The 121,896-nt window shown below is 41.2% G+C and overlaps 3 protein-coding genes across 8 annotated transcripts; 2 read left to right on the top strand and 1 right to left on the bottom strand.

The window, feature by feature from the left end:
* Nucleotides 1-362: 362 nt before the first annotated feature.
* On the top strand, nt 363-6,785 carry GLRX2 (glutaredoxin 2). 3 transcript variants are annotated; one of them, XM_074962202.1, is made up of 4 exons: nt 363-456; nt 1,859-1,922; nt 4,705-4,881; nt 5,580-6,784. In XM_074962202.1, the coding sequence occupies exons 2-4, from the start codon at nt 1,860-1,862 to the stop codon at nt 5,724-5,726; spliced, it is 387 nt and encodes a 128-aa protein (XP_074818303.1). In that variant the 5' UTR covers nt 363-456; nt 1,859; the 3' UTR covers nt 5,727-6,784. The 3 variants fall into 3 exon arrangements, with proteins under 3 accessions (XP_074818303.1, XP_074818302.1, XP_074818304.1); XM_074962201.1 differs by lacking the exon at nt 363-456 and adding an exon at nt 706-795; XM_074962203.1 differs by lacking the exon at nt 363-456 and adding an exon at nt 1,289-1,416 and having other exon boundaries at nt 5,580-6,785.
* Nucleotides 6,786-13,036: 6,251 nt separating this feature from the next.
* Nucleotides 13,037-48,041, bottom strand: RO60 (Ro60, Y RNA binding protein). 3 transcript variants are annotated; one of them, XM_074961157.1, is made up of 9 exons: nt 47,288-48,041; nt 37,422-38,022; nt 36,310-36,530; nt 35,854-36,000; nt 31,711-31,848; nt 28,944-29,060; nt 27,766-27,879; nt 25,684-25,830; nt 13,037-24,252 (listed from the first exon to the last, which is right to left on the bottom strand). In XM_074961157.1, exons 2-9 carry the CDS (start codon nt 37,999-38,001, stop codon nt 24,100-24,102), a joined length of 1,617 nt encoding a protein of 538 aa, XP_074817258.1. In that variant the 5' UTR covers nt 38,002-38,022; nt 47,288-48,041; the 3' UTR covers nt 13,037-24,099. The 3 variants fall into 3 exon arrangements, with proteins under 3 accessions (XP_074817258.1, XP_074817257.1, XP_074817259.1); XM_074961156.1 differs by having other exon boundaries at nt 47,325-48,041; XM_074961158.1 differs by having other exon boundaries at nt 47,579-48,041.
* Nucleotides 48,042-48,070: 29 nt separating this feature from the next.
* Nucleotides 48,071-79,175, top strand: UCHL5 (ubiquitin C-terminal hydrolase L5). 2 transcript variants are annotated; one of them, XM_074961160.1, is made up of 11 exons: nt 48,071-48,325; nt 51,896-51,959; nt 53,479-53,584; nt 66,539-66,664; nt 66,760-66,821; nt 66,909-67,039; nt 69,607-69,670; nt 70,256-70,358; nt 70,797-70,910; nt 74,925-75,023; nt 78,541-79,175. In XM_074961160.1, exons 1-11 carry the CDS (start codon nt 48,244-48,246, stop codon nt 78,583-78,585), a joined length of 996 nt encoding a protein of 331 aa, XP_074817261.1. In that variant the 5' UTR covers nt 48,071-48,243; the 3' UTR covers nt 78,586-79,175. The 2 variants fall into 2 exon arrangements, with proteins under 2 accessions (XP_074817261.1, XP_074817262.1); XM_074961161.1 differs by lacking the exons at nt 48,071-48,325; nt 51,896-51,959; nt 53,479-53,584 and adding an exon at nt 59,937-60,020.
* The last annotated feature ends 42,721 nt before the right edge of the window (nt 79,176-121,896 follow it).

Here is a 121,896-nt window from a genome sequence, read left to right as displayed (position 1 = left end):
ACAGCCAACAGCCAATGAAAGGGATGCAGTGTCTGCAGTGATACACCTAACTACACAGACATAAGCCTAATGCCTCTGGTGGCAGTGGATTTATGATGTTGGTGTAGTAGGCACTTACATCAGCGGGAGCAAGGCTGTCATGTAGACATAACTAGGTCGAGGTAAGCTGCCTTATGTGGACCTCGCTGTGTAGTGAAACCAACCCTAAGACAGTGGAATTAACTCCCCCAAGAACCATCACAAACCTCGCCACCTTCTGCTCCCTGGGCCAAGGCGTTTCTCTGACCTTGCCTTCTCTGACACCAATACATAAGAATGTGGGTTAACACCTAACTAACCCCTCCCAAAACAAGCCACTGCACTGTGCCCACCTCTCCCCTAGGGTACAGGAGCGCGCAACCACGGGCTGACAGATGTGCCTCCCGTCGCTTAATGCAGTAGCAGAAGGCGGCTGAGGTACCATGGCCAGGGAGAGGGACATGTTGGGGGGCGGGTTGTGGATGAAGGAGGTTGGGGGAGCCCAACAAAGGGCTGCCAGGAGCGGCGCAGGGACTGCTCTCCCGGGCCAGCGCTGTGGGATCGGGGCTGCAGCGGGCGGGGCGGTCCCTGGGCTCCGGGGAGGGCGGCAGCCGCGAGGGACGCTGCGCCTGCCGCGGGGACTGGGGGTCGCGCGAGACGCGGGCAGGCAGCGCGGCGGGCAGCCCAGCTCGCGCGGGAGGCGGCCGGACTCCTCCCCCGGCCCGGCGAGCTCATGGCCTTGTGGGGAGCCCTGCGCGCCGCCGGCAGCCGGCTCAGGTCCGTGCGGCGGGGTCGGGGCCTCGGCCTCGCACCCACCTGACTCCCCGGGGAAGGGCGGTTCTGCCCCGCCCCCCCGTGCGGTCGCCCGCTTGCACCGTGCCCGCTGCGGACTGCCCCACTGTCACCGACCCCGTGGGGTCGCCGCCGAGCAGGGGGTGCGGCCCGCGCCCAGCCTCGCCGCCCATCGGGGCAGGGCAGGCCGTGCGCTGGTGCTGAGCCGCGCTCAGGATCCGCTCCCCTGGTGCTGGGCACTCCTAGCCCGGCAGCGAGCGAGCCAGGCCGGCTGAGCCTGCCAGCAGCTGGTCCGCCGGCTGCCGACCCCCCCACGGGGTCTGCCTGCCCCACGGCTCTCGGCAGCTCCGCCACATCTGAGCAGATAAAACAGCCGAGCCCAAGGCAAATGGGGGACAGCCCCCCGCCCCCCGGGCATACCAGTACCGGTCTGGTCTCCTCTAGGACTAGGAGAGTTACACTGGTATAGTAAACTGGGGGAGGGAGATTGAGTGGTGTTGGTGTGTTAAGGATAAAGTTACACCGCTCTAATCCCTAGCACGCAAACCAGAATAAGCTCTACCAGTGCAGGTACCTTTGGACCACTGCAACTGCATCCTGGCTAGGGTGGGTTTGCCGCTTTAATTACACCAGCATAATTAAATAAGCAAAACATTCTAATGTAGATAATCCCTTCGTTAGGTGGCATTTTAAAAAGGAATGTTTCTGTAATTCACTTCAAACTAATGGCTGCCGTGCAATGCCAAACCCTGCAGAGACAAGATCTTGGGAAACCAGTGGGTTTCTGATGTATGATAGACTGAGTCAAGCTGTCTCTGTTCTGGGCACTTTGCCGATATGTAAAAATGGACAGTTCTTGCCTCCAAGAACTTTCAGTCTTGAACTAGACCTTAGTAATTAGAGTTTAAAGAAACCAACATATAATGGGTTGAGGGTAGTGAAGTTGTTTTGACAGAAATCCTTAGTATCATATTTAAAATAACCTGAGAACCATAAAAATGAGAGTTTTTCAAAAAGAGGTTTTATACTCTAACATTTTTGGTTTTAGTATGGGAAATAATCCATCTACTTCAATGGGATTGTCTAATGCTGCTACTGTGAACAAGATCCAGGTAAATAAAGGGGTCATTTATTATTCAGAAAGAATTATTATTTCTAGCCTTTGAAAAATGGATGGTAATTTACTAACTTTTTTTTTCTAATCAGTACAAGGATTGTTTTTTTATGACATAGGTCTATAGAATCTGATCTGTAAACTTAGTCCAGTTAATAATGTATTATGCTTTTGAACTCCAGTTCTGCAATCTAATCCATGTGGGCAGACCCTTATATTTTCAGTGTCCCGTTTAAATCAGTTAAGTTCAGCACTGGTGTCATTATTGAATGATGATGTCAGGGGAGGGCTAAACCCCGTTAAACCAATTAATTAAGCAATGAGAGCTAGAAAATATCTCGGGTTTAGCTCCAGTAAAGTAATAGCCTTACATTTCTGGAAAGAACTTTATCCTTTTTTCCACATTCATCTTTTGACTACACAGCCTATCAGACCTGCATCGTTTTTACCTTTAGGTGACTTATCACAGCCATCTTACCCACAGCTCTGTTATATTTTTGGGGATACTTGGAAGGGTCCATGCTGTCATGCCAGACCCCTACAGTGTTCTGTTCCTGGGGGTTTGTCATACCTTGTGTATGGTCTGTCTTAAAATCTCTTTGGAGGTGTCTTCCTCGGACCACCCTTGCATTTTATCACTCAAACAATATAAAATTACACATGCACATTATGTTAAAAATACATTATTAAGGTTGCAAAATCAAGAACTCAAGTCAGGAAACATCAGAATTAAGGTAGCCTGCCCCTCTAACTGTTGAGTGTCTTTTGGAGGAGAATGCACTTTAGTGGTCCCAGACTCTTCTGCCCATTACCCCCCTCAAGTAGGGGCCCTTTCTCACCCATCTTCTACAATTTGTCCCTGTGCCAGTCCTCTCTCTTCCACGCTCCTGGCTTCTCATCCCTCGCCCTTTCTCCTCACCTACCCAGTCTCCACTCCTCAGGCTTCTCATCCAAATTCTACTCTCCTTGTCTCACCAGTCCTAGTTTCCCCTCCAGCTCTTTGTGCTAGTCTTCTTGCCCTGCTTCATGGGTTATAAGGCCAGAAGGAGCCATTGTGAACAGTTAGAACAATCTCCTACATAACACAGGCCATAAAATATCCCTGAATTAAATTCTTGTTTGAACTTTTAGAAGGGTATCCAGTGATGGAGAAACTACCACAGCCCTTGGTAAATTGTTCCAGTGGTTAATTACCCTCGCTGTTAAAAATGTATGCCTCACAGAGGTAAAATAACACCTCTACTCATATTCACTATTCCTCTGATTATACATCCAAGAATTGTATTAGCCCTTTTGGCCCCAGTGTCTCACTAGGAGCCTGAGTTGAGCGGATTATCCACCACCCCCAATCCTTTTCAGACTCTCCTCTTCCCAGGATAGACTCCCCCGTACTGTAAGTACAGCCTACATTCTTTTTTCTAGATATGAACTTCACATTTGGCCATTTCAAAACACACATTGTTTGCTTATGCCCAGCTTACAGAGTGATCATGATAGCTCTTTAACAGTGATCTATCCTCTTCATTATTTACCACTTCCCCAATCTTTGTGGCTCTTGCAAGCTTAATTAGTAATGATATTTTGTTTTCTTCCAGCTCATTGATAAAAAATGTTAAATAACATAGGGTCAGGTTTCAGAGTAACAGCCGTGTTAGTCTGTATTCGCAAAAAGAAAAGGAGTACTTGTGGCACCTTAGAGACTAACCAATTTATTTGAGCATGAGCTTTCGTGAGCTACAGCTCACTTCATCGGATGCATACTGTGGAAATTGCAGAAGACATTATTATATACACAGACACCATGAAACAATACCTCCTCCCACCCCACTCTCCTGCTGGTAATAGCTTATCTAAAGTGATCATCAAGATGGGCCATTTCCAGCACAAATCCAGGTTTTCTCACCCTCCGCCCCCCCCCACACAAACTCACTCTCTTGCTGGAAATAGCCCATCCAAAGTGACCACTCTCTTCACAATGTGTATGATAATCAAGGTGGGCCATTTCCTGCAGAAATCCACGTTCTCTCACCCCCTCACCCCCCTCCAAAAGCCACACACACAAACTCACTCTCCTGCTGGTAATAACCTATCCAAAGTGACCACTCTCCTTACAACGTGCATGAAAATCAAGGTGGGCCATTTCCAGCACAAATAGAGGTTTTCTCACCCCCCCCACACAAACTCACTCTCCTGCTGGCAATAGCTCATCCAAACTGACCACTCTCCCCACAATGTGCATGACAATCAAGGTGGGCCACTTCCAGCATAAATCCAAGTTTAACCAGAAGGCCGGGGGGGGGGGGGTAGGAAAAAACAAGGGGAAATAGGCTACCTTGCATAATGACTTAGCCACTCCCAGTCTCTATTTAAGCCTAAATTAATAGTATCCAATTTGCAAATGAATTCCAATTCAGCAGTTTCTCGCTGGACTCTGGATTTGAAGTTTTTTTGTTGTAAGATAGCGACCTTCATGTCTCTGATTGCGTGACCAGAGAGATTGAAGTGTTCTCCGACTGGCTTATGAATGTTATAATTCTTGACATCTGATTTGTGTCCATTTATTCTTTTACGTAGAGAATAGGGTCAAGAACTAATCCTTGTGGGACCCCACTGGAAACACCTACTTACAACTTTTGGTAGTTGTTACCATAATGAAAAGATAAAACATATTGCTTTTGTCAAAGTCTTTATCTGTAAGAATGTGATAAATTAATTAAGTTAATTAGTACCCATGTGCAGAATACATTGACTCAACCTTTTTTTAAAAAAAAAAAATACAGGAAACCATTTCGGACAACTGTGTAGTGATTTTCTCTAAAACAACGTGCACCTACTGCAAAATGGCAAAGAAACTGTTCCAGGATATGAATGTAAATTATACAGCAATAGAACTAGACATGTATGAAAATGGAAGCCAGTTTCAAGACATTCTTCATCAAATGACTGGCGGCAGGACAGTGAGTACATCTTTTCAACTGTAGTAACTAAAATAGATGGGGGCTAATTCACTGAAGCAATAGCCCACCAACTGTGACCTCATCAGATCTTGTGTGCTCGCTGCATTGAACCTTATATATGAGCTACTAAGTAACACACAAGGTGCTTCAGGAAGCTGTAGTAAAGATTCTGTAAGGTATCTCACATTCCTCATGGTACTGACATACCACTCCAAAGTTATGATACTTACTGTACTGCTCATCCTGCTGTCTTTCAGATGAGATTTTAAACAAAGGTCACATCAAAGACACAAAACTGAAATTCATCAGGAACACTTTTTGCTTGGGTAAAAGTGTTAGCCCCAGTATCCTAGCAACTTTGGGAATTACATTCTGTCTTTGTAACAAGTCCCTGTAACTTCATTTGAATCAAGTGTTTTTTCACTGCATGTTCTAAACCCATGTGCAAATGATATATCTTACTTTTAAGGAGAAGGTGCAGTGATGCCTCTGTTTAATGTAAAGCATCTCAGGACCTCTTTTATAGAAAGTTATTATGGAAATGTAAGACTGTCCACTAATATGGTGCATCAAATAGGAATGCTAAGCTTTTACATACTTGCTAAGTTTATGTGGCACTGCGGCAGCATGCATGACCACACTTGGTTTTTATCCTCCCTCCAACAAAATAACGAATGTAATTTTCATATACTTAACAGGTTCCAAGAGTGTTTATTAATGGGGCTTTTATCGGAGGTGCTACGGATACTCAAAGGCTTCACCAGCAAGGCAAGCTGCTTCCATTAGTTCATCAATGTCAAATGAGAAGAGCGAAAAATTCTGATCTGCCATGTGGCCTACCATAGCCTTAGTTACGAAAGTGCCCCTAATCTAGATGTTGGATACCTAAAATCCATCTTTAGGCTTCTAAATAAATGGCCTGACTTTCAGAGGTGCTGAGAACCCTCAAGGTCTAAAATTAGGCCATTTATTTGGGGGCCTAACTCTGAATTTAGGTGCCAGTTGTTAAGCACCCAAACTTGAAAATGTAGGCCTATGTGTGCAGCAGGCCTATGTGTGCAGCATGGTCTACTAACCTAACTAGGGTTTGGAGCGAGTAAATCGTCAATTTGAAATCATTTATCTAACACAGACATTACGGCCTTGGGCAATACTTAAACCCTCCCTGCCTCAGCTTCACCGTTCATAAAATGGAAGTAAAAACAATTACCTACCTCACAGAGCTTTTGTGTGGATTAGCTAATATTTTTGTTACAGTGCTTTGGAGACATAAAGGACATGTTTTAAATATGTTAAAAAGTGCTACACGAGGTTCTGTGAAATAGGTGACAAACACAACTAGTGAAAACTTGCACTGCTTATCACCTTCAAGACACTGTAGTATCCTATTGATTGTAATGTGAGTTGGTTTGCTAAACTTTCTAGCTAATTTTACTGTAATTGTGTTGGAACAAAAGATGACAGTGCAATTTAGTGTTTTCTGTAAAATCAAGTCAGTGCTAAAGATTGATTCTTCTTTGTCCAATTACGTACACGGAAGACACTAAAAAGAACCAGTTAATGTTTGTTTATATGAAGTCTGCAGTTACTGAGATTTTAATTACATTTCTGCAAATGTAAATGCTCTGTTATTAAAGACAGTATCATGGTAAGCTACAGTAGTTGAGTTTTTCTTACGGTTCTGTATATACTCTCAAGTAACAGTTGGAAACTTATTTTTTTAAGCATAATGTTAAGTTCTAATCACTTTGAGACACTTAACAACCAGTCTGTTCTGTTTCATTAATGTAGTTACTACATCTGCTGCGAACTCCCCTGCCAATTTTAGTAGTTTTACAATTATTCCCTGTTTTTTTTAAATGTGGTGAAGGTCCAACATACATGGTAAAAGCGAATCTGACTATATACAAATATATAAGGTAAACAAAGCTTTGTCTAATCGTTCAGGCACTGTAATGTTACATATAACTATAGTAAGTAGATTTTATATAGAAATGATGTTATATGTCCATTTGTGTTCAATTGTCTGTATGCAATACATATGTACTTTTAAAAATATAAGTTACATACTGACCCACAGTTCCTTTGTGTAACTTTGAAATAAGCGGGTTTTTTTCCCCCCCGGCTGTGCTTTCCACCTAACTTTTCAGGCCCTGACATATCTCACAGCTATTTACTTACTACTTAAAAGTCAGCATGCAAGATTGGGGAAGTCTACCTCTGGTTCTGAGACAACAGCTCAGGTGCCACATGTGCTACCCCGAGCTTTTCCAGCAGTAGTGTGAAATTCACTTTTTTGTCATTTCCTCCACTCCCGCATCACATTCTGTGGAGAAAGCTAATACTTTCTTTGCTGCTTGGAAGAGCTTTGAGCAGTCCCAGGGGACTGAAACAATCTGTCTTTAGTCAGGAAGACAACATTGCTTCAGTTTATTCAAATTCACCGCACAATCATATGGGCTAGAAACTTAAAAAAAAACAAAACTGAAAACAGATGGTTTAGGCCTCTTCAAGTGCCAGGAAAAGCCTCACTTATCAGTTGCAAGTAGATTTTAAGTCATGAGTTAAGTTTTGGCAGGGAACTGTTGGAGTAATACAAATACAGTAATTTAACTAGTGTTAATACTACTAACGCGTGGTAAAGGCACCACCATTGGGTTGTCAGAGCTCCTGCAGTTTAACAGTGCACACTAATCAGGTAAATGCATGGCTCACCTAAGTTTTGTTATGGCACAGAAGTTACTTGCAGAGGAGAGGCTTTCAGACATATGAATAATAAAAACAGCCTGGGAAGCTATGTAGTCCCTATGCACAATATTATAGGTCAAACATTGCAAATTCTGTACTAATAGCTAGAACAGTATAAGATGTTATACTGTTAACACAATTAATTAAAACAGGGCAGATAGGTGGTCAAAGGAATTTTCTGAGTTGAACAGCTGGTCATAATGTAGTCACGGGGATAAGACAGTGAACTGGGACTCACCCTTGCTTTATTTTTGGCTGGGCCACTTAAGTATGTGACATGGGGCAAATCACTTCACCTCTCAACTCATCTGTAAAACGGGGACAGTTATCTTTCCTCTGTAAGGTGCTTTGAGATCTCTGGGTAACAAGCACTGTGTAACAGCTAATTAGAGTAAATTGCCATATTTTTGCCATGCTTCATTCCTTTCCCTTTCAGTTCTCCATTTGTCAGCCCACTTCCCCCTCAACTGTATGGTTCTGAACATTTCCCTGCTGTAGTGTGACAGACTCATCCTGCATCTTATACACCAGCAGTTACATTGCAGCAGCGTAGTAGACACAGCATGAGATACTCTTAAAGCTTCATCTTAGTATAAAACTGCACAGCTGTTGCAGAGAAGAGCATTTTTTTAAAAAAAAACCTCCCTTGGTTACTACTATCATGCATATGTGCCTTGTTACATAGATATCAGTCTTATAGCTGCTCGCTATCTTAAAGCTTGGTGCTAAATTGGCATGGGACGGAGGAGCTGTTAAACATAAAGGATGCCTTGTAAAAAGTTAAAAAAAAATTAGGTGTATCAAGTTTAGTTTTCCTTGGCTTTGTTGTAAAACAGTATTGATGCTCTGACCCCCCACAAGCTTTCCCTAGCACTTCAGGAGGCCTTTAATTGAAGGCTATGTCAGATTTTTTAACCAAGACATCCTTTTTTCTGTCAATTAAGCATTGGAATTAAATAGGGTTTAACAAAAGTTCTGAACAGACACAAAATCCCTTCCCCTCTTAAATGCTCCACTTCCAGTCTCAATCTCATGTTTCATGTGTTCTTCAAATCACCACACATTCTATGAGGATAGACCCACCCTGAATGACTAAAGCTAAACTAAGTCAAGCAAAATTTTGATGACAAAATCCTGCCTTTATACATCATAAAAAGAACCCAAGACCAATTTATTATTCTTTACAGATCATGATTAAGGTTGTCTATGGGAAGAGGGAAAAGTATGTATGTTAAATGCATTTCTATTTTTAAAACCCCCCAACTTTTCAGTGTTTTAAATCAAAAATTCTATTTTCAAGTTTTCCCTCTCTTCCAGTTTGTTGATACGTATCCACCTTACCTAGATGTTTAGTTAAGCTCTGCAAATCAAAAGGAGGCCACATACAACTTACTAAACCCTGTACCTAAGATGTACCTCACAAAGCCGGCATTATTTCATTTGCATCAATTCTCCAGTCCTCCACAGAGCTTCTGGTACTGCTAAGGCTTCTCCTGAGATCTCCAACTGCCTGTAGCATGTGGTGAGGTTCTTGCAGCTGTCTGAGCAGGAACATCACTCCTGGTCAGTCTTATGTTCTCTCTGAATTTGAAGAGCAACTAGCAAAAGACTCAAAAACTAACACCATCTTTTTTAAGGGCATCAGAAGCAGGAAGCCTGTCAAACAATGAGTGGGGCCACTGGACAATCAAGGTGCTAAAGCAGCACTCAAGAAAGAAAAGGCCATTGTGGAGAAGCTAAATGAATTTTTTGCATTGGTCTTCACTGCCCAAGATGGGAGGGAGACTTCCCACACCTGAGTCATTATTTTAAAGTGACAAATCTGAGGAACTGTCCTATATTGAGGTGTCAATGGATGAGGTTTTGGAACAAATTGATAAACAGAAATAAGTCACCAAGACCAGATGATATTCACCCAAGAGTTCTGAAGGAACTCAAATACGAAATTGCAGAACTACTAATTGTGGTATGTAAGCTATCACTTAAATCAGCTTCTGTACCAGATGACTGGAAGATAGCTAATATTATGCCAATTTATAAAAAAGGCTCCAGAGGCAATCTTGGCAATTACAGGCCAGTAAGCCAGTTTCAGTACCAGGCAAATTCATTGAATCTATAGTATTAGTAAAGAACAAAATTACCAGACACGTAGATGAACATGATTTTTGGGGAAGAGTCAGCATGGCTTTTGTAAAGGGAAATCATGCCTCAACAATCTATTAGAATTCTTTGAAGGGGTGGGGTCAACAAACATGTGGACAAGGGGGAATCCAGTGGATATAGTGTACTTAGTTTTTCAGAAAGCCTTTAACAATGTCCCTCACCAAAGGCTCTTAAGCAGTCATGGGATAAGAGGGAAGATCCTCATGGATCAGTAACTGGTTAAAAAGACAGAAAACAAAGGATAGGAATAAATGATCAGTTTTCAGAATGGAAAGAGATAAATAACTATCCCCCCGCCTCAGGGATCTATACTGGAACCAGTGCTATTGAACATGTTCATAAATGTTCTGGAAAAAGGGGTAAACAAGGAGGTGGCAAAGTTTGCAGATGATACAAAATTACTCAAGAACGTTAAGTCCAAAGTAGACGGCAAAGAGTTACAAGGGTTTCATAACACTGGCTGACTGGGGAACAAAATAGGAGATGAAATTTTGTATTGATAAATGCAAAGTAATGCATATTAAAAAACATAATCCCTACTATACATTCAAAATGATGGGAGTCTAAATTAGCTGTTATCCCTCAAGAAAGATCTTGGAGTCGTGGATAGCTCTCAGAAAAAATCTGCTCCATAGGCAGCTGCAGTTAAAAGAGCTAATAGAATATCAGGAAAGGGACAGATAATAAGACAAATATCATAATGCCACTCTATAAATCCATGGTACGCCCAAACCTTGAATACTGTGCCATTTTGGTCGCCCCATCTCTAAAAAGGTATATTGGAAATGAACAAAGTACAGAGAAGGGCAACAAAAATTATTAAGGGTATGGAACAGCTTCCACATGAGGAAAGATTAAAAGGACTAGGACTACTCAGCTTGGAAAAGAGACGATGGAGGGGGGATATGATGGAGGTCTATAAAATCATGAATGGTGTGGAGAAAGTGAAAGTGTTATTTATCCCTTCACATAACACAAGAACTAGGTGTCACACAATGAAATTAATAGGCAACAGGTTTAAAACAAACAAAGGGAAGTACTTCTTCATGCAACATATAGTGAACCTGTGGAACTTGTTGCCAGAGGATGTTGTGAAGATGAAAACTACACCTGGATTCAAAACAGACTTAGATAGGTTCATGAAGGATAGGTCAAGCAATAGCTATTAGCCAAGATGGTGAGTGATGCAACTCTATGCTCTTGGTGTCCCTAAGTTTCTGACTGCCACATGCTGGGACTGGATGATGAGATGGATCACCCAATGATTCCCTGTTCATTCCCTTTGAGGCATCTGGCATTGGCCACTATCGGGATACTGGGATAGATGGACCATTGGTCTGACTCTTAATGGCTATTCTTGTATTCTTATGTAGAGGGGCTAGCACACAACCCTGGTGGTCCTGCCCCTTGTGGCTCTCCTTCCTTCTCCTCAGACCTGGATAGACCCTTACTTGTCCTGTGGGAGGTAGGTATCATTAACTGGTACCTCTACCTCCCTTGGGCTTGGGAATAGAAAGGGTAAGAAATTTATGAAACAGTTCCAATGGAACTAATCCAACGCTTCAAGCTAATGTGGAACAAGGGTGTTCACGTGTAGAGTTGATCAGGAATAGCTATTTTGGAATAACTGCCCATGTTGACTAGCCTTTATTCCAGAAGTGTCCACATGAGGCACTATTCCAGAATGGCTGTTGCAGAATAGCTATCCCAGGCAAATTCCCCATATAGACAAGCCCTAAATAATTTCACTCAAAACTAGTGAAACAAATTTGGAGTTGGTAGGCTAACTTGTTGTGGTTTATCTGGGGCAATTTCAAAAAAATTGAAATCTTTAAATCCCATCTTAAAGGTCATGACTGATTAACTTGAAATTTCCATCCATAAACTCTGCTTCAGAAATTTGGGATAGATATGCTATGACTGAAGTTGAGATCAAAAGTGAATTACTTGCTTAAGTATGGGGAGACTACTGTCAATGGAAGCTTGGCAGTGGCTTCCAATGAAGGATTTCAAAGTGGTGTATAAATGCTAGTGATATAGCCTCACAATATCCCTATATGGCAGTCAAGTTACTAACTCTTTTAGAAAACTTAAGTGGGGGACAAAGCATTGCACTTCATGCTGGAAGCATGTAATTATTAAGCAAGTTCTATAACTAATATTCTGTATTGCACATTTCACACGTCAACCAAAAAGATGGGAGGCAGGTGTTTTTATGGGTATTGAATTAATGTGTTCTGTGTGCCTTAACTGAATTTTCATATTTCCAAATGCTCCGATTTCTTTAAAGTTTAACGTTAGTAGTGAAGTTCCTGGTTTGTAAATGTGTTAAAATAAATTTTAAAAATGACAACATTCTGGTCAGAAATGTTACCCTAAATCACTGATATGAACTTCCCCTTAAAATCTGTGTCTCAGAAGAAGTGAGCAGTTGTTCACATTGTTCAAGTTGGATTTTGTTCATGTTGACTGGATGTGTCAAACTTGATACATCATAGTGGTCAAGATTTTAAATGTTTTCCTAGAGACCATTCTTCAGAGAAGCCAGTCTGGGGCCTGTTAAGAGGGTTGTGTGCACATTCTGTTCCATTTCAGGTTGTTTTAATATGATTATCTTCTAAAGGTTTGGGGGCTCATATAACCCTCAAGAAATGTGGTTGCTTATTCAAATTTATGGAGGGCTCTCCACAAAGGTCTTCCATCTGCAACCAACTTCCCCTAATAGGGTGCTTATATCTGTAATTGTCTTCCAGGAAAGAAGTTCCAATGAATTGCTACCAGTCTCAAAAAACCTTACAAGACTAGGAAAGGGCTGTTTAAGTCCTCTGTTTATAGGAGATAGGTGAGTATGAGGCTGCTAACTTAGTTGCTACTTCTGAGTTAAAGGAGACTTGGGTTTTGCCTTCCTGCCTCATTTTTCTGTATCCTCCTCCTCCATTATCTGGGCCACAAGATGTAAATCCAAGGCCTTGAGAAGATGGAATATACATTTTTATGAAATTAGAGGGCATGTGTGCTGGGCAAGTTATTGATACCTCTCTGTCTCTCCAGTCTGTACTATAAAGGATCTGTTTTTCCAGCCCTGGCTGAGCAAACGACACACCATTTTCCAAATATAAAATCAAGATTACGGTTTCAGGATCTAGGCAGATTTTTGCTCACACCAAAATGCACAGCCATGGATTTGTTTAATATGACTTCACCACCATATGAAAATAAATAACCAAACAAAATATAGTCTGCTATTCATAGAGTTTATTTAGTACTCGTACCAAATTCTACAGTCATAATGCAGTTTATTAGCATTATTTCACTTGCAAGTAAATGTCTAAAAATAATAATTTCAATATAATGTACATCTAAGGCCAGGATATTGGTAACAGCAAGACCCTGCAGTATTTGAGAAATGTTGTTAATATGCAAACAGGAAAGCATATCCTTTTCTTCCTCAAAATGGACCATTACACTGTTAAAGGTGCACTATTCACAATAAAAAAGGCTTATGGCTGATTAATTATTATTAGTCATTATTTGTATTAAAGTGGTGCCCAGAGGTCTCACTTAGGATTGTGGCCCCAGACTGTACTGTACAAATTCACAGTAGGAGACAGTTCCTTCCCAAAGAGATGTAGCATCAAATATCTCTTGAGAGCAGAGAATATGATTAGAAAGAGACCCGATGTAATTTAAGACCTGCATACTTATTCTCACAATACACTTTATCGGCCTGAACTTTTTAGGTTGCAATTAATTTTTCAGTTTAAATAATATGCCCTCTCCACAGTTTCTGAAAGGCATAGTGCATCTTTAACGTATATAAAGAGTTAATAAACACACTGATCCTGGATATATATTTTATTCTTATTATTGCAAAGTTTACTACATTTTACTAAATTCTTCACTGTCCTGGTAAGTTTTGATTTACAAGGACATATCCATCAAATTAAACACACAAATGTATACCTCTCTCACTAATTTTGTACTAAATAAAAACTATTTTGTACAAATACTGGTAACAAAGATTTTTCTTCTTTTTTTCCCTCTATGTAGATTACTTAGGTCTGTTAATTAAAAACAAGACCTCAGATGAAGACTAGTAAATCTTCCCAGAGTGTAAAAAAATAATAGCATGCAAAGGAATTTTCTCACAACCTTACTTTTCATTTTGTTACCTGTAAATTTTTAAAAATCTTTCTAAAATACTAACCCTTTGAGTTCTATGCTCTAGTAATCTGAGGGAATTGTTTAAGGCAAAATTCCACTAATAGTTCAGGAAACACACTGAGTGCCTATAGATACTAATGAGTGCCCATTTACTAAATAAAGATGAATGTGTTAAGGTACTCAAATGGTTAATGTTGTCATTATTTACCAAATTAAGGCTCTTCCTTCCAAAGATCTTTTCTCAAATGAATTTAGTTTTATTCTATAGAAAGTAGCACAAAGCCATATATATATATATATATTTTAAAGTGAGGTTTCTACTCTAAAACAGGACTCTAAAATCTGCATTATGGGGAGGGAGAGAGTGTTCCACGTTTATTGTTTATCGATGACTTCAGATCAAAACTGTATAGCTTACAATTACACATTGTTTTTCTAATTGCTAGCCTGCAAATTCAATCTGGGGAGCTGAGAGTTAAACACATACATCACCAATAAAAAAGGATTCTGCAATAGGAACTCAGTTATGTTGATCATGATGTTTGAATCGAACAGAATCAAGGTTTCTCACCCAGACCAAACTCTGCATTGCTAAAATGTGTAATAAATTGGGGGAGGGAATTTACTGTAAATCAGTTAAGTATGCCTATAGACATTTGAATACACCCCACGTGCAAAACTACTGCATAAGAAAGTGACTTTTAAAACAATTATTTCAGTACCGTACTTTAAAATGAAAGCGTAGTAGAATAGTCATTTTATTTGTTACCTGTTGAGCTCAACTATTAAGAAGCTGGTAACATTTATTAGTTGTACCATTTATTATTATTTCTATTCATTATTTGTCAAATAATCATTTTTACATGTTCTTACCTTTAAGTGTTACCATATGTTTATTTAAATTTAAATTCAAAATGCAGAAATATCTGAAGGAAAAATGTCACAATATTAGAAACTATAAAGCCACATGTAACACACACACACACACACACTTACAGGCATCATACCTCCTGCTGAGATTTGTTAAACTTAACTGCAATTTTAGGTATGACAAGCAGCACATATACCATCTTACTGACTTACCTTTCTCCCCATATTCCTCACTCAGACAATATTTTCAGTAATGCTGTATGCTATGCAATCTTATTGTACGGTAAAAACATGTAAAAACTTCTGCCTATTACAAGAATAAGTCTGTTCAAACCATGTATTGACTGTACATATGTCTCTATAAAACCTTTGAAAATAGCTAGCATAAACCTGTAAAAATGCTGAAATATTGTCAAATTAATTTAAAGCCTATACGTGATAAAGAATCAATCTCCTTTCTCAAATTTCTGCTTACATTCTAGACACAAGAAAATTGCAGTAATGTTGCAAAGCTGCCTATCTATCCAGAATATTAATTTAATAGGTCCCTTTATTATGGAAATAATATAAACTCAATATATTTTTAAAAGAATAGAGAGCATGATCACTATACAAACTATATAGAGACTTTAAAATTGTACAAGCTAATTTAAAATGATAATTTTCTAAAAATAAAGTCTATTAAATCATCATAGGGTAGGTGTTGGATTATCTTCGAGAATTATTTTCCAAAAAGAAAAAATAAGAAAAAAAATAAAAACCTGTTACTAACCTTCCATAATTGTTCTTAGAAATGTGTTGCTCATGTCCATTCCAATGTAGGTGTGCACATGCTGCATGCACCATCATCGGAAAGCTTTTCCCTCAGTGGTATCGGTCGGGTAGGCTCTGGTGCCCACTGGAGTCACACCCTGATGGTGCAGTATATAGCATCCTGCCGACCCCTAATTTCCTTTTTGTCAGCTAACTCCGATAGAGGGGTAAGGCGGGCAGATTTTGGAATGGACATTAGCAACATATCTCAAACAACAACAGTTACGGACGGTTAGTAACTGTTTTTCTTCTTCAAGTGCTTGCTCATGTCCATTCCGATGTAGGTGACTCTGAAACAGTTGTGCAGGTGGAAGGTTTGGAGTTCATTGGCACGCTGATTGTAGCGCTGCTCAGCTGAAGTCTGAGTCATCTCTAGCTTGTTAAGTGATAGGATAGCGTGTCATGAACATGTTTCAGAGTAGCAGCAGTGTTAGTCTGTATTCGCAAAAAGAAAAGGAGTACTTGTGGCACCTTAGAGACTAACCAATTTATTTGAGCATAAGCTTTCGTGAGCTACAGCTCACTTCATCGGATGCATCGACAACCATGTTGCCACTCTACAGATATCCTGGATTGACACTTGTGCCACACAAACGCTATCCATGATGCTTGAGCTCTTGTAGAGTGGGCTGTCAACCTAGGAACTGGGACCTTTGCTAGGTCATATGTGTGGATACAGGTGATCCATGATAAGATTCTTTGGGCAGAGATTGCTCAGCTTTTCATTTTGTCCGTGATAGCTATTAACAGCTGGGTGGACTTTCTAAAGGGTTTGGTCCTCTCTGTAAAAACCTGGTGCACGCTTCACATCCAGCAAGTGTAGTCTCTGTTTTTCCCTATTAGCGTGTGTCTTCAGATAGAAGACTGGCAGAATGATATCCTGATTACTATGAAATTGCAAGACCACCTTTGGCAGGAAAGATGGGTGTGGCCACAGCAGTACCTTGTCCTTGAAGGAGACCATATATGGTGATTCTGAGGTAAGCGTTCAGATCTCAGAGACCCTTCTGGCAGAAGTAATGGTGACTAGGAAGGCCACCTTCTAAGACAGGTAAAGCAGGGAGAACATCGCCAGCAGCTCAAATGTAGGTCTGATCAGCCTCGACAGCACCAAGTTGATGTCCCAAGGAGGCAGGGGCTGTCGTATGTGTGGATACAGTCGTTCCAGACCTTTAAAGAAATAGCCACAGATTGCTTTGGAGAAGACCGATTGGCCATTCACCCGGGGTGAAACACAAAGATCGTGGGCAGATGAACCCTTATCGATGACACCATCAGACATTCCTGCTTTAAGTGGAGCAGGTAGTCCAGGATGAAGGACAGTGATAATTCCGTAGGCAAAACACTTTTCTGCGTCGACCAGACCGATAACCGCTTCCACTTTTCCAGGTATGTGGCCCTAGTAGAAGGCTTCCTACACCTCAAGAACACCTTGCAAACTGGAGCTTCCAAGCCATGAGGTAGTGGGATTTGAGGTTTGGGTGATGTAGGAGACCGTGATCTTGGGAGATCAAGTCTGGAAGCAGTGGCAAGCTGCCATTGCGTTCGTGGCCATGCAGCCAGCATCATGCCCTGGCCCATGTCTGCCTCCAGGTGTCGCTGAGCTGAGCGATGTCTGCTCCTGCGCAAAGCATTGGACTCTGCTTCCAAATCAGAGTTGGAAGATTTGCTTCTTGGAGACCAAGGTGGTGCCGACCAGTACTAGAAAGCGGTGCTGCGATGGAGGGGACCGGTGCCATGCCATCATTGCCAGCTTGCCCTTCGCTGGCGCCTGCCTTGGGTCCTCAGTGCTGGAGCTGCCACCAACGGTTCCTGGATAGCTGGGGAAGGCGGCATCAGGAGAGAAAGGACTCTTGCTGCCTCAAAAAATTCTGGCATAGATGGTAGAGCCAGGGCTGTTGTGCTGCAGTAGCTTTCCCTGGGAAGGGAGTCCACTGGCACTGGACTCAACAACAAACTTTACAGGGCCGGAGTCGACGGTGTCGCATGCGCCATCGGTGCCTCAGAGTGGCCTGGCACAGGTCGCACCCTCACAGCATCCCTATTACTCGTGGAACTTGGGGTTGGAGAGCACCCCCGGTCCACCTTCTTTTGTTTCTTCTTTGGCACCAGTGACAGTGAGTGGTGCCAGGACTCTGTTGCCAGTGTTTACTTGATTTCCATCAGGGACACATGGCGGTGCTGGGAGTCCTGGGTCACCGGTGCGGAGTCCTTTCTTGGTGCCGGGAAAAGGGAACGGCACCCCGCCTCCCTCAGAGGGGCAAAGGCACTCCTTATCAACATCCAAGTACTTGGTGCCAATTCCACCTGAATTGGCGCTGAGGGGGGACAAAGCACTGCCCCCATGAGGAGGAACTTAAGTCTGTTGTCCCTGTCCTTTTTTGTCCTGGGCTTGAAGCTCCTGAAGATTCTGCATTGCTCCCGCATCCCCCAGACACCTCAGACAACTGCTGTGTGGGTCACTAACTGGCATCGGTTTGTGGCGCGCCGCTCACTGATTGAACCCCTGGGACTGAGGCAGCCCACTTGGGCCCAGGCGGCCTAACTCCACTAAGCGGGAAACATTTAATAACTATACTGCTTCTAAGTCCTAATTAACCACTAACAGTAGCTATTTACAACTATTTTATAGAAAAAGTCCACTGAGACGAAGCACTTGCAAGAGACCAGAGATGTTCCAGAGACTGTCACAGGCAGTAAGAAGGAACTGAAGGGGCAGTGGGTTGGGAGGTGTCCTATATACCCTGCCACGAGGGCACAACTCTAGGGGGCACCAGAGCCAACACAACGGATACCTCTGAGGAAAAACCTTTCCAGTGACAGTGTATGCGACGCGCGCCCACCTACATTGGAATGGACATTAGCAAGCACTCGAAGAAGCAGATTTTATGTGCAATGATATATTTCCTGTATTTTACAAATCAGACTAGACGATCCCAATGGTGCCCCTTCTGGCTTTATAATTTATGAAAAATCTGATCTAGTTGGTTACAAATAACTTTTCCTACAATTTGTATGCTAAAGAAATGAAAATTATTTAAGTTTTAAAACATTTAAGGCAAAAAACTGTAAATAAATGGAATGCTCTGGTGATAGTTGTTATTAATGAGGAAATACAGCATGCTCATCAACTTTACAAACCAACAACAATCTTACTATAGTGCAGAATGAGATCAGAAGCACGTGGCAAATTGTGAAGTTAAATAGAAGTAAAGATTAAAGACCAGAACAGAGATGGGGAAGAGAAAAAAAAACCCCAGTATCAGTGGCAGAACAAAACGGGGCAAGGACAATAGATAGAACTGGCACAACTAATGCCCCAGCTTGGGGCAGGCAGCCAACTAGCTACATGATTAAGAAGTGCAGTGTTTTTGCAATGGATAACAATGATTAGCGGAAGAAGGTGCCTTTGTAGATCAAACATAGGTTAAAAAGAAAAAGTCTAGATTAATTTACATACATTTTAAACCAAGAATAATATAAGGTTTGTGCTGTATAGCTTTTTAAGGACACACTTTTAGGGGCTTAAAGGAGTATAAAAATGTTGCTTCTTATTACTGATTATGTCATAATTATATAATTAAGTCAGTTAGCTTGTAGACAGACATAATACGTGTTTTAAGCACAGAGTGGTTTTATGGCCAGTTACTTTACTGCTGTTTTATCAAACTGGCCCCATGACATTTGGAAGCTGAGTAGACTTATTTTTAGATTATCGTTTCCATTTTTAGGATTGTGGGTAAATGACACTCTTTCCTGTATTTAAAAAATACAAATGGATCTCAAATTCTCCTTCTTTATTCTAAGTCCAAATTTCTCAGTGTAAAACCCAATTCTTGACAACCTGTTAAGTTCCATTTTAATTAACTTTTCTATATTTTATATTTAGTTATTTTAAATTGTTTGATATATATATAACATATATATAAATACACTAAAATGTAAATAAATGAGGTAAAAAGGGAGAGGGAATTTAAGGGCTGGTCTAGACTACTGCGGCAAGTCGACCCAAGTTACGCTAGTTCAGTTATGTGAATAACATAACTGATGTCGACGTAGCTTAAGTCAACTTACCCCGGCATCTACACCGTGCTGGATCGACAGGAGAAGCTCTCCCGGCAACTTCCCTCTCTCTCCCGGCAACTGGGGAGCTGGAGTACCAGAATCAACTGGGGAATGCTCTGCGATCGATTTAGTGGGTCTTCAACAGTCCGCTAAATCGACACTGCTGCATTGATTGCAGCAGAGCCAATCTACGGGTAAGTGTGGACATGGCCTAAGTGTTTTCAGGAAACACTTTCCCCCTGCCCCCAATTGTCTTTTTAAAGAGCTACCCAAATTGGGATCGTAAATCAGGTAGTTGTTTTTTTGAAGTCCTAAATCCACATACATATTCTTCTAGCAATGGGTTTATAGTTTGGCCTCCGTTGTCACTGCTCTGATCAAAAAAGTATCCTCTCACTTCTTTGAGGCAAGCTCTTGGCATATAAAATCAATGAGCACTTGATCACCCTTTCTGAGTTTTACTTACATATTATGCTTCCAGTTCTCAAACCCGCCCCCCCCCTTCTTTCTCAAAGCACAAGCCTGTCACCATTACATCCTTAAATATACACAATAGTTAGGTGTTATTCTCAGGTGTTAGGATAATGTTACATTTTTTTGAAATGCTTCCAAACTCCATTAGCCTCTTGCACAGCAGCACTATATATTACAAACCCGGCTATTACTAAGTGTTTTTCATTCTTTAAACAACCCACATACGTATTCTGTAGCTATCAATAACTCTAATGAAAATCCAGCATGTGGGTTCCTAGTGAAATGGAAATTGATTTGAAAGCCTCTTTATTCAGGTAGGTATCAGGAAATCAAATCACACCCCTAACTGGACTTTTGCCCACTGCAAACATTTGGAAATATTCGCTTTGAAGAACTGAACTTAATTTCAAACTAGCTCTTAAATTTCTCCTTTCTGTAATAAATCTCAGTGCACAATTATACTTTATTGTTTCCATTTGGCTCTAGGTAAAATACAAAGTGTTCCACCAATGCAAACAATAACATTAACATGATAAGGTCATCTCTCCTCTTTGGTGAAAAGGTAATACAGTATATTTACCATAAATAATTTAATTCTGAATAAAGTTTAGCAATTATGCCTTTAATTCACACATTTTAATGTTTTTTTTTAATGTTACTGTAACTATTAGACTAGTTCTCACCCCCCCCCCCCCAAACACACACACATCAACACTGCAATTTACAAATTATCTTGACCTATTCATTCTGCAGACTAGAAACTGTTTGGTTACTGGATTTAAGACTAAAGAAGGAAACAACCATAGCAATCAGGTTATGCTCTATGCATATGTTATGCTCTATGCTCCCAACCTTAGGGTTCAGAACCATATGCAAAAAGAGAATGTGAGTGGAAATACGTCTTCCAGACTTGTGGGACTTTAGCATGTACGCTAATACTGACCTTGTCAGTGTTAAACTTCCAGCTCTCCCTCTCTGTACTCTAGAAACCTTCAAGGGGAGGCTTGCAGGCGACAGCAGCCCCTCTGTTTTGCCTCCCGACTCCTGCCAGAAGTAAGGCCTTTGCGGATCTCAAGCAATCTGCTATTGGGGAAAAGGACTCCTCTCTCTACCACTTCCATGGAAGGAAGGCACAAACCCTATTCATCCACTAATGGGAACATTTGGGGGGGACAGACCACATAGGGTACAATATAGTCCTATCAGTACAAACAAAACCAGTCAGAATGTAAAATTGTACCCTATTAGTATCTTTCGGTAGAGAGTAAGGTAAGTACTTAGGAGCATATTCTGTACTCCATCTTTTCAATAATGGAGAGGATATGACTAGAAGTGGTACACAACTCTAACAGATGTACTTAATGTCCTGTAGACTGTACTGAATGTTTACCTTTACTCTGTTTATCTAGTTCAAGGATTTAGGTTTTCAGCTGGGCTTATTTCAATGATTCAGTATTAGTGTAATTTTCCACTATTAATCTGTTAGTACGGTCATTAGTCCTATCAAATCCTTTTAATTATCATACGTTTGTGCAAGAATTGCATAAGGTCATTTCATATTTTCTAAGTACACAGCTTCCTAATTTTCCAATCCATGTAATATTTATACTAAAACGCTAGACTCTTATTACTTCCCAATAATAAACTACTTACAACACCTACCCAGTTTTCATTAACTTCTCTGGCTCAGGAGTAAACATTTTTATTAAATATTCAACTATTGTTTGATTTAGAAAATATTACTATATTTAAAAAGAAAAAAACAAAACCCACCAGTGCCTTTATTTGAAATAACTAACAACATGTCTTGATCAAGTGAGTGCATTCCCCACGTTCTCTGTACCTCTTTTGTCAGGGAATCTCTCACTCCAAAAGGATAGATTACAAGGAGAAAAATAAGATGGGGGACCTGCCTCTTGAAATTCCTTTTACAAAGAAAGCAATGGAGTTGCTTCTGGATGTTGTCACCTGAAAAAACTGTTAGTAGCCCCGCATTTTGAAAACTTTATTCTACTACTGCACTGTCACTTACCAACTATTAACTGAAAGAAGTTCCATTCACTTTGACTGAAAGCCACTACTCCATTACCACCAGTTCTTCAAAAGACAATTTTAAAAACAGCTCAAATGCTGTCCATGTAAAATTCATGACAGAGTGGGACTCTTCACTGTTCTAATTAATCCTTGAAGTAGGGCATAAATGGGTAGTATGACACCTTGAACATTAGTCTGACAAATTGAGGCAGTAAGCCTGAGGCATGCAATCACCCATCTATATTTTAAATATTGTCAGAGTCTAAAATCTCCATCCTACAAACACTAACTTTGCACTTATTTTCTTTATACTTTAAACATATTGAATAAGGAGATATCAAGAGTTTATACATTGTTCAAATGTGAACACCTGCTTTACATCTCAAAGGATATTTTCAGCATAGCAACAGAAGTGTGATGTATTATTTACTATAATTAGCTTATTTTATAACTACAATCTTTTTCAAACAAATACCAAATTAATCTTTTAAAATAACCACAGCTAGCAGGACACTGATAGCCACATGCATACAATTTAGGGAAAGATGTAAAGTATTACTTAAAAACCTTAAAGATAAAACTTGTGTTCTTAATCTGTGACTTCTGAAGAGACCTTTTGATGGATAGATAGAAAAAACACATTACTATTAATTCCTGCTCGAAAACAGAGTCAAGAAGTTATCTGTAGACACAACTTTCTCCCCTATGCCTTTTGTCCTCTTCTTTCTTTATTGTCATACAGAAGATTAAAACTCTCATTTCCAAAACATTGCTAAACAAGTAAGATTTTGAGTGTGAAGGGGGCAGCTGTATAATGCAGAAAGATCACTGTAAGAATGTCACTACAAAGTAGAAGTAGTTTTGAAAACAGATTACTGATTGAATTTCTTTTTAAAACAAATGCTAAGAAGTGCTCTGCTTTTTTGGATGGTAAGATTTCTTCAAAAGAATGAGCAGATAATACAGAAATTAACAGCTAATTTTTTTCTGGTTATGATGATCAAAACTTAAGAGTCACACTAATTCAGATGTATCTGTTAATGTTCCTCATCGAAAAAGCAGTTGAAACCTCAGCAAGCTATTACTTTGGAGGATGGGACTTCATTTTATGACTTCAGGGATCCTTTCTTTTGCCAAAAAAAGTTTGTAGAGATTTCTTACAAAGCATACAAATTCTACAATGGTCTGCAGAAATTGCAATTTACAAAAAATGCCTTTCAATTTACCAAAAAAGTTACATATTTTATTTTAGAAGATCCAGATAGTAATCTGTTCAGAAAAAGTCTGATTATCACAATTTAATCACATATTTCCACTTTTACTTTGTCAGTATAAAATTTGACAAGTAACTTTTACACTCCATCACAGTTACACGGTCTAGTGCACTCCAGAAAATAATTTCTTTTTTATAGATTTGAAACTGAACAATGGAAAAGGTTGAATCTTATTCTTCGCAAATACAAATATTAAAAAAAACAACCCAAAAACCGTGAGTAAACTGCTGTTAAATTGACATTATTTAAAAACAATAATACCATTTCCCTTTCCTGCCCAGACTCCCAATACCAGAAGTAACTCATCAATTTATTATTGAAGACAAAGGCATTGTACAGTGACAGAAAACCTTAGTATTGTTCAATTATTATAAATGAAATTAAATCAAACTGTGTAGCTACGTTTAGCAGGCTTTCCCATTGTTATTTTTAAACTACGTGCAACAGAAAAAAAAAAAAAGTAATTTCTCATCTGCTTTTCCCTTTACAAAAAGGTATCATTTTGATATGTGCATCATGTGCCATATTTTAGTACAGTACATTTGGCTGGGAGTTCTCAGGGCAGAGTCTCTTGCCAGCAACGGACCCACTGTGAATAACAAGTGCTAACAGATTAAATCAAATCCAAAGTGAAGTTGCGAATGACATCGAGAGCTCCTGTGTCAAAGCCACATATATCCAACATGCCTCTATCATCTGGGTCTGCTATGGTAAAGCCATTTGATGTCATTCCACAAACGATCAGTTTAGATGGAATACCCATTTTCTAGAAATAGGAAGGAAAGCAAATAAAGCATTTTCAGTACACCAGAATATACAGACAATTTATAAATCATCTGGGGCCTAAATCCTGAAGTCCTTACTCAGGTACTTCACAGTGCACTGATTCAGTGATGATGGCAACAGGAGATTTCATGAGTAAGGATTCCAAAAATCTAGCTGTTAATATTTTTTTAAACCAAAATTGAAGTCTCAGTTTGATTTATGTGAAGATGAAATAAATGCAATCAGTTGGTTTTACACACCACCAAAGCCTATGGACAGGAATACAGAGTTAGCCTGTGCTGAAAAGTGGGTTATTTCAAATGAAAACATTTAAATTTTCTATTGACTACATTTCATAGGATGACTGTTGTAAGTAATGGCCATCCAATCATTTAATAGGAGTGACAGCTGCATTTATGGATAAAGCATAGCTCTTGCAGTCAGATCAGGTCTCAGCTCTGCCTCAGACTTCTTGGTGACCCTTGGCCTAGCCATTCAACATCTCTGCCTCAATTTTACCCAACTGCAGAACAGAGGTAACACTTACCTACCTCACAAGGGTGATGTGGTGATTAACTAAGTCTTTAGTGTTTGTGAAGAACTTTGAGGTCCTCACATGAATTATATAAAGTAAAAGGTATAATATGAATATAAATTAAATCTCTCTCCTACTGAGGATGTCAAAGATCTATTTTATTCAGAATTTGAACACCATTTTATTACAGTGGAACATGTTTATAGTGAAGTCATTTTTCTGCAGTTTGACTTCATTATAAGTGAAGTTTCATTTCAAATCGACTTATAGGGAGAAAGCCTACAGAGCTTACAAGATCAGCACAAGAAAAGCTGCTGGAAGCTAGTAGCCTGCAGAGCTAATAACTTCAGTAGCTTCCCTCCTGAAAAGATAATAAGCAACATAAGCTCTGCTTCCAGGGGCTTTTCACTCCTGTTGATCTGCCTTCTTTGCAGGCTCCCATAACCTCACACTGGCAGCTATTTCTATACAAGTTTTTACTACATTACTGAAAACAACTCTATCACAAAGCACTGAGGAATATAAGAACTTCACTTTTTTGGATAAGTAGAATTTCACTGATTTATCAATCATATATCCAATAGAAAAGTTCAAAAATTCACTAACCACTAAGTATATCAAATTTTGTCACGAAACTTAAACACAGGATGTAAATATTAGGCCAATAATTAATGACAAATTTATCTGAAAATTCCTGTTTTTTTCCCCCGAGAAATGCCATTCATTTCTCCCTGAGTGTACAAAGATTCCAAGAATGAATCTTTCTTTCTGTAATACAAAAGCACATGTTTATTGCATTAAACCACAAATGCTTACATCTCCAAAACAAATTTCTTAACAATTTAATATTTTTTCCACAATTGTATGAGAGGACAATGAGATCAGATGGTTATTTACCTCTCTGTACTCCTTTAGAGCAACTGCAGGATGAATATTTCCAGCAAAGGTCTCATTATCAGTGAACACAATAAAGACATCAGCAGCTGTGTGTGTTTTTTGAGCCCATATCATTGGAAGAGAACAATCAGTAGCACCCATTGGAATCTAAAAATACAGAAGAATATTATTGTGAACTGTATAGGGCACTTCACCATAAAATCTGGAAGTATTACAGTGATATCTTATAAATATTATCCCTTCATATTAACAGCTATGATTAACTATCCAACAGCAACATGGCCCTGAAATTGAATAGTACAAAGAAGGACATGAGAGTTAACAGTTTTCCTACTTGTATCTACCATGAAGCATTCAATAGGTTACTCTTTCTTTTACATTAATTGCATTAGAAACATTGAACATAAATGTATCAAAATATATTTTATAAATAAAAAATAGGTAAAACACTGCCATTTGATAGCTTCTATAAATTCAAGGTATTTAAAAACAATGATGTTTATGTATAGAGCTGGTTGAAAATATTCCAGTGATACAGGGTTTTTGTCAGAAAATGCAGATTTATCAAACCTGAAGTGTTTTGTTGAAAAATATTGGGTTTGAGGAACCTTTGATGAACTACAGGTAGGATTCCAACAGTGAAACTAAACAAGAATCATGTCAAGTTTAGTCAGTAGCTACTGGGTCCCAAAGAGCATATTTCCTCTTGGAATCACAATGTGTTGTCTCCAAAACAAAATTTCACCCCCCCGCCCCCGAGAATTTTCAGTTTGTGAGAAATTTATAAAAATTGGGTTTCATTGCTACCGGAAATGAAACCAAATTTCAAAATACTGAAATTGCTATATAAAAATTTCAAATGTCAAAAGATTGAAAGTTCCCACAAACTGGAAATTCCAAGTTTCAGCCAGCTCTAGATATTTAGAAAGTAGTCAAAAAGAATTTGTGAGCAATTATGGATAAACTGAATGTAAATTTCTCTGAGGATGGTTTTTTGTTTTTTTGGTTTTTTTTGGGGGGGGGGAGAACCCTAAGGGACTCAAGTATAGCTTACAAACAACTCAATACATTGAATTTAGCCTTAAAAAACTATGTTTAACTTGAGTTGGTTTGAGATAGATGTAGAGGAAATATGATACCTCAAGAATATGAATTGCAGTCTTTACCCTTCAACAAAATTGGCCAGTGCCAACAAAATTGAAAACATACAGAAAAATAAGGAGTAGCAACATAAAGGGAAAATTAATAAGTTTAGTAATTAAGAAAAGTCTTTCTGATAGACAGTGAAGTTTTTCCCTTACAACTTAGTTATGACGACAAACTCAGCAGGCCCCATCCTGCAATGCAACATGCATGTCCACTGAAGTCCATGGAGTTCTACATGGGTGCACAAGTCTACCCGTGCTCATCAAATTGTAGGACTGGGCCTTGGATTTTGGCCTTTTTTATTCAATACTGTAATCAGAGGCTAACCTAACCATTGATGTCAACTGGAGTCTTATCCAACTGCAATGGCCTTTGGGTAAGTCACCAGGAGTTTATTTCCAAGAAACTGATAAATTTTATGGCACGTACTGTTGTAAAGCACAAGTTAACAGCAATGAAAAGTATGAATTAGATCATTGCAGTGGCTATGCAGAATTGAAGATATAAAGATGATTCTTTATACAGTTGCTTTGAAAATGTAAAGTACTTTAAGTACTATATTACCAAAAAAAATTACACCATATTGCCTTACAGAATTTATTGTATGCTCATCCATTTTTTTAAGTTTATGAGATTATGTGCCAATACCACTTCTCTAAAATGAAGTGTAGAACTATTCAGATAGTAAAGTAATATGATTTGCTCGACATAGCTTTTCAGTAGAAATCAGATATATTAAGAAAGGAAAAACAAGAAGAAGATTTTACTAAAACGTATAATAAATTCGGAATGAGGATTAATTAGAAAGCAAATATTAGAAAGCAAAAATTAGAATGCAAATACTAAATGACCAAAATTATGTCTTAATTTTTGGCAATAGATTTATCAGAATTATACAGTAGCTACAGTACAACAAAACTAAAAGTGTTCACATACTTCATACATTTTCACTAATACTTGAGGTAATGTCATGTCTTTCGTCACTGGACAGGGGACCATTTCATGTGAAAAGGCAACAATATTGGAATCTTTCTCTGTGCGTGCAACAACCTGGGAGAAAAATAAGGTTTCGGGGAATTAGGTCAAGTATTTTAATTATGTCACTTTGAAATTATCTGCAGTTTGTTTTGTGATAATTCAACATATTTTCTACTGAAAACACAAAGCATCAAATTAAAGTAATACAGATATGACTGACCCCCAAAAAGTGAAGTTAATGTTTCAACTCTACCCTTAATTTGCAGTGTTATCCTAGAGTGCCTAAATATTGCAGCAATCCAAGATGAACTAATGGACCGAATCACTATAATAAAAAACCTTAATTTTTAGTTTCCAGATACAAAGTTTGAATTTTTTCTGTTCTCTCTCTCTTTCCTTCCTTTCTGTTATAGGAAACTGACTACATTTTGAACATGGTACATTTCTATTTTTCTATATTCCTGAAATTTAAAAAGCACAAGTAATTTCATTTTAAAGTTTAAGTTTTAAAAACAAATTGACTGCTATTTGAAAAGTGCACTGAAGTATTTTCCTAAATTACTAATCCCCTGCAAAGTAATTTTAAAACCTAAAAAGGAAAAAGTATGTATTTTCCTCACAATTTAAAACATTATCATCCTTTCTAAATTAAAATTCCACATGAGTGAATACATTCCTCAAAGCATGGCTTGATGAGATGGATTCATGTATTAATATTTTCCCAAATCTCTTTCAATTCAGTCTGCATTGTGCTTCAAGGAAAGTGATTTTAAGTATTTTCCGATAGAGCAAATAAAAGCAGCCTGAAGACTCTTCTAATATATGTTGGGTACCAGCCTAGTATTCAGGCTGCTCTTATTGATTCTGGTTACCAACAGTCTCCAGGTGCCTTTCTAGCAACCATGCATAAGGGTGTCCTGGCCATATCTTCTATGCCATAAGCCAGGAGGGGGTTGGCACAGAAGCTACTTTTGGTGGCCCTATGCCACTCACAGGTTTCACCAGGCTTAAGGAATCCTCTAGTGGCATCTTGAAGGCATCTTTGTGCCAGAAGAGCAGTACAATACTGACTTAGTGTTCTAAATAATCAAGCCTAAAGAATTCTGGATCGCTACAAGAAAAGATCCATTTCTTACCATACACATTGCTGCAGCAACTGTACTAGCATTGAGCACACTGCCCAAAACTTTTTGTGTCATGGAAGCACTGACATCAACTGCAAGCAAGAAACGCTTTCCTGTCGGTTCCACTGTCTAAACAAATGAGAGAAAAAAACCCATATATATAAAAATCTCAAAATACTGATTTATCTTCAATTCCCTCTCCCAGGAGAGTATATTTAAAAGCAGTTAAATAAATCGAGTGAATTCCCCCTCTCTTTTGACACAATATTAAATTTTTAAACAATTACTAAACCTTTGCTACAAAAATTCAATACTATGTTACACATTACATTTACATAATGCCTCTCATGCAAAAGATTTCTAAAATGATTTGCAGAGCCTTTTATAAAAATGGATAACTTTACCAAGCTCTGAAATACAGAGCCAATCCTATACAAGTAAAAACTACACAATAAGTTTTAGGAGGAAAAGAGCAACTTGAGCTGTCAAAGTAAATGGGAATTTAGCTTGACAGGAAGAAGTTACCCACGTTTAAATCTTGCCAAAAAGGAGATTAAATAATAACCCTGGCTCAGGTAAAAAATGTCATCAATTAAGATTTCAAAACAAGTGGTCAGGACCCCCATTTTTCATTTTATCTGAAAGACTGCATCTCTTAAAACAATTGCCCATGGAATCATGCTGGGGTATTGATTCATTACAAAAAATTGTTAGAAAAGTACCTCCCTCTAAATCACCAAATCCACATAAAGTTCTCTCATGGGACAAATGAAACTAACCATACTACCAGCAGCTGAATTCAATTTAGCCAAACAATTATTTTGGTATTGTTTAAATGCAAAAGTACTATGACTTCAAAATATTAGTGACAGACCTTACAACACAGTGTAACCTTTTAAGAATTACACACAGCTTACTTCAACATTTACCAGGATTTTTTTCCATGAACAGTAGATTAGTAACTAGTGTAATTATAGAACTAATTAACTGGTGCATAAATATCTGAAAGTAAATGGACACAAAAATGTGGCAATAAAATGCAGTCTTGACTTCATAATATTCTATATTCAGGAAAGGCCCTAACACCCAAGGGAAAAAACAAACAATCCAACCAACCAAAACCAAAAACTAACTAGCTAACTGAGTGTTTTGGTTAACTCATCAAAATCATCACTTTCTTGCTTAGCTTCATTGTTCATATATTCCGCAGCTGAAACTGCTGGTTATCTGAAAACATCATCATATTGTGTTTTATAAAGTGGAATGCTAACAGCTGATGAAAGACAACTTTATTACGTAATAATTTCATAACATGATTTAGTAATATATTTTTATTTTGTGCCAATGCTTTTTAACAAAGATGGATAGCTACAAAAGTTAAAAGGACACTATAGTTTAAGGTGCCTAAATAAATGTGGGGAAAATTCAATTATGGGGAGAATACTTCTCCCCTAAACACTTCAGCTATTAATCATGCTTATCAGAAAGGCACATTTATATCACAGATCATAAAGTTCTTTAAAGCTGACTACATCTCATGATTAGACATGGCTAACAAAATGGACAGCAAAAAGTCTGTCCCTAAATTTAAAATAAACAACCTCCCCACCCCCAACTCGGGTGACCAGATAGCAAGTAAAAAAAAAAAAAAAATCAGGACCGGAGGTGGGTGGTAATAGGTGCCTCTGTAAGAAAAAGCCCCCAAAATCAGAACTGTCTCTATAAAATCGGGACATCTGGTCACCCTACTCCCAACATTAGGCTACGCTTAAACAAAAAAACAGAACCACCACCCATTTTGGGCCATCTAGGTTTAAAAAACCCACTAACAATGCACTGGGTAGTTGGAAACAGACCCACTTGCACTATAAGAAAAAGAATTAAAGCAGTAGGCGAAAAGTCCTTTAATAGTCTTGATGTAACAGGGTCAGCTCCCACCTCTTGTAAGTGCCCCTTCTGGTTGTATGTGTCTGCATCCTTTCAGTTTTGGTGACCCCTTTCAATGGTTCTTAGACAGTTTTTCTAGTGACTCAGCCCTCTTACCGAGTCTCTCACACTATCTGCATGTGAACAAGAACAAACCCCTTCTGGGGTATACAGTCCACCAGGGTCTATCTCAGTACCCCATTGATGGTGTTTCTCTAGCCCTCTCCGGGCTCAGTCTTTAAGTAATCCCGACCCGGTTATGGGACCGTATCCCCAGGGCTTCCTCCCTGGAAACACTATCTTCCTGCAGCCCTCCCCAGGCTCACTCCCTACTCAGTAGCAGCCAGCCAAGAGCTCCTTCATTGCTCCCCGGGGCCCTGCTAGCAAACTGTCTTTGGCTCAGTCCTAGCAGCCAGCCAGAAGCCTCTCTTTCCCCTGGTCCCTGCCAGCAGACTGTCCGTGGTCCTGCTGCTCTTCCAGCCAGACATGCAGTCTTTTCTTCTCCAGCTCCAAGCACCAGCTAACTATTGCTTTGTTCTTCACCTCCTTTTTTATGGCCCTCCTGGTCCCTGATTGGATGCTTCCTTGCAACCACTCTAGGCCTCTTGGAGGACCACTTCACTGCTCCTTTCTGGGAATGGGTATGGCAGAATCCTGAGGCCTCCAGCAGGGGGCCTTTGGGCCTAGTCCACCCCATCATACTTGGACAGAATTTTAGGACCAACCTCAGTAAGTAAGAATACTCGTCTATCTTATTGCTTACTCTGCTTTAAACCACTCCAGATATTTGGAAAGCCAGGCTTATGACTTCTCTAGCAGAGATCTACAACATGATAGTTAAACAGACCATTACCTTGAATGTTTTGTAAAAAGAGGCATCAAGAGCTTCTAAAATGTCTTTATCAGGAAGCCACCGAAGTTTTCCCCGGTTTCCATGTCCTGTTTTGTAGGTTTCTAATGCAACCAAAACATGGAATGGATGTATTCGAGCCTATAAACAAAACATGCTTTAAAAATACATTTAAAGTACAAAGAAGTTCAATTATTGCAGCAAATATTAACTACAAATTACATTCTCTCTCTGCAGTTGCAATTATCTGCCTTATTTTATTGTTTCTTCACTTTTTTAAAATACAATTTTAGGCACTTATCTAGTGCTCTGTCCATTTATTTCATAAATTAAAAATCACAATAAAAACAAATGGCTACGCACAAATATATCCACTTTAGTCCCCACATCCCTTAACAACAACATACTTAAAGAGAGAAAAGAAGGTTATGGAGCTGCTTGCACCTCCGTCCCCTTTCTGGTCTGAGTGCACCCTCCTCAGCTGTTCGGCCTCATACCTTTATTTGACTCAGGGTGGAACTTAGCAATTCTCCCACTCTTAGACCTTGACCTGGGTACAATTACCCTTCAAAAACCAGTGATATGCAGTGACCAACAACCTTCTTAAAAACAAAAGTATTTTTTATTTAGCAGTAGGAACAAAGCTTTAGAGAAAAATTATTTTAAAACAAACAGTCTACACGCATGTCTATCTTAACTAAATTCCCACCATTTCATGATGGCGACCCACGTAAGCCTAGCTTCTCCAGACACCACAACAGATTCCTGTGTCTAAGGCTAGTTTCAGTCTGGTTCCTTGCTTAGGTCTCCTTTTTAAAACCTTCTAGAGTTCTTTGTTCTCCTGTGCCTGGAAGGTCTGAGCCATTCCTGTTGAAACCAGTTGCACAGGCTGGCCATAGGCCAGAGACAAAATAATTAAGTCCAATAGTTTTGGCATCGTCCCTTACAAACTCTTAAGTGTTTGCTGATAAATGGCTATATTGAGTGATTCTTCTCCTTCCAACCTACATTGCAGACAGCCCAATTGAGTTAAACCAATGTAGTCATACAGCAAACAATAACCCAACAACCAGGCCAATACAGAATACAAAATTATTACAGGGAACCCCCAGAAACTTCACAATGAACTTTACAGTATGCCCCAAAGGTTAACAAGTCTGGGCTCTGGCAAATCAGGGAGGTAGGGTGAAGCAACTTAAAAAAAAAATTCAAGGACTTACCACAGAATTTTTTTTCCCAGTAGCTCTCTCTGGGAGAGAACTCCAGATCCACTGCCTCTGCTAATCTCAACTGTGGCAGTATACCATGGCATGAATCACTCAGCTAATCAGGTACCCATACATTTAAGGCTTTATAGTTATAATCAACACTTTGAATTCCACCCAGAAGCTTACTGGAATCAGTGCAGATCACACAGCACTGGTCTGAAGTGCTCCCAACGTGCAACTCCACTTAATAAGCAGACTGCAGCATTCACACTACCTTCAGCTTCCAAACAGTCCTAATGTGTACCCTGTGCACAGTCATTAAAGCAGTCTAATCTTGAGAGTTAACAAAAGCATGGATAATTGTGGCACCAAGGTCCTCTCTCTCTCTCACAAAACATACACAAAATTGCACTCTTTTGATCAGGCACAGATGGAAAATCTCCACTAAAAGCACCCAGGCGCATCCCAGGATCTAACAATAGCATCATATTGTCACCTGTTTTACAAATTGCAGTGGTACTCCCTCTGTGACGGGCACGGGTATGAGGGTGCCCACCAACATAAACTCAATTTTCTCTGGTTTGATTTGCAGCCAGCTAGCTCTCATCCATGCCCTAAGTTAATCAAGGCATTAGGTAAGTTGTTCCACTTCTCCAGCTGAATCAGATGCAATGGAGATGTAGAGTGGGGTGTCATAAACCTACTGACTGCATTGCAGCCTATGTCTCTTCATTAACCCTCCCAGCAATCATATACACATTCATCAAAGAAGTGACAATATCAATCCCTGCAGCACCCTACATGAGTGCTTGGGTCAGAGCTGAAGTTGCCCATAAACATCTTTAGAATTTTTTTTAAAAGAACAGAATCAAACAGCAGCAGCTCCACCCATCCAAACTTGTTCGCAAACAAGCCAACAAAAATCTCATGGTCAACTGTACGACAGATCCAAAAAAAAAAAAAAAAAAAATCAACACAGATACTTTTAGACCAATCTAGTATAAGATGAAAACATCAACAATTCAAAGTAATAACAAAAGGGGGGGAAAAAAAAGACCTTTGCCTGGGAATCTTCTAACTTGGAAGATTTGAGGGACAGAATACAATCCTGTTAAGAATCCTCCATCTTAATAACTGAAAGAGATTTCTTTTAAGTTGACCTACTATAGCACTTAAATAGGGTTTCATCTCAGAGCTAAGTGGAAAAAAAAATCCTTTTTCAAAATTGAAAAGTTGTCATTTTTATGTATTAAATATGAAAGTACGCTGCCAAATTCAGTTATTTGAAACTGACTTTTTTGGAAAAGTACTGTGTTAGCCTATTGGAGTGGTTTCCGAACTTTTCAGGGTCATTCTCCTCCTTGTTCGTGTCCATACCCATGCCTCCTGAAGCAGCATTCAGGCTATGCGGACAGGGGTAAGGGAGCTGAGGCTGGGACCGCAGCTGGGGAGTGGGGCTGGGAGCAGAGCTGCGGCCGGGCTGCGGTGGAGGCTGGCAGCTGTGGCTGCGGCTGGGTGTGGAGCCCTGGTTGAGGGCCAAGGCTGAGGGTGGCTGGAAGCAGGGTCGGAGCAGAGCTGGGGCCAAAGCAGGGCTGTGTGGTGCTCCCTCCCTGCCCCCTGTGGGGGCTGGCCTGGGCCCCGATGTGCCCCCCTGAATGTTCCCCCATAGGGGTTGCACCCCACAGTTTGGGGACCACCAGTCTATTGTCTGTTACGTAGTTTAGCCACTGTTTTTTATTTTGCTTTACTAATTTATTTTTCCCTCATTTTTGTGTTTATGTAGCTTGCTTGTGCCAGCAAGGAACTGTGCAGGTCCAACAGATCTAAACATGTACACACCTTCTCCCCTCTTTCATAATAGCTCCTCCCCTCTTTTGATCACTCCTTTCCTTGCCAGTTCTGATGCTGTAAGCTTTTTGGAGGGATCTGGGAAAGAGGAAACCCTTTCTTCTGACAGGCTTCTGCTCTTCTGTGGGCCTCTTGGAGAGGATCCTGGAAAATGAAGATTCCCTGATTGCAGTCTTCTCTGCATCATCCCCAGTCCATGGAATGCCCAGGGAAGGAGCCATATGCCTTCTCTGCCTCCTGCTGAAGTCCAAGTGACTCATCCATCATTGTGGCAAGGACCAACCCACTTTCTTCCTTCATTTTCTCACCAAGTGCCTCAAAAGGCTCAGACAGTAACAGGGTGTGGGGGGAAGAGTGTCTCTTCCCCACTTATCATGCTTTGTCTTCCCTTCCTGTCTTGGCTCTATGCACGTCTCCTCCACTTGCTTTCCTAGTTTCCTCAGGGATCCTTAGTGAGGCGATACCCTCACAATCTCATTTCTGCTCCTTCTCCTTTCTCAGGGCCCTGAAAATTGAAAGTACACGAGGCTTCTCTTCCACTCCATTCCCAGGCTTCTGCTATACCTATACTTTTCCATTAACAATAATATTAAAATTTCAGAAATTCATAAATTATAAAGTATTTCTAGTTATATAGCAGCATCCAACCAAACTCTGAAACAGCAACTGCTGCACTTTTACCCCACTATTGGAGTAGCTTCAGAAAATCATGTTCAATTGATTACTAAAGCAGTGCATGAGAATGCTTAAGTTATAACATTAATGCATGAGACCAGCAAATGAAATTCTCCATGGCTCCAACTCAGGAAAACACTTAGTCAAATACTTAAAGTTAACTACATGCTCAAGTGCTTTCCTGAATCCGGGTTCATAAGCAAAGCGGAATCAACTGCAGAATAGTAAGAAAGAACTTTCACATAAAAAGGTTATCTTTGATTAGCAATTATTGTATGTAATTGGATTTAACTACGTCAAAGCACACCTAAACATTTTTCATTGATACATACACTTCTGAAGTTTTTAAGAAATGCAATTTAGGAAGAGAATCATATCAGAAGTAAAAGCACTGAGTAGTGAAAACAGTTCTTACCTTTTTTAACAATTTCTCATTTCTCAGTCTTTCACACACTATTGCTACTTCTGGGCTTGCTGGTTCAAGTACTGAATTTGCAGTCATCTTTCCTAGATTCCTCAACATTGCTGTAATGGGCATCTCCTGCAACAATGCCTTCCACACCTGTTACAGTAATATATGGAAAGGGGGGAAAAAGATCATATTTTAATTTGATGAGAGACTCTCTGTCTGGTGTATACACAAAACATCAAGCAAAATATGCAAACAATGTATTTTAAAATGTCAGAATTATACAGAGAACTTCATCATGTTGATTAACTACTTATTAATGTTTTAAAACTCGCTTTAAGAGTTCCATTTGGATAAAAATACATTTTCAGCAATCCAAACTCGTCAAGATATACAAGACAAATTTTAAAATGACACTAGTTATTTGATGCAAGATGTTAATATTTACATACACATACCCACCTCTTTAGATTTCAAATGGTTTGTCTGGAGATGCTCCCTAACTAACCTATACTCTTCTATCAAATGAATAACTTCCAATTCATCTTTCGTGTGTTTCACTTTCTCCACAGCCTCCAGATATTTTAACAATTTTTCAGTCTCAGAAGAAAATTCCTTGTCTTTATATGCCTCCTGGACTTCCTTCCACCCCTTGGTGATATACTTAGTAACTACAGCAAGTCCTATGAAAAGACAAAAATATTTTCCATTCAGGATTATGACCCAGGTATCAGAGAGTTCAGTAAGTCTGGCAGGAGAGTTGATTAGAAGGATGCTTTTAACTATGGTTTCATTCCCAGAACTGCTAGCCAGCTACCAATAGAGTGGGTCTAAGTTAGAACACTACAGTCATATACATTAAGCTGCACAATTCAGAATACTTTCCAAGATTTATTTTATTCACTGTATCATCTCCCCTTTGGAAGGCTGAAACTTAATACAGGTAGTTTTCTTTACAATGTTTTTTTCCCCTACCCTGTGCCACAGCAAGAACAGTGTTGTGAAAAATAAGGGGATAAAACTAGTCAGAACATTTAATGAAAAGATGACTGTCAATGTGTAAATGTATAAATATTTCAGTTACCCCAACACACTACAAAGCATTAAAACATTTTGAAGTAATCTGCATTTTTTAAGATATAAAAATAGATTATATTTGAGGAGAAACATAAAACTGTGACCAAAGGTCAAAAATAATGAGGAAACAACAGATCTGGTTGAATAATGAAAAAATAAATATATTTGCCAACTGCTGGGGAAAAAAAAAAAATCAACTAAATGATTTGAAAGAATTATTCAGCCATCTCTTGACAGGAGTCACAAAAAATAACGAAAGACCACATTTATTCTTAAAGAGTCAAGATAAACAGACCATATTTTCAAGCTATCAGCTTCTGTATTATTTCTAAAGTTTAACCTGCAGGATACATGGATGCTGAGAGACCACTACTCCATCAAGACCTTTAAACTTCCAGGACAGACGTATGCTAGAAATGAAAGGTTTAGTATAGTATCTGATATACCATATTTTCTTAACTAGTCCAGTCTCAAGGTCAATAAAACATTACTGTTACCTTCACTGGCAGGTTTTAGGTGGGACAACCTCAGCAGATCTTTATGAGACCAACCATTTCTTTGTTTATATTTTGTAACTGCTAAAGCAACAGCCAGGCCATTCTTTCCATTGTACCAGTCTGCAACAGCTTTTCTCAGGGCACGGCCCCACATGCCACACTTCATGCCCACCTTCAGATCCTTTTTAAACTGGATGAAAGTAAACAGATGAGTTGGTATGCGGCAGACTTCAGAAACAGCCTTAAATGCTGCTTGTTTTGTTTTTGCATCAGAGCACTGTGAACAAATTGCAAGAGCAAAAAGCATGGGCTCCTGTTTTGCTGCCCTGCCTTCTTGGCTGAATGTCTTTATTTCCTGTACCACATCACAACCTTTGCCATCTTCAATCAGTCTTATTAAAACTTCAGCATTTTCAAAGCCCAGTTTCTGCTCCTTGATGTAGTAAGTACCACCTTCTGAACCAAAACATAAGAAACGGTGGAGTCGATTCATATCTGTGACCTGCCATACATATCCACCTTCCGAGTTCAGCACCTGCTTGTCATTCAAGGGCTGCATTTGATTTGCGTCTTCATCCATTGCTTAAGAGTTTCAGGAAGCCTGTTAAAAAAGAAAGAGTACAATTTTACTACAAATAAATGTTGAACTATATTGGATTTTTTGGCTCGTAACATTTCCTCCTCTTACATCTGTAGCCAAATGAGTACATCATATCTGTAATGGCTTCTCCCCTTGCCCCTTCTAGATTTACATTAAACATAGTTCAGAACAGCAATAACATAGTCCAGTAAGCGCTTAAGTTACTAAAGGGCATCTTCAAGGAACATATTTAAAAATTGGGTTTATGCCCTCTTTGGCTTTGATGTAACATATAAACAAGTTGTGAAAAGGGTTTGCTTTAAACAGGGATATCAAGTTTGGTTTTAATTTCCCCCGAGTTTGCTGGTGGTCTCAAAGCATTTTTATTGTGAGCTCTAACAGCTTAACTGAAGGGGCAGAAGTACTCAATATTCAAATACATTCTTTATCCAAAATGTCAGTCACTGAAGTTAAGTAAGTGTTGATTAAAAAAAAAAAAAAAAAAAAGCCATAAGCAGTCTGACTAAAAACCCTTTTCTGAGTGATGTCAGCATTTTACTAGTTCTCCAGGCAGGAAAGTCTTCCACGGCAGCTAGGTCATGAATTTCTGTGGGACAGATTGTACCTAAAACTAGCAAAATGATACTAACCTTTATGAAGGGGGATTTTTTAAATTCAAGCTAATTAGAAAGAAACTTAATCCCAAAGATGAAAATTTAAATTCCTTAGAATCAGCATACAGGCTAGTTAAAGGTGACCTGCCAAGGGAAGGATGGTGTTTGTGCTCTTTCGGTTATAAAAGATTTTTTTTTAATTAAAATTTATCATATCTTGTCGTCCCCCCCATTATTTGCTGGAAGGCTGAATGAAGACACTGCATTTGATAAAGGTAGGAAACCTGAGCAACTCAGAGTGCTAGAGAGTCCTAGACTTAAAAAAACAAAACAAAAAAACTGTATTTTGTTTGTTTGTTTTGCTTATCATCTATTTAAATGAAATACCTGACAAATAATGAAGACAAATTCCATCTTTAATAAAGATTCAAACACTCTTGTCCTTTCAAATGCAAACTGAGAAAGCTCACAAGCAAAGAGAGAAAGAGAAACAAAATACATCCCAAACCTTTCAGGTCTTGTTTACACACTGCTACACAGAGAACTAACATAATATCATCTGTAGGCATACCATATTCTTATTCCTAACCAAAATAAGATGCAAGGCCATAAAATGTATATGGTTAAACTTGAGGTAAAAAGTTACTTTTTGAGAAGTAAAAATCCAGTTGTAGTATAGCCAAAAGAAAGAATCATATATCATAACAAATGAAACATAAGGTGGAAATTAGAAGACCTAAGAGGAAATTTGAAGATATAGACCTTGCATGTTATGTCTTGGGCTACTAAGTATCAGAAAGAACAATCCTTTGTTCTTGTGTCAGAGTATCTTCTCGATTACTAGAGAGTAAAAGGAGCAACAGAAAAGAACAAATATATTAGCTTCTCTGCAAAGTACTTTGCTGCATCAATTTTAAGTACAGAAGATCACAGACCTATTCTTTTGGGAGTAAAAAAAGATGAGGCACTGTCACATCCTGTGGTAACTAATCATGACTAGCTCACACATTTTTACAGGTGTTAAACTCTATTAGTGTTTAAAAGCATTTTAGTTAAAAACATAATCAACATTTATTAATTCTATTCCTACTTTGGATAGACATCTCACAGACTGAAGAGAGCCAGTATTCTATCCCCTCCATGTGATGAGATATACACACACTATCCAGGAATTTCAAGGGAGAGAGTTAAAGAGTAGCAGTCTCATTGTATCCCTACTCTGCTAGAGTTTTTTCCGAAGCAGTGAGGTGCCAGCAACTGGATTAGGAATGGTAATTTTATTCATCTTTTATTTTCATATAAAATTTCCAAGAAGTATTTCTCACTGTGAGTTTTCAAAGCAAATATGTGCAACTTTCTTTTAAAGGTCAACAGCTGTCCATTCAAAAACTGCTTGCAGCCAAACTCTAATTTTAAAACACACACTGACTTCTGAGACACGCCAGATACCCTGAAAATAACAAGTGTTAGCTAAATTGGGTGCATCTAATTGTTTTGCAACAAAAAGTGTTTTGATATCTGAAACACATGATATTCCAACATGTATGAAGTAGTATGCTTTGCCATATGGCAGCTATAGTTACATCATACTTTCAAAATACTGGGCTACATTAATCTTTGAAGTCAAGTGTTACACAAAAGATTAATAGAGTCAATTAACTAACTACAAAGATTTTCTTCCAAATGTAGAAAGATTTTGGTATAGAACACTAACCTGAACATCTCAGTAATAATACAAGTGGGATGTGCAAGAGATTGTGACTCTCAGTAATCAGAATCCTGTGTGCGAAATCTATGGGGTGATTTTACCCTGTGTTGTAAGTACCTGCACTTTTCTGTAATTCTGTATTGTGATGGGTTGGACCCCTTGGGAAGCCACCTGATGGGCGGAGACACCATTGAATCTACCTGTCCTGCAGCATAGGCCCCCTTTAACCTGTCTTGCTGAGCCCGGTTATTAAAGCCTCCTCTAATGCACACAAAGGCAGGGCCACACCCAGCTGCAGATCAGCTCCGGGAAGATTTAGTTTAAGGGACTTGCTCCAGCACTCAGATGTCTACCTCCCTTGGAATGCAGATCTAAAGATATATAATGAAATTTGCCCCCTCCCCCGAGTGTGGAAAGAGGTGTGCACACTTCTTGCCCCCACAATTAGAAATTACGGAAACTGGGTTTAATAATAAACAAAACAAATTTTATTAACTATAAAAGGCAGATTTTAAGTGGTAAAACAGAACAAAGCAGATTACTCAGCAAATGAAATCAAACACACAAACTAAGCTAGTTTCACTAAAGAAATTGGTTACAAATAGTATTTCTCACCCTAGATATTGTTGCAGGCAGTTTGCAAAGTTTCTGTGGTTCAGAGTTCCAGTTATATTCCTTTTCAGACTGAACCACTGTCTCAGTCTGGACTCCACCCGCCCCCCGCCTTGCCTTCCCTTCCCTTCAGGTGGCTTTTGCAGATTTTCCTCTTGGGCAGGTTTCAGAGGGGTAGCAGTGTTAGTCTGTATCAGCAATCCTTGTGGCACCTTAGAGACTAACAAATTTATTTGGTCACCTTTTTGCCCACCAGGGGCTGCTGTGGCACCAGAAGAGAGGGCAGCCGCCTCTGAGCCAGAGCAGCCGTGGAGAGGGAGGGGCAATGTCTACCATCTCACAGTGCCCTGCTGCAGGGCCAGGTGAAGAGGCACAGGACATAAGGGACAGATGGAGCAGGGCATATGGGGCTGCTGGGGGAGTAGCAGACTGGGGTTCAGAAGGGCTAGTGGGGGACAGACTGGGGTGGGGGCACAAGAGCTAGTGGGGTGACAACATTGAGCCAGGGGCTGAATGGAAGTCAGGGACAGGGGAAGTGGGGTGGCTGAGAGGGAGTGCAGGGACACATGTGGATGGGGCGAGGAGGGTGCCTGAGTGGGGAAGAAGGGACAAATGTAGACAGGGGGGTGCAAGGACACATAGGGAGAGGGGCAGATGTGCCTAACTGAATGGGAGAGGCTAGGGGTCAGCCAGGGTCTGCATGAGGGATGCTCCCTAAGAATCCCTCCCTGTCCCAAAAAAACCTGTTCCATACTTTTCCCAACCATACCCAACAACCCTTCAAATTCATAACCAAGCTCCTTCCCAGCAATTACTTCTCTCTCTCCCGCAGCTCCTCCATTACCCTGACTTCTCCAAGCCTTTGCACTGCTTCTGAAGGGTGCAGGAAATATGTTTCTGTACTGTAGTTTAAATAATGATTACTCAAAGTTCTGTATTAAACGACTAATACGAATCTATTTGTCAAAAAGCATTTCCGGAATCTTTTTTGTTGTCTGCATTGTTACAGACATACTTGCTGACAGGTATTTTGAAATAAATTGTCAAAATAATTGAAACAGGCATTGTTATATTGTGTTATTTGACAAATGAAATATGCAGAATTTTAAAATACTGTGTGGAGAATTTTTAAATTTTTGGCACAGAATTCCCCCCAAAATATAAATAGCACCTTTCCCACTCAATTTATCTATTCCAAAACAATTAGATGCTAGTAGTGCAGTGACTCTTTGGTCAAATTTAATAATATCTGCTCAGCAGCCACTTGCACATAGCTCTGGCCATCCAAATATCAATACAAACAGATTATCCATTAACTTTTATTTTTTAAATTAAAAATAAGTATCATAATCACGAATTTCCTCTTGGACAGCCAAAGATACTGGCAAGTGTCCATTTAATATTTCATTTTAAAGGACTTTACTTCTCTCTTTACTACTAGGACTGCATTTGAATCCAAGTCTTGGTGCAAGACTCAAAGCAATGACATTCTGGCTCAAGTCAAGAATTCTACCACCTTAGTTACTCTGACACCAACATCAATGCAAGTCCTACTACGTTGGGATAGCTACTTTGTAACAAGAAAAACCACACTTAGTGAGCCAAATAATACTCACAGGTACTCATCTTGGCTACCAAGTGATTATTAGCAGGACCTGTAGGCTCAAGAATGTACGATTCCTGCCAACAGCAGAAAGATTAGGAATAGATGTTGATGATGCAAACTGAAAACATGAAGTTAAAACTTAATTTCAATTAAAATATTGATTCAAATTTTTAAAAACTAAATTTAAATATATTTTAAAATCATGATTTACATTGATCACATTAAATTTTAATGATTTTTGCAATGTTATTGGTACATATTGTTATTTTTAGTCTTTTGTATTTTTTTACAACATGTACATGAACCTTCCTTATTTACAGAGCATAATTTTATCCACTGTGAAGACTTACAGGAATATATAGTACCTTTTATACAGACAGTTCCTAAAGGAATTTATAAATCTCATTTTCAAACTACATACAATTTCATCCTCCTATGGCTCTATCTGGGATGGAACCCAGTAGCTATTAAACAGTGCATGGAGACACTACATCGCAGCTTAGGACACAAAGTGAAGAACAATATCCAATCCTACTGAAATTTAGGAAAGAAACATTTATTCTCTTAAATTTTTGTTTATTGGTATATAATTTCAATTACAGAATACAAGCATTACAAAACTTAAAACTCTAATATACGTTCTATTCCTGATCATTGCACAGACACCTATCATCATCTTACGTAAAAGCACACTAAAGAATTTTTAGTGCACTATAGTACTGTAACGCCTATAGGTGGGCCATGGCTGTGCAGCAAGCTACTGCATTGTAGTCACACCCTGTCTTGCCCTGCAGTAATATCCTGTGTAGTCAAATCCTTAGAACTGTATGTTTGGTTATTTTTACATTCTGCAATTAAAAAAGTGGAATGTATGTCCTGCACATCACCCATACAAGTTAATATTTCTACAAAAACTACGATGTGATTTTTGAAGAACAAAATTATCAGCTGTAAGCCTCATTAGAAATACAGTCCCCTTCTAACAGAGAACTGTGCTCCCTAATGCCATAGAGGAGTTCAGCACTGACTCAGAGTTACTCCTGGGGGAATTCTGTGGGACTGTGTACCTGCCAAAAATACCCACCCCTCCCGCAGATCTCCTGTGTTTCCCTATGGAAAATGGCAGGGAAGCAAACGAAGCTGTGCTGGGGGGAGAAGGGGGAAGAGGGCAACCATTAGAGGATTGCCCCCCCTTCCAAACAGAGATGGGGCATGGGGCTGCACAGGGGGTTATATGCCTCTGCCCCCCCTCATTCTGCAAGTGCAGAGCTGCCCAGCTGAAGGAGGCTGTGTCTCTGCTCCACTGACTCTGCAGCTCAACGCCGCCTCCTGGGTCCTAGTGACAGTTGTGCTCCCCTTCTGTGTGCTGGGAGCCTTCCTGTTTTCTATTCTGTGCAACAATGAGTGCCTGCAGGGGGGCTGGGTGGAAGAGGCAGTGGGGAAGGAAGGGGGGGATGGAATAGGGCAGGGGGAGGGGAATGTGGGAGTGAGCAGAGGGAGATGGAGAAGAAAAGGGGATAGCGGAATTGCAGGGAGAAGTGGGAGCCTGGAATGCAGCATCCCCTCAGCAGTAGCTGGGGCTCCCCTGTTAAGGAGGTCCATCGAACCCTCACCCTGACAAGCCACACCCCACTACACCTGAACCCCTCCGACAAACCCCCCACACCCAGACCCCCACCCCACTGAGCCCCAACCAGCTGCACCTGGACCCCTACCCCATCAAGTGCCACTCCCCCAGCACCCAGATCCACCCCAAGCCTCCCACACGCAGACCCCCATGCTGAGCCCTATCTCCCCACACCCAGTGCCGCCCCTCCCCTACCAGCCCCAACCACCTTCAACTGCATCCCCTGCAGATTCCCATTGCTCCTGCCCCTGGAACCCCCCACCCCCCCAAATGAGCCTGTGTGCATTCAGATCTCCCACTGAGCTGCCCGCACCCAGATTGCCCCACACAGGAACCTCTCACCCCACACCTGGATCCCCCCACATTTGGATACTGCTGGGCTGAGCCTGCCCATGCACACCTGGTGCACCTGGCACAGAGAGGCAGGGCCTCGGGGGTGTTTCTGAGGGACGGCCAGTCCTTGCACTGTGTCAGGGTCAGCCGCAGCCTCACTGCCGAGTCTCTATACTGGGGGAGGTAGGGGCTTCAGGGTGATCTCCCATCTCAATGCAGCCAGTGCCCTGTGCTCCCCACTGCCATGCTGGAGCCACATTTATTTACTGACAAATACAATTTGCAGAATTTTAAAATATTGTGTGCATAATTTTTAGGCGCAGAATTCCCTCAGGAATACAGAGTGCAACATTCTTGTAGGCCAAAATCCTAACAGGGAAAAACTGTTAAGTAAATTGTACTCTATTTTGCTTTATACTCCATTTTGCTAGCTTCAAATTAGTAAAAATAAAAAAAATAAAATGTACTCCTTAAATTAGTAAGAAGAAATTGTTCTAAGTTTATTCTTTCCTAATTGTGTTAATAATTGTTCTTAAAAGTATAAAAGTTCTATGGCTGTAATTACTGCCTTATTTACTGTTTGGTATGTAAGTAAAAAAAGTGTGATAATTAATTTAAAAAAGACAGCTGGGCCAAACAGTCAAGAAGGGAGTGAAGGAGTAGAGAGGCACCAGCTTTATTATCAGAATCACCTAGATGGCAAATTGATGACCTCAAAGCAAAGGCATACACCCCAAAAACAAAATAAAAAATAAAGCCAAAAAAATAAAAAAAATAAAAAATCAGCTGCAAATAGTCCCAGTAACAACCCAAATAATGCTAATTAAAAGCAACCTTAACTACCTCGTAATTAACAGCTCCAGTGTAACACAGCAAGGTCCAAAGACTTGTAAAAAAACTTATTTAAAAAAAAAAAAAAAAGGTGTATTGCCATGGGACTTTGGGTTCATTTTGCATCAACATCAAAGCTTCGAACGCGTTCAAAGGCCTGGCTCCCCTCCCTCCTGTGCAACTTCAGCTGGCCACTGGAACTGACAAAGCAACACTAAAACTGGTAACTATACAATCCAGCTGCAAAACTGTGTGTGTAAATAAAAGCATATACTGATGTTAACGCTTAAAGGCGTATTGCCTTATTCCCTTTAAAAAAAAATTCCGTATGCTTCTTATAAGCATAACATTCTGAATCACCATTTCCCACAAGACCACAGCGAATAACTGTCTCAGAATAACTACAGCTGTATCAGTTGCAACTACACTGAATTTGTTATTCATTTGTGCTATACAAGTACACAAAAGTGGTTTAAAAAGCAAAGTCTCACATAATTAATCCAAATTTTAAAGGTTTACATAAAAAACACATTTAAAGAAAAGCTGTAATAAAACTACAGGTTCCAACCTAATTTTAACAAATTGCTACATTTAACAGGTATTTGAATTGCAAATGAAATACAGCACTTACAAGTTAATTTGAAATTAAACTTTGGTTTTATGTTGGCTAAATTATAAAAAACACTGTACTGGAAATCTACTATGATTTGTATATTTATATTTGTAAGCCCTTTGAGGCTATATCTTTTTCTGTTCTGTAAACAACTGTATTCATTCGCAGTCTTTTAAAAATGTTAATACTAATATAGAGGCCAACAGCTTAGAAGGATTCAAAATTCAAAAAAGGATTAAATATTTATATAAATACTGAGAATATTCACTGTCAAATTAGATGGGTTTTTTTTTAAAAAAGTACGCAAAAAACCCACAGCTTTAGAGCAATATAGACCATTAATGCTTCAGGACATAAGCTTTCTTCTGAGGGGATTAATAAGAATCTTCCCATTAACAGTTTGTTTCATAGTTGCCTGCTTCACAGTTCTTGCACATCTGCTAACAACTGCTGTCACATGGAGAACAATGGCCTACCTAGACCACTGGTTTGATTAAATAAAGCAACTCCCATGTTCCTATGAAAAATAATATGGCCTCTCTCTTAAAGGAAGATTGGCACAGAACCTTTGACAAGGAAATGGGGTTTGATAATATTAATTTCTAGTTTAGATATAGATTTTTCACTTGCAGACTCCCATTTCCATTTTAAAGATGGGGAAATGAAGGCAGTGGGAGATGAAATGACTGCCCAAGGTCACCCAGCAGCAGAGCTTGGAATCTGAATCTCGAATTTCCTGAGTCCCAGTCCATTGCTCTTCACAGTAGTCTACACTGCCTCTCCCTCCCTCTGTCACTCTTTAGTCTGATTTATAGGGAGTTATAAAGATGACATGTGGTCCACAATATATGGAAAGAAAGTCTGTGAAAAGAGTATCCAAGCTAGGGACAAGGGGAAAAAAACTGTCTGGCAAGCATCCTCTTCTATAAGATCTGCACATTCACTTTTTATAGCAACCTAAAATTTTATTCTTCAAATATGATTTTATTTTTACCAAGAAACCATTCTTCAAAGGGCTGTACGACCACATCTTGCTTTCAACCCCTTGTATGACTTTTTGAGGTATCTTAACAAAAAAGACTGCAGGAAACAAATACCAGTATCCCAGAACACCTGGAGCACGAACACCAGTGCCCTGCGCGCTGTGTGTGCGCCTCACCCCTCTGTAGTTTTTTCTACCCTTCCCTTATACAAGAGATCTCGGGCACCTGTCCTGGGGGGTTTACTAGGCGCCCCTTCCCGCAGAGAGCTGCTCTGCCAACCCACTAACACTGGTCGTTCGCACGCCCTCCCCCCATTGGGAACAGCAGCAGCGAGCGTAACGCTCCCCCCCAGCGCCTACCGCTGCTTCCCCCAGCCGCTCCCGGGCCTCTCCTCACCGAGGGGGTGGCGAAAGCAGGAGAGGCCTCCGCTCGCAGAAAGGCTCCACACCCAGCCTTAAGAAGACGGACGGCTCTCGGTGCCTCCGGCAGGGGCAAGGCCGTCGGGAGGGGCGATCCTTAAGAGGGCGTGAAAGGTGTGTGGCTAGGCCGCCGCCCAAGGGAGGCCCTGCCTGCAGCTCGGACCAGTGGCGTTGCACGGGACGCTCGGCGGAGACGGCGGCTGTTGTTGCTCAAGCGGGGCCGGGCCCTACCTGCGCGCGTGAGCCAGGGACCGGGCGCAGCAGGAGGTGGCGGCTCCGCCAAGGCTTCCGCAATCTGCCCGCGGCCGGCTCTGTTTCTCCTCGCGCAGCAGGCTTCCCTCGAAGTCAGCCCCTCCCTGGTCGGATTCCTGTCAGGACAGCATCGCTAAGACCCGGATGGAGCCGCTCTTCCTTCCCTTCCCACAGTGACCAAGCTCCGAGGCCCCGGATGGAACCGCTCCGCCTATCCTCCCCCCGTCCCCCAGGGACTAGCGACCGCGGATGTAGTTCCCCGTTTCAGCATCCTGAACAGCGGCGGGCAGGGCAAGGAAAGGCGGAACATTGGGACCCGGATAAAGTTCTCCGTCGCGCCTCCCATTAGTTCCCTCTCCAAAGACCCGGATGGCCCGCTCCCATCGGGCACAGCGGCGGAGGACCCGCATCCCCCTCAGCGGGTAGGCTGAGGTCGCTTCCGTGACTGGAAGTAGTATCCCGGATGTAGTCTAGCTGCTCGCTTTCCGTCCGGGCCGAGCTCGCCCTCACTTCACCATAGAGATGACAGCGTGGGCCGCGGAGCCTGCCGGGAAGGAAGCGGCGGCGTGCGTGGGGGCGTGCAGAGAGCCTCAGCCGGCGGCTGGTGGCAGCGGCTGCTCCGTGAGAGCCTGGGACCCGCCACCATGTCGGGAGGAGGCAGCGCCGGGGAGTGGTGCCTGATGGAGAGCGACCCGGGCGTCTTCACTGAGCTCATCAAGGGCTTTGGTGAGGGGTCGAGCGGGGCCCGGGCAGGGGGCTGGGACCGGTGTCTGGGCAGGTGGCGGGCGGGCGGGCACTCTTGAGGCCTGCAGTTGCCCCTCCGCCTCTTGCGGGACGGGGGTGGCGCGTCGTTCGGGACCTGCCTGAACTTCGCCCCGAGCCTCTTCAGCGGCGTTGCTGGGGTGCGACACCCCCTACCTCTAGCAGGTGCAGATGGGCTGAGGCGGCGCTTTTGCTCTGGTGGGATCGGAAGGAGAGATGCCCAAGTCCCCCAGCCGTCCCCCTCCGCTGGGAGGGTGCAGTGCCCAGCACCTGCTCAGCCTCTGCAGGGCTAGCTCTCCGCAAGGGAAGCCACGGCCCACTCCGCTCCTTCTACGCTTCAGCCTGCCTCGACACATCCCAGCCTGCAGCACGGTTCAGCTCCCCCGAAACCCAGTGGGGACCCATTTGTGCTTGAAAATGGTACTGCGTGGTTGTTATGGGGCAGCTGCGGCCCTAAAGCACTGAACTAATGCTGTTTCTTTGAGGAAGACCTTTGAGGTGCTCACACGGCTCAATAGCTGCAGTGAGCTCTGGCCAGGGTGTACACATTAGCATTTTGAGAGTAACTTAAAAAGAAAAATCCTGAATGAACAAACCTGTATACAGGTTTGCATGAGCATGTGCCTTCTGATGAGAGAGGTTTCTTTTAGCTCAGTATGTTGCATTTAAGATGTAGTACTTACATAGCACACTTGCGTCTTCCAAGTATTTCATAAATGGTAACTAGTACTCAGAAAAATTGTGTGAGGTAGGTAAATAATATCTTAATTTTACAACTTTGGACACTGAGTTATAGAGGACCAAGTGCTGCCTTGATTTACACCACATACAATACAATTGGCACTATTGGGATTGTATGGATTGTTAATCAATGTAAAATTGGGCCCAAAGAAGCTAAAATGTGTATCCAGGTCCACATAGTAGATTAAAGTCCTTTACTAGACTATCTTGACGTATAGTTCCAAGCATGTTTCTTACCTGTTCTGCCTTTTCTTCCTCACTTACCTGACCCATGAATAAGTCTGACTTTTTACACCGGGGCTTGCAAAAATACCTTAGTAGTGACACAAGTGTGGGCACTTAAGCCATCCATTTTTGCAAGCCATAAACTTTTTTCTTTTTTTAAAATAAAAAGTTTCCATCTTCATGGCTGTGAAGATGATGAAATGTGAATTATAAACCGTTGTAGTGTTCCTATGCTGGAGTCTTCAGACACAGATCCAGTGTGTCTTCTTTTGCTTGCAGCTTTGTGAAGCAGCACAACCCAAATGAGATTAACACATTTCTGGGCAGTAAAACTGTTACTGCTGAGAATCATTTTGGCAGCCCTGAATTTGTCAAATCATATTAATTTCATGCTGCTGCTGTTTGTGAAAGTTAAGGGTCAGGCACTGTAATTATTCATAATTTTTTGGGGGGAGGCAAGGGGGGAGAGTGGTAGAATAGCAGAGACTTTCCTGCAGTCCAGAAAGCCTATAAGGGGTAAAATAGTGGAGATACGATCCTAGTCTTTAGGCAGCTGTAAGGAGGTGCCCCTCAAGAGTGCTGTATCTTCTGGAAAGAGGAAGAATTCTAGAGGGGCGTGGAGCTAAGGTTTATGACATGAACTAGCCAGAAGCTGTTATGAAGTTTCCTCATACCAAGATACTCAGACACCTTGGAAGAAATTTCAGCATACTTCCCAGCATGTGTTGATTGCAGGAAGAGCTGAATTTCTCAGCAAGGGTTTGCCCCTGGACCTCACCAGTAAAGCCTGTCCTACCCCATCCTTTGTATCTTCATCTGGCTAGTAAATCTGGTTTTCCAGCTTGTACATCTCTGGAAAACTTCTCAAACTCTATTTTACATAGTCTGATTCTGTAAACTCTTGTGATGGCTAATTTAATTTCTTCTATAGATAATGAGGAAGGAATTAATATAATTTGACAACTGGATGATGCAAAAGACTGGTAATGGGATAAAGCATGTTTGGTTTTTACATTTGTGTCAGTGTCAAATTTGATCAATTTAAATGATCAAATTTGAAAGCCATTCAGCTGCCTGTGTTTCGTGAATTGTACTGGCTGTGTGTCTGATATGTGGAGCAAGAGCATTATCAAACTGTGTATATGCAACCTCCTCCCCGAGGGATAATTATGAACCTGTTCATTATTCACTCTTCCAGTCTCCCACTGAAATAGGTTTAGATCCTCAGATGCTACAGACATCCATCAATAAACATTTTTAGTTCTTGGAGGATTTTTTTTTTTTATGAGTGAAACCCAAATCCTCATTTGAAGCCTGAGTATTGAAACAAAAGACTTTGAGACACATCTGAGGACTGTTGATTGTTTGAATGTTGTACTATGTTATGCAAAAAGATTGGTTCTCTGTCTCCTGGTTAAAAGTCCAGCTCTTAATTGGCCTTGTTGGCAATTGGCAGTACTATCAGTGAAGTGAAAGACTGAAAATGAACTATGCAGACTAAACCATCCTTATTCCTAGAGATGGTCCTACCACGTCAAAGCTGAGGCATATTGACAAGCTGTGCAGGAAGCTTGTGTTGATACTCGGTTTATGGGCAAATTGAGAACTTTAGTCTCCAGGATTGCCAAGTTTGCTCCTTTCACAAGTACTGACCTGATTTTTTTTAAAAAACTATTTTTGTAGTAGTTAAATCTGAATGAATATTAATTCAAATTAATATGTTTATGTAGTGTTTTACATGCTTTTACCTACAGTATCTTATTGCTGTCTCTCTGTCACAAAGTGAAAATTAGTGGCCTTATGAGATTCTTGTGGTTCTCCATTAAAATATTTAATTGACTGTTTCTTATTCAGGAAACAGTGATTCCCCTCCCCCCACAATGATTTGCTTTCATGCTTCTGCTTAATTTAGAAATGGAAGATTTTGTGGCTAAAGGCATAGGTCTGGAAGTTCCTGGGGTTATCTTCCTGGCTTAGTCATACACTTCCTTTGTGATGAACAAGTTACTAAATTTTTTTTGGACACAAGTTTGCTCCTTTGAAAAATGAGGCTAATTATTCTACTTTGGATATATGATGCTATAGTAATGTTTGCGAGGGACGGTTACCTCCTCTGATGGAAGGTGCTGCTATGGTGGAAGGGTTATTAGTATCACTACTAATATATAGTTTAAGTAATACAAACACTAATTGAATTTATATATCTATACATGAAAGAAATTAATGGTTTTAAAAGAATGCTGCAAACTTTGTATTATACTTGACCCAAACTATCTCCTGCTGACTTTTGTGGTTTTACAGTCCCGTTATTTCTTAAATAAAGACTGAAAAATCAACACAAACAGTGGAATCTGACACAGTGACACTCTGTTCATTTGACAGTGCTCACTCTATAAAATTATGCAAAATGGACTAAACAACTTTTTCTCTAATCTCTCATCCATATCAGTCATAGGCTTTTTTTCTTAAGTCTGGGCTTAGTTATAAGTAAGTTTCTTTGTGTGTACATATATATGGCTTTTTCCTCTCCAATTTAGGATAGTTAAAACTATAGCTTTGCTCTTTCAGGTTGCAGGGGAGCACAAGTTGAAGAAATATGGAGTCTGGAGCCAGAGAACTTTGAAAAATTAAAGTAAGCTATTGGATCATAGAATATTAGGGTTGGAAGAGACCTCAGGAGGTCATCTAGTCCAATCCCCTGCTCAAAGCAGGACCAACCCCAACTAAACCATCCCAGCCAGGGCTTTGTCAAGCCGGGCCTTAAAAACCTCCAACAATGGAGATTTCACCACCTATGTAACCCATTCCAGTGCTTCACCACCCTCCTAGTGAAATAGGTTTTCCTAATATCCAACCTAGACCTCCCCCACTGTATCTTGAGACCATTGCTCCTTGTTCTGTCATCTGCCACCACTAAGAACAGCCTAGCTCCATTCCCTTTGGAACCCTCCTTCAGGTAGTTGAAGGCTCCTGTCAAATCCCCCCTTACTCTTCTCTTCTGCAGACTAAATAAGCTCAGTTCCCTCAGCCTCTCCTCATAAGTCCATTTTCGTTGCCCTCCTCTGGACTCTCCAGTTTGTCCACGTCCTTTCGGTAGGGCCAACAACTGGACGCAGTACTCCAGATGTGGCCTCACCAGTGCCAAATAGAGGGGAACAATCACTTTCTTCCATCTGCTGGCAGTGGTCCTACTAATGCATCCCAATATGCTGTTAGCCTTCTTGGCAACAAGGGCATACTGTTGACTCTATAGTTGTCGTTGTGGCCTTTGTTTTAGAGCTGACCCTAAATTCAGATTACTATGATGGGGGAAAAATCTGTGCTGATGCATTTTAAAAATATTTCATAAAACATTTTTAGAAGGACTTTTTCCCTCTACAAATGTTATTTATCAATGTTATGGTAATACCTGAGATCAGTGTCCCATTGTGCTGGATAATTTACAAACCTAGTAAGAGACAGTCCATCTTGTGAAAGCCATAAAACTAAATAGACAAGAAAAACAAATGATGGGGAGAGAGAGAGAATTACCTTCATTTTACAGATTGAGAACTTGTATGAAATCTTCACGGGGGATCTTAGCTTTATGGATTTTTTCCTTTTGCACTTAGCAGGATTACCAAATTTATAGTTTCAGTGCTTATCAATGCTTGGATAATGAATCTGATATTTGTTTCCAAAGAAAGTGTTATGAATATTGTTATTGATGAAATCGCCAGATGTATCATGCAGGGTTTTTTTATCATCCAGTATATTTCTTGTGTGGGGGGTGGTGGTGGTGTGGGGACGAACAGGGTCTAAGGTTAATATGTACTGGATTTCTTTAACCTCACTTTAACCTCTGAATGTGTATTAGAACAGAAGCAAACTGGCACTTAAAGCCCAGTTTACCAAGTGATCAATGAGCCAAAATTTGACTTTTCAACAGTGCTATTTGAGCACTAACTCCACCTGGAATTGTGGGTGGCATCTCTGAAAATTTTTAATCATTCAAAGTTAGAGGTCACATCTAGGAGTCTGAGCCGAACTGACAATGTTTAGAAAGGAAGAGTTAACTGAGTTGCCTTATCAGATGGATACACTGAGATTAAAAATAGTTTGCACAGTTCTTTATCAACACACTTTTTCTGCTTTGACCTTTTATTTTATAGACCCGTTCATGGGCTGATCTTCCTCTTCAAGTGGCAGCCGGGAGAAGAGCCAGCAGGCTCTGTTGTTCAGGATTCCAGACTAGACACAATATTTTTTGCTAAACAGGTACAGTAATTTCAGTGACTTCCTTAGGTGCCCCATGAAACAGGGTTTTTTAGTGCAGAAAAACAGAAGATAACTGAAGGGTGCACAAAGGTGAACAACTGTGTACGAGGTATGTTTAGTCAGACAAAATCTTGCCAAACAAGGAAAAGTAAAATCCTGTTGGGAGAAGGAGCTGAAGAGTAAATGAAAATGATGCTTTTAAAACTTCCTTTCAGTGTCATAAAGGATTATTTTGAAGGTTTTTTTTTCTTTAAATCTTCATGAGTCAATGATATTTTGAAACCACTTTCAACAAAAGATTATGGGGGAAAATTTTATTTCAGTCCATCAAAGTAGAACTGCTATCACTATATTTCTCAAATGCTTTTTGTTATAGGAAATGCTCACATTCTAGAGCCATATTTACCTGTTCCGTGTACAAACTTGATCTGAAAGTATTCCTTTAATTATTTATATCTGAAATACATAAGGTTTGAAACAAATGATTGAAAATATTGTTTATGCTAATGAAATCCATCTTATATCATTAAAGATATAATGCACTAATACAGAATTCTTGTATTTTTTGCTTTGGCAGGCAGATCAATGTATATCATTAGTGACTTAGAAAAGCAAGGAAGAGTAACCAGATCAAATGTAAATTTTCTAACCAAGAGAAGTTAGTTCAGTAGTAGGGTTTTTTTTTGTTTTGTTTTGTTGTGTTTTTTTTTAAATGCATATAGGTGTGTGTGACTGGCTAGAGCTGGCTTTTGTGGCTTCTTACAGAAGGCCCCGTGTCCACCTACACCCTGCCCCAGGAAAGGAGCAGCAAAGGTGGGTCCTCCAGGCCTGCCTAAAGAGGCTGCACAGAAGCAGCCAATCAGACCAGGAGGCTCAGAAAAAAGGGAGTTGTATTGCCTTAGCAGATTAGTTGTTGGCTGGGACCAGAGGGGCAAAGAAGGGTGCTCCCCTCTCTCTGGCCAAAGGAGCTCAAAGGACAAGTAGAGCTGGGTTCTGGCTGCATTTGCTCAAGCTCAGGGAGAGAGGACCTGAAAACTTAACCCTAAGTAAGGGGCAAAGATAAAGGGGCCAGATAGAGGGAGGCCTGGGGAAGTAGCAGCAACAAATCTAAGTGAGCAGTACATGGCAGCTATTTACAGTGTTCCTGAGTTGAAACCAGGTGTGGGGGAGCCAGGGTTCCTCCACGGACCACTGGCAAAGTGGTGCAAACCCCAAGAACGGGGTAAGGCTTGTTTGGAGGCCCAAGCGAAGGGCTGAATTAAAGGGCCCAGGACTGAGACTGAAGATCCTGGTGAGGCCAGATAGACAGTTTTGGTTGGACTTCTGTTACCCTGGAAGAAGTTCGTTTTGATTGTATGACCCAGCCAGAGGGCTGAGCCACTGAAGATCCACCCAGCAAAGTTGACAACCTACAGGGGATGCCAGAAGTGGGAAAGGACTGTGGTAGCATACCCAGCTGCTAGGAGGCACTCAAGAGGTGAGCTTTCCCCTCTGTCACAACTTGGTATCACAGTTGGGGTTACGAGACTCACGTGAGTGATGCTTACTCCTGTCTCTAGTGCATGAGGTCTGATATCCCATCTGAAGCTTGACAGTGAGCCCGGAAGCCATGACATCATCCAAATAAGCCTGGGTGTCTCTAGTGCCAAAGGGAAAGGAGGCAGATGGCCTGCTCCGTAGATACATCTACTGTGCGCTTGAAGGGAATGCAAGTTCAGTTTGCCCCTGGAGTAACAGAGACAAGACTGATTATTGGCAGGTACAGAGTACTGAGATGCTGGGAGAGGTCAAGGTCCCAAAGGATGCCTTCCCTCAGATGCCAGAGGCTCTGATGGCTGCTAAATAGACTGATAAAACATGGTTTGGGGCCACGAAGAGTTAAGGCCGATGGGAAATGTGTTAAGTGTATCAGCAGTTCAGTGAGGCTCACAGAGAGTAGTGGAAGGTGTGATTTGAACTGTCACAACAGCTAGACAGGCTAGAGGAGCAGCAGCACCTGTTATGGATCCTGCAGGAAAGAAGCAGCAATGACTTCAAGCACTGGGTAGACAAGAGTGATCCAGTGGGACTGAAACTGACTGAAGAGTTGTTATGGTTGTGGACACTGCTTGCTCCTGAGTGAACTGGGGTGGGGAAAGACTGAGTTGCTGGGGTGAGCTGTGGGAAGAACCACAAACTCCGCTAGTGGCAGGGAGGTGGACAAGGATAATTGTCTTTGATTTGAAGAGATGAGCCACATAAAAAAGGTTTTGCCCTTTTGAAGATGGACTTGCTGCAGGAAGAGATGCAGGAGCCCGAAGAATAGGTAAGGTAAGAAAAAGGAGTGTGATGGCACAAATGCCGCTGTGCTCAGTGCCTCAGAGCTGGACTTGGAAACAGCATATACAACTGGTTGGCAAACCTATCCAGTGGAGTATGAAGGAGTGTGGAATGAAACAACTACGATCACTGACACAAATCTTGTTGAGGTGTCGGTGTACACAGACATGCCCCAGGGGGGCCAGGAGGTGACAGCAAAGAGCCCACAAGGGGAACCTGGTGACATGAGGCAGACTCTACTGGCAGTCCTAAGAAAACATGAGCTGTTGGATGTCTTTCGGAGGAGATAAGACCAAGGCTTCTGAAAAGGGCTCAGCCTTGAGAGCAGAGAATGTAAGAAGCCCTCTCTCCTTGCCAAAGAAGTATAGTAGGGAACTTGATGTTATGAAAGAAGCTAGATGGAAGGCTCTGGAGGAAAATAAGCCTGAATTGCAGAAGCTCTTCAGGCAGAGTTGCTGAGAAAAGACCCTGACCATGCAGGGCACTTGACTAATCAAGACAAGGACTACAAAAACTCTCTCCATACAGAAGCCTGAGACAGAAGACTCTACCAACCAGGGCACGGACTAATAAAAGCTCTCCATAGAGAAGGGCCTGGGAGAGAATAGCCCGAGAAAGCAGGACAAAGACTGCATAGGAGAGAACATTGTCTTCAGGCAGGACCACCACCCCAAATCCTGTCTGTGGAGGGAGGTATGTGATGGGGTATACCTGGCATTCATGGCTCCATACAGGAGGTCCAACAGTTCTACACCCTGCTGTAGGAAAGGAGTGACAAAGGTGGGTCTTCCAGGCTTGCCTAGAGAGGCTGCACGGAAGCAGCCAATTGGAGCCCAGCAGGCTCCGATAAAAATAATTGTAGGGCCTTAGCAGGTCAGTTCTTGGCTGGGGCTAGAGGCTCAAAGAGAGGTGCTCCTCTTTTTGGCCCAAGGAGCTCAAGGGACAACTGGAGCTTGGTTCTGCTGCAGTTGCTCCAGTTGGGGGAGAGGACCTGAGAACTGCACCCCTAAGGTAAGCAATGAAGATAAAGGGGCCAGGTAGGAGGTCGCCCAGCGTAGAGACAGCAGTGAATTGAAGTGAGCAGTATATGGCTGCAGTTTATAGGGTTCCTAGGTTGGAACTTGGAGTAGTGGGTGAGACCAGGTTCCCCCACTGTCCAAGTGATGTGAACCTTAAGAAGGAAAGAAGCATGTTTGGAGCATGAAGCATGCATGCATGGATTAAGAAGCATGTTTGGAGGCCTGAGCAAAGAACTAAATATAAAGTGCCCGTAGCTGGGACTGAAGATCCAGATGAGGACAGACATAGTTTTGGTTGGACTTGTGTTACCCTGGGAGAGACTGTGCCACTGAAGACCCACCAAGCAAGGCTGACAACCTACAGGTTACACCAGGAGCAGGAAGAGGACTATGGTACTGCACCCAGCTACTAGGATGCTCATAAGAGGTGAGCCCCACCCGTCATATCTTGCCTCTCAAACATAGAGGTATAGCATTCAGTTTAAACCCAATATTCATCCTTCCCACAAAATTTATATTATGTTCCTATTTGTCCTTGTAAAGATCTGAAATCTCGCAAATCTTGAAACAGAGCTTATAGAAATGTATCATAAGTAGAACACTGCTATTTTTGTTCCTTGTTTTGTGTCTCTGTTCTAAATTGAGACCATTATCTGACATTTGCATTTTTGGAAGTTGAGAGGTATCCACATATATCTATGCACAAGTAGAAATGTGGGAGATAAAAGCATACTTAACCTCTCTAACTGTCACAGCTTCTCTATATCTGTGCTTCTGTCATATGCTGATGAAAATTCATCTATGCTTTGTTCTTACCCCGTTGTCTTCCTTTTTCATTCCTCTTTTGCCCTGCTGTAGAGGCCCTCGTTCCTTGGCCTTTCCTAATCCCACTTTCTTCACTTTCTCTGCAAATCTTCTCAAACAAGAAGTCTAAGATCCAGCTGTGGTCTTGTAACACCACGAGGTAGCCGACAGTTTCTGTCTAGTGTCTGGATGAATGGTTGGTTGCATATTCGCTATTCTGGGTTCTGCTTTCTATCATAATCAAACATGCTGTTGCTTCTTAAATATTCCAGACCACTTGTGTGTTCCCCCGCTTTACGCTTGCTCATGTCTTTTCTCTTCCTCCATTAGGCTTGTTTCTGAAGCATTGCACTTAGGGTTTAACAACTTGTTTTATTTGATTATGTTTAAAGGAGCCTTGTTAGAATTGAACTCGAGAATGCAAATACAGAGACTTAAGCTCAAATAAAATTACAATTCTGAATGGAAAAAGCTAGGAAACCTCAAAGCAAATGGTGAAAGAGTGTTTAATTTCCAGGGTTCTTGGTATTCTCTGAACCCTGAAAGTATAGCTCATCTTTGTAATGGGAGAAAGGGAAGTCCGTAGGCTTTTTTGGATACCCTCTTACAGACAGTAATGACTGCTTTGGAGTGTCTGGCATACTGTACAAATACAATAAATGTATTTCTTTTAAATGGTGAAAAGTAGCTAATATGCACTGGTGACTGCTCTTAAAGTAGTAGTGCATGATTTTGCCACATGATGGCACCAAATATTTGAAAAATGACCTACGAGGGAATGGGCTGGTACCTTTTTGCTTCTTTCACCTTGTCCGTATTAGACAAGTGCAGCAGCTTAACTAAATCAAAGCACTTGATGATATAAGGATGCCTGAAAGAGTTTTGCTTGTTTCATACATTAGAAATTCACATTTGTCTGGACTGAAAGATATAGTGTGACTAGAGATCTAGTAAAATTATGGCTTACAGGAGAGTGAAAGCTGATCATTAAGAGGGGAAGAGTGTTGTGTTTTGTTTTCTTTTTTTTAAAGAGACTGCTAAATAGGTGTTTGAAGTTTTAAACTTTTAGTGATTAAAATTTAGGGGAAAGTAAACCTGCGTTAAAGAATCAGCCACATCAATTGTGGCCTGAGAGCTACTCAACAAGTCCTCCAGCAAAACAAGGGAAGACCAGGGCTGTTTCTTACATTTCTAAGATGTAAGAAATGGGGGGGGGGGGGGGAGTGGGGGCAGTAAAACTTTCTTTATACATAATAAAGAAACAAAAAGGGGCATAAGCCTAGTTTTGTTTTTTCTTTTCCTTTGCAGGTCATCTTCAGAACAGATTGCTATTTTATAAAGTCTTTCCATTGCCTCCTTTTTTTTTTTAAAGAACAGATGAATAAAATACCTTTTTTTGGTATGTAATCCACCATAGTGTATGGGGAGGGTGAGCAGATCTTCTGTCTGGGCAAGCAAACTTTCCTGGCAATTGTGTAAAACTGCAGTAAGCCAATGGAGTAGTAAACATTAGGGATTGGTGGCCTGTCAGTTTGCATAGTCTCTTTAAAAAAAAAAAATAAAATAAAAAAAATAATAATACAGTGAGAGTTCCAAACATCTTGAGGATCCCAACTCTTTTGTTCTCAAAACCCAGATTTTTAGCCATCCTCCTTCCATATGTTCTTTCTCTAAAAAATTACAGTCTAGATAGAGACCTTGTACTCTGTGTTCTTAACTTCTGTGTTGAGAAGTTTTTTTTAATCTTTATATTGATAAGACTAAGTGTATGTCCTTGTATGATAGTGCTATAATATGGGAACTAAATTAAGGTATTCTCAGTGGTACAATTCAATTTGTACCTAAGTTTCCATACATCTTGAAACTTTCAAAAAAAGATTTCTGAATGTAAACTTCACATGAAAAGATCATAACTCTGAAACAGTGTTTTATTATAAAATTTAAATACCTTGCATGACAATGGAACAATCTAAAAACAAGATTTGGATGCATCTGAGCACTTTTGCAGCACATGAATATGTACCGTAGTTGTGGGTTAGTTAGTTAGTAACTGAAATCTAACAGCTACTGTGTATTTCAGGTTAGAGCTTGAGTATTTTGAAAAATAAATTGAATGATAGTATGTTTAATATGCATGCTTATTAACTTTTTATTATCTTGGTCAGTTTTATATGTACTCATGTTAAATTTGGCCTCCCTGTTATGCCTAGGTATGATATGGTCCTCTATTTGGGGGCTCAGAACTCTGGATGATCTTACATGCCATTTGAGCTAGGATACCTAGGCACAATGAGGTGAGTTAAGGATACGATTTCAGCCTTAACTCTGAATGTCTTAACGTCTGTGTGTTGTTAAACCAGACCCTTAATTTTATTTTCCACACACAGTGGTTACATGTGTTAATGCTGCCACTAAGGTATTCAATAATCATTAATGTTGTTGCAAACCACTGTTTGTTTGTCAAGGAACAATTGCTCATGGCTTAGCACAAAGGTCTTGGCAGAAGTAGACCCATCTCTCCAAGAACAACATTTGCACAAGTTGCCACTGTGGGTTGATACATTTATACTAATTTTTTTTTTTGGGGGGGGGGGTCTCTCCAATATTTTACTAGCCAAGTATTAGGATGACACATGCATTTTTACTGAGTATTCATTCACAGTTTTTCAGCAGCATGATAGAACACTAACTAGGAACTAAGCACGTTGTACCTGGGGGAGGAGGAAGGGTCACATCCAAAGAATGGATTTTAGGCATAACTGCATCCCAGTAATCTGGGGAGATTTGTTTTGTTCATGTAATGCTCCCATTGACTTAAATTGGTTGAGGATCAAGCCCTTTATGTTTGCAGGTTTAGTAATTGGCCCAATTTGAGCATTAACCAAGTTAATAGACAAATGAATTAATTATTGAACATTTGCAGCTCATGGCACATATAATACAGTCATGGAGGGATTGTCTATAATGGAGTATAACTAATATAGAGAACTTACCTTGGTTCTGAAAGGTAAAATTGTGCATCTGTTGAAAATAACAAGTCTTAGAACCCAAATCTACCCTATAGTAACATGGTTGCATTTGGCTGCAGATCTAGTAAAATCATCTATTTTGTGGCATGCAGAAGTTTAGAAGATGAATCTACAAGATTCACAGTGATACAAACCCATATATTATAACGCAAGATCCTCAGCCCTTATCCTCTTTGGTTCTCCAGAACTCTTTGAAAAAGAGAATAGCTGACCTACAAGACCAAGGTACTTCTCCCCTGTCCACAAGAAAGTGGATTGGCATATTGCATTGTAATATGTGGTGCTACATGTGAAATCAACCCAGAAACTCAAGCTGATGCACAAGGCTGATGCCCACTTATTAATGTGATTATCATTGGGAGCATGTGACATGTGTGCTCTGGGATATGCATTAACTGCATATTGGTTTCTGAGTGGACTTATGATGTTGGGTTTAAACCAGTAAAGCCAAAAGCTTTGTACTAGCTTATTTAAGATAGCCTTATGCCATACTGCTGCAGTATGGCATCAACACAGATGCTTAAGTAGAAGGGCAAATACTTGGGGAGACACCAGTAGAACCAAAGAAAAGACAAGGTGGGAGTGGGGTTAAGTAACCTAATCTTCCTTTCTGTTTTTGCTCTGGTATGTCTGGCTGTCATCTGAAGTGCCCATCTTCATCTTCAGTTACCATGTTGATTTCCCATCCAACCCCTTAGCCTCCCACCTCCATGTCTTCCCTTCCTTGTTTGACTTTCAGTCTTGGATCAGCTTTCCTAGTTACCAAAACAGCCATTTGCTCAATCTTGTCTTCACTGCTCCTTTTCACCCTCTTCATGTCTTCCTGTCCTTCTGTAACTTATGTTTATGACTTATGTCCCCTCCTCTGATTTATCAACTCAGTGATGGACTCCTTTGCCCCTCATTCTTGGTGCAAAGCCCATCCCACCACTCATAGCTCACTCCTAACATCCACATCCTCCACTTGCTCAGCACCTTACTTCACTACAAACTTCTTTTTCTCTTGCAGTTCCTCTATTAAGAAGAGCTACTTCTCTACTCTCAATTATCCTAGGCCTGCAATCCCATCTATATGCCACTATTTGGCTCTGTCGTAAAACTCTCTCATTGTTCTCCCACTATCTTGCCAACTTTTTAGAAAGAGATGTTCCCTTTTCCCTACTTCTCTCCATAGTCACTGAAGTTTATCACCCACTTTTCAGTTGCCCCCATTACCCCATCATCTCCTGTTTTATGATTCCCTATCCCCCCACTTCTGTTTTTCTCCTTAATCTCTTGGTCTTCCCTTCAGTTTTTCATCTTATAATAAATCTGCTGTGGTCTCCCCTCATTCTAAGGTCCTACTCTAGACTTCATCTGTCTCTCCAGCTAATCCCATCTCCCTTCTCTCTGTCACCTAAAGTTCATATATATTCCATCTTCAACTGTTATCTCAACTTCTCCCCTTCATTCTGGCTTGTGACCTTTGCACTCTACATCAACTGCTCTCACCAGCATCTAGAAGTACCCTTCCTGGTCATTTGTCAGAGCTTCTATTTCCAACCTCATCATCCTCAACATTGAGTACCTTCTACACATATCATGCAGTTTTTAAAATCTTGTCCATCCTTATCTTTCACAGCTGTATGCTGTTTTTCACTTTCTGCCAATCTTCAGTATGTCTTGATGCTTCTACTCCCCTTTCTCACTTTCTTAGTTGAGGACATGATGGTGTTCCCATGTGCTCTATCCCTTGGCTTGACTGTATAATTGTGCATGTAGATGCTCTGTGTAAACATGTGTTACTGTCATTGTGTCCTAATTCTACTATTGCTTCCCATTGTCTTACACCCACTTATTGCATCTTATTTCAAAAATGACTACTTTCTATGAAGCAAAGTCTGTCTTACTGATTATTTGTTCAGTGCTTAGAACATTGGGACTCCAATCTTAACAGGTGGCTTTTGGGCATTACCAATCAATTAATTTTATCTGGCATGGTGTACAACATTAGAACAGCTGAGTCTTCTCAAAAAAGGGATGATGTTTGAGGTTCTTTCTAGGAGGTGAGGAGGGCAAGGAAAATGAGGAGAGGGTAGAGGGTCAAATCTGTGAATTCAATAAGCTAAGAAATAACTGTCCATCTTGGCTTTGTCCTTCATACTAAGATGGATGTATTTAATGTGTAACTTGTGAATTACTCAAAATAACTTTTGTCTTCCCCCTCCTCCTATATACATTTTGAGGCATGTTGTAACACTGCACGTTTGGTAGAAGAGCTGTACAATCTCCAAGAGCATAATTCCATATTTTCCATTAAATAGCAGATCTAGGTTAACTGTATTTCCTACATGTATAACATTTATTTCCTACATGCAAAGCTATGCATGTGCTTGAAGGGGAAAAAGGCTAAATATGTATTCTAATTCAATAGTATAGATGCAGTCCAGTTTTCTAGTGACACACTTAGTTTTGGACAATTGAATGTAAATTCATATCATGGAGCAATATACTGTTCACTACATAAAGTACAAATAGAGCACTTTCTAGCACCGTGGTATCTTGTGGATTTTGTTTTGTTTTCCCCAATCTTGCCAAAGAAAAGGTGTCAGTGTGTTCTGACCTGCTTTGACTAGAATACGGATGTTCTCTGTTCACTTTTTTTTTGTTGGAAGTGGTTTCATGTTTACAGCCCTGAAATATATTTCACATGCTTGATATATAATTAAGCTCTTACATTGTCTTCTTTTAAAATGTATGTAAACCTTTATGCTGGATGTTACTCACACAGACTGGAAAGTCTTCTCCCCCGTCCTCTCTCTCCCCCCTCACCCCCCAAGCCTTCAAATTTACTGAGTGAAACAGCTAATAATCATCCTTCATGCTGCACATAGACCCAAACCAATACAAAGTAATTTCTTGTCCAAATTCTGCCCTTTAATTACACCCTTGTCAACTCCATTGACTTCAGTGGAGTCACATAAAGGTAACTAAGGGCAGAATATGGCCTCATATCTTTTATGACCACTTTTGAAAGGTAGTATTCACTCTCCATCCTTCAACATATATAGACCCTATATTTCACTTCCCTTTAAAAAAAAAAAAAATTAGGGCTGTCGAATAATTTGCAGTTAACTCATGCGATTAACTCAAATTTTTTTTTAAAAATTACGATTAATTGCACTGTTAAACAATAGAATATCAATTGAAATTTAATATTTTGGGGTGTTTTTCTACCATATTGATTTTGATTGCAACACAGAATACAAAGTGTACAGTGCTCACTTTATATTTTTTATTACAAATATTTTCACTGTAAAAATGATAAACAAAAGAAATAGTATTTTTCAATTCACCTCATAGTGCAATCTCTTTATCGTGAAAGTGTAACTTATAAATGTAGATTTTTATTTTTTTATTACATAACTGCACTCCAAAACAAAACAATGTAAAACTTTAGAGCCTACTGGTCCACTCAGTCCTACTTCTTGTTCAGCGAATTGCTAAGACAAACAAGTTTGTTTACATTTACGGGAGATGCTGCCTGCTTCTTATTTACAATGTCACCTGAAAGTGAGAACAGGTGTTCGCATGGCACTTTCCTTGCCAGTGTTGCCAGGTTTTTACATGCCATATGCCCCTTCGTGCTGCAGCCACCATTCCAGAGGACATGCTTCCATGCTGATGGTGCTCTTTTAAAAATAAAAAAAAATGCATGAATTAAATTTGTGACTGAAGTCCTTGGGGGAGAATTGTAGGTCTCCTGTTCTGTTTTACCTGCATTCTGCCATATATTTCATGTTATAGCAGTCTCGGATGATGACCCAGCACATGTTCATTTGACAAAACGCAAAGAAAATACAGTGTGAGATTTCCAAAAATAGCTACAGCACTCGACCCAAGGTTTAAGAATCTGAAGTGCTGTCCAAAATCTGAGAGGGATGAGGTGTGGAGCGTGCTTTCAGAAGTCTTAAAAGAGCTACACTCTGATGCGGAAACTATAGAACCCCAACCAACAAAAACAGAAATCAACTTCCTTCTGGTGGCATCTGACTCAGATAATGAAAACGAACATGTCTTCGGTCTGCTCTGCTTTGGATCATTATTGAGCAGAAACTGTCATCAGCATGGGGACACGACCTCTGGAATGGTGGTTGAAGCATGAAGGAACATATATGCATCTTTAGTGCATCTGGCATGTAAATATCTTGCTATACCGATTACAACATTGCCATGCAAACTCCTGTTCTCCCTTTCAGGTGACATTGTAAACAAGAAGCGGGCAACATTATCTCCTGCAAATTGTAACCAAACTTGTTTGTCTGAGCAACTGGCAAACAAGAAGTAGGACTGAGTGGACTTGTAGGCTCTAAAGTTTTACATTTGTTTTATTTTTGTATGTAGTTATTTTTTTGTACATAATTCTATATTTGTAAGTTCAGTTTTCACGATAAAGATGTTGCACTACAGTACTTGTATTAGAATTGAAAAATACTATTTCTTTTGTTTTTTACAGTGCAAATATTTGTAATATAAAGTGAGAACTATACACTTTGTATTCGGTGTTGTAATTGAAATCAATATATTTGAAAGTGTAGAAAACATCCAAAAATATTTAAATAAATGGTATTCTATTGTTTAACAGCGCGATTAATCACGATTAATTTTTTTTAATCACTTGACAGACTTAAAACACGTTTTAGGCTATGTATCTCTCTTAATGTATAAAAGCTCTGACTAACATTAAGGTTTTGATTTACTTTTTCAAAAGGTAGAATATTTTACCAAAAAAAATATTCAGCAAGGTGAATTAAGGCTGATACTCTATCTTATTATTAACTGGCTTGAATTTTTTGTTGTACTAGTTTGTGGAGTAGTCTCAGCTTTTAAAAATAAACTTGGATTGAAGGAAGATACGTGTTCTATAAAATGAGGTGAACAGCAAAAACTTTTGAGTGAAATTTATAAAACTTTTTAAATACAGAACAGATCTGAATTTGAGAATAACTCTTAATGTATTTGCTAAGTTTTTTTTTTTTTTTTAACAGGACCATCTTAACTCTAGGTCGTATGCGATACCTTCTTTGCCAAAATATAAATTTTTAAATCTTTTTCCCTGTTAGTCTAATTGTAGTGTTCATTGAATGGTATCATTATATTTTTAAGGGGGAAATAGAAACAGCTTTTCGAGAGATATGTACAGCCAGGTTCAGATAGTTTTTTTTGTGTTGAGTAATACCTTACTCTGCCTATGGTACCATTGAAATCAAGCAAGGTGCGAGTCTGCCTGAGTAAGGATGAAGCCCTGAATCACTAGTAGAATAAGGTTATACACTAAAAGTAACACATGCGTCTTAAAAGTAAGCAAAAGATTCTTTGCTGTGCTTTAGCAATTGATGACATCACTACATCTTTCTTTGTCAGGTTGTTGCGTTCTTTACTCTGTTTTTAACTCTTCTTTTAGAGGAAGTGAGAGGGCAAATTACAGGGTGTTTCTAATATATTTACTTAGAATAATTGCACTTTTTGTCTGTTTTGCCAATTGCACCCATACAACCAGCATCACTTGGTTTGTCTTGTACAGCAGAGCTTTTATGGCTGTCCAGGCTAGATTTACTACCTAGGTGGAGTAAATGTTTACCAAAAAATAGGTACTGCTTCCGGACTGCATTTTTGTAACCTAAATCAGAGCCATGTAATCTATGGAAAATAAGGGTTTATAAAGGAAGAATTGGCCCAACTTTAATTCTTTTTATGTGATCATCTGTAACGAACTGGTCCTCACTTTCCATACCTCTTTCTAGGTAATAAACAATGCTTGTGCTACTCAAGCCATAGTAAGTGTGCTGTTAAACTGTATCCATCAAGATATCCATCTAGGAGAGACACTAGCAGAATTTAAAGAATTTTCACAAAGTTTTGATGCTGCGGTAAGTGCAACTAACTTTTGTACTTGATGTACACTGATTTGAACAATTGGCTTATGTTCTATTTATCTTATTTTATTTTTTATATATATTTTTAGATGAAAGGTTTGGCACTAAGCAACTCTGAAGTGATTCGGCAGGTTCACAACAGTTTTGCCAGGTAACAAAAGTTGTGCATGTTACGAATCATACAAAATCCAGTAACCTTTTCTCTTTCCATTCAGCATTGTATCTATTTATCTTTTAGACAGCAAATGTTTGAGTTTGATGCAAAGTCATCAGCAAAAGAAGAAGATGCATTTCACTTTGTAAGCTATGTTCCTGTTAATGGAAGGCTATATGAACTAGATGGACTAAGGGAAGGACCAATTGATTTAGGTAAGTTTAGTTCACTGTGGCGAATTTAAACATTGTACCTTGTTGCATTTTTAACAACAGTTTTTGGTGGCCATATGTGACCAAAACAAATTGTTCTTTTGAGATAACAGCTGGTTCTTGTTAATACTTTTGATCTTTCACTGAGAGACTTATTTAGACGGTGTATTGAAAAGGATGATCAACTGGATTAGTCCGTCCCCCCCCTTTTTTTCCCTTTTTTTTTTTTTATTCATTCCCTTAATATTTTAGTTCCAAGGCAAAATCAACTGGACAAAGAAGTAGAGCCTGTTAATGCTAGGTCAAGAAGTTAAATCTAATCTTTTCATTCCACTTAAAATGTAATCATCAGATGTCTCTTCTAATTTTTAAGATTTGCAAAGTCTTATTATTTGGTATTAAATTAACTCGGTTTCACTTGGTACAATTCTTGTTACCATATCTTTCTTCATGTTGCCTTCCACCTCCTTTTTCATATTCCAGGGAACATGTTAATCATCTTTGTAATCCTAATGTTATGAGAGTAGAAATGTCACTACTTGGCATTAATTTGATGCTTTATTTGTCCCTTGTAGTATTTATTATGGTAAAGTAAAAACTAGTAAAGTAAACACATAATCGAAAGGTGGATTTCTGTCAGTTTCTCAAATATTAAGACAAATGTCAAATATTTAGTTTCAGTATAGTGCATCTTTCATTCTGAAAGATTCTGATCCCTTTAAAAAAAAAAACAAAAAAACTTCTTACCAGACAATGGCCCTGATACAGTCAGACCTGCATGTCATATCATTGAAGTATATAGGCTTTCTGTGGACATAGGGGTCTATTGGCATGAAATCCATTTGCAGGATGGGGAATATGCATATAGTAACTGTTCAACTCACTACTATAGCAAAATACAGAATTTAAAAGCATGCTATGCAACAGTTTAGGACTGGAAGTGAAGAATACAGATAAAACTACAGGGGGAATTGTAGGTCTCTTTGTTCTAGTCCTCTTTGATACAGGAACTCTTCACAGAGTTGTCCCGGTTAACGTCATTTCGTTGTTAGGTTGCTGATCAAGTAGAGAACATGCTCATTTAAAGTTGTGCGATGCTCCCTGCTTTGTCCACTGCTTGCAGGAAGAGCAGCCCGTTGGAGCTAGCTGGTGGGGGCTTGGAACCAGGGTGGGCCAGCAGCCCCTTTATCAGCTCCCCCTTCCCTGTGCGGCAACCACCCAGCAGGCTATCAATTGCCAGCAGATCAGCTGTCCCTCCCCCCACTGCCATGTGCTGCTCCTGCCCTCTGCCTTGGAGCTGCTCCTTGGAGCCTCCTGCTTGCTGTGCGGGGGATGGGGGCAGGGGAAGAGGGGAGCTAATTTCAGGGTGTCCCCCGCTCCTGCACCCCGCTTACCCCATTTCCATAGAGCAGCGGGGGGGAACAGGACACTACAGGGCTTAAGACGGAGGGAGCTTCCTGGCAGCAGCTTCTGTCTCAACTTGGTGATCTACTTAAAAAGGCAGTCTACTTAGAGTGGGGTCAGCGTACTTAAAGGGGCAATGCGCGTCTCTCTCTGTCTGCCATGCTATCTCCCCTCCCTCCATTCGTGCTGCCTTGTAGAGTGTGAGGCTACATTAACAACAAAGGTTTAACCCTTGAGGGTTCAGCTGATTGGTAGTTCATCATTTAGCAGTCAGGCATTCCCTGGGAAGTATCCCACCCTCTGACTTCACCACCTCAACCAAGCTTCACAATCATCATCGCTGTGTACCAGTATTAAATTGTTCGTTTAAAACTTACTGTGTGTGTGTGAGTCCGCACGCGCGCTATAACCCCCCCCCCCCCAATTTACATTAATTCTTATGGGGAAATTAGATTTGCTTAACATCGTTTAGCTTGAAGTCACATTTTTCAGGAACATAACTACAACATTAAGCGAGGAGTTACTGTAGATCAAAGTGCTACAAGGAACTGTTAATGCACATTAAATGTTCATTTAGAGAAGCCCTTACTGTTACATCTTCAAATGCCTTGCAAGTGCTAAGTATTGTTTTAAAACATGGGGAGGAACCCTCCAAAATTTGGAGAACAAAATGGAAGAATAGGTGATGCTAACAATATAAAGGTTTCCAAAGTCTAAATTTCCAGCAGAAATTACTGGATGAGGGGAAAAAAATCAGGATTTTCATATACTTGCTCCCTCCCTCACCCACCCACCCAATTTGGAAAACCAAATTTCTACCTTTACACTCTCACCAAAAGACTTGTCTTTTTTTTCCCCTGCCAATAATAGAGTAAAGGTAATAGAGTAAAGGTTAGGAACCCCCGCCCCCCCCTTTTAAAATCTACTCCAGCTTCGTTGCTTTTCTAAATATTGTCTAAATATTATTCAGTAGAGTACTGAAAGGTATTAACCAGAACCAGTGATTAACTTTGTATTTCAAAAAGACCATTTTGAACAATTTAGTATTGTCATTCTCCAGAGAAGAGATCCACTAAGTAGCCTTTGCAAATGAGTATCCAGAGCTTGAATTTGCAGAAAAGCTGGCTTTTTTTTTTTTTAAAACCTTTTTTATGTATCCTGTCTAGGTGCCTGTAATCAAGATGATTGGATCAGTGCTGTCAGGCCTGTCATAGAGAAACGAATACAAAAGTAAATGTCAGGTGCTTTTTTTTTTTTTTGTGAAGAACATACATGTATACCTTTTTACTGCAAAAGAACCAATTCCTAACTTTCTTTGGTTAAAAGTAGTATTCTTTTTTCTTGTTAGCTTTTTAAAAATAAACTACGGCCATCAGTTTTTTCTAACTACTTAACCCTCCTCCTCAAATCACAACTCCAAAACAACCTGGGCTAGAAACACAACTTGTTTTGTGATCTCAGTTGTGGAGGACAGTTACTAAAGTTTTATATTTTGAAAAGCAGTTAACTAATTGTCAAATTATATAAGCAGATAGATTAACATTTAAGCTCAGGTGGGGAAAATAAACTCTGGCGCAGGTGCTTTAAAAGGTACTATTGGACTAATTGCCATATTTAGTGTTTGTAGTTCAGTGCAGTCATCTATGATGTGATTTTGTTTCACAATAAGAGTGGAACAATATCCACAACTTTAATGTGAAATATAAATATATATATTTACTTACAATTAAGGAAACCATAGAGGATTTTTGTTTGTTTATTTGGAGATGCTGTGCAAATGATGTTAATTTTGAAAACTATCTTCTCTTCTTTTAGATACAGTGAAGGGGAGATAAGATTTAATCTTATGGCCATTGTGTCTGACAGAAAAATGATATATGAGCAAAAGATAGCAGAACTACAGCAGCAACTTTCAGAGGTAGGATATGATATTTAAATAATGCAATTGTTCCATGCCACTGTCACTTTTTGCTTAGAAGGGTTATAAAAAATAACTTTTAGTTAGTATTTATTTTGCAACTAACCATTCCATTCCTGCCCCATAAAGGGGAAGGAGGGGGGAGAAAAGGAAAATGCTGGCAGTGTTTTTACTCCACAAAGGGAGACGTGCCAGAGACTATGAAGTCTGCTATGGACTTCATGTTGTTGATTTTTAAATGGAAGATGCGCAGATAGTATTAATATACTAAGATAGCAATATGCTACACCTAATTCTAGCAAATAGGTGTAGCATATTTCTACTATAGTTCTTAAAAAAACTTTAAATCTTAATTTAGGTAATAGCAGTATAAACACTGTACAGACCAGACTTTTTATAAAATTCTAACTTTGTGGCATTCATTTTACTTTCTTTAAGGAAGAGCCAATGGATACAGACCAGAGTGGTAATATGTTAAGTTCTATTCAGTCAGAAGTTGCAAAATATCAGATGTTAATTGAAGAAGAGAACCAAAAACTAAAAAGATACAAGGTACATGGTTTTTCTTTTTTATTTTCGTAGTAAAACTGTCAGGAAGATCGTAATGAAGAGCCAGCTTGATGTGAGGCCTGGAAATGAGGCCAATCTCATGCTTCTTCACATCAGAGCTGGAGGAATTAAAAGGGTATTAGCAAGGCACTGCACTACATTATTCACGTGCGTCAACTTACTCCTCGGTTATTGGTTTGTTCGCTCACCATCTTTCTTTCTAGATACCTGGGAAACTGATATTTTTATGTACTCTTTTTATTTGGATTATAGAATCATAGAATATCAGGGTTGGAAGGGACCTCAGGAGGTCATCTAGTCCAACCCCCTGCTCAAAGCAGGATCAATCCCCAATTAAATCATCCCAGCCAGGGCTTTGCCAAGCCTGACCTTAAAAACTTCTAAGGAAGGAGATTCTACCACCTCCCTAGGTAACGCATTCCAGTGTTTCACCACCCTCCTAGTGAAAAAGTTTTTCCTAATATCCAACCTAAACCTCCCCCACTGCAACTTGAGACCATTACTCCTTGTCCTGTCGTCTTCTACCACTGAGAATAGTCTAGAACCATCCTCTTTGGAACCACCTCTCAGGTAGTTGAAAGCAGCTATCAAATCCCCCCTCATTCTTCTCTTCTGCAGACTAAACAATCCCAGTTCCCTCAGCCTCTCCTCATAAGTCATGTGTTCCAGACCCCTAATCATTTTTGTTGCCCTTCGCTGGACTCTCTCCAGTTTTTCCACATCCTTCTTGTAGTGTGGGGCCCAAAACTGGACACAGTACTCCAGATGAGGCCTCACCAATGTCGAATAGAGTGGAACGATCACGTCCCTCGATCTGCTGGCTATGCCCCTAGTTATACATCCCAAAATGCCAATGGCCTTCTTGGCAACAAGGGCACACTGTTGACTCATATCCAGCTTCTCGTCCACTGTCACCCCTAGGTCCTTTTCTGCAGAACTGCTGCCTAGCCATTCGGTCCCTAGTCTGTAGCGGTGCATTGGATTCTTCCGTCCTAAGTGCAGGACCCTGCACTTATCCTTGTTGAACCTCATCAGATTTCTTTTGGCCCAATCCTCCAATTTGTCTAGGTCCCTCTGTATCCTATCCCTACCTGCCACCGTATCTACCACTCCTCCTAGTTTAGTATCATCCGCAAATTTGCTGAGAGTGCAATCCACACCATCCTCCAGATCATTTATGAAGATACTGAACAAAACCGGCCCCAGGACCGACCCTTGGGGCACTCCACTTGATACCGGCTGCCATCTAGACATGGAGCCATTGATCTCTACCCATTGAGCCCAACAATCTAGCCAACTTTCTACCCACCTTATAGTGCATTCATCCAGCCCATACTTCTTTAACTTGCTGACAAGAATACTGTGGGAGACCCTGTCAAAAGCTTTGCTAAAGTCAAGAAACAATACATCCACTGCTTTCCCTTCATCCACAGAACCCGTAATCTCATCATAGAAGGCGATTAGATTAGTCAGGCATGACCTTCCCTTGGTGAATCCATGCTGACTGTTCCTGATCACTTTCCTCTCGTGTAAGTGCTTCAGGATTGATTCCTTGAGGACCTGCTCCATGATTTTTCCGGGGACTGAAGTGAGGCTGACTGGCCTGTAGTTCCCAGGATCTCTTTCTTCCCCTTTTAAAGATGGGCACTACATTAGCCTTTTTCCAGTCGTCCGGGACTTCTCCCGATCGCCATGAGTTTTCAAAGATAATGGCCAATGGCTCTGCAATCACAGCCGCCAACTCCTTTAGCACTCTCGGATGCAACGCATCCGGCCCCATGGACTTGTGCACGTCCAGCTTTTCTAAATAGTCCCGAACCACTTCTTTCTCCACAGAGGGCTGGCCACCTACTCCCCATGCTGTGTTGCCCAGCGCAGCAGTCTGGGAGCTGACATTGTTTGTGAAGACAGAGGCAAAAAAAGCATTGAGTACATTAGCTTTTTCCACATCCTCTGTCACTAGGTTGCCTCCCTCATTCAGTGAGGTTGCCTCCCTCATTCATAATAATCACATTTTCTTATGCATATTCTCTAAAGCCTCCCCTATTCTGCCATCTCCTCCCGTTCAAGTATGTGTATATATATAAGTTCATCAAAAAGCTCTTGTAAATAGTGAAGTGTAGAACTCTTGGAAAGAGACAGTTGCATGTGTCTCAAGAACTTATAACTATGGTCACCAATAATTCTGCTCTGTTGTGGCATTCTTTTACTTCTCAGAATTTGTTCTTTTTGCTATAGTGATTTTTTTAATTTAATTTTATTTTATTTTTGGTCATCCCTCTGAACTCCTTTTATAAGATTGATATTTCTAATGAACTTATCCACCTTTCTTTGTTATAAGGGTATGCTTTAAATTAATGAACATTTGATACCCAGCTGATCAGATGTGTGTACTGGACTGGCAATGAACGACAGAAAAATGAAAGTACTTAGCTGTTTGCTGTTCTGTAACAGAACATATCTGTGATCCCTGAATATGGCATTGAAACAGCTTTCTTTTTTTTGGTCTTTACATTCGGTACAGATGTGAGATTGTACACTGTTTAGAAAGTAGCAGAGCATATTTTTATTCTTCGCTTTTTGAAGTCCAGCTCCTCGTTTTTGATAAATGGAATGAAGTGCAGAAGAAATTGGCATGTTTAACTGAGGTTCTGACTCATTATCTTAAATAAGGAATTAATCTGAATGCATTTAACTGTATTCATAGAAATGAAAAATGGGGAAGATTTGAGATATGTCTGCAGTGCAGTTAGACACCCACAGCAGATTTAAGATCAGACAGTTTTAGTTGGTGATGCAGACATTTGGGATTGGGCTGCAGTCCGGTCTCTAGTATTTTGTAAGGTGAGAGGGCACCAGAGCCTAGGCCCAGGCCTGAAAATCTGCACCAGCAACTAAAACAGTTCCTTGAACCTGAGTCAGCTGGCACAGGCCAGCCATGTGCTTTTTGAAAAAGTTGCAGTGTAGATCTACCTTTTTTTGATCAACATTTGGAGCTGGTCACCAGTGATTTCAGGGGATATAAAAGAAACAACCAATGGGCAACTTCAAAATTATTTGCTTTAGTTTCTCCAAAGTGATGGCCAGCTAGCTCAATTGTTTGTTTTTTATACCTACAGAATATATTCTGTGGTATGTTTAGAGAAAAAAGAGAATGAGTTAGTTAGGTAACCATATAGGATTTTTCCCATCTTTAATATCTATGAATATCTCTCTGCTCCTTGCAGGGTAGGATAGAAAATAAATTATTTTAAATATGCAGGTCACTCTCAAGGGAGAGACTCCTAACACTTTTTACTAAAGTGTAAAATTTACAGTACACGGGATACACTAATTTCTTTTGGAGAAACTTATTTTACTAGCTCCCTGAAGAGAGAATATTTTTTTATTGAAACCTTTGCCACCTTTAAGAACTTAAATTCTGTTTCTGTTCTGCAGATATAGGCCTTTGCTATATTACATAGTACTATGAGATGTATTAGGAGGATTTATGTCTGTAAAGCATCTTTCCTCTGTGATGTCAAAAACTGATAAATACTATTAATTACTTTTTGTATTGCAATTTTGTCTAAGTGAACCAGTCCTGGAGCAGAGCCCTATTGCGCTTGGGAGTGTACAAATACATAACAAAAAGACATTTCCTGCTCTAAAGAGCTTATAGTTGAAGTATAAAATGAGAGATGGGGAGCACAGTTAAACAGTATTTGTCAGCATAAGGAGGAGCTACAATATGCTAGCTGTCTAATCATTGTCAGGTTGAGTGTGGTTTTTTTGGTAGGTGGCATGGCTGATGAGTCTTAAGGAGGGTTTATATTTATGCCATACACACTTTGTGTAATGCATTGACTCGTCCGAAGTGCTCTGCACCTCACTATCTGAACTCGGTAACTGGCTCAAAAAGAGAATGGAACCTTAAGGGAACTCTTATAATGGGGGGGAGGGATCCCTTTTGTCTGACACATAGCAGTTCCATTAATGTCTGCAATTAATTTTCAGATTGAAAATATTAGAAGAAAACATAACTACCTGCCTTTCATCATGGAATTGTTAAAAACTTTAGCAGAACACCAACAGTTAATACCACTGGTAGAGAAGGTGAGCATTTCTTGTAGGACTTTTTTTAAAGAAGCAAGATATATTAATTCATGTATTTTGTATGTTTTCTACGTGAACAGAAATGTAGCTGCACTTCTAAAACTGGAATTCTTAAGTGGAAGAGGTTTATTTAGTTAATCTTGCTGTGTGCAGCTAAATGGCAAGTATATATGGGGATTCCCCCCCCCACCTCCAGCCCTGTGTTTTTAAGATGCAGCGTGCTTACCAAGATGGGGGTGCACACTCTGCTGAGCAAAAGCTCCAGAGAGTATCTTCCCTGATAACCCAAAGTCCCCTAATGCTGTAAAAGCAGGGGACCTTTCAATAACGACTATATTAGTGAAGAAGAGGGCAAAAAGAACTTCAGACTGCTGGCTGAAGTTGCATGAGGAAATCTTACTAAGGGCTAGTCTACACTAGAAATGCGTGCAGCTGCGCCACTGTAGCGCATCTGGTGAAGACACAGCTGATGGAAGAAAGCTCTCCCACTGGCATAATAAAACCATCTCCCCGAGGGCAGTAGCTGTATCAGCGGCAATGACCTAGTGCTGTCCACACTGGCACTTAGGTCGGTGTAACTTGCGTTGCTTAGTGGGTGGCTTATTCACACCTCTGAGAGACATACAATATACTCTGGTGTAGAGAAACCCTAAAACTTATCTCCCCAAGGGGAGCAGGGAAATCTAAAACTTATCCACACACAAGGCCTGTGCATCTTTTGTCTTATCAGATTATAGGGCCCAGTCTATACAGTAAACTCCCCATTAACGTCTGCTCGCTTAACGTTGTTTCAATGTTACATCCCTGCTCCATTACAGAACATGCTCATTTAAAGTTGTGCAGTGCTCCACTATAATGTCGTTTGGCCACCTGCTTTGTCCATGATTGGCAACCCCCCACCCCCAGCGCCCCCCGCTCGCTGGCAGACCCCGCACATCAGCGCCTTCCCCCTGCTCTCCCCGCCTCCTGCCCGCAGCAATCAGTTGGTTTGTGGTGTTCAGGAGGGAGGGGAGAGCAGCGAGGACATGGCACGCAGGACATGGCATGCCTCCTGAACACCGCAAACCAGCTGATTTCCGGAGGCAGGGGAGGGAGTGGGGAAGCTGCGTGCCACGTCCTTGCTGCTTCCCCCAGCCTCCTGAATGCTGCAAGACTGCCGCGGGCAGGAGGTGAAGGGAGCAGGAGGAAGGCGCTGGTCTGTGGGGTCTGCCGGAGGGTGGGAGGCGCTGGGGGGAGGTTGTAGGGGAGCTGATAAGGGAGCTGCCAGCCTGTTTAATACCTATATTAAATTGCTTGTTTAAAATGTGTATAATGCCTTTTGTCTGGCAAAAAAAAATTTCCCTGGAACCTAACCCCCTCCACTATTTACTATTAATTCTTATGGGGAAATTGGATTTGCTTAACATTGTTTCACTTAAAGTCACATTTTTCAGGAACAGAAGAGTTACTGTACTGTGTAAAACTGATTTTAGCCATCTGTGAACACTAGATGGCAACCCATGTGTGGCTGTATTGCTGCATAGGGCCATCATGTTGTACATGTCTGCTTCTTTTGTTTCCTGACTTTGATTTCCTAACTTTTGCTGTTTCCTTTCTATGCTTCTTCCACTGATAGTTTTGATTTACTGTTAAACATGCTTTGATTTAAGCTTTAAATAAAGTCTGTAATGTTTCAGTTGTCTCCCTGTAAGATCACTAAACTGCTAGGTTATTCAAACAGCTGACTTAATTGGGGTTTTTATCATGTTACTGGCTTGCATATCTGTCTCATGTGCAGTAAATATAACGTGTATCCCTGATGTTAGATCCTTACATTAAATAAATAGCGATTTATTTAGCTTAACAAGCATCTCCATTTAACTGAACATTTTGGGGCTGGGGAGGGACCCGGGGCGGGGGGGGACGGAGTTTAGAAGCCCAGTTGCTTGGGCAGATCACTGTTTTTACCAGTTGATGTTAGGACAGCTGTTTTGAGGTGAAGGCATTTTGGTCTCTGCCACTTCCTAATGTTTTGTCTAATGTTTTTACCATGTGAAATGTAGACAGAAAAACTTTTAAGGCTCTTTAAGTAGTTGCCCTCACTTCTCTCTCTGTACAGGTGCAAACGTGAAGGAACTTCCTTACGGTTAGTAGTTTAAATGTGACCCAGAGAAATTAAGCCAGCTTTGAATTTTCTTGGTTTGAATTAAACTATATATTTAACAGACTTGTGTTACCAACAGTATTGTATGGTTTTTGTATTAAATTACATATTATGAGTTTGTGTCTCACTACTGAACTTCCGGGGAGACTTGGTGACTTAGAGGATTCATAACAGGACACACAGAATTTTACTTCAGGTCCTTTAGTTAGAGCCAAACCAGTTCAGTAGCAAGCAGCAGTCAGAACTAGGTGCATGCACACCTTTATACAAAGAACCACAGTTACTATATGGACAGGTGTGAATAGTCTTTCTCGATATCATTTTAGTCTTTAAAATCTGTATATAAAGGGAAGAGGTCAAGTAATGTGACATCAAGTTAAATGTTACTGGGTGCTTGTAAGATTTAATGTGAAGACTACTTCAAACTTGAATGATTGAGATAAGTGAGAATTTCTTGATTGTATCTTTTTGGCATATTAGTGTGATCTGTGTCTAAAGAAAGTTTTAGCTTGATTTAGAGCTCCATATATACACATCAAGAGGAAAGTCACCCCTCAGAATTCTGTTGCTGATCTTAGTTTAGTGTGCAGCTACCACAGCAAATGATATGATGAATAACAAGATAAAATAGAAATCCCTCTTCATTTTCTAACGACAGATTTTTTTGCATCCGAAGGGAAATGATTGCCTGTCTGATCTTCTCACATAACTATTCAACACAACATTTTCTATTGCTAAAAACAAAATTTGCATATTAGTATTTTATAACATGGTGTTATGAAAATGATGTACCAGGCTGCAAGTTTGTTGCAAAACGGTTACGTCCATTTGTGTGGAACGTAGACATTTAACACGTGGAAAACAGAGCAAGAAATTTTATTTGTAAATAACCTCACCTTTAGTTTCTGTGTTTTTCTTCCTCCTGTGCTTCTTGATGATGAAGCAAAATATCGGTAAAAATATGTTTGTTGCTTCAGAGCTCGTCAACTGTCAGGTGAAGAATAAACAGCATGAGCAGATGATCTCCAGAGTAATAAAAATCTTATTGTTGGATATCTCTCCTTAGAAACTTAAGACTAAACTGTTCTTAAGTAGTGTTGATTTTTCAGATTTTTCCACAAGGACTCAAGAGGTCTTTAACCTGTTTTGCATTATATAAGTGTATGCCCAGAGATAATACTAAGGTTTAGTAGCTGCATGTGCGGCATTCAACAAGCATCCAAATTATGTTTAAAAGTGGCTTTTGTTAGACCACAATTGATATTTTACTGTCCATTCCAGGAGGTAACGGACATTCATGTATATTTTGAGTTGCAGACAAAAGTAGGCAGTATTCTCATCGTAGTAAACATGCTCTCTATTTTTACCTTTTAGGCAAAAGAAAAACAGAATGCCAAGAAAGCTCAGGAGGCCAAGTGAAGACAATTTTGGATGAAAAATGTATACAATAATGTGCTTCTGACCTTGTTTTCATGAAACAAGCCTACAAGACTTTTCCATAAACTTTAAATTTGTCCAGCGCACGTTTGGCAATTGTAACAGTTTGTCTTGTATCGTATGTACGGGTCTATAAATCTCCTCCCCTTGCATCATGTGCATGTAGTACCTACTAAGTAATGTTTAGAGTCTCTTGATCAAATTTCCATTATTTAACGGTTGTATCTGATCAATTCCTCATAGCTCATTGGGAAGTAGAACCGCCATTGTTATAGATCTGAAAATGTGCAAATAATGTACCCATATATTTTAATCTCTTCCTAATGAAAATATTTACACCTTATCCCATGTTAATGGACTTGGATTTCTAATGATGCAGAGAATGTCAGAATTTTAAAATAACAGTTGGGCTTTCTCTGTTCATCACCATTAACAGTTGTTATAGTCTCTGACTCTTCACCAACTTCCCCAACTTCCCCCATGTCTTTGTTTTTATGAACTTTGACTAATTTTTTACAGAGTTGAAAAGTATGAATTTAGCTGTAAACCACTTGCAAAGACCAATGTGTAATCTCAAAAGATCTGCATTGCTTTAGTAGAAAAGATAATAAATAATCCCATTTTTATTTTGGCAAACTTTCTTCAGGTGGTATTTTGTAGCCCTATCATTTGGTAATGTGACTGTTTTGGGTAGGATAGTACTTGAAATCTTGGCGTCTTGACCATATACATCAAACTTGCAACAAGGAAGTTCACCATTTGATTTCAGGAGATAATATTTCTGGAGATGTGTTTTATTCCACAGTTTTAGTTGTAAACCTTTAAACATACACTTCGGAAGGTTTGTGGGGGTGTTTCTTGACCAGTAGGAGAGAGAGATTTGGGAGGTGACTTAACCATATAAGAGAACTAAATGCATGGGAAAACTTAAAATACCAGAGTTTTAAAAACAAAATTTCAGCAATGACCTCAGTCCAGACCATGGGAAAACTAGCATTGCAATTACTCTTATTGATTTCACTAGCTCTGCTAGTGAAATAACACTGTTTTAAATCTCAAAGTGAGAGAGGAAGGTGTTTGTATTCTAACATATGGCGATGCATTGTTAAAGTGGTTTGATATTGCACAACATATTTACAGGTCTTCTACTCTATTTGATTATACTATCAGGAACCATCCTGTATAGGTAATCTGAACTGATTTTGCTCAGTCTGGTTTTGAATAAGTCAGACATGATTCTGCCACTAAGCTAGGGAGAATTTCTTCCCCCCCCCCCCCCCCCCATTTCTTTTCCCCTTCAATCTAAAGTGTGTGTGTTTCATGAAATTGTCTTTTCTTTATTAATAGATTGTGCTTATTTTGAAACCTTCCTCATTTTTTGGAGGAAAACTGTGTTCAAAGCACACTGATTCTTCTTCGAGAGATGTCCCTGTGGGTGCTCCTCTTCAGGTCAAGGTGCGTCCCAGCACCTTCGATCAGAGATTTCTACGGCAGTACCCCTCTCGAGCTGTCAGTGTTTGAACAGCGCATGCACAGCCTGGGCTTCTCAGTTCCTTCTCTACCATCCCCGGCTAGAGACTGAGTTTAGCAGTGCTCTTTGACATTAGCTAATTAGTTTGTTTCTCAGTTTAGTTAGATAGTTTCAGTCATTAGAGTTACTACTTAGATAAGTTACGTTAACTGTTACATTTATTTCTTTGCGAGCGGGGAAAAAAAAACACCTCCACGGTTTCGGACATGCCTGGCTCCCTGGAATTCAAGAGATGCACCTCCTGTAAGGATGCCATCCCCATCTCGGACAGGCATTCACAGTGCATACGCTGTTTGGGGGAGTCTCATGTACCCCCAAAATGCATGCACGGCAACAAATTGAAAGCGCGGACCCGCAAGGACAGAGAGCTCAGACTTAAAATGCTGCTCCTGGAAAACTCCCTCAGACCTGCGTCTGACCCTGGCCAGCAAACCCCTGTGACACCCTCCAGAGGCAAAACAAAAGCAAAAAAAGTGGCCAGCTTCCTCTCCCCTCAGGAGCCATTCCTGGGGAAAAAGTTAAAACTGGCTTTCCTGTCTCCGCTAACTCTGGCTCCGCGGCTCAGCACCTTCCAAGCGGCAGGCACCTCAGACCGACCATGAGTTGGCTGCCCCACTACACAGTGCCAAGGCTCAGGGCTTTCAGTTGCCCGCCTCTTTCAGTTCTCCTTTGGCCACCTCTGTCAGTACAGTGCCGAGAGCTGCAACAGTGCTGACAGTACAAGCGACAGCTGCGGCACCATCCTTTGATCTTACGGCGCTGCTTTTGCAACCGCCGCTCTCAGCACCGAGCCTCCTGAGGTCTCCAGCCTCCCTTGCAGTGCCTCCCTCAGGGGCTCCTACTCCACAGAGCCAGCTTGCGACCCCGGAACACCCTTCAGTGCGCCAGCAAATGCCCCAGCAGACTGTCTCCACCAGCTACACCGGCGTCGACTCCTGGTCAGTCAGCTCTACCTCAGTTTTTACAGCCAGAGCAATTAAGGGCGTCCCATGCTCCTGACTCTCCTCTTCTTGGCACCGGTCTATCACTGAGCACCCTTTAGCACCCTACCTTCAGTACTCCCCTACCACTTCAAGCCCCTCCAATGAAGTGTGGGAGGAAGAGGAATATGATGACCAGATGTTTTCCTCTCAATACTTTCCCCAGATTCAGACACCTACAACTGGGAGACGCATTACAGCACAATATCCATATCCTCAAGGCTATCCGCACTAGTATGGCAATCCCTGGATGGGACCACCTATGCCCCACCGGGGCAATGGCCACACTGGGGTCCATGGACCTACATCACACCACACTCAGGTCTTCTGCAAACTGCCCAGAGGAAAGCTGTCAGACCCTCCCCACTGCCTGCTTACACTGAAACCCAGATAAGACCTCAAATGGTCGCCACCCCTACAGAGGACACTGCCCCACACAGCTCTTCTATAGTGATAACACCACAAGATGCCATTTTCCCCCACCACCTCCCGCTACTGATGAGCTTGCTCACTTTCAAGAGTTGTTTCAGAGAGTAGCAGAAGAGCTCAAGATTACCCTGGAGGAGGTACCTGAAACACACCACGAGCTTATTGATCTCCTGCAAGCTACGACCTCCTCCAAAATAGCCCCACCAATTAATAGGGCCATTATGGAGCCTGCTTAAAAACTATTTGGCAGACCCCAGCTACAATAACACCCACTAGCAAGAGATTGGACCACAAATATTTTGTCCCACCTAAGGGTTCTGAGTTTCTATTTACGAACCCCTCACCTAATTTGCTAATGATCGACGCGGCCAATCAGAAAAACAAATACCAACACTTCTGCTCCTCTCCTTCAGACAAAGATAACAAGAGACTGGACTCCTTTGGCCGCAAAGTGTATTCTTCTTCCACTTTGCAATTTAGAGTAGTGAACTATGTGGCGCTCTTAGCAAAATATGACCACAAAAATTATGCTAATGTAATGCAATTTATTGATGATGTGTCGGAGGATAAACGACAACAATTTAAAGCAGTGGTCTCCGAGGGCCAATTGATCTCCCGCACAGCTCTTCAAGCCGCCCTTGATGCTGCAGACGTAGCGGCCAGATCCACAGCTGTCGTCATGCGGCGGGCCTCATGACTTGCTTCTTCCTCCTTTCCAAAGGAGATACAGAATAGGGTCGAAGATCTCCCTTTCAATGGAGACAGGCTCTTCACCTCTACAACGAATGAGGTCCTTCACTCCATGAAGGACTCCCATGCCACACTCCGATCCTTAGGCATCTGAACACCTGCCTCAAAGAAGAGACAATGTAGATATCAGCCATACCAACGGCTGCGTTACCATACCTTTGTGTAGCATCCACCTTTCAGACACTATGATACGCAACAACACCACCACCACAGGCCCAGGAACCAACAACGTCGCTCTCTGCAAACAACGGCGACCCACCCTCCTAACCCAAATAAACAAATTTGAAGTCTTGGTTGAGGGTATAGAAAACCTCGCACCCTCTCCAGTGCCAAACTCCAGACCAACCATTTTTTTTGGACACCGTTTGCATCCGTTTCTGGCCAACTGGAAAACCATCACCACGGACAGATGGGTCCTGGAAATTATCAGATTGGGTTATGCCATCCCCTTCCTCTCCTGACCTCCCACCCACCCTCCAGCCCCATCCCTCTTCAGGGACCCCTCTCACGAACAATTGCTCTGTCAGGAGGTACAACATCTCATACATCTCAGAGCAATAGAGGAGGTACCCCCTCAGCACAGAGGGAAAGGGTTTTACTCCCACTACTTCATGACAGAAAAGAAAAACGGCGGTTGGCACCCTATCCCCAATCTTCTTCGTTTGAACAAGTTCATCAAGGAACAGAAATTCCGGATCTTTACTCTCCCAATGATTCGGACGCTGGAGCAAGGAGATTGTTTGTTTGTTTGTTTGTTTTTCAACTCTCGACCTCCAAGATGCATATTTCCATGTCTCTGTCCACCCTGCCCATCGACGTTTCCTCAGGTTTGCTGTGGGAGCTCAACGCTACCAATACAGAGTCCTCCCATTTATCCCCTCCGTTGCACCATGTATCTTCTCAATCTGCGAGCAGTTGTAATAGCACATCTCAGGAAAAAAGGAATCCTCATATTTCCTTTCCTGAACGATTGTCTGTTCAAGTCTTCTACTCAGTTAGAAGCGAACCACGCAAGTCTTGCAACCCTTCACTGCTTCCGTACCTTGGGCCTGCAAATAAACAAAAACAAATCTACCTTACAACCTACCCGACAAATTGACTTCATTGGCACCCACCTCGATTCCACACAATGGGCATCCTTATTACCCAGATACGTGCCAGCACAGACTACAGTCCGAGTCTCCCTACAGCTCTTAAGACATATGGCTGCTTGCACATTTGTGGTCACATGCGCTCACCTGTACATGCGGTGCCTTCAGGGTTGGCTAGCCACAGTATACAAACCAAACAAGCACAGGGTAAACAGGTTACTAACTATGCTCCAGAAAGTCAAGGACTCACTTCTCTGGTGCACCTCTCCCATCAACCTCTGCACCGGGATTCCCTTCCGACAAGATCCCCCTTCAATTACCATCACCACAGATGCATCCCTCACAGGATGGGGAGCACACATCGGCCACCTCACCACTCAGGTTCTCTAGGCCACTTCAGAAACCAAGCTTCACATAAATTTGCTAGAGCTCCGGGCCACACGCAATGCCTGCCTCCATTTCCTTCCCATCATCCAAAACAGCCGAATTCGAATCATGACCGACAACATCGCGTACTTGTTTTACGTCAACAGACGGGGAGAGGGGAGCCCGGTCACACTCCCTTTGCACAGAAAGAAAAGGAGTACTTGTGGCACCTTAGAGACTATCCAATTTATTTGAGCATAAGCTTTCATGAGCTACAGCTCACTTCATCGGATGCATACTGTGGAAAGTGTAGAAGATCTTTTTATACACACAAGCATGAAAAAATACCTCCACCCACCCCACTCTCCTGCTGCTAATAGCTTATCTAAAGTGATCACTTAAATAAATTGGTTAGTAAATAAATAAATTGGTTAGTCTTAAATTGCTCAAATAAATTGGTTAGTCTCTAAGGTGCCACAAGTACTCCTTTTCTTTTTGCGAATACAGACTAACACGGCTGTTACTCTGAAACCTTTGCACAGAGGCGGTAAAACTTTGGGACTGGTGCCTTCAACACAATATCCATATCTCCACCTCATACCTGCTAGGTTCTCAGAATACCACCGCAGACGAGCTCAGCTGATTGTTTCCCATACAGCATGAGTGGGAACTCAACAACACCATTCTTTCCAACATTTTCCAGACCTGGGACTATCCCCAACTGGATCTATTTGCCACAGCAACAAGCAAGAAATGCCTGACATTCTGCTCCAGAGCAGGCCTGAAGAAACACGGGGAGATGCCTTTGTGCTCCCTTGGACCGAAACGCTCATGTGTTCTCACCAATGCCTCTATTGCACAGAGTAATTCAGAAGATACGAACAGACAGAGCCAACATCATACTCATAGCCCCAGCGTGGCCCAGACAACCATGGTACCCCTTCATTCTGCACGTCAGTCAAGCCACCCATTCCCCTTCCCCCAATCAGCAACCTCCTATCATAATGCAGGGGACAACTATTTCACCCCAGCAGACACCGTCTTCACCTGAGGACCTGGCTGATCAATCGTTCTCTAATGCGGAGTTAACATGTTCGGACCAAGTGCACACTGTCTTGCTATGCAGCAGAACACACAACACGCGCACTACCTGCCTGCATAAATGGAAACGGTTCACATCTTGGTGCGCTGACAAGCAGATCTCTCCAGTTTCTGCTTCACTCCCACTGATACTGGATTACCTGTTACACCTTAAAACATCGGCCTCTCTACGAGCTCACTCAAGGTCCACCTCACGGCAGTCGCCGCCTTCCACCATAAGATTGACAACGTAACGGTCTTTGCCCATCCAGTCACCAAAAGGTTCCTGAAGGGTATCCAAATGTTCTACCCAGACGTGAAACTGCCTGCTACACCTTGGGATTTACACCTAGTCCTCAAAGCCCTGATGAATACACCCTTTTAAACTGATGGCTACCTGCTCCCTTCTCCACCTATCCATGAAGACTGCCTTCCTCATAGCAATCATGACTGCCAGATGAGTAGGAGAAATGGGGGTGCTTATGGCGGACCCTCCGTGTACCACGTTCTTCCGCAATAAGGTCACGCTCCGCACGCATCCAAGGTTCTTCCCTGAGTTACTCTTCCTTTCACCTCAGTGAACCTATACACCTCCCAACATTTTTCCCAAACCTCACACTAACGCCTTTGAATCAACAGTGCACACTCTTGATGTTTGCAGAGCATTATCCTTTTACCTTGATAAAACAAAACTGTTTGTTTAGGAAAACCCCCAGACTTTTTGTGTCTACTACTCAGTGCTCACAAGGAAATGCTATCTCTACACACAAACTTTCCAAACGGATTGCTGACTGAATATGCCTTGGTTACCCACTCAGGCAAATACAGCCTCCTACATCAATTAGAACACACTCTACCACCTCCACAGCCTTTCTCTGTAATGTTCCACGGCCTGACATATGCAAGGCATCTATCTGGGTATCGAACCTTACCTTCGCCAGTCACTACGCTTTCATCCACACTGCAGCGTCTGACACCAGATTGGGTAGAGCTGTCTTGTCAACAGCTTTTGTCAAGGTTCCTTCCCCACTCTGAACTCTAGGGTACAGATGTGGGGACCTGCATGAAAGACCCCCTAAGCTTATTCGTACCAGCTTTAGGTTAAAAACTTCCCCAAGGTACCTTGCCTTGTCCTTGAACCCTATGCTGCCACCACCAAGCATGTTAAACAAAGAACAGGGAAAGAGCTCACTTGGAGACTTCTTCCCCCAAAATATTCCCCCAAACCCTGCACCCCCTTTCCTGGGGAAGGCTTGATAAAAATCCTCACCAATTTGTACAGGTGAACACAGACCCAAACCCTTGGATCTTAAGAACAATGAAAAAGCAATCAGGTTCTTAAAAGAAGAATTTTAATTAAAGGAAAGGTAAAAGAATCACCTCTATAAAAATCAGGATGGTAAATACCTTACAGGGTAATCGGATTCAAAACATAGAGAATCCCTCTAGGGCAAAACCTTAAGTTACAAAAAGACATAAAAACAGGAATATACATTCCATTCAGCACAGTTTATTTTACCAGCCATTAAACAAAAGGAAATCTAACGCATTTCTAGCTAGATTACTTACTTACTAACAGAAGTTCTGAGACTGCATTCCTGATCTGTTCCCAGCAAAAGCCTCACACAGACAGACAGACCCTTTGTTTTCCCCCTGCTCCTGATTTGAAAGTATCTTGTCTCCTCATTGGTCATTTTGGTTAGATGATAGCGAGGTCATCTTAGCTTCTTAACCCTTTACAGGTGAAAGGGTTTTGCCTCTGGCCAGGAGGGATTTTATAGCACTGTATACAGAAAGGTGGTTACTCTTCCCTTTATTTTTATGACAGCCTTCTTGCCTCATCCGAAGTCCCAGCCATCCTAAGGGATACTGCTTTTCAGCCACCTGAAGTGGAGCACCCACAGGGACATCTCTCGAAGAAGAGGAGGAGGTTACTCACCCTGTGCAGTAACTGATGTTCTTCGAGATGAGTGCCCCCGTAGGTGCTCCACTACCCGCCCTCCTCCCCTCTACTTTGGAAGGAGCCCGGGCTGTGCACGCGCTAGTCAAACCCTGACAGCTCGAGATGCAGGCACAGCGTGTGCGCAGCCCTTAGGGGTACTGCTGTAGAAATCTCCGATTGAAGGTGCTGGGACGCACCTTGACCTGAAGTTGAGCACCCACAGGACGCTCATCTCGAAGAACGTAAGTTACTGCACAGGGTGAGTAACCTCCTCTTACAATGAATAAAATGTCCTACTGTCTTTAAAAAGGCAGTTATATAATGAAAGTATTAAATACGATTCAAAAGGGTAATACATGCTAATATTATGTTCGGTTCACTTTTTGTCCCCACCCAGAAGTCCTATTTAAGAAATACAGTAAAATCAATTCAGAGAAAAGACACTTGACTTAGAAAAGAAAGGCAACATTTAAAACTGGTTAAAAAAAAAAAAAAAAAAAAAAACCTGCCTGCAGGCATACCTCCTTGGGCTGTAAGTTCCTCTGATTGTATATGCTTTGCAGGGCCGGGTCTGCCCTTTATTCAGGGAGATTCTTTAAGGAAATATAGGAAATCATGCCTTAACTGCTACTGCAATGCTACTGGTCTCCGTGCCTCACAACTCCCTGTACAAGCAATGTCAACAATGCACACGAGTCCATGGGTTCCATGATATTTTTTTCCATCTTGGTGGTTCCTTTATTTCCATCCCTTTTTTGGATCCAAAGGTATTCTTATTAGCAGGGGCAGAAGTTAACACTGTACTCCCTGTAGCTGTTGATGTGGTATATCTGCTACCTTAACCCATGGTGGTGGGGGAGAAGGGAAATCTGTGTATGGATTTCACTAATTGCTTCGCTCCATCTGATGCCGGGAAGATTCTGCCGCTGCCTGCTTCCCTCATACATGATACTGAAGATTTATACCATTCCATTCCACTTAAAAGTGAATGTTCTGTTGAAGTATAATAGCATTTTTTTCTCTCCTAGCAGTGAGGAAACCCAACTGAAATGCGGGAGGATGAGAGCTGGTGTCTCTCTGGGACATGGGAGCCAATTTAATGTGTGTTCAATGTACAGATCAAGTAAGCAACCAGTGAGAACAAATGAGATGTCGAGAGTCCCCCTGGCTTCACTGACTCATTAGCATGTCCATTGCTTGGGATGGGGAAGAAAATTCTTTTCACAGTGACAAGCCTCTCTGGGATCAGGTTGTGTTTGGAGCTCTATTTCTGCAGGGGCCAAAGTCTTCAAAAAAAAATGGAAATAGGGTTTGTTTGTTTTTTGTTGTTGTTTTTTTTTTTTTTTAAATGGCAGCCTAGGACTCATACTGTACCGGACCATCCATACAAAACTTCATGATATTTCACTTTTATAGCTATATTTTGGCACTACACACAAGATCTCAGCTGGGAGAGTCTAGTAAACTTTTTTTATGCCCCCCTTCTCTCTCTTTGGATTGAGGGGAAGGGGATTTGGGAAGGCTTTATTGAGGATTGGTGGGGGAGGGATTGACTAAGGAGTGGCAAAAGTTACTCTTGAAACTGGAAAAACATTAGTGGGTGTTGTCAACCAGCACCTTTGTCTCCAAATCACTTTTAATTTTTCCTACTCTACCAAAAGTCTATCCCAATCCAACTCTCTCTTGTAGGTTTGCAGAAGGGAGAGAGGGTGTCAAGATCAAGCTTGTAACAGACTCAGTTGCAGCCTTACTGTATCACTCCATGATCAAATAACCAGGAACTGTGTCAACACTAACCTAACTTTTGTATGGGGAAAACCAATTCAATTAATGAAGAAGTTGAGCGTTTTTTTTAAGCTTAAGCCCATTGCCCTTTTATGTAGTGCTATATACACCTTTTCTCCTGAATAAAAGCCTGTTCTGACTTTTTTCAAAGGTTATTGGGGCCAATCAATAAAGTACTTTTCCTCAGTGTGGACCTTAGTTTTAATTGCAGTACAAATAAGCTGCCTGCTTCAAGCCAAATGGCCGTGGAAGTGAATCACTTTTCCAGAGAGCAAGAACACAACAGCCATACTGCGTCAGACAATGGTTCATCTAGCAACGTATCCTGTCTCTGATAGTGTCCAGAACCAGAGCTCCTGGGAGAGTGTACACAACAGGACAATTTGGAGAGATCCACCCCAGTCTTTCCCTCCTGCTAGTCAGAGGTTTAGGGTCACCTGAAGCATGGAGTTACATCCCAGACTATCTTGCCTAATAGTCAATAATGGACCTATCCTTCATGAACTTATCTAGTTCTTTTCTGTACCTAGTATGTCCTTCGCAGCATCCCATGGCAATGAATTCCACAGGTTAATTGTGCATTGTGTGTTTAAAAAACACAAAAACCCTTCTTTTTTGTATTAAACCTCTGCCTATTAATTTCATTTGATGACCTGTGGTTTTTGTGTTGTGGGAAAAAATTGAAACTTTAAAAGCTGTATTATAAGCTGATAAAGCAAATGTGGCAAATTAGATTTTTCCTTCTTTAATTTAAAGGTGTGTTTTTCCTTCCTTCTGTATCGAGGGAGGTGATGGCATTACTATTCTGGTTGTGGTTTCTGCTGGCGTAAACAAATGAAAAATTGTTGTAGAAGGGCTTCCACAACCTGATGTATGTTGTCTATACTTAATATAAGCCTCATAGGTTTAGTTTCTGTGAAGAATTCTGCCTGCTCTTGGTTTTTCCTGTCTCCATCAAAGAGAGCAGGCGTATGTTCAAAAATTCAGCTACTTGCTGAGAGGTGGTTGTAGTAAGCTCTCCTTGATCACGCTGCATTGTGCTCTTGCTGCCCGTGTCAAGTGTAATAATAACAAAGAATGCTTCCTTGTCTCTGTTAATGTCAAGGTTTCCTGACATTTGGCTCAGGTTTGGGTCATTCTTAATCCTGTTTCTCTCTTTCATTGTAATGTTCAAGTGAGTTATGCCAGTTAATGTGTTAGTGACTGTCACCACACTTAAAAGAGAAGATTTTTGTATATTACGTCAAATTAGTCTGATTTCAGAGTAGCAGCTGTGTTAGTCTGTATCCGCAAAAAGAACAGGAGTACTTGTGGAACCTTAGAGACTAACCAATTTATTTGAGCATAAGCTTTCGTGAGAAGTGAGCTGTAGCTTATGAAAGCTTATGCTCAAATTAGTCTGAGTAATTTAGACATAATTTAAAATGTTATTTACAGAAATACATGAACTTAACTAAATGTGAAAATAATTACCCTAAAACTTCAGTGAGACTAGATGGGTGCATGATGCATCCCCAGAAACCTTACAATATTTCACAGGAGGCTTGAGGTCAGCATGAAGGCTGTCCCAGAACAAATCTATTAATACCATATTATAAAATGATGATATCTTTTTTTCCCCAAGTGTTTGTTTACTTCCTTACTGCTAAGAAGTGCATTGACCTTTATAATGAATGTAAATGGAAAACATAATTCTAACTATACGTATACAATGATGGGATCTAAATTAGCTGTTACCACTCAAGAAAGAGATCTTGGAGTCATTGTGGTTAGTTCTCCGAAATTATCCACTCAATCTGCAGTGCCAGTCAAAAAAAACCGAACAGAATGTTGGGAATCCTCAAGAAAGGAATAAATAATAAGACAGAAAATATCATATGGCTTCTATATAAATCCATGGTACGCCTACATCTTGAATACTGCATGCAGATGTGGTCGCCTTATCTCAGAAAAGATATATTGGAAAAGGTTCAGAAAAGGGCAACAAAAATTATTAGGGGTATAGAATGGCTTCCGTATGAGGAGAGATTAATAAGACCGGGACTTTTCAGTTTGGAAAAGAGGCGACTAAGGGGGATAGGATAGAGGTCTATAAAATCATGAGTGGTATAGAGAAAGTAAATAAGGAAGTGTTATTTACTCCTCCTCATAATACAAGAACAAGGGGCCACCAAATGAAATTAATAGGTAGCAGGTTTAAAACAAACACAAGAAAGTATTTTTTCACGCAACGCACTGTCAACCTCTGGAACTCCTTGCCAGACGGTGTTGTGAGGCCCAATACTATAATGGGGTTCAAAAGGGAGCTAGATAAATTTATGGAAGATTGGTCCATCAATGATTATTAGCCAGGATGGGCAGGAATGGTATCCATGGCCTCTGTTTGCCAGAAGCTGGGATTGGGTGACAGGGCATGGATCACTTGATGATAACCTGTCTGTTCATTCCCTTTGGGGCACCTGCCATTGGCCACTGTCAGAGGACAGGATACTGGGCTTGATGGACTTTTGGTCTGACCTACTATGGCCATTCTTATGTAACAATAAATAATTTAACACGAGCTTTCCCAGAATGGAAACAAAGTATTAGATGAAAGTCCTGATTCAGACAGTGAGGGCATTAGCAGGGCAAGCAATTGTCTTCGCAAAGTAGACGAGATTTTTAGAAAAGAAAAACTGGCAAACAAGTATAAAGCTAGTATTAAGTATGTTTAGAATAGACGTTTATATTAATCTACATGTGTTAAAAAAACTGACCTCCCATTAGCAGTTGCTGAGTTCATAATACAACATCTTAAATCTCCAAATAAACAAACTCTCATTGTCTGTGCAGATAGATAAGAGATCTAGCTAAATATATTTTTCTAAGGTTTCAGAGTAATAGCTGTGCTAGTCTGTATCAGCAAAAATATCAAGGAGTCCTTGTGGCAGCTTAGAGACTAACAAATTTATTAGGGCATAAGCTTTCGTGGGCTAAAACCAATGCAATCAAGGTGGACATCGCCCATTTCCAACAGTTGACAAGAAAGTGTGAGTATCAGCAGAGGGAAAATTACTTTATGTAGTGACCAAGAAACTGCAGAACTGGAATTAATTTGCAAACTGGAAACCATCGAATTAGGCCTGAATAAAGACTGGAAGTGGATGGGTCACTTCAAAAAGTAATTTTCCCTCTGTTGATGAAGTGGGTTTTAGCCCACAAAAGCTTATGCCCAAATAAATTGGTTAGTCTCTAAGGTGCCACAAGGACTCCTCGATATTTTTCTAAGGTTCATTGTAGCCTCTTCAGTAACTGAGTATTACTGATAGAGTACTCAAACTCCTTTAATGTCCATACCCTGTTCTAGTATGTATACACCAATTGCTGCATCAGCTACTTAAATGTATTAACCAATGTTATATATTCTAATTATGCAGTATATGTTGTGAAAATAGGATGTATAGTATATAGTGTGTATGGCCGCTTAGAGGCTGTTTCACAGGATACAATCAAAGACAAGGTCATTTCAGGGACTGAATGCTTAAAACCATTTAATCATAGGTGTTCTTCTGTTACTAACATCTATTAGGTAATCTAATCTATTTTCCTGTCTGTATAGAATTCTTCTCTACAGCATGTTCTCTGGTGCTCTGTCAAATCTAGTTTCAAATTACTCGATGGGTGGGGATTTTATATGTCGCTCTACTGTCAGAAAGTGTTTCCTTATATTTAGGTCCCATTTTAAGGTGAAATTCATGAAACCTCTTCCTTTAAAATCGGTCTTAAAAAAACCTACTATTTACAGGAATCTTTCCTTCCTTCCCTCCCACATTTCCTCACTCTCCCTTTTCTAAAAGTTTGGTCCACGTCTTGTTTGGTTATTTGTCCTTTTTTGGGGGGAATAAAACAAACACCTTCCGGGCCTAATCCTGCAAACATATCTGCATTTGGGAACCCTTAATTCTTCTGCAGAGTTCTACTGAAGTCCATGAGATTATGCATGGGAGTAAAGAGCAGTGCATGTGGATCTATTTGCAGGGTCAGGCTCTTAGACTGCAAGCTCTTTTAAGCATTTTTCTGTTAGGTTAAAAACTTTAAGTACCACCGTGTTAATAATAATAATTAATAATTAATTAATAATAATATAATATTCCTTTGTTTAATTTCTCCCCATTTGTCAAGGCTGATTCCCCAGCTTTTTACAGCATAGCTCCATCCCTGTCTCTGCTCTGTCCTCTCTCTCTGGAGAACAACAACAGAGAGACAAAAGTGGAGCTTTTTCCCAATTTTAAAAAGTTCTAGCCTTCCCATTGGCTCTTTTGGTCAGGTGCCCACTCCCTTCCTTTTGCCTATGGGCTTTTTTTTAACACTTTACAGGTAAAACAAGTAGAGAACAGCTACTAACAGGGATTTTATAGCTAACTGGTTGGCTAGGTGCCCATAAAAGGGAGCTACCCAACCCTCCGTCATTTATCACACCATTACTCCTAGTTATGGAGATAATACATATATATTTAAAAGGCATGATCTTTAGGCACTTCATTACAATATCATTAAATATAAAAAAGCAATATCACCATCGAGTGAGTGCAGGGAAAAACATAGGACATATTTACCTCAAACCCTCACGGGGTTTAATCTTCCATCCTTGATGTTTTGTAATGTTTTTTGACACCCCAAACTTTTTTTGTTTGGGTATATGCTAGAGGCACAGCTCTGCACTTAAATACTTGTCAGAGAGACTCAGGGGGTGAACAAACTTCATAAGTGATGTACTCGGCTTCTTAAAAGCTCTGCCCTGCAACTGAAAATATAGCATTTCTTCCAAGATCTAATGACCTCTACATTCACTTCTACAGAGAGTTTTACCAGTTTTGTTTTAGTGCCATCTGGTGATTCCCAATAATATTACACTGTTCCAGTTTGTAAAACTTAGGTGTTTGTAATTTCTCGGTTTATGCAATGGAAAAACAATTTAATGTAAAGATAAACAACTTCTAATTGTCAGGGAAACATTACAGTAACAGATGCTTATGGAGAATGGACAATACTTTCCAATGCCTCCAACAGCCTTTGTCAATCTGGACACTAAAATGTTTTATGCTCTGGGATGGATCTTGAAGGGCTAAACAACTTTAGCTCCCATTGCAATCAATATTCATATATGAATCAAGAGTCTTCTGTTCTAGAAGAATTAAAAATAACACGGCTGCTACTCTGAAAAAAATAATACATATGCATGTATTGCTTCAGACTACAGAACTTTGCACAGGAGTCGTCCCTTTGCAATCAATGAGACTCTGTGTAAATAGCTAGCCGTCAACAACACTAAGAACCTCGTTGCTCATTGAGTACAGTGCAAATGCCTTTGTTAGTTATTGGACCCTAGATTAACAGCTATGATTATTATTGTTAAAATTGCCTTGTTCCCATGCAGTCTTAACAATGTCAATGTGAAAAAGAATCCCAGAAGTGGTGTCAAATTTACAGTGAGTTGAAATACATTGTGAACTTTGTGTAAATATCAGCAGCTGCTCTCTGTTTGAGTTCAAAGGCATTAAAGGTGCCTTGTTGCACTAGATGCAACCTTTTACAGAAGCCATTGATACAGGCTCCATAAGAAACTGGAATAATTCATGTTACTTAACCAAAAAAATAGTTTTATTAAGGGTAAATAAAAACAACCAATGAACAATACAATTTTTATAGTGGTGGAGCAAAGAAGGGTAATATTAAAACCATGCTGAGGAAGTGGACTTAGGAGACTTGGGTTCATTTCCTGGCTCTTCCTGTGTGATCTTGGGCAGGTTAGTTAATCTCTTTGTGCCTCAGTTCCCCATCTGTAACATAGGGGTGATAAAACTTCTTTACCTTCTCTGTTTAGGTTGTAAGCTCTTTGGAGTAAGGTATGGCTCTTACTATGTGTTTGTGTGGTGCTTAGCACAATGAGAGCCCTATCTTGGCTGGGGCTTCTTATAATGTATCACATAATTGCCAAATATTAATAAAATCAGCTGTAAAGAAAACGGTGAAGTTCTTCTATTAGTGTATACTACTTTTATATACATTTGCAGGGGCTTTTAAATTGCAGTTGCTGGTAGATAATGTGATCTTTAATCCACTTCAGCGGGAATGGAGCAATGTAAGGAGCTCTGAATATGCTGTCTGGCATTTATTTTATCTTTTGAAGTCAAGAAATAGTTTATTTACAAAAGTAGTGATAACACTGTGAAAGGCATATATGCAGAATTACAATGACTGGCTTGTGTCCTTTCAATAGACTCTGACACTGAAGTGGTGTTCTCTGTTATGTGCAATATCCAAAACTACTGCAAAAAGCAATTCAACCAGGGAGAGACTCTTCCCTTTATTAATAATATCCAGTGGAGCTTATTCTACTGAAGGTATTTTCCATGTCTACTGATGAAAATACAGTTATCTTGCCATGATAAGCAAGTGTTTTCCCCAATTTGTAGTTTTGGGGGCCTTTAATTACACTAGTTGAAGGCAATGTTAATGTTCTGATTGATTTTTAACACACATTACTAACTGCTTGGGTGACATCTCAGACAGTAACAGAGCACCTTCTGAAACTTTATCAGCACCAGAGATTTACAGTTCAGTAAATGAAAAATAAAGTCATCTTAAGCAAATATTTTTCTTAATTTCTGCTAATGTTTAAATGAGTGGATATGAAACACCTGCAAACCATTACCTGAATACAAATAATTACCTGTGCTTTTAACTGCAGGGGATGCTTTTTATTTGAAGGGAATAATGACATTTTCTACATACACACATACATTTGGCTTGTTTCTCACACTAGATACCCAGTGAGGACCAAAGGATATTGTTTCCCCAACCAGTCAGATTCCCCTACCCTCTATAAGGATTTTACCTTAATGGGTAATGTTTAACTAGCTAAATGAATGAAAACAAGACCAAACCAGCAATAAAATAGAACAGATTTAATATTCTCTATACGGTATATTAAACTATCTCACTATACACTATTGATTGCTGCTATTGATGCCAAAAGGTGAATAAAGATAGTAAGAAGCATATAGGTGTGTGTGGTGTTAGGATAGTGGTATTCAAAGTGCCCTTGTAGTCTACCAATGCACATGCTGGCTTGACATGTTTCTGTTAGAATGTGTCTCACTAATTTTAAATTCCATTTTAATAAAATAAATCACTGTTATGGCTTATGGAACATACCTTTCCACCAGAAAAAACAGTGTCCAATAGAAGTGCAAGCCCTGTGCCCTGAAGTCCTATAGATAGGCTAGGCAGAATTTGATTTTAGGGTGGTTTATTTTGTGTAATTTTGATGGATAATATCAATGATTATCTTTAAGCATTTTCATCAATTTAAACTTTCAGTTGCACAAAATTATGGATTTTAAGCATTTTTTCCCAATGTTTATCTATTTAAATTTTCACAGTTGCAGGAAATTATGGGGGGCTCAGAAGATGAGGGGGCAGGTCAGAATTATTTAATAACCGCAGACTTGGAGATTCAAAAAGTTAACGCTTTATAACAGTTAAAACACAAACTGTCAACATCATGTCAACATTTTAGCCTTAAATCAAACTCAAGTTCTCAAGTAGAATTTTTATTTACTTTACCTATCTGTACATTTAGATTATTATTGATGGAAATATTTGTTCATTGGTTTGTGTGTGTATGGCAAAATCGACGTTTATCAATGTTTATTATTATATTATCCTTTCAAGCCTACCTATAGAGTAAGGAGCTTATTATTGACATGTGTTGGTGAACGGGGAGAAGAGCAGTCCAGACTGGCCTGAGAACTCCAGAGGGGGGCAGAGGCTCCATAGGGGAAGGAGCTCTTTACTGGCATCTGTTGGTGAGCAAGGGGAAGTGAGTGAATGGGCTAGTTCTTATCTGCATTTCAGTTCTCCAACAGTTTTGAGTGTTTTGGTTAAAATACAGTTCATTTTTTTGTGTTGGGGACCAATAAAATGCTATAGAGCCTGGTGGGAAATGAAAGGACCAGAAACTACACCAGCTGTTGATTGTGTTGATTGTATGGAGAGGGATTCCATATGCCTGCAGAATGCGCCATAGGCTGGTCCTGTGAATGCTATCAAAAGCAAAAGAGAGCTTTACTGGGCGAGAGGGAAAAGGGGTACAACAGAATAAACTTGGGAAAGTCAGAAATTAATAGATTAACAATGTCTATTATCCTACTCCCCTTTTCCCTCTCCCCCAGTAAAGCTCTCTCTGTGTTCGTGTTCGTGCATGGACAAGTATTGCCTATCAAGGGCACTTAGGGTGATAAATATAGTTTCCCGGGTTTCTGGGGGAAGGCTTGAGATGGCATTGTTTAAGTTATCAGAAGGAATCCCTAGAAAACAGAACCTGGTCCTTTTTGCTGCCAGCGACACCTACCAGAAGGGTTACTGAAGGATAAGAAAAATATGACTTTGTTTTCTAACTCCCCACCTTTCCCCAAACACCTTTTTTTTTAATGGCTCCCCTGGATTATTTGGGCTACTTCTCTAATCCCCTAGAAGCCTAAATATCCTTTCAGCAAAAGTCTGGGATTCAATAGTAATCTTAAACTCACTTTCTACTGTAAAAACTAAATTTGCAATACTGAACAATTCTTGTTTTAGTTTTTAACATTAGAAAGTGATTAAAAGTGACTGGAGATCCCCAAATTTTTTCTGCGAAAGCAGCTTGTCCTTTGGAAAAGTTTAAACATGTAACTTCTCCTTCAGCCTCTTTCTTTTCTTCCTGCCTCTATTAAATTTCATCTTCCCTATTAACTCCACCCACCCACCCATTTAATATAAGATGTTCTCAAAGGCAATAAGCTATCAGATGTACACTACTAAGAATCGGTACATGGGTGACATCAAAAAGTTCTAACTAGACAATCCAAATGTGTCATTATACATTTATTTTAGTGGTAGCAAGGCTCTGGTACTGGAGAGACAGGGGTCCTGGATAGTTCACCTCTGACTGACATTGCAGTAAGGAAAGCAGTGGTGTTATGGGCCAGTGCTTAGCAAGGAACACTCTGACATCCTCTTAAACTTAATTCACATTCAAAAAAAAGTACTGCAACCAGAAGTAAGCAATGTAGCCATCTGGAGTAGGAGGCATGCACTTCCCCTTTTCTCTGACTTTCCCACCTCTCTCCTATCCTCCTACAGCTGTTCTCATACCTCACAGATGTTAACCCAGTGGTGAAGAACAAATAGATAGATTGAAGGAGTCAGAAAGAAGAGTTTCATCATCTCAGGTTTGTGGTTTTACCTGCTGGACTGACTGCATAGGTTGTTCTGTCTGGGCAGCGTAGAGGAAAAGCAGTAGAAGTGGCTTAATCTCAGTCTATGGGAGTGAGCCAGACACCAATGGCCCATCAGAGGAACCCGGCAGAAACCATCCCTGCTGCTCCTGGCTCCTTCTTTCCACAGGCCAGGGAAAGAAGAATCCCTGCTTGTTCCCCTAAAAGGTGACTAGGGAAGACTACACCTGCCAAGCTCTGTGCCAAGTTCTGTGACATTTGATGCAACCTACTTAATGAGGTAACTTGTATAAAACCATGAACTTTATTTTAAAATAACTGTGTAGAGTTATTGTTGGTGGAAGGTGCTGGCTTGACAGCCGTGATAAATGGAGTCATTTGTATATACCCAGAGCTACAGCAGGGCAAGCTTCCCACACATGGCCTTGCCAGCTATTTCAGTGGGGTAGTGGGTTTTCTCTAGGGCAGTGTTTCTCACCCAGTGGGCATTGAAAATTTTATTACAATCCAAAGTAAAGAAACCCTTGCTCTCTCTCCACTCCATGTGTTCTCCGACAATCTCTAAAAACACGCAAATTATATTGGCTTATCACTGATAACATTTTTTTTACAGTTTTATAATAAATGTAGGAGGACCATGAACATTTTTTTCTTTACTTTGAACAATGGGTGGCTTGAAAAGGCTGGGAAACTCTGTTTTCGTGGTACCAGGCGTCGTTCGCTATCTATTATCCAGGCTTTTTCGGGTTTCTCCTCTGAGCCCGTCAAGTAGTCTGAAGTGTGGTGGTAGGTTTTTGATGTAAAAAATGGAACTGATTCCCTCTCCAAACCAATGTCATAGCAGGACTGCCACACATCCATTAACTAGGAGCAGCTTTGAATCCCTACTGAGCTGAGTGGGATTCCATCTAGTGACTTATAGAAGTAAGGTTGTATAGGAATGCCCTGAAGCATCCAGTTGCCCAATAAATCTTAAATAAAAATCCCTAGATATAGCCTGCATTCGTCTTAAAAGAAAGCTTTTGCTTGCAAAGTCAAGCACTCAAAAGTTAGAATTAAGGTTACTTGAGCAGCTTTCATTCAGTCCCTCTGTGTATATGCATTATGATTCAGACTTTAATGACATTATCCTATATTATTTTGCCTTGAGTGGGTTGGCAGCATAGTTTGAACCCAGGCCCTTCAAATCCACAGTATAGCTCACCTCCACTAAAGCTAATAGGTAACTGGTATGGTCCAGCCACTTAAGTGGGACTTGACACTTCTAGTGGGTTACTAGTGAACTTTTTGCGATACAGCAGTGGCAAGCTGGGTATCAAGATTCCTGGGTCTGAGAGCGGAGTTTAGTCTAGTTATAACAGACAACATAGCCAAGTACTTGAGCAGGGCCGGCACTACAGTTTTTGCTGCCGCAAGCAGTGAAAAAACTGCGGAAAGGAAGAAGCTGCCGCCAAGGCCGGCAAAGGGGAGAAGCTGCGGCCGAATTGCCACCGCGGCTGGAGGAACTTCCACCCCTTTCTAACTGCTGCCCCAAGCACCTGCTTGGAACGCTGGTGCCTGGAGCCGGCCCTGCGCTTTAGAAGTAGTATAGTTGAGTGGATGAGACTGGGGTCTCTGACAATAGACACTTGGGTTCTGTTTCCAGGTACGAGTACAAGACCTTGCTCAGTAATGAAGACTGTGAACTGCTGGTATGTTAACAGCAGTGTGTGAAAGAAGTGATCCTAGGTCTCATGGTTTTCTGGCTTACAGCCTAGAGTATTCTACCTCAGGCCAGATGCTATATGGAAGCACATGTGTTTTTGGCAGTCTCTCTCTCTTTCCTTGCCCCATATTGTAGTTTATATGTGGGCAAGTGTGATAAAGACAAAATGCATTAATGTTACCAAGATGTGATATTTTTTGGCTCTGGTGAAAGAGACAGCTGACTTGGGATGAGGTGGCGAAGATAATATAGGTATGATGGTGGGGGAAGTAAGGGAAGTCAGAAAGACTTGAGTAGGGGACAGGGAGAAAGTGATGGATGATTTCTAGGAGGGGCAGAAGATTGGGTGAACAGGCAGAATTGGGACTGAGGAAAAAGGTACCTACTTTCCTCAGTAAACAAGATATGGTCACTGAGTATTTGGTATTTGTGCTGTGGATGGCAAGCTAATCACAGTATAGGGTTTTTTTTCTTTTTTCCCCTTGGCAGGATGACCTTCCAAATAAATCCACAGAGATTTCTAGATAACTGCAGAGTCTTTTTGTTTCTGAATTTACATTTGCCTGAGGTTTTGTGCTACTTTAACTTTTTGCAATTTTTTTTTCAAACAAAAATTGGACACATTTTTGCAGAAAGTCAATAAAGTATCTGCACCATGAATTTGTAGTTCTTTTATCTAAAAGAATATTTGCAAATGCTGCTTTCCCCGGGATTCAGTCATCTCTCCTGTGGAAAATGGGACTCCTGTATATGCATCTTGGGCAGAACTGGAACCATACTCTTGCTTTGTATGACATTTTGTTTCAATAATTCCTCAAAATACACCACTTAGTAGAATTTGATGCATTTGTTCTGAACCACAGAACATCTTAGAACATCAGTTTTATTCCAACAGTATTTATTAGACAGGGCCTTTTACTTTGACACTTAAAATTTCATTCTTTAAACAGTCTTATGTAACAGAGCTCCTTTTCTGGAGGGTACTGTCATATGATTCTGAGATTTATAGTTTGTTTTAAATAGTGTTAATTCTCTCGATGTTTGTTACGCTTCCATTAAGTTTAAGATGTTGGATAATAAAAGGACTAAATGTCTTAGGATGCTTATGACCTAAGAGAGTTAGAAGGATAATGGAAGCATTAGTGATTTCCATAAAACAGCAAGATTATGTTGAGGAAGTGGCAATGGATGATGCTGTGCTATAAATTGTGATTAATTTATCATTGAACTTGATTCACATCTCGACTCATTGCAAACTACTAGTTAGATATGAAGTGTTTTCTCTCATCACAAATAGCACACAGAGTTCAACTGAAAATAACAGGTTCTATACAGTGAATAGTAGAGGGAACAGTAAGGGAATAGTTATTCCCTTAATCAAGTAGAGATATTAAACCCTCCTGAAAACCATCTCCAGCGTTGTTATGAATTTCTGTTTCATAATGAGCATGAAATACATCAACTAAAATACTAGAGAAATCAATAAATCTGATTAATCATGAAGACTGCATTTAAAGCAATAGGAAATACCAAAATAAACAAACAAGGGAAATTAGAAGAAAAGTATTTAATTAGAAATGCTGGAAATTGAATTAATATAGTTTTAATGCAAAAACTACCTTTTTCCGTTAACGCTTTTATGTTTGAATGGCAGTGTGCAGGACTGGTCCCAGGGAATGAAAAGTGAGAGGGGAGTGTATTTCTTCAACCCGAACTGTAAGTTTTCTGCCTATATAAAACAAGCCTAATGTTCCATGTGCATCTAATTTCTTTCAACAGTTATTGTATGTGTGGATATCTGTATATATTTTAAGGGAATCCTCTAAAATGACTAATTTAATTAAATCCTTGCTATACTCAATCCTTGGAGGTTTAGATTTATATTGTGTGCGTAAAGCTACAGATCACTAACTTTAAGTAGCTACATGGTGCTTAAGTAGCAAATTCTGGTATGACTTTGGAGAAATGCTGAAGAAGTTTGGAATCAGTGTAGGTGTCTTTCTTTTGAATATATAGAGCCATAAGAGTGCATAACAATTAACAGCAGAGATCCAGATCCTCAGCTGATGTAAATTGGTGTAGCTCCATGAAAGTAAATGAAGTTATGCTGACTTACATCAGCTGAGGTCCTGGCCCAGAATTTCTCCCCTATTCAAGAGTTCACAGTCTCAGGACTCAATCAAGGAAATCTCTTAAGCACATGCTTAACTTGAAGCATGTGAATTATCCTGCTGAAGCCAAAGGGACTGGTCATATGTTTAAGTGGTTTGTGCTGCATATCACGGATCCACGGGTCTGGTGCTCTCTCGCACAGCTCTGGAACAGTCCCTAAGAGGACCCCTTCAGTGTGTTACCCCCTCTCCTTGGGGTCACTCTCTTTCACTGGGTAAGCCCCTTGGCTTCACCACCTCCTGGGACAGACCCTCTGAACCTTCAGCACTCCTTCTTCACTCCAAGTGCTCCCCTCATTGAGTCCACTCAAATTGGGCACATGGGGAAGACTTGCACACCCAAGGGAGCAATGCACCCTTAGCTTCCTTAATCTGGAGTGACTCTCAGACCGGGTTGTAAAAAACAGAAGGGTTTATTAGATGTTCAGAACACAGGGTAAAAGTCCTTGGCTGACATAGAGAGTTACAGCATAGTCCATCTGGGGGTCAGTCCTGAGCCTCCATCTGGGGGTCAGTCTTTCCCCAGCCCAGAAGAGTCCCACTCCAGAAGTGTGTCCTGCATCCAGCAGACCACACTATACAATCCCCTCTGCCCCTTTCCAGTTCTTTGTTCTTCTTTCCAAGCAAACCTCTCAGCACCTGGCTATCCACCTTAGTTCTTTGTTCTCCAGTGGTCAAAACTGGCTGGCTTCCTGCAGAAGGGGTCAGCAGTCCCTGGTCATGTTACCATGATGTCCATAGGTACCAGATGTCCATGCAATCAGAGTTGTCATTGCCTTCTGAGATTCTGCATGGGCATGGGGTCCAGACTCCAGACAGCCAGGCGACGATCACACCTGGATCTCTACAAAGAATAAACAACCTTTTCCCACCACCCAGTTAATCATGCAGTACATAGAGGAAACTGAGGCACACAATATTCATCCAAAATATTATGAAAAATTCCCACTTCATCATACTGCACCATAACCTAATAGTATGTATGAGTACACTATTACACAGAGCAAACTGGCTAGTTGTTAAGCTTTGTGGAGTGGACGGACTCTGAGAAATCTTTCTGAAGAAGGAAACTGAGGGAGGATATTTGGCAACAATTAACTTGGAGTTTATCTGAAGCAGGAGAGGCATGGGAGAAGGCCTGCAATAGAGTGTGGGAGAAGGAGACCAAAGAAGCAGTCAGGGGGAAAGCCTGGGCTAAGTCTAAGGAGCAGCAACTGTTTTCCCTTCCAAAAGATGCTCAGCAGTGCAGCCTCTTTGACGTCACTCTTTGACACTTAAAAGCATTTCTTCCAGAAAAGATGCTGCAAGATCAGAAATGCTGAGTGGCTGGAACTGTTATGTCTGTCCTTGAAGTGGGAGGAGAGACTTCCAGGACATTATTACTGTGTTTCATGAATCACTGTAAGCTATTTCTCTGCCGTCTGTTAATAGTTGGAAACCACAGAAAGCTATTCATGTTACTGTTTGGGTTACTTAACAGCTTCTGACAAACTAGGCTTACAAATTTACATAGGCTCAAGACACCAAAAATGGTAATATTTCTAACCACCCAAAACAGAGCCAGGTACTCTTGTGCTGTCTTCATGAACAGCAGAAGATGGATGGTGTCATGTGTCTTGGAGGGTTAAGCAACGCTTGTTTTCCAGATGTCTATGAAAGTGCAACTACATTAATAGTTTATGGAAAACTGTGAAAACAAACTGTTTCAACAGTCAGCTTAAGGCCAGCAAAGAGCACTCAGATTGCCAAAACAAGCAGTACTCTAAACTGGACAGTGTAATCACCTAGACAACTCTGCTCTGCAGCTCTTGCACAGTGGACAGGACTTAATGAGAAAATTGGCAAGTAAAGAAAACATGACTATTCTAGTCTACAGCTATTTTTTTTGGTGATAAAAATTGATTGTTCTGGTCTAGTCCAACCAGGACTCATACAATAACTGTATTAAACTAGCTATAAAAAAGTTCACCATATTGTTCCTCCCCAAATGAGGCTGAATATAATCAGACACGTAACAGAGTTAGCAAACTGACACTGTTTATTGAAGAAACATTTTCAGCTTATCTGGCTGCTTGGACTCTATTTTGTGAATTCTGGTGAGATAGATTCTCATATACATTTGTATGTATGGTTAATAGATGTTATACATACAAATGATTGCAAAGTCCTTATAGCAGGTTTCTAGCAGTACAAGATTTGTGCAATTGTATAACAGTGGTAGCAAGTGACACAAATGGTCATCTTTCTTATACACAGCAGTATAATAGTAGAGAATCTTTTTGTGTGCATAAGCATGTAACTTGTATAAAAAAAGAAAAGCAATGCCTCCCCCATTTGATGCAGTATTGCTAACCACTCATATTCAAAAATCCCGAGTCAGACCCTTAAAAATAATGAGATTTGTAAGCTAAATAATATAATGGAGTTCTTTTTGCTTGCCTTCTGATTTTTGAGCCTTTAGGTTGCATGCAATTCATGTGTTCAAGCTGCTCTTAGTAAACATGAGGGCTAGAATTTTTTTAACAAAAGCTGAAATTTTCACATAATCATGCGACTCCAGTACATAATTTAAGAAAAACACCAAATATTGTGAGAATTATGAGAGTTAGTACTCTCACACACATTCACATACATGCTTATCTTTAAACTCTTCTTAAGACTTAATGGGACTGGTCATGGGAGAAAAGTTAAGCCTTTATGTGTTTCCAAGAGTGGGGCCTAGGTGTGCGAATGGTAGCTCCATCAATTTCATTCTGTTCTTTCCTTAATGAATCACTGGAAGCTGTTGGTTTGGTATCTTGTCTGATGGCAGAATCCACACTGTACTAGGTGTTTTCAGATGTTCAAGAAGGGGCAGTACCTGCCTTTAGGAGCTCATAGTCTAAGGAAGATCTGAGCTGGCTACAGGGGTTTGTTTTGTTTGATAATCTGATGCAGGTATTCTGGTATAGTTGCAAAGAGGGCAGATAAAAGGAACGGGGAAGAAAAAAGGAGACATGTACAGTATTAATAATATGTTCCACTCCTATAACACCTTCTATAGTGAGCTATAGCTGCATATAGATAGATAGATAGATAGATAGATAGATAGATAGAAATTGTGTTTGTCAATGGGGATCAAACCCAGAATCTCCACTGCAACCCTCTATTACTTGTGTCCTTTAGTTCTTAGTAAATGGCAAGCCTCCTACCTTTGCTGGGCCAGCTGGTAAAGTTGGATATGATCACCCAACACCCAAAGAGCTTCATGAATTAGGGGTGTTGATTTATTGTTATTAGTTCTTAGAGGCCCCAGTTCATATCAGCCCCATTTTGTTAGATTTTGTATATAGACACAGTGAGAGACAGTCGTGAGTTGAAGCGCTTACAAATGAAATAGACAAAACAGAAAAAGAAGGTGAGGGAAAGGAAGGCACAAAGTGGAGTATTATCCCCACCTCACAAATGGAGAAGCTGAGGCAAATGCAGGTTATGTGACTTGTTCAAGGTTACACTGGAAGTCTGTGTCACAATCAAGAATAGAACCTACCTATTCTGACTCTCAGGCCTGTGTCCTAACAATAAGTCCAGGTCTCTGGTAAGAATATTTCAATTATAGCAATTAAGATTTTCAATATTCTAACTGTGTACAATTTAAATACCTTATTCTTGGTACAGTACTTGAAAATTGAAAATCAGAAATGCCTTTTTCTGGATCTTTGAGGAAGCTTAGTTGTGAATCCAAACTTGTGGGGCACTCTCACCCCTTCTAATGATCAACCATTGAATGACTACTCATTCTTCTGCTAGAACAGGGTATCAGGAGAGCAACGAAAGCAATGAATCCTGTTTCTCTGTGGTGTGGGCAGTAAATATGGTTGCCAATCCTCAAGAATTGTCCTGGAGTCTCAGGAATTAAAGATTAATCTTTAATTAAAGATTATGTCATGATGAAACCCCCCAGAAATTCATCCAGCCAGAATTGGCGACCCTAACAGTAAATGGGAAGAATCACTTCCGGCCCTTAAGGCTCAGGTGCAATTTCAATTAACATTAATGACTCAATTATACATATTTTTTATGGAGACATATGGTTTTCAACAAAGATATGAATGATAATATGGTTCTGATCCTCTAGAATATGAATGTGTCAGGACAAAATAAAAAACGAATGCAATTCATTTGCTCAATGAAACACGAACAAAACGTTTTGTGTCTGATATCAAAAACTTTTGGATTGAGCCAGAATATGAACATCTGTTGACCACTAAACATCTGGGTATTTAATTTCCTCTTCTACCTGTCCATTCACATCTACAGCATGTGCCTGAAGGTACAGAAGAGTATGCAAAGCCATGGCAAATTATGTTTCAGTGTAAACATGCAGTTTCATAACCAGGACTAATGTAATAACTTTTTACTCACCATATGGTCTATTGTGTACACAGGTATAATATACAGCAAATAAAGTAGGAGCTAAGCTTTATAAGTCAGAAGTGCTGTAAAATGTTAATGACTGTGCTATTGCAAAAGGGAGCGGGGATCATGATATGCTTCAGTGTCTATTTTAGATAGTCCAAGTTTACAGTTTTCCAGACTTGGCAAATATTTTTCTCAAACCATACAGTGAAAACAGTGATATAAAACTACTCTTTCACCAAGACCAAACCAAAGTCCTTGTTCTTATTCTGACATAAAGACCGTGTTTTACCAATTCAAAACCCTCCGTATTCTTGCACTTTCAAAGGGGGGCAAAGTCTAATCTGTGAAGTCTGAGCCAAACAAATATAAATGGTAGGAGAATAGGACAGCAGGCCAGATCCACCAGCAATTCCACAAATATCAAACGGGGCAGATGTGGGCTCACAGATTTTAAAGAACAGGGACATTGAACAGTTATGGGTTTACTATGTTCCAAAGGGCTAGTTGAGAGACTTGAATCTCAAACAGCTATTGTGGGAGCTGAAGTGAATACCAGATAGATACTTGTGGTATTTTGCCTGTTGCTGCTTATCCTTTTCTTGTTAATGGAAATGCCCGTTAATGGTGTCACATCACGATTTTGGTCAGTGTTGTTGCAGCACTCTCAGAACTAGTTCTTGTAGTGATGTTAAAATTGTTTTCTTTCCCACTGCTTGGTAGGTGCCTGATCCTGCAAACGCTTATGAATGTGGCTTTACTCACACGGGGATTCCCTTTGAAATCACTGAAGGTACATCTACACTGCAGCTTGGAGCATTGTCTCCCAGCTCGGGTAGACAGGCATGTGCTAGCTCTGCTTGAGCTTGTGTGCTAAGAATAGCGATATGGGTGTTGTGGCATGGGCTAGCCACCTGACTACAAGCCTGCCTGACACCTGAGTCCAAACTCAGGTGTTCAGACTGTGCCACAGTGTCCACACTGCTATTTTTAGCATGCTAGCTCTACTCGAGCTAGCTGGTGCCTTTCTACCTGGGCTGGGAGGCATGCTCCCAGTTGCAGTGTAGCCATACCCTGAGTTCCCCACATGAGGAATCCTACTGAAATCAATGTGAATCCTCCGGTGAGTAAAGTTACTCGTGTGTGCAAGTGTGTGTAGGAATGGGGGCTATAGATATAAATCAAATATTTGGGCAAGGGGTACCCATGAGCAATTAGTTGCTGCACTTCTAGCTTCTCCGCAGTTATGAGTCCCTGATGAGTAATTGCAGCTAAGGAGTAATAATAAAGTCTGGTATTATGTAAACCCAAATTGGGTACATAAACCCGAATTTAGAAGGTTTCTAGGGGAGTTTTGAATTAAAAATGCAGTGTTTTAGTTTAGACTGGGCCTTAGTCCATAGTGTTCTTTCTCCATTGTTAATCACTGTGCTTTTACATATTTACAAACCTGGTAAGGAGTTCAGTGCTTAACATTACCACTTCTTTTTCCTAAACCACATGCTGAGCTCTTAAAATAAAAAAGTCCTGAATGTAATGTTCCCGTTCTTCATTTTTACCTAATCTTACCTCCCCTCCCTTGTTTTGTCTCCTTGTCTGATTTTCTTTTCAAAGTGTAGTTATGTGATGTGTATGTTTCAATGATTCACAATAAGAGAAAAATGAAAAATGTAGTGATATTTATAGATGAAGCCACTAGTCATGTATCTGTTGGCTTTCCAAGCATCAGTGATATACTGGCAGGCATCTGGAGAGGGGAGCTTGTAATGGGAATGGGATTCTCCTCTGAGCTAGCCAAATGGGGGAGACCAGGCTCATTCCTCTACCTCCACTCACTTCCAGAGATTGTGTCTTCAGACCAGCCAGTCCTAAATTCCTGGAACCCAGAGCTCATAATAAGGGCCTTTCTGAAGCTGCACACTTGGCACATTTTTTGCACTGGCCTGTAAATATGCTTTTACCACTAACTAAAAAAGCAGTGCATTTAGAATAATTGCTCCAGCTAGCCATGGGGGGCTGGTGACTCAGCCGTTGGAGAAGGCTACCCCCCCGACCCTCCCTTTCTGCCCCACTCCCCTGCAGGAGCCCAGAGCACCCCCGCCATGGCCCCCAGTGCACCGGGCGGGCCGGGCCGACATGGCCGGAGTGCCCCCAGCCCCAGTGCACCGGGTGGCTGGGAGATGCGGCCACAGTGCTCCCAGCCCTGGTGTGCTGGGTGGCATGGCTGCAGCACCCCCAGTCCTGGTATGCTGGGTGGCTGCCCCCAGCCCTGGTTTGCCAGGCAGCCAGCCCCAGAGCGCCGAGTGGCCAGGCGGCATGGCTGCAGCGTCCCCAGCCCTGGAGCACTGGGCGGGTAGCACGGTCCACGCACCGGGTGGCTAGTGCGGCCTCAGCGCCAGCTGCCCTGAGTTTCTGTGGGAGACAGGCAGGCCAGCCACCTCCAGCCCCAGCCAGCCTGGCCAAGGCAGAGTGCCAGGAACTGCAGGAGGGGGGCTGGGGGTGGAGCCATGCCAGGCTGTTTGGGGAGGCACAGCCTCCCCCTGCCTACGATACTCGCTGCCCATGCAGCTAGCTCAATTAGCCATGAAACAACAGTGGAGGAAGCCTAATTTTATGATAAATAGCTTGTTGGTGGGATTTTCTAAGACACTTGGACACTTTTGAAACTTCATCTGTAAACCATTTAACATAACTCTAGGCTGCCCTTCGTGCCATTAGCAGACAATGAGACTTTTGTGCTCCTAAATAATTTTAGGTGCTTTTGTGAAAATGCCACCCTAGAATCCATGAATCACTACCACGTATTCAAAAAGTTGGGATGCGACGCATTCAAAAAGTTATTTTCAATCCACTATACTACTGGCTGAGCTTATCCTTTGTGTTAACAGCAGCCAGTGGAAGCCGTTTGCATTGTACAATGCATTGGTTTGGTCCTACAAAATCCAGGAACTAAGCTATGTTCTTGATTGCCATCTATTGGCACTTTATTAACTATTTATAGATACACATATAAAGCACCCCTGTAATATTTTGGAACTTCTCTACACTACACCCAAGCCTGCCAATGGTGGTGGGGGGCAATTGCCCAGGGGCCCAGGCTATTTAAAAGGGCCTGGGAGCCCCTGGCTGCCGCCGCTGGCAGTACAGCAGAGCTAAGGCACGCTTCCTGAATGCCATTGGCCGCTTCTGGAAGTGACCAGCACACTGCACATCCCTGTGGCCCTTGGGGAGGGGGTCTCTGCGTGCTGCCCCTGCCCCAAGCCCAACTCCGCAGCTCTCATTGGCTGGGAACTGCGGCCAATGGGAACTGCGGGGGTGGTGCCTGCGGGTAGTGCTGCATCCGGAGACACCCTGGGCCCCCACCTGGGAGCTGCTGCCAGAAGGGTGTGCTGGTTGCTTTTGGGAGCAGCCCGAGGTAAGCGCCAACCCCCTGACCCCTTCCTGCATCCCAACACCCTGCCCAGCCTAGTGCCCGCACCCTGCACCCAAACTGCCTCCCAGAGCCTGCACCCCCTTCTGCACCCAAACTGCCTCCCAGAGCCTTCACCCTGCACCCCAACCCCCTGCCCCAGCCTGGTGAAAGTGAGTGAGGGTGGGGGAGGATGGAGTGAGCATGGAGCGGGGCCTCAGAGGAGGGGTGGGATGGGACATGGTCTCAGGGAAGGGATGGGGCAAGGGTCTTTGGGTTTGCATGATTAGACAGTTGGCAACCCTACCTGTCAGGTATGTGGAAGCCCTAGCCGTGCAGAAAAGCGTGTCCAGCAGCGCAGCCGGCAGCTCGCTAGGCACTAGCCAACGCAGGCGCAGCACCGTCCAAATGTCAGGTGGACCACGTCCGCGTGGGTACGGCTTGTGCGTGCATGCATGGGCCCATTGATTATTCTGCCCTGGGCCCGGAATTACTGTCGGCAGACCTGACTACACCTAGTGTGGTGGGGGATATCAGGTAGATATGACCAAACTGTGTTTATAATCGTGTTAAAGGGGCCATGCTACAGTCATGATTTTTTTTTTCAGGGTTCTAGCTATGCAGGCAAAAAACCTTTTTATAACACATTGGGAGCAAAGCCATTGTAAATGAGTCCCCAGCAAAGTCGTATTTGTCGTGTAGATAGACCTTAAACACTGAAAGAAGCATCTTCCGCAAATTTCAGTGGATAGCAAATTAATCACAAGTTTCTAAAAACTGAAATTGAATCAATTAGAGTGAAATCTTGAATGCACTTCATTTTTGTAGCGGCCTACCCACGTAAGTGTGTGCTCAAGTCAATTCTTTTACATTCTGAATTATCTATTTTATTTGCATCTTCCCTCTCTTTCAGTAATCTAGGTTGTAACTAATTATTAAAGGTCAGTTAACTTTGTAGTTTTAAAAGGGACTGAATTGTTGACAGGAAGGACTGAAATAGCTATCAAAATCTACCATTTGCCTCAAGACTGTATGCAACTCGTCACTTCCAGAAGCATTCCACAATTGTACAGTGTATATTCTGTGTTTAATGGATTATATGTTTGGCATGTGAGTAGTCATTTAACATTTTATGTTCTTTAGTAATTATGTTGCCATACTTGCATAGATGTAGCCTAGAAAGAAGCTTGTTTAAAATGATGCCAGCAACCAAGATATACTGTAAATAATGTAAATTTAAAAAACCCTGCATATACTTCAAAGGTCTTCAGTAGCAATATAGCTCAAAATCCCAAATTGCAAATTCTGCTGTTTGATCTGTCCTGAGTTCCCGGGCATCTTTTTTTTTTTTATTTTATTTTTCCTTTGCAAAAGCCTGAGTGGATATTGCTGCCACGCTAAGATCTCTAGGTACCCATCTCCCCAGTAAACATCTAGATCAGGATTTTGTCAGTCGCGGCATCCAAGATGGCAACACTCACCAAACACTAGGCATGCAAATTCAGAATAAATTTGAAGTGCTCTCTGTTTCTTTAACTGATATTAGCTCAACTGGAAATAGCGAGGAACCCTTTCCCCCACACACCAGAGATATTGAAGATGTATTTATTTTGTGTAATCTCAGAACCCAATATCTGGCATGGCCTGCTGCCTCGTAGCCAATGGGGTTATTGGAATTGTGCCTAGCTTCTCACACCTGATGTAGAGCCTCCTAAATCTTTGGTGGGTTCTAAACTGGTGTTTGAACCAGTGGGAATTGATTTGTAAAATTTCACCACTGCTTGGGAGATACATCTTCGACTTGAGTTTGTGCAAGGTTGCACACACACAAACCTGTCTATCCTAATTGACGCTTAAGCCCCTTTTAATATTAAAATTGGCTTCTTCGCCAGTTCTATAGTGAGATACAAGTCAGAAAATGAGTGGCAATTACTAAGTTAGTTTTAAAAGAGAAAAATCCATGCTAATTTATTCAACTCTGCTTTTAAAAACAACAAACTATTGTACTTAAAAGCTTCTGTTCTATTTTGGGAAATTCTATCCCATGATATTTACTTTTTTGAAATGAATAGTTACACAGAATAACTTTCTGCATATACAGAAAATTCATTGTTTAGTTGACTTGTACTGAAAATAGAGAGATCTATCACACATGTCAACATTTTAATGGTATTTATGAGTTTTCTGTTCTCTTTACACTGTGCTTATTGTGGGCCCTTCTGACTTTCAGATTTATTTCATTTCAGGAGGGAAACACTGTGGTGGACTAATTTTGTCTTAATAATGAACCCATGTTCAATATTTCAATTGAAAGTACCACTAACCCATGTTTGGATAAGTTTCGAGTTTTTATTTTTAATCTAAATAGATACATTCAGAAGGAATCCTTGGAATCTTAGTAATGTCACTTTTGAGTTCATGGAAGAGAAGGGAAAAAATTGCACAAGGGCTAATACAGAGCCCTCAACTGCTGTAAACTGTCTTAGCACCATTGCCATAATGACGCGACATCATTTTACTCCTCCTGAGGATCTGACCCTTTTTTATGTCATTGTCAGGATTTTCTGCAGTGAGCAAGTTCATGAGCAGAAAATAATAGTGTACAAAATGTACCAGTAAACTTATCAGTTTTATCTCATCACTACTTCACTGGATGAACTGGTTCAAACTGGTGACTAGGAGAAGCAGTTCTTGCATCTCGTTCCTATCTATGTGCACACACAGTCATGATAGGCCATGTCATAAATTGTATTTTTCATGCACTTTTGACAGTCTTATCTACCTTCTGCCCCAAATCACTGTCCCGTGTGATTTACACAAACATTCCCACCTTCTGAGGAGAGTCAAACAGACATCACCCCCACTCCTCTCATTCCATTGCTTGTCTGAAAGCCCAGGACATATTCAGGTCAGCGGCGGGCAAACTTTTTGGCCTGAGGGCCACACTGGTTTCTGAAATTGTATGGAGGGCTGGTTAGGGGAGGCTGTGCCTCCCCAAACAGCCAGGCGTGGCCCCAACCCCTATCCGTCCCCCCCACTTCTTGCCCCCTGACTGCCCCCCCCAGGACTCCTGCCCCATCCAACCCCCCCCCCTTTCTTGTCCCCTGACGGCCCCCCCTGGGACCACTGCCCCATTCAACCACCCCCTCTCCCTGACCGCCCCTGGACCCCCCACCCCTGACTGCCCCCCACTACCCCGTCCAACTCCCCTCTCCTTCCTGACTGACCCCCCAGAACCCCTGCCCCCATTTAACACTGCCGTTCCTCTGACCGCCCCGACCCCTATCCACACCCCTGACCACCACCCCGAACTCCTCTGCCCTCTATCCAACCCCCCCTACTCCCTGCTCCCTTAACGTGCTGCCTGGAGCACCGGTGGCTGGCGGCGCTACACTCGCGCCGCCCAGAGCACCAGGACAGACAGCCGTGCTGGCCGGCTGGAGCCAGCCATGCCACCGCGCAGCACAGAGCACCGGGTCAGGCCGCTGCCCAGAGCATTGTGCCGGCAGCGCAGTGAGCTGAGGCTGCGGGAAAGGGGGAACAGCAGGGGAGGGGCCAGGACTAGCCTCCCGGGGCAGGAGCTCAGGAGCCTGGCAGGAGGGTCCCGGGGGTCAGATGTGGCCTATGGGCCGTAGTTTGTCCACCTCTCTTCTAGGTAGAGGCATTGCCACGTTCTCCTACTTTGAAAGGATTCTCAAGGCCAGGCATATAGAACAAACTGCCAAGCAACTGGTTTCAGTTCCTCAGTTCATACAACAGCTGTGTTTTTGCTCTTTACACAACGTGCATAATTTGAAGAAACCACATGGGCAAAGTGGGGTCCAAGTGACCATGTTGACTAAATACCTATAACTAGGGTGACCAGATGTCCCATTTTTAAAGGGACAGTCCTGTTTTTTGGGACTTTTTCTTATATAGGCGCCTGTTATCCCCTACCCCCTGTCACATTTTTTCACAGTTGCTATCTGGTCACCCTACCTGTAAAATGCAAGACCTAGCTACACGTACCTGTGGTTACTCTGGCATGGTTCTTCTAATGGCTTCTGGAACAGAGTGAGGGCAATTATTTAAAGAGATACTACCCAATTCCTATACACTACAACAAACTGCCTTGTTTATGCACTCTTTCGAACAGAACGGGAAGCAGTCACATTGTTCTATCATTGCCTTCTTAGCAAGAAACTTCCTGTTACAAAACGAGCTATATCTGACTTGTGTATATAGTCCATTGTTTGTTGCCCTTTCAAAGCCTTCCGCACCAGGATATGATTTTATCACTTCATTTGCAAAAGGAAATGTCGTGTGCAATGCCTTGCATGTGACTCACTGTGCTAGGATCTGGAGCAAATGCATTTTGCATTTTGTAGTATGAGCTGGCCTGTGGGAGAAAACAAGTTAGTGCAAAGGGGGAAATGCATCTCTCCAAAAACCAAATAATTAACAATCCTCTCCTCCCTTTGTGTGGGATGGGGAGGGAACAAAACCCAGGAGAAATAGGACAGGGAGTGCAGGGACTCCATAGCACATTTCTGTTCCTCTCTAAGAGCCTGCAGAAATGTGTCCACAGGCACAGCATGATATTGGGGGCCTTTAGAGGGGAAGTGCCCTTAACTTTGTCACTCTCTCTAAAGTTCACTTTGCAGAATTTAAGCAATTTGGCCTTTCACTATTAGTAGTAGGGATTTTAGGGGGCTACAGAGTAAATGGGGCAAGACTTCCAACTTTCAGAGATGCAGGCAGGGCTGTCTCTACCAATTATGGTGCCCAACGCACCCCACGGCCCACCCCTGCCACTCCCCGCACAGAGGGTCTGGGCTGCGCTCAAGGCCTGTGGGGCCACGGAGGCAGGGGCCGCTGTGGGGGGCCGCTTTGGGGGGCCCCACAGGCCCAGAGCAGCCCGGGAAATTAGCGGGGGGGCCTGGTGCCGGCAGCAGGAAGCGGAATGACCCGGTCCCAGCCGCTCTGCTCCCCTCGCCCCAGCCGTGTCGCTCAGGAGAGGGGACTGGGGGAAGGGGTCCGGCCCCACCATGCACCGGTGGCGGGAAGTGGAGTGATACAGTGGGGAGCCAGCGGACTGGAGTGGGCTGGGGCTGGGTTGCTCTGCTTCCTGCCACAGCCAGTGAGTGCGGGGGTAGGCCTGACCCCTGCTGCCATTGCCAGGCCCCGTCTCCCCCCCGCCCGCCAATCCCCTGGGCCGCGTCCATTCAGGGGGAGGGGGCTTATGAGAAGGAGTGGAAAGTGGAGGTGGGGCAGAGGCGGAGGGAGTTGTACCGGCCCCCGCACCTCCCTAGAAACGCACACGGGGGGGCCAGCTGCGGGATGGGGCTGGCCACTGGCGCTGCCGCATATGAAGCGCTCAGCTGCGTAGGGCACCATGAAATTTGGGGCAATTTGGTGCCCCGAATTTCATGGTGCCCTATGCAGCTGCATATTCTGCGTATGCCTAAGGATGGCCCTGGACACAGAGGATAGGCACCACTGGATCCAGGGAGGCAGAAGCCATTCAGCATGTGCAGCTACCCTAACCTTTCAGATGGCTGTGATGTCCTACCTGGACGCATAACTCCCACCAAGTACAGTTTTTGTTGACTGAGGCTGTCCTTTGGCTGGTTAGCTGCGGCTATACAGGGGACCAGGTGGGAATTAGTCATGTTTTAAGCAATAACAACATGGATTCAAGTAGGCCTACAAAGGACAATGCTGATAAGAGCAGCTTGTTCCTGACTCCACTCTTCCTGGCTCCACTCCATTGTGCCAAAGAGCCAGTTCACTGCTTCAGGGGTTCCACAAGGTCCCAGGTACACTGTTGTAGAGCAGGGGTTTCCACCACTCCAGAAGATGCCATGAGATGTCAGCTGCATCTCCGTTTCTTGTGCTTGGAAAGGACAATCTAGTTAATCTTTTCCGTATATGTTCTTGCACAACTCCAATGTACTCCAATGTATGTGTAGCTTCACTCCAATCATCTCACTTGTAGCAATAAACAACTAAGCTAATTTTAGAATCAAATATAGGTAACAGAAGCAGCTGACATATCTACCATCTGATGTGTTGTGAAACCTAATTGATATTAAAGCCTTTTACTATATCCTAGTGGAATACTTCCTCAGTAGCCAGGAAAGGAAACCACTGAGAAATCTTTTACCAGGCTGACCTAAACGAACAGTGGCTCTTTAAGATTGGACTAATGTGAGATGAAACTGAATGATGCAATAAACTTTTATCTCACAGGAACAGAGGCCAGATGACAACTTTCCGAGTACAATTTGGCATGTAATCTTGGAGGAGAGAAAAGAAATTGTGACACTTTTTTTTGCCTTGCATGAGCTAGGAGAAAACACTAGTGATTGGACATTCTGTACTTGAATCCAGGGCTGGCTTGCAATTTCAGGCATATCATGTATCATAGTTATTAAAACAGTACTTTAATGACAACAGAAGTCCAAATGTCCTTCAGAATTGCATGTAAGCTGTAGCAGGACAAGTACTGACGCACCTTATGTCATGTTTCAGTGTATATTTTAGCAACTCTGTTTTATTGATCATGTTCCCCATATCAGCAGTCTGAATGCAGGCACAGGCATACGAAATTTAACAACACTTCTCTTGTTTGAAAGGGGAGAGGAAACCTGGTATTCAGCAGGCACTTGTATCTTTAAACATTAGAGCATCTACTATGTGTGGGAGGCAGGGGAGACCTCACTAACTGCAAAAGAGCTCATAAAACTAAAATTGTTTCTGCTTACACAAGCAACATTATTAATTACACTGATATGCACAGGTGTTGCTGCTGTAGTAAATGTTATGTCCCCAACAGAATTAAAAATGAAATTAACAATCACTGTCAAATTAATGGCACCTTTTTTAAGCAACAGATCTACTTTCCATGGGGAGCATTGTACTTTTTCCTCCTTGCGCTGATGAGTGGGAATAATTTGCTGCTGGCCTATACTGGCAGAAAATAGATGTTCTCTGTACTGGTGCATCTGCACTGGCTGAACAGCGTGTATGGCTGGGGGTTGGATGAGGGGGGAATCAAGTGGGCTGGGACTCGGGATCCACTCCTGAGTCCCAACCCACTTGATTCAGAGTGCACTCCTGCATTTTGAGCCCGAGGTCCAGGTAGCCAATGCAGGAGTATAAAGGGGTTCTTATTGCCCAGTGTGGGCATCTAGACCAAGAGTAATGGCTGCTTGCTGTAGTCACACAAGATTTTACTGCTGCTTATTCCCATCACCCTGCAGAACCAATGCCTGTCAGATGGTGAGCTGCATTCAGTTCTGGTGTTCAGATCATCAAGTCTCAATAACAGGGCCAAATCTGCTGTTGGGCATTCTATTCTATTTAGGTTCTTATTGTGCTCGTCACTGTGGTATATAAGCATGGAGTTACCAAGCGTATACTAGCTTGTCCTCTCCTTCAGCTCTGCTCTGTCACTTCTCTTAGCCACTCTCTAGCCTCTAATCCTAAACAGTTTTTGCTGCCTTCCACTCTGTTTAAACCCCCTTCCTCATCCATTTCTATCCTCTCTTCTCTCTCTATCTGGCCAAGATCATGCTAAATTTTACAAAGTAAAATTGTTGGCATCTGACAGAAGCTGTCCTACTCCCTCGCACTTCTTCATTTTGTTTTCCTTTAGCTCTGTGTCCAATTCCAAGGTATCCACATCTTATCAGACCAACCCGCTCCTCTCATGCCTCCTGACCTGCTTTGCTATCTGTTTCATTCTTTTCCTGTTTCTCATCAAACACCCTTTCTCCTCTGATCATTTTCCCTCTACATTTAGACATGCTGTTTCCCCTCTCTTAGAAGTGCAGTCAAGTTTTGCTAGAGTCCAACTGTCATGGGTCTCAACACATTACATTGGAAGGGAAGGATATAGCCCTTTCCTGGCTAGCTTACAATTTAACTAACAAATTTAACACTCTGGCCAGAGCTGACATCACTAATGGAGGTGGCAAATAAGACCCCAATTCAACTCCCATTGAAGTCGATGGGAATTGACTTTTTGGTAAGAGTTGGATCAGGCCCTAAAAGTAGGGTTGCCAAACTGTCTAATCGCACAGACACAAACACCCTTGCCCTGCCCCTTCCCTGAGGCCCCACCCTGCCCCGCGCCTTCTCAGAGGCCCCGCACTATTCACTCCATCCATCGCTCGCTCTCCCCCACCCTTGCTCACTTTCACTGGGCTGGGGCAAGGGGTCTGGGCTGAGGGGGTGGGGACAAGGGGTTTGAAGTGTAGGAGGGGGCTCTGGGTTGAGCCTGGGGCAGGGGGTTGGGGTGCAGGAGGGGGCTCCGGGATTGAGTAGAGGGTTGGGGTGTGATTAATCACGCTCTTAAACAATAATAGAATACCACTTATTTAAATATTTTTGGATGTTTTCTACATTTTCAAATATATTGATTTCAATTACAACACAGAATACAAAGTGTACAGTGCTCACTTTATATTTATTTTTATTACAAATATTTTCACAGTAAAAAACAAAAGAAATATATCAATTAATCTAATACAAGTACTGTAGTGCAATCTCTTTATCATGAAAGTTGAACTTACAAATGTAGACTTATGTACAAAAAAAAATCCATTCAGAAATAAAACAATGTAAAACTTTAGAACCTACAAGTCCACTCAGTCCTACTTCAGCCAATCGTTCAGACAAACAAGTTTGATTACAATTTGCAGGAGATAATGTTGCCCGCTTCTTGTTTACAATGTCACCTGAAAGTGAGAACGGGAGTTTGAATAGCACTGTTTTAGCTGGCATCACAAGATATTTATGTGCCAGATGCACTAAAGATTCATATGTCCCTTCATGCTTCAACCACCATTCCAGAGGACATGCGTCCATGCTGATGACAGGTTTTTCTCTATAACGATCCAAAGCAGAGCAGCCCGATCTATGTTCATTTTCATCATCTGAGTCAGATGCCACCAGCAGGTTGATTTTCTTATTTTCAGGTTCTGTCATTTCCTCATCAGAGTGTTGCCCTTTTAAGACTTCTGAAAGTATGCTCCACACCTCGTCCCCCTCCAATTTTTGGAAGGCACTTCAGATTCTTAAACCTCGGGTTGAGTGCTGAAGCTATTTTTAGAAATCGCACATTGGTACCTTCTTTGCGTTTTGTCAAATCTGCTGTGAAAGTGTTCTTAAAATGAACAACATGTGCTGGATCATCATCCGGGACTGCTATAACATGAAATATATGTCAGAGTGCGGGTAAAACAGAACAGGAGACATACAATTCTCCCCCAAGGAGTTGTCACAAATTTAATTAACGCACTATTTTTTTAACGAGCATCATTAGCATGGAAGCAAGTCCTCTGGAATGGTTGCTGAAGCGTAAAGGGGCATACGAATGTTTAGCATATCTGGCACGTAAATACCTTGCAACGCTGGCTACAAAAGTGCCATGCGAACGCCTGTTCTCAATCTCAGGTGACTTTGTAAACGAGAAGCAGGCAGCAGTATCTGCTCTAAATGTAAACAGACTTGTTTGTCTTAGCGATTGGCTGAACAAGAAGTAGGACTGAGTGGACTTGTAGGCGCTAAAGTTTTACATTGTTTTGTTTTTGAGTATGGTTATGTAACAAAGAAAAAAATCTACATTTATAAGTTACACTTTCACAATAAAGAGATTGCACTACAGTACTTGTATGAGGTGAATTGAAAAATACTATTTCTTTTGTTTATCATTTTTACAGTGCAAATATTTGTAATAAAAATAATACTATAAAGTGAGCACTGTACATTTTGAATTCTGTGTTGTAATAGAAATCAATATATTTGAAAATGTAGAAAAACACCCAAAATATTTAATAAATTTCAATTGGTATTCTATTGTTTAAATAAATTTTTTAATTGTGATTAATTTTTTTTTGTTAATCGTGTGAGTTTACTGCGACTAATCGGCAGCCCTAAAAATCATATATTTTTAATTTTGGCTTTTAATAGTTATTTTTCAGTATCCTGGAAGTTCAAATGGTCTCTCTTCCTCTCCGAGCCTATTGTAGGTTATATTTTAACATTTGTATGATGAAACATCTGTACTGAGGGTGCTTTGTGCTAGCTTCTAAACAATTATAAAATATAAAAGTTAAAACAAAAATACTTTTCTTTTACAGTAGATTTTTATGTGATATTAACAATTAGTTACTCTAATCCAATACAGGAGGAAAGTCTTACCATTTTGTAGGAGAAACAAAACAAATATAGGCTATACACTGATCTTAGCCTTGTTCCCGAGACCTTCGAGGGAAAAAAACCTGAAATAGTTCAGTAAACTAACAAGTTACAAACAACAATGCCGAACTCACAGTCCATTTGGATATGCACACTGCACATGCAATGGGTCCCATCTGAGCTGATCATTGCACAGAATGAATGGCTGATTCATAAATATCACCAGATTGGAAGGCATGAACCAACAGGCTTTGTCCTAACAGGGGATATGTCCAAATCACAGATTTCATATCCAGATTTGAACTTCCCCTGACTTTGAAGCATTCTAGCTGTTCTCTAGTCCCAATAGGAAAAAAAACAACTTAATAATAGTAACTGTAAATATGTTTGATCCCTGATTACTACATCAGGAGGAACTCTATTTGCACAATACATTACTGTTGTGCTTGCTAAAGGCATGTTCTTGTTCATTACATTTCATGGATAAAACGCCCATTGACTTTAATGGGGTTCAGAGCAGACCACGAAAATGTAAAGAGAGAAATAATCAGGAATGTAGGTATGTATTTATCGAGTTGCATTTTTCAAATAAAAATAATGTATTGGTTCAATGGATATATGACAAAAACTGAGTACATTTTTCTTAATTATATTACGCATGTTGATGGGGCTATACATAATTTTTGTTATGGCTGCTGAAAACCATTTTTAAAGTCAGATGATTTCAACTACCACTTTAAAAAGTCCTGTTCTGTTCAGATTGCTTAGCACCAGATGGCATAAATGTGCTCCCAATTCAGCAAAGCACATGCTTAAGTCCCTTTTGATTTCACTGGGAATCTACTCGTTCTTAAAGTTAATCATGTGCTTAAGGGCCTTGCTGAAGCGGAGTCAATGACTTTCCAGATCTGTTCTTGAGGACCAGTGCAGAACAGGGACAGTTCCACAGTGTAGATAGGGACTTTCACTAAACATTCATTTCATAGTCTTTGTTAATAGTCTGAACTTGCAATTCATAGAGTACATAATTCATTCCAGCTGTAAACATCTCCAACGTTCTCTGTAACACTGAACAGTGAAATCCCCTCCATCCCTGATCCTATTAATTATGGAAAGTTAGTGGATTAGTCATGTTCACAAAATGGAAAATGCTGTTCTGTATGTGATAGAAAGGCTTCCTTAAATAAAATGTTTCCATTTCATGATCTTTGTCATAATTTGACTACATTTTTACTGGTGAGGGTTGGTGCCTCTGGATGGTGTGGAAGAAATCTGTTGTGAGAGGTATATGAAGGGGGCAGGAGTGGGTGCTTGGGTAGAGTGGGGTAGTGGGGGTGGCATGAAAGATGGCACAAAAGAGAATGAGAGATAAAGTGATTAGTGAGGTGGGATAAGGTGAAGTATGGAGAAGTATGAAACAAGACCAGAAATATAGGTGTGGGCTGACTACCTGATTTGGCTTATAGTTTGTATTACAATAGAATCATAGAAGATTAGGGTTGGAAGAGAGCTCAGGAGGTCATCTAGTCCAACCCCCATCTCAAAGCAGGACCAACACCAACTAAATCATCCCAGCCAGGCTTTGTCAAGCCGGGCCTTAAAAACGTCTAAGGATAGAGATGCCACCACCTCCCTAGGTAACCCATTCCAGTGCTTCACCACCCTCCTAGTGAAATAGTGTTTCCTAATATCCAACCTAGACCTCCCTCACTGAATGTTGAGACCATTGCTCCTTGTTCTGTCATCTGCCACCACTGAGAACAGCCTACCTCCATCCTCTTTTGAACCCTTCTTCAGGTAGTTGAAAGCTGCTATCAAATCCCCCCTCACTCTTCTCTTCTGCAGACTAAATAAGCCCAGTTCCCTCAGCCTCTCCTCATAAGTCATGTGCCCTAGCCCCCTAATCATTTTTGTTGCCCTCCACTGGACTTTCTCCAATTTGTCTACATCCTTTCTGTAGTGGGGGGCACAAAACTGGACGCATTACTCCAAATGTGGCCTCATGTGCACCCTGACAGGACTCAAAAGCTTTTGAAAATCCTAACCTATAAGTACTATCATTGACTTCAGTGGGAGCTGTTAGGTCAATCTGAATGTTTTTGAAAATCTTACCCATAGTATTTTTCAGAAACTGTAGCCCCTGTTTAAGGAGGTAGTTAAGCATATGGCTAACCTTAAGCATTTGAGTAACCTCATTAAATTAAGGGTCTA

Source organism: Natator depressus, chromosome 8 (assembly GCF_965152275.1).
Source record: "Natator depressus isolate rNatDep1 chromosome 8, rNatDep2.hap1, whole genome shotgun sequence".
NCBI classification, from domain to species: Eukaryota; Metazoa; Chordata; order Testudines; family Cheloniidae; genus Natator; species Natator depressus.
Note: the sequence above shows the minus strand (reverse complement) of the source record. Positions and strands in the feature narration are given on the sequence as shown.

Excerpts from the sequence above, each read along its gene's own strand:
- RO60 (XM_074961157.1), bottom strand. The coding sequence starts at position 38,001 with ATGGATGAAGACGCAAATCAAATGCAGCCCTTGAATGACAAGCAGGTG. Across the intron at positions 36,531-37,421 it reads CCTAAAACCTGCCAGTGAAG|GACTTGCTGTAGTTACTAAG; the intron begins GTAACAGTAATG and ends GTCTTTTCATAG. Across the intron at positions 29,061-31,710 it reads CTTTTTACAAAACATTCAAG|ACAGTGGAACCGACAGGAAA; the intron begins GTAATGGTCTGT and ends TCATTTGTTTAG.
- GLRX2 (XM_074962201.1), top strand. The coding sequence starts at position 752 with ATGGCCTTGTGGGGAGCCCTGCGCGCCGCCGGCAGCCGGCTCAG. Across the intron at positions 796-1,858 it reads GCCGCCGGCAGCCGGCTCAG|TATGGGAAATAATCCATCTA; the intron begins GTCCGTGCGGCG and ends TTTTGGTTTTAG. Across the intron at positions 1,923-4,704 it reads CTACTGTGAACAAGATCCAG|GAAACCATTTCGGACAACTG; the intron begins GTAAATAAAGGG and ends AAAAAAATACAG.
- UCHL5 (XM_074961160.1), top strand. The coding sequence starts at position 48,244 with ATGTCGGGAGGAGGCAGCGCCGGGGAGTGGTGCCTGATGGAGAGCGAC. Across the intron at positions 53,585-66,538 it reads CAATATTTTTTGCTAAACAG|GTAATAAACAATGCTTGTGC; the intron begins GTACAGTAATTT and ends ACCTCTTTCTAG. Across the intron at positions 70,359-70,796 it reads TACAGCAGCAACTTTCAGAG|GAAGAGCCAATGGATACAGA; the intron begins GTAGGATATGAT and ends ACTTTCTTTAAG.